We start from the raw sequence: 139830 nt of genomic DNA on the forward strand, positions 1-139830 counted from the left end.
TGGCCCTACAGAGACATGTGACCAAGTCACCTGGTACTGGACTCCATCATAGGATACTAGTGTTTTTTCACTGACCAGGTATGGGAATCAGACTGGGAGACGAAAGGTTCCCACCATATGCTAATGCTATTTAAGGCAGGGGAGTGACATTATTATGGTTTGTTCTTCACTGACTCCCCACCCAAGAAAGAAGACTGCTGGAAACACCTGAGAAACAAAAAACTGAACATGAGAAGAAGGTGTGAACCCAGGCAAGAGGGTTTTCTAGCCTGTGAAAGGAATACCTGGATTTTAAGCTGCGAGTGTAGCTTGCCCTCAAGAATCTCTGCAAACTGCCTAAAACAACATTTAGGATGAGAATTTGCTACTTATGTCTAATTTTCTTAGTATATTAAGCTTCGATTGCATTTTATTTGCGAGGTAATCTGCTTTGATCTGTGGTCTATCCATTATAATCACTTAAAATCTATCTTTTGTAGTTAATAAACTTGTTTTTGTTGTGTCTAAAGCCAGTGTGTGGAAATTTTAACTGGGGAGCAGAAAGCTGTTGCATATCTTCCTCCACATTGAGGAAGGGGGCGAATTTAATGAGCTTACACTGTACAGTTCCCTGTGCAGTGCAAGACGGTATAATGTTGGGTTTACACTCCAAAGGGGGGTGCCATTCCTATTCTCCTAGAAAGAACCTAGAATTCAAGCCTTCTCCATGGGAACAGAGGGATGATCCCCCAGCAAGCATGGCCAGTCCCCACACTCTCTGTGGCAGAAGTGGGCAAACTACGGCCCACAGGCCACATCCGGCCTGCAGGACCATCCTGCCTAGCCCCTGAGATCCTGGCACGGGAGGCTAGCCCCCGGCCCCTCGCCTGCTGTCCCCACTCCCCTGCAGCCTTGCGGCCACGCGCGCAGCACAGCTTGCACCCACCCACCTCCCAGGCTTTCTAATAAGCCAGTCCTGCCGCTCTGAGTGGCATGGTAAGGGGGTGGGGAGGTTAGATAAGGGGCAGGGAGTCCCAGGGGGCAGACAGGGGACGGGGAGCAGTTGGATGGGGCGGAGGTTCAGGGGGGGCAGTCAGGGGATGGGGAGCAGGGGGCGGTTGGATATGGGGTGGGGTCCTGGGTGGCAGTTATGGGCGGAGGGTCCTGGGACGGGACGGTCAGGGGACAAGGAGCAGGGGGGGTTGGATGGGTTGGGAGTTCTGGGGGAGGCGGTCAGGGGATGGGGAACCGGGGGACTTTGATAAGCATGGGAGTACCAGGGGGCCTGTCAGGGGGCGGGGGTGTGGATAGTGATCGGGGCAGTCGGGGGATAGGGAGCAGTGGGGGTTGGTTAGAGGGTAGGGTCCCGGGGGGGCGGTTAGGGGCGGAGGGTCCCAGGAGGGGGCGGTCAGGGGTCAAGGACCGGGGGGGGGAGGGTTGGATGGGTTGAATCATAGAATCATAGAATCATAGAATATCAGGGTTGGAAGGGACCCCAGAAGGTCATCTAGTCCAACCCCCTGCTCAAAGCAGGACCAATTCCCAGTTAAATCATCCCAGCCAGGGCTTTGTCAAGCCTGACCTTAAAAACCTCTAAGGAAGGAGATTCTACCACCTCCCTAGGTAACGCATTCCAGTGTTTCACCACCCTCTTAGTGAAAAAGTTTTTCCTAATATCCAATCTAAACCTCCCCCACTGCAACTTGAGACCATTGCTCCTCGTTCTGTCATCTGCTACAATTGAGAACAGTCTAGATCCATCCTCTTTGGAACCCCCTTTCAGGTAGTTGAAAGCAGCTATCAAATCCCCCCTCATTCTTCTCTTCTGCAGGCTAAACAATCCCAGCTCCCTCAGCCTCTCCTCATAACTCATGAGGTTGGGATTGGGAGTTCTGAGGGGGGCAGTCAGGGGCTGGGAAGTGGGAGGGGACGGATGGGGCGGGGGGCCAGGCTGTTTGGGGAGGCACAGCCTTCCCTACCCGGTCCTCCACACAGTTTCGCACCCTGATGTGGCCCTTGGGCCAAAAAGTTTGCCTACCCCTGCTCTGTGGGGGTGACTGGGAATCTATTCCCTGCACTCGGCCAGCTAGGAGGGTGGTGGCTGGGATCTGCTCTCCATGCCCCAGTCTGAACTCGTTCATATTGCAGAAGTCCAGAGGCAGCACCAGAGATGAACTGGGAACAAGAGGAAGGAGCCCAGGGGTGGTCTGGTGTAGCAGAGAGCCTGGAAAACCGCTACACGCTTTGGAGTGAGAGGAGAATTTGAAAGCATCTGGGGGTGCCAGGTGCAGAGGGCAAGTCAGGATGGCGGGGTGCATGGGAGCTGGGATGGAACATAGGTCGTGAGTGGACCACTGGGCACTGTAGGGAAGCACATACCTCACAGGTGAGCCCCCAGGCCACAGGGAGCATGTGGGACACACATGGCAGTTGGAGTGTTCAGGGCAAGAAGAGCACCCAGGGAGGCAGGATGGGTGTTCGAGACAGGCCGGGCATCAGAGGAGTGGCATGCATGCAGAGGACCTGGCTTTCAATCACACGTGCCCAGCCTTGCCCGTGCACTGAGCTGCTGCCGACTCCTGTACAGAGGGGTATGGACCATAAGCTGCTAAGTCATTGCACCCAGAGTAAGCTGTGCTGCTGGGCCAGGGCACACAGCCCCGCGTGAGACACCATGCTGGCCCATCCATGTGCCATGCAGGCGTGAAGATCGGAGAGGCACTTACCCAGGAGGACAACAGCCGGGGGCAGGCCCAGACGGGGCTGCTCCCGGTCGGGGCTAGGATTGTCACCTGGCCAGGTTTCTTAGGATCATTCCCTTTTTTGAGGTAGCTGTCCCAGAAAATGTGCCAGGGTGCTCAGTACACAAGGCCAGCTGGCCAGTGCTGTGAAATCAGAACCATCCCTGATGTCCTCGCATTTGTACCTCAGAGCTGGCAACGCTAATGGGGCAGCGCAGGGCAAGGCACAAAGCAGTGAGGGTGGTGGAGCCGGTAACACCAAGGCTGGGGAGGGGCACGTGCCTACGTGTGGTGTTGTTTCTGGGCCTGCACAGGAAGGCCCCACAAGCTATCGCTGGCCTGTCGCTCCACACAGCTGGGCCAGGAGCCCCCATGTCACCACAGCTCTATCGAGCCAGGGCAGCGGAAACAGCTGTGCCCAGCTCATGTCCTGCCCCTTATCTCAGCCTCAGACCCTTGCTGTGCTCCCGCCGAGGAGAGGCCCAGGCTCAGCCCTGAGCCGTTGGGCCCCACAGCTGGGATGGGAGTGGCGCTAAGGGCTCTGCCCACCCTGACCCTGGGGAGCTGGGCCCCACGGCTGGGATGGGTCTGGCGCTAAGGGCTCTGCCTGCCCTGCTCCAGGGGTGCTGGGCCCCATGGCTGGGATGGGGCTTGTGCTAAGGGCTCTGCCCACCCTGCTCCTGGGGTGCTGGGCCCCACAGCTGGGATGGGAGTAGCGCTAAGGGCTCTGCCTGCCCTGACCCTGGGGAGCTGGGCCCCACGGCTGGGATGGGTCTGGCGCTAAGGGCTCTGTCTGCCCTGCTCCAGGGGTGCTGGGCCCCATGGCTGGGATGGGGCTTGTGCTAAGGGCTCTGCCCACCCTGCTCCTGGGGTGCTGGGCCCCACGGCTGGGATGGGTCTGGCGCTAAGGGCTCTGCCTGCCCTGACCCTGGGGAGCTGGGCCCCACGGCTGGGATGGGTCTGGCGCTAAGGGCTCTGTCTGCCCTGCTCCAGGGGTGCTGGGCCCCATGGCTGGGATGGGGCTTGTGCTAAGGGCTCTGCCCACCCTGCTCCTGGGGTGCTGGGCCCCACGGCTGGGATGGGTCTGGCGCTAAGGGCTCTGCCTGCCCTGACCCTGGGGAGCTGGGCCCCACGGCTGGGATGGGTCTGGCGCTAAGGGCTCTGCCCACCCTGACCCTGGGGAGCTGGGCCCCACGGCTGGGATGGGTCTGGCGCTAAGGGCTCTGCCTGCCCTGCTCCCAGGATGCTGGGTTATTTGATCCATTTTACTGGAAAAAGAAAGGCCTGAATGTTTTTTAATTTACAGAATATAGAGCCTCGCCTGGCTGATAGGTGGGTCAGCCCCATAAGCAACAGAGCACTAGATCAGGAGCTCATAGCCCACAGGGGGCAGGCACTGAATCTTCAAAGATAATTCGTCTTCTGTTTATCAGGCCTTGTAGTTCAATAGGTTTCACCCGGGTCAGAGAGCAGAGTGTTATGCAGCCTAGTGAAACCTCCCAGCCAGCTCTGCAGCTCTGGTTTCACATTTTGGTGCTTCTGTTGGCATAATCCTGCTGCTTCCCTGCTCATCCAGGGGCCCTGCTGGGCAAGTTGTTGTTAAATGGTAAAGCAGTCACATACATACAAAGACTTCAAAGTCCATATATCAGGTTCCCAGCAGTATTGGTGAGTTTTCCAGCTTGAATGTCCCTCTGGAACACATCCACAGCTTGGATGGGTCATTCAGTCCTTTGTTCAGAGCTTCAGTTTGTAGCAAAGTTCCTCCGGAGGTAAGAAGCAGGACTGAAGAGAAAATGGAGAAGATGCAGCTGCCACATGCAGCCTGTGCTTCCTTTTGTTCCAAACACAAACTGCCCAGCACATGGCCTGGAAGCCTTAGGGCATGGCTACACTTGCAGATGTCGAGCGCTTTGAGTTAAACCAGCCTTCAGAGAGCGCAGTAGGGAAAGTGCTGCAGTCTGTCCACACTGACAGCTGCAAGCGCACTGGCATGGCCACATTTGCGGCACTTGCAGCGGCTTTGGGAGCAGTGCATTATGGGCAGCTATCCCAGTGTTCAAGTGGCTGCAACTTGCTTTTCAAATGTGGGGGGGGGTGTAAGGTGGAGTGTGACAGGGAGTGTGTTGTGTGTATGTGGGGGGAGAGAGAGTGGGTTTTTGGAGTGCTGAGAGTGTGTCAGCATGCTGTCTTGTAAGTTCAGACCCCCCTCTCCCCCACCTCTCTCTCACTCACTCAAAGCAAGCAGCATTCCTCAGTAATGTTTGCTTTGTCTCAGGGCAGATAAGCATGCCGGCTGTCAGAAACGAAGCTTTGAAAGGGCATAGCCGCATTCCTACAGCCAATTCCTAAACAACGACAAGAGTGGCCACTTGACTTAAGGGGATTATGGGACGTTTCCAGAGGTCAATCAGAGTGCAGTAATACAACACCTTGTTCACACTGACGCCAAGACGCATCAAACGTTATTCCTCTCGCCGAGGTGGATTACCAGGAGCGCTCTAGCCATGGAGTCAGAGCGCTCGCTCTACATGCCTTGCCAGTGTGGACGGGGAGTGAGTGGCTTTAGTGCGCTTTAACCTGCAAGTGTAGCCAAGCCCATAGAGTTCTGTCCATAGGCATGCCCCTGCCTGCCTTGCTGAGTCATAAGGTGTATCTGCCTTCTCTCAATGGGTCAGCTGTATAGCTGATGGTCCTTAATGGGCCATCAAGCAGGCTAGGCAGTGCTGATGTCAAACTGTCTGGGGGTGTCACCCAGAAGCATAGCACAAGTTTTGTAATACAGACATACATACATATCTATAACCTTAAATACAAAAGTGATACAAACAGATAAATGAGATTATCATATTTGGCAAATTATAACATTTTGGCAGATATCTTATATAGCATATCTGGCATAACTCATTGTAATTTTACAATATTGATATTCATAATATCCCAAAGTGTTTCCCAGATTCCATACAGCATCACATCTGGTCCCACCCCAGTGCCCACACCCCCAGCTGGAGCCCTCACCCCCTCCTACACCCCAAGCCCCTACCCAAGTCCAGTGAAAATCAGCGAGTGAGGATGGGGAAGAATGAACGATGGAGGGAGGGGGGATGGAGTGAGTGGGAGGTATGGCCTCAGAGAAGGGGAAGGGCATGGGCCGGGGAAGGGGTGTTTGGTTTTGTGCGATTAGAATGTTGGTCACCCTATGTGTGCATGCTATGGATATAACACTGTCTATGCTCCAATTTGAGTTCTGGGTTTAAGCACTGGCCCTTGAACTGAAAACTGGCTAATGAACAACAACTGAATAATAAATAGGGATGTATCTCACCAGGGGAGCTGTTTGGTGGGGTGCCACAATAAGCTATGTTTCAGAGTAGCAGCTGTGTCAGTCTGTATCCGCAAAAAGAAAAGGAGGACTTGTGGCACCTTAGAGACTAACAAATTTATTTGAGCATAAGCTTTCGTGCTTATACAGCTCACTTCATCGGATGCATTTTCCATTTCACGAAAGCTTATGCTCAAATAAATTTGTTAGTCTCTAAGGTGCCACAAGTCCTCCTTTTCTTTTTACAATAAGCTATGTTACATCTAGTCTTATTCAACAACTTCAGTAATGGCTGGAAAGAATCAAGGAGACACTTGGACAGCAGTGGTGCTGAAAGAGAGCTAGAGGAGAGTGAATTATGAACAGATGTGTCAATCTCCATAGTTAGGTTTGAAGCTTGGCTGCCCACCCAACAGCTGATTTTCACACATGCCAGCATCACCAGGGCCCAGCCCAACAAGGTGCCAACAGAGTTACAAATATCAGGAAAGAGGTTTACAAGAGCTGCAGGTACTGTATGTGGTCAGGAGGTCACAGAGACCTTTAGGATCACGGGAGGAGGGCAGAGCCCATTGCCAAGGACCACATTGTGCTGGGGGCGGGGTCTACTGCCGGTGGGATCAGAGTGTCACAAGAGGCCCACCACACCGGCAGGAGCAGGGTGGGGCGCAGAGCCCCTGAGGGTCTGAGGGTCAGGGGTCATGGCCATGGAGGTCATAGGATCATAGAATATCAGGGTTGGAAGGGACCTCAGGAGGTCATCTAGTCCAACCCCCTGCTCAAAGCGGGACCAATCCCCAATTTTTGCCCCAGATCCCTAAATGGCCCCCTCAAGGATTGAACTCACAACCCTAGCTTTCGCAGGCCAATGCTCAAACCACTGAGCTATCTGCGCCCTGGGGAGAGGGGTGGATGTGCCCGAGGAGCCGGGGTCAGAGGCCGCCCAAGGCGCGCGAAGCCGTGCGGGAGCGGGAGCTCTGCCAGAGCGCGTGGGGCGAGACGGGTCACGTGAGGGGGAGGCGGGGCGGGGCCCTGCACGTGATGGGGGCGGGCCGCGCGCGCCGCGTCAACCCCGGCCGGACAGCTGACCGCGCGCGCCATGTCGGCTGCCTGCCGCCCTTCCGCAGGTGAGGCCGCCCAGGGTTCGATTCCCCCGCTCGCCTCTCTGGGCCGCTCCGCTCCGCTCCGCTCCCCGGCGGGCGAGAGCCCGCGGCTGCAGAGCCCGCCCCGTTCCTTGGCTCAGCCGGCCGGGCACCGGCGGCCCGTGCGGCCCCGAAGGGACGGGAGGGGCCGGCCGCAGCCCGGCTTTGCTGCGCGCTCCCCGGGGAGCGGGCGCCGCCGCCGCCCAGCTCGGCTTCTCACCCTGCTGGGAGCCCCTTCGCGCCGCTGGGGGAGGCGAGGCACTTCCCCGCCCTTTGCGGGGCTGCCAGGGGGAGAACGGACCGGGCGCTGGGGGCTCGTCCCGGCCCCTGGCCCCGGCAGGAGTTCGGCAGCGCGGGCCGGCTGAGGGGCCCGCTCCTCCCTGGCGGGGCCAGGCACGGCTGGACCGGCTGAGGCCCGCTCTCCACCTTGGAGAATTTCTCGTCTTCCATCGTGGCCTGGAAGAGTTTTCAGAGGCGCAGCCGTGTCAGTCTGTGTCTGCGAAAGGGACGGGAGGACTCGGGGCACCTTAGAGAGGAACCCGCTCATTTGAGCATCAGCTTTCGTGGGCTGCCGCTTGCTTGGCATAAAGTGGAGATCGTCGTTTGGACAGTGGCGTAGAGGACTTGTCCCCACCGCTCTTCTGTCTTGCTGCAGGGTGGCCCGTCTCGGGGTTTGCAGGGTGCTGTGTCTCCCGGTTTCCATGTCAGGTTTATTGTCCGTGGTTCTGAGGACCTGGTGGGCCTCTGCACGTCCTGCGGCTGTGGTGGTTTTGCCCGGAGATCTGTAACAGTTCTCCTTAACCTTCCCAGACGCCTGGGTGTTTTATGTTTTGGTCCAGTTAGTGACTTGTCGCTCTAACACTCTTCCTCAGAGCCCTGGTGGCCAGGGTGTATGTGCCCAGGGTGTGTGTCTCACCTGTTCCCTCATTCTCCTGATCGCTGGGGGGAGGGCTTCAACTACTCTACCCCTTCCCCACCCTTAAGGCTTTTGTGTTCCTTTTTTTATTTTTTTTCCCTCTGGTGGTGGGGAAGGACCCTTTGGATTGCACTTGCTCCAGCGCTTGGTGTGCCAGGCCTTTTTCTCGAGCAGCAGGTCTCATAACTTCCTCTGCTCCCCGAGGGTTCTGAATCGTGGAACTGGTCCGCTTCAACCTCTTGTTACTCTTGTTGTGATTGCTAGGGAAAGCTCTGAGCTGTGGTGGTGCTGGAGCTGCCTGCCAACATGGCTTCAGTACGGAAAAGTTTCTTCACAACCCTAAGTATTGGACTTTTTTTTTTTTTAAAACCGAAAAGTCTGTAGAAATGGATGACTTGAGTCTGTCTCCATTCCTATACCCCACACTCCTCCTCAGGCCTCTGAGAGAGCTTCCTGCTTGCCACGAGTGAGTCAAGGCCTGGCAGGAGAATTTCACTGGAAACTAAGGTCAGGACTCCGTCTCCATGGCTGGAGGGAGTCTGGGCTCTTATCCTAGTGTACGTGCTGGGGTAACACTGCAGTTATGCCCGTTTCCCCTGCCAGGACTGATACAGAAAGCTCCTCTGACAAGGGACCATATCACAGAACAAAACACACATGCACTTGGACCTTTGGGGTAACAATGGCCTGATCCTACAGGGTCTCTTACTCCTTGGTTCTAGAGCTGTACTGACTTGGAATGAATTGATGGAGCTCCTCTTCTTGATGTCTCATGAAATGCTGTGTGGCCTGATCGAACTATAATGAAGATGTTACCTTGCTTAACCATGAGATCTTCCTGCTATAACCCTAATCCCTCCCATCCTTGTTTGTTACACTCCTGTCTAAAGCTAGGCTATAGGCTCCTTAGGGCAGGGCCCTGTGTTGTTTGGTGCTCTACAGAGCTACAAACAACTGTCTGGGTGGTGTTTAAATGATCTTGTGTTGCTTCTTCTGAGTCCTATGAAGACATGAAATCATCTGGCCAAACCCTAGGGAGTTGGTATCTAGGTCATTGCTGAGGTGAGTGCCAGGCAGTAAATAAACCACCTTCCTGATGAGAAATCCTTATGGCCTGTTGATCATCATGTCTGACTAATCTGAGGAGCTAAAGTGGCTGGATCCATGAGGCTCCTGTCAGAGGACACACCAGATGGATCAAGGGGGAAGAAGTGATTTTGTTGGATGTACAGATGGTGAAGGGTTCAGTCGTAAGGATTATTGAGCCTGGGGGTTTAGGCTGCTTGAGAAACACCTGTTTCCTCGAAGGCCAGGGAAGGGTGGGTGAGTGTCTTGCCCTCCCCCTCCAATCACCCACTATTCAGATCTTTCTTTAGTGGAGTTAAGTTAGGCTGATGTGACAAACCATTTTGCTGGAGCTTGAGAGAGCGGGGAGGGAGGCAGGTGAAGAGAGCAAGCTGGCTAAATCTGGCCAAGATCTGAAATCCCTTCTAGGGTTTGGTGCAGGTGAGTGGCTCTGGAGCATCTCTTACATCAGTGAGGTGAGGACCATGGTGACTATATTTATATTCCTGTCTCTTCCACTCTCCCCCTCCCAGAGACACAGAGGCTGCTGACCCCTGTGAATAGCTATGGGTCTCAGGATGGGGGGGCCGGTCCAGGCGTGGGCTCCGCCTCCCTTCTGCCTGAGGAGGAAGACTTGCGCAGGCGCCTCAAGTACTTCTTCATGAGCCCATGTGACAAGTTCCGCGCCAAGGGCCGCAAACCCTTCAAGCTGGTGCTGCAGATCATCAAGATCATCATTGTCACCATCCAGGTGTGTGGGGGGGGGGCTGGCTGGGGGGCATGGAGATGAAAAGCACTGTACTCTGGGCTGTGGCAACCTGGAGCCCATGTCTTTCTGGTTCCATTGTTCAGGGTAACTCTTGTCTCCTGTGATATATCGGGCAGCCTGGGGCACTGCTTGCTCTTGGGTAGTAATGCTAGGTTGGGGTACTCAGGCAGGCTCTGTATGCAGGCTGAGCCCGCTGAAAGGAAAGTCAGTACTTTGAAACCGCATGGTCTATAGTCAGCCTCATGATGGGAACATGAGGAAGTGGCCTGGCTATCTCACTGCTTTCCTTGCTGAAAACTGGCTTGGAACACTATGTTCAGCAGAGCGGGATCTACCCTGTAAGTGTGTGCTCCGTACAGCCCTTTGATTAGTGCATTGAATGCACAGAGCTCCATCAGTGCAGCATGAAGGCTGCCTCCTTGTGCTCGGTCTGGCTCAGTTCAGGTTTTGTAAAAACACAAAATCAGTAGAAATATCTCCTCCTAAAACTGTCGTTCTCCTGTGGCGCTTGCAGCTTAGCCATGCCATTGCAGCACTGTGCTAGCACGTGAGAGGCTGGAAACACAAATCAAAATGAGCCCTGTCGGGAACTCTTGCTCTTCTGCAAAATGTTTTTGATAAACTGATGAGCTGGTCTCTTCATTTTGCAAGTGGAGAGCAATGCAAAAGGGAGAACTATCACACTTCTGCTGAAAAGTAAATTGGATTTAGTCAATTTGAATAATTAAGCAAAGATGGTTGTAATAATATTGGGAAGGTAACTTTTTTGTAATTATTTTAAACCTGAGTTTCCCCTAAGACAGGTATTCCCAAACTTCTGTTATTGCATGCCCCCTTCCAGATCTATCAGCTGCCCGTCTCATCATTGATACTTCTTCTTAACACTACCTCTTTTTAGCCATCTGTCCATATTTCACTTATAATGTGACTTATACAACCAAAAAAAAACCCCTGACTAAGTTCTGAGCTCAGTTAGATTGGATAGTGGCTGGGCAACTGAACCCACGCTGTACAGTGATTGGAGGTGAGGGCTCTGTATGTCAGCGTCTCTGTGTATCTGTGTTTTCATTGGAACATCGTGATGTAAATTAACGAATTTTATATAACAATTTCCCTCAGTTTTAAAGCTTTCTCTGAGTAGTCTATTATGAAAATGCAATAAATGAAATCCACCATTACACACTTTCTCCTGCATTCCCCCCGAGATGTCTAGTGTACTTCCAAGGGTATGCATACCACAGTTTGGGACCTCCTGCTTTAAGACTGTCAGCGAGGTTAATGTGGACACGCTGCACATCTAATGCTCTGACCAGCATTCCCAAATGAGATGGGCTAGATCCTACCTTCCCATTGACTCTGAGTTCTGGGTGCTCTAGATATGTAACAAAAAGGGCAACAAAAATTATTAGGGTTATGGAACAGCTTCCATATGAGGAGAGATTAATAAGACTTGGACTTTTCAGCTTGGAAAAGAGATGATGAAGAGGGGATATGGTAAACGTCTATAAAATCATGACTGGTGTGGAGAAAGTAAATAAGGAAGTGTTATTTACTCCCTCTCATAACAGAAGAACTAGGGGTCACCAAATTAAATTAAAGCAGGTTTACTTCCTTTTTTTGGTTTTATTTCTTCACACAACAATTCTTTGCCAGAAGATGTTGTGAAGGCCAAGACTATAACAGGGTTCAAAAAAGAACTAGATAAATTCATGGAGGATAGGTCCATCAATGGCTATTAGCCAGGATGAGCAGGGATGGTGTCCCTAGTTCTTTGCCAGAAGCTGGGAATGGGCGACTTGGGATGGATCACTTGATGATTACCTGTTCTGTTCATTCCCTCTGAAGCACCTGGCACTGGCCACTGTTGGAAGACAAAATACTGGGCTAGAGGGACCTTTGGTCTGACCCAGTATGGCCATTCTTATGAAAGATTGGGACATGTGCAGTGTGACATGATTAACGCTGCTATTGGAAGCTCAGTGTGTACATTTCCTTCCTTGTGTTTGAAGCTTCCATGTTGTGTTGATGGGGGATTTAACTCTTCCCCTTTCTGCCTTAAGTGGCTATTAGGAGCTGGCGTTAAAGGGGGCTGCAGCTCCATGTAGTTGCACAATACAGTTTTGCAATTCAATAGGCTTGAAACTACACCAGGCTCTCGATAAACAGGAACTTGGCTGCCCCCTGTGTAACTCCTCAGGATGCAGGGGGTGATGTGATTAAAAACCTCCCTGAACTGTTCTGTTCTGCACTCATCTAAATGTTGGAATTGCTTCTAAAGCAGCTGTTCAAATCCCTTCCCAAGCTTGCCCATCAGTAGCCCTCGCTGAGGGTGAGCTATGTGAATTATTCATTATGATGATCTCGTCTGACACCTAGGCCAGAGAATCTTCACCCAGTGAGTTCTGCATCTAGCTTGTTCAGTGGGAGCATGTCTCTATATCAATCAATGTGTGAATGTCAAGGGGCAAAGCCAAAGCACTTAAGAGCAGGGAGAAGAACAGTTGGTGGAAGGTGAATAATATTCACATAGCCACTAGCCAAGCAACTTGTGAAAACCCTCATGTCTAGGAAGGCCTCCCTCTGCAAGCAGCTCATCTCCTAGATGTGAAATACTGGAGTCTAGATCTCTGAGCTGTGACTAAAACTTCCTTCCTTAAATCCACTGACAGAGGGAGCTTTAAATACCTCAGCTGCTACAGTATCTTCTTCTGGGGCCTCCCAGGATCTCCTCTTCCCCCTTCCCTCCAGCATATACAAATGTAGTAGCAAAGGTCATCTTCCTCTCCTGTCGTCTCCTGTTTCCAGTCCCCTCACTGGTCTTGTTTGGTTCAAGGTTATTTACTTCCATCCTGCCTAGGTGTCTCCTTGCATCTCTGTTTCCCACCTGGGCTCCCTCTGCCATCTCACTTAGTCATCTCTCCTCCTTTCAGCAGCTAACAGGCAGTCTGAATAAACTTTGCGTGGGAAGCTTTCCTTGGACAGTGGCACCAGGGAGGGTGTGAAAGGAGGGTTGGGACTCCAGATTTGGGTAAGGGATGCAGCTCCTCTTTAACTACCTGTGTGGGTGGGAGTGACTGTTCTTGGAGGCGCAAGAGGGAGCACAAACTGTTCTAGGCTTGGTCTGGACTTAAAACTTGTACCAGCATAGCCACATCTGACAGGTGTGGGGAAAAACCACCTCCCCCAGCTCACAAAACCCCCAGTGTAGAGGTAGCAATGCTTACAGAAGAAGGCTCCTCTTACATAGATAATATTCGACGAGTTGGCGTTCCTGTACCAGTAGAAAGACTCCCGTGGATGTTTATGCTAAGGGGCTATGCTGGCATAGCTATGATAGCATGGGCTCTGTAGTGTACACACAGCCCTAGTTTCTCACTCTGGCATTCTGTAAAAAGCAAACTTTGTGTTCTCTGAAGCCATCAGATCTGGTTGACTTCCTCCCCCACATCTGCTGAGTACAGAAACCCATTTGTCACTTGGGCAAAACTGCACTTTTAACTTTAAAAATATCACTAGCCGGTAAGATTTCATCGATAGCGGTAATGAATAAAGACAGTTCGTAAAGACACACTTAAAAGAAAGCAATAGCTGGAGTAAAATCCTTGTCAAGAGGAAGGCCTTACCTCACTGAGTAGCTGTCTGATTTAGGGTAGGGCATTTGGCCCCGTCAAGAAGTAATTGGTCAGTTGACCTGTCAGGCATTGGTCAAATATTCTAAAACTCTAACGTATTGTAACACTTTTTTTTTTTTTTGATTAGTAAGACTTTAAGACTCCAGTAGACTCAGTTCTAGATACTTATGCCTAATTACAAAAAAAAACAAAGTTACTTGAGATATTTTAACTCAGAAAAATGCAAATTATAATGAAGTTTTAAAACATGAAAGAATGGTACCATGATGCAATCAGAAGGGTAGGGTGGGCTGCCACCTGTTCTTGCTGGAATATTAGACAGTATTTGACTGTGGTCAGTCATGTTGCCAAGCCTAGTCTGATTCTAATCTAAGATCCAAAGTATTACTAGATTATAAAGGAAATACATTTCAGTGCAGAGAGACTGTGAGGCACAGTAGTATATCAGGATCTGTTGTGGAAAACTGCAAGGCACAGGATGTCACAAGACCATCCTGTGAGCGGTCTGCAAATTCCCCATTCTGTCCTTTGTTCACATTAGAGAGCTGTGATCCAAGAAGAGTTTGACCAAAAGACCAAACGTCTTCCCCTGTACAGTCAGTCTGAGCTCTGCAGAAGAAAGTTCCAGGGCCATTATACCAATAGATTTAAGCACCAATAACTTTCCTGTGCATCTCTCTGAAGTTCCTTACGGACAATCATCTCTATGCTTGATGAGAACCGGAGAAGACTATGGGGAGATTCAGAGAGACCTGACCAGCCTGGATGAATAGGCAGCATGGTGGCATAACATTTCATATTCATAAATGCAAAGCCTGTTGAATGAAAAAATCTGAACTGCTTCACCTGGTGGGTGTAAATTAGCTCTCCCCAGGAAAGGGACTTGAGTGTCATTGTAGACCGTGTAGTGGAGAGTTCTGTTCAAAGTGCAGCTGCAGTCAGAAAAGCAAATAATGTGCAGATGCATAAAGAGTAGGATAGTGAATAGTCAGCGAATATTCTAATACCTTTATCTAGTCAGTGGTGCAGCCTCATCTGGACTCTGTATGGTGCTGAGAACCTCATAACGGATAGGGTACTGAAGAACTAGAGGGGGTTCAGAGAAAGGTACTGAAAATGATTGATGGCCTGGAAAGTTCTCCTATGAAGAGAGACTGAAAAGACTGGGCTTGTTACCTAAAATAATGACTGAGTGAAAAGATATATCCTCTTTTCAGCTTTGAATTTCCCACCTGTCAATTTGCAATCAGATTGTGAAGCTCTGTGCCACAGTTCTGCCTTGAGTTGTTGAAGCCAAGAACTCAGCAAGATTTGAAAAGGGACTGGACATTTATACAGCTAACGATAATATCCGGAGTTGTAATTGATAACAAGTGTTGTGAAAGGGATATTGAACCTCCTGCTTCAGGTCTTTAGACAATCTGCAGCTACCAGTGATGTGTGTGAGCCCTAGGTAGAGACCGATATCCCTCACCTGCTACTGCGGGATTCTCACCTGCTCCTCTGCAGCATCTGGTGCTTGGCAAGATGCATCTTGGTTCTGATCCAGTCTGGCTGTGCTGTGTTCCAGTCTGCGTAGCTCTAGTTAGGCAAGGGGAAATGTGACATCTTTGATGTTTAATAATGATATATGTCCTTATTTCTCCTTACTCCCCCTTTCCCAGTAATTGATGGAAGGTAGCTATGTTGAAGCAGAAGGCATAGTGTGGAGGGGAGCATGGCTTTCTCCTCAAAGATGACTCCAACTTAGTTCCTAACACTATCAATAACAAGGAAGTTTATTGCAGAGAAAGGGGCCATCACCATGCTCAGAGACCCCAATAGCCTAATGTAACACCACTTACTACTGCTGTCGCAAACCATATGTCCTCTGTGGAATTGTACTGTTCAGTGGAAGCTCGTAGAGTGCTCTGCTGCTGCCAGTGATGATTGTCAGTCATTGCTCCTCTCCTCCAGCTCTTAATGTTCGAGCCAAGGAGGTAGTTCTAGTGATTCAAGAAACCAGCTTCTGGGTTGGGTTGACTGAGATGAGATTGTAACACTCAAAAGGCTGATGCAGCTGTGTAACAGAGGCTGTGCGAGTGAGTGAAACTTGTGGTTCTACAGAATGCCACACTCCATTGGTAAGCTGTTGCCAGGGGCAGCGTTCTCAGGTGGTTTCATTCTCTTCTCTTCTGCAGCTCATCCTCTTTGGGCTCAGCAATCAGATGGTGGTGACGTTCAAGGAGGAGAACACCATTGCTTTCAAACACCTGTTCCTGAAGGACTATGTGGACGGGTCGGAGGACACATATGCTGTCTATACGCAGAGGGACCTCTACGATCACATGTTCTATGCCGTGGAGAAGGTGAGAGGAGGAGCGCGCTGGGGTCCTGGGAGATCTAAGCGGGCTGGGCAGGGATCCATCAGCAGACCCCTGTGTGGATACAAAATTTGTATCCACATCCGATCGGCAAACATGGTATGCAGATATCTGTGGATACAAAGTGGCTATCCGCATATTTGCAGGGCATTAGCCTTTGCGATGAGCGGAGTGAGGGAGGAGTGGTGTGGGGCTGGGACAGAGGGCTCTCCATGGCTCATAGCAGAGCATTGCTGACATGGGGGCTTTGGGGCAGGATGGTAAAGTCTCCTCCTCCTTCCCCAGTACTTGGCCATTCCTAATGAGACCATCGGGCGCTATGCCTACGTGCGTGGGGAGTGCAGCAGGAACCAGTCGGCCCTCACGCTGTGCCAGCAGTACTATCGCAAGGGGCAGATCGACCCTGCCAATGACACTTTCAACATCGACCCCAAGATCATCACAGGTAAGCGAGCCCCAGGCTGCTCTGTGCTTCTGGGTCCCTGGAGTGTTGTCAGGCTCCCTGATGGATCTCTCTGCTGGGCCCCATGGGCTGGTGCTTACTACTGCCCAGTCAGCTGTGTGCTCACCCTGGCCTTGTGAGTATCAGGTGGTGCCCAAGCTGCATGACAGCTGAAGAGGTGGCAACAGGCATTGACTGGCTGGCAGAGTTGAGGGCTTAGTTGGGTAAGGTGGCAATGCCCTGCAAAGTGTGGGCTTGCTGTTTGTGCCCCTGTCTCTACCTAGGCTCTTGTCCCGTGCCTCTCCGTGGGGTCTTCTCGCACCTTGGTGGGGAAAAAAAGGGTCCCTGTGGCTTATATCCCCAGCGGTGCCTGGGAAGGGGAGTGCACCCAAGGCCTTGCTCACACTAAACTCAAGGTGGGGTGGGTGAGCACTCTTTTGGCATGTGAGCTCCCTGGAGCCTTGCTGCGGCCTCGGGGCCGGGGGAGGGGATTGCTGGGAATGTCTGTTGCACCCGGCCTGCGATGGCTGCCCATGGCATAGCAGGACAGATGCCATGCTAAAGCGCTCTGTAAACATGCGAGGGGTGGGTTGGCTTAGACTAGCTCCTGCCTCTTGTTTGAAAAGCAGGCTTAGGTCCTTGTTCTCTGCTCCTCTCTTGCTCCAGCCTGGCGGCAGGGCTGGTCTCTGATGTGGCAAATGGTGCCATTGTGTGTGTGTGGGGGGGGGGGGGGGGAGGTGGGAGCTTTCCTTGCTGCTGGAAGGTGGGGAGGGGACAGTAAGCCCTGTGTGGGTGCTAGCTGGGCTGCTTCTCTGAGGACAGTCTCCCCTTCCTCTGCAGACTGCCTGGGTGTGGACCCCATGGAGAGGATGCCCGGGCCCCTGCAGCCCCACCCCAGCTACCGGAACTTCACGCTCAAGTTTCACAAGTAAGTGTCTTCTCTCTCCAGGCATGTCGTGAGTGACGTGGGGTCTCTTCTGTTACCAAGGGCAGGGCACGGCTAACTGCTGAAAACAGGAGATGCAGTCAAAGCTAGGGTTGCTGGCAGTATTACCTGAGGGAGCCCGGTTCTCTGTCTCTGGCTCAGTCCCCTGTGGGCTATAATCCTTTGGTCTGATTTGGATTGCTGGGTTTATGGTACGGATGCTGGTGGCCTGTGATACATGGGAGGTCAGAGTAGGTGATCTGGTGGTCCCTGCTGTCCTCTAACTCTGTGGAGCTGTCCACACCAGCCAGAGGCAAAAGCTGGGCAGGAGCAACCCCGGGGAGGGGAATGGGGGGCCCTGGGAAGGTGTCTTTAGGAGCAGTTTGGCTGGGACAGTGTGGGGTTGAAGAATATTGGCTCTGGCACTTTCTGTGGGGTCTAGGCTGGGATTCCCAGTGTGGCTGGGAGGGAGTCCCTGTGTATTGCCCCAAACCAAAAGGGCGAACAAGTTGCTGAGCACAGGAAGGGGGCTAGACTTGTTGCTGGGAAACTATTAGGGAGCCGAAGGGGGTGAAACTGAGGCAGTGGCTGGGTCTGATGCTGGTGAAGGGGAGACCCTGTTAGTTCCCTGGCAGCATTACCCGGGGGCAGCACATGCAGCATCATGTGTGGCTTCAGCTCTTCAAAGTTTCCTGCTCTGATGATTCCAAATTTAGGGCCTTTGTAGTGGAAACAGCCTTATTCATGAAAAGTGTTGCTGGACAGAGATGAATCAACTTCCTCAGCCAGAGGGGGAGAGTCTCTTGCCTGAGCTCAATTCCTCAAGTACATACAGGTCTGATTTGCTTCTGTGGGCCCTGCTAAGCGGGCACCATCTCCCACCACAGCGTCACTCGGTTCCCGTTGCAGAACTGTGCAGGGTGCTGCACAGACTCCTAGTAAGGCACAGCCCCTGCCCCCAAAAGCCTTATCTGAGTAGACATGACAGACACAGGATAAGAGGGGAACAGGCATGGGGAGGGAAGTGACTCTCCCAAGGTCACCAAGCAGGCCAATGGCAGAGTCCCAGGCCGGTGCTCTATCCACTAGACCCCACTGCATGCAGAATTATTACTAAGGGTTTGTCTACACTAACGGGGGGGGGGGAGGAGGTTTGATGTGCAGCGATCGATGCATCGGCAGTCGATTTAGCAGGTCTAGTGAAGACCCGCTAAATCAACTGCCGATCGCTGTCCACTCCTGTGCTCCACCTGAAAAAGAAGCGCCAGGGGAGCTGATGGGGAGAGCGTCTCCAGTCGACATTGTGTAGTGCGGACCCCGCGGGGAGTAGATCTAAGCACGGCGACTTCAGCTACAGTATTCACGTAACTTATATCAATCTCCCCCCGTAGTGTAGACGAGGCCTGATGAGTGTAAGAGACAGAAGCCCCCCCAGCTGAGGGGTGAAACCGTAGGGTGCAGCAGGGACCGTTTTCATATTTCTCAGAGGGGCAACCTGGGCCTGTGAGTGATGGAGAGTGAGTGAGGGACTAAAAGTGGCTAAAATCTGTGGCAAGGTAAGGGCATGGGTGGGAAGGGGGATGCAGGTGGGCTGGCTGGCAGGGTCGAGTTGGTGGACAGGAAGGGGGACGCAGGTGGGCTGGCTGGCAGGGTCGAGTTGGTGGACAGGAAGGGGGACACAGGTGGGTGGGCTGGTTGTTGGCACTGGGTCCTGATGGGGAGACAGATGTGCTGGCCCACTGGCTGACGGTAAGTTGGTGGGAGGGGAGACCGGTGTGGGGGCTGGCAGAGCCAAGTTGGTATGTGTGTTGGGGGAGCGACAGATGTGAGGGCTGGCTGGCAGGGCTGAGTTTGGGGGACACTGGTGGGCAGGCTGACAGGCAGAGCAGAAGCCTTAGTTGAGCAGAACAGTTCAGTATCCTGAGAAGCTCCTGATCTTGTTCAGTGGCTCCTAGGGACTCTTGCATGTGAGGCAGGGTGCTCCGCTGGGCTCTGAAATGCTGCACCAGCTATTCTCATTGTTCCTGTGCCCTGGGTCCCTCTTTTCCCTTCTCCTTCTTACGTGGGCTCTGGGGCCTGCTTCAGCCTGTGCTAGCACAGTGGCATTGTTGCTGCATTGTCTACAAGAACTTCTGCTTCCCCTGTGGTTACTCAACATGCTGCTAAATCTGGGACTCAGCAATTGAGAGAGCACAGTTGCTAAGGGCTGGCCGAGCTCTGGAGGACTGTGTGATAGGGCCCTAGGAGCTCTGTGGTGTTGAGGATGTGTGCGGTGACCACTGTATAACGTGAATGAGCGCAGGGTTGGGGAAGATACCACTAGCTTGAGCTGAAAGACATACATCCTAGTTCTAGCAGGACGAATCTGAAGGCGATGGCTCCCTGTTGAATTGAACTATGGGACGGGGGAAAATGCTTCTGTCATAAATATAAAGGGAAGGGTAAACCCCTTTAAAATCCCTCCTGACCAGAGGAAAAATCCTCTCACCTGTAAAGGGTTAAGAAGCTAAAGGTAACCTCGCTGGCACCTGACCAAAATGACCAATGAGGAGACAAGATACTTTCAAAAGCTGGGAGGAGGGAGAGAAACAAAGGGTCTGTGTCCGTCTGTATGCTGCTTTGCCAGGGACAGAACAGGAATGGAGTCTTAGAACTTTTAGTAAGTAATCTAGCTAGGTATGTGTTAGATTATGATTTCTTTAAATGGCTGAGAAAAGAACTGTGCTGAATAGAATGACTATCCCTGTCTGTGTCTTTTTTTGTAACTTAAGGTTTTGCCTAGAGGGATTCTCTGTTTTAAATCTAATTACCCTGTAAGGTATCTACCATCCTGATTTTACAGAGGTGTTTCCTTTACTTCTATTAAGTCTTCTTGTAAGACAACTGAATGCTTTTTCATTGTTCTAAGATCCAAGGGTTTGGGTCTGTGGTCACCTATGCAAATTGGTGAGGATTTTTACCAAACCTTCCCCAGGAAGTGGGGTGCAAGGTTTGGGAGGATTTTGGGGGGGAAAGACATGTCCAAACTATGTTTCCCACTAAACCTGGTTAAAGTTTGGTGGTGGCAGTGGAAATCCAGGGGCAAAGGATAAAATTAATTTGTACCTTGGGGAAGTTTTAACCTAAGCTGGTGAAAATAAGCTTAGGAGGTTTTCATGCAGGTCCCCACATCTGTACCCTAGAGTTCAGAGTGGGGGAGGAACCTTGACAGCTTCCCATGCACTAACAAGCAGGAGGCGGTGTTGGTGGGGGGAGGCAGCTCAAAGTGCCCATCGGTTATGTTCATGGCGTTATTGTTAAGAATACAGCTGCTCTGCAGCGGGGAGGTGTGACACATGCACTACTCAAGCTAACACAATAAAAACAGCAGTGTGGCCACCGTGGCCTGGATGGCGGCTTAGGCTAGTTGTTTGAGCCGTACCTAGGATCTTGGTTGTGGTTGTACTAGGATGACTAGCCTAAGCCACAGTGGCCAGACTGCCTTTTTAGGCACTAGCTCGAGCAGAACTAGTGCATGTACATCTACCTGAGCTGGAAATTATACCTCCCAGCTGCAGTGTAAAGACATTACCTTGGTTTCCCTTTAGGCTGTGTTATCAAGTGGTTGGGATGGAGCAGTGAGTCAGAATTCTGGGTTCTGCTCCTGGCTGTGCCACTGCTCCCGTGATTTCAGCTAAGTTGCTATTTCCCCATCTGTAAATTGGGCCAACACCAGCTTCTTAAGGGGGGATGGCCTGTGTAGCTTTGGGCCGAAAGGGGCAGTATGGTGCTGAGTTTCTAGCTGTGAAGAGTAGCTCCCTCGTGGAGTGATTGAATGGTATGGTCCATTCCATTCCGAAGACGTCCTGTTAGTCTGATCACTGTCTCCTGCAGGCTCATTAACGTCACCATCCAGTTTAAACTGAAGGCCATCAACATCCAGACGATCATTAACAATGAGATCCCGGACTGCTACACCTTCACCATCACTGTGAGTAACCCTGGCCCAGCTCTGAGCTGCACCTGCTTGCGCCAGAGAAATACATAGGCAGCACTCCCCCAGGGCTGCAGCTGCCTGAGGGAAGCATGGGAGTTTGGGATGAGTTAGAGATGGACAAGCCGTTAGCCTGTACTACCTTCTTCCTGGGAGACCACCCCACAGCCTGGTCGCTCTCGCTGTCAGGGAACACTCGCTCTTGAGCAAAGGAGCGGTCAGGCTGAATTCCTCCGAGTGATGTGCCCCTGGGCCAGCGAGCGAGGGCAGGTAGCTCTTTGGGCTGAGTCCCTGGGGTGGTGAGCAGCCGTGACATAGGAGGAGGGAGCCAGGGAGGAGGCCAAGGTTTCTGGCTGTGGTGCAGTTCTAGTGGGGCTCTCAGCTGGAAAGACACTGTGAAATTGCCCTTGCTCCACAGTGCCACCTGCTGACTCAAGCGACGAAGTCTGCTGCTGCTCATTCCTCTTGGCCCTGCAGAACCAGCTCAAGAGCTGGATTCCAACTGGCTCATGCGTCTGAGCCAAGAACTCTTCCCAGAGAGCCAGGAGGAGCCCAGCTGGGCTCCCTGAGCCTGCGGGGCTGCCAGGTGCACCCTCTCTGCGTGGCCGCTCGCTGAGCAGGTTCTCCGTCAGAGGGTCAGTGTGAGACCCAGCTGTGCTGCTGGCACATGCTGCCCGGCAGAGCAGGACTACAATAAGGGAGTGAGAGTCCTGCGGCAGGAGCAGGGCTGGTGAGGACTATCCAGCCAGAGAGGTTCCTGGCCATCCCATTCCCTCCTCGCTGTGCAGTAGCAGTCTTCCTCTTCCTTCACCAGATCACGTTTGACAACAAGGCTCACAGTGGCCGGGTGAAGATCAGCCTGGACAACAAAGCTGACATCAAAGAGTGCAAGGACCCCAGCGTGTATGGCCGAGGTAGGGGGTGGGAAGGGCAGACAGAATGGGGGGCAGTCTTCCTCCTCCCCCCCCCAACCACTGCTAACTGGAAGGGCCATTGGTTTGGCTATGCTAGCGTTGCTGTGAACCATTCAGGCCTGTCCATTCTAGAAGCCCCCTTTCACAGCAAATGTGACCTCGCCTCTGGGCTGAGCCTTCCTCAGCTAGATCTGTGCCGGGGGATGATTTGGGCAGGTGGAGGGATCTGTTCAGCAGCGTTGGAGTGATCTCTGGGTGATGTGGCTCAGGGCAGGTGTCCATGGAAGACCATGCACCGCTCCTGTGATCGGAGCAGACATGCCTACTCCTTACTTCCTCACTCCCACGTAACTAAAATCCTGGCTTCAGGATGGGCACTGGGTGTCACCCCTGCTGTCTAGCAGGCTGATGGTGGTGGCTGCTCTCTGCTGGGCGTTCTAGGCCGGTGTGGCATGTGGGCTCCGGGCGCTGCTGTCTCCATTCTCAGACCCCTGAGCACTCCGTTCTTGTGGAGGAGTCTGTCTCCTTCGCTGCTTCTCCTCCACCGGGGCTCTCCTACACTGTACTCTGGGCTCCGCTTGGCCACCCTGGTGTTCCCTTGCTGAGGAGATCCACTGCCTCTTCCAGGAGACAACACCTTCCGCGTGTTCTTTGACGTGGCTGTGATCCTTGTTTGTGTGCTGTCCTTCATCCTGTGTGCCCGCTCCATCATCCGGGGCTTGATGCTGCAGCATGTGAGTACTGGCCTGGCCTGCTGGGCTGACCAGCATGAACCCTTCGAGTGCCACTGGGCAAACATCAGGCTCTGACAGCACAGCCCCTTGCACTCCTGCAGCCTCTCAGGAATGATGGGCCTCCACTTGGGTGTAAGGCTGTGCCTGCTGCAGCGATCCCCTTTGAGGCTGGGTCTCTCTGGCAGGAGGGAGGGTTCCCAGGGCATCTCCTATGAATCCCTTGAGGCACACATCTACTGAATAAGGCTGAGGGCCGTGGGCATCTCTGGGGGTGGAATGGCTCAGTCAGTCTGAGATGGAGCTGTCAGAGGCTGGAACCTGCTGCTCCCAGCTGAGTTGCCCTGGAGGTGAGCAGAGCATCAGACCAGTGAAGTGAGAGAAAGTGACCTGGTGAAAAGGGCAAATATGAATTTTATTTTGAGCTAGGTGAAAACCAGCTCTGCCCAGTGCTCCGAGAGAGAGAGTTTTGCTTTGTCTATTTCTCCCTCTGCAAGGGTGAGGATTCTGGGACATGGGGCCTGCTACTCCCACTGGGGCCTTCTCCGCCCAGCAGCCATGTTCCAAACCAAACATCCCCAAGGGACTCTTGGGAGTCCACATCAGTCCCCTGCTTGGGAAGCGTTGTCCCTGCTGTGGGTCCATCACCGCTCTCCATCCTGCTTGCAGGAGCTGGGCCATTTCTTTCAGAGACGCTACAACCAGGATGTCTCCCTGTCAGACCGCATGGAGTTTGTGAATGGCTGGTACATTCTGCTGGTGGTGAGTGATGTCCTGACAGTGTCTGGGACCATCATGAAGATCGGAATTGAGTCAAAGGTGAGGGGATGGCCAGGCATCCATTCCTGTGTGTGCTCTTCCCCCTCTCTCCGATGGGGCTGTGCCGGGGAACCCTCCCAGAGAATCTCTCTGGTAAAACATCTCCTCTGCACCCTGGGAATGCTGCCAGGGCAGGGGCACTGGCAGGGTGTGCAGAGCCACTGGAAGGCCACACCTTCGCTCCCAGCAGGTGGCGTCTGCACTCTTGTGGCTGGGGCGCTGGGATTCCTCCTTGCACCTCCCTGATAGGGTTGGGGCAAGGACCCTGCTCAGTCAGGCCAGAGGAGAAGAGGAAGATGCTGGTCCTCTGGGAATGCACCATTTGCCCCCTGCCAGAGCTGTTAATAGCTGTAGCCTGAGGGGATTTTCACGGAGGAACTAGAGGAACCAGCTCCCTAGCGGGCCCCAGGCCAGGGCACTCAATGGGAGTGAGTCACAAAACAGAGAGGCAGCCAATAGCCTCACTGACAAGTGACTTTGGCTGTAGAGCTGGCAGCTTGCTGGGCATGGAGATCCCAGCCTAGGTGCAGATGTGGGCACTGCCAAACCTCCTGCCTTGGGGTCATGTTCCCTCCTAGCTCAGGGCTGTTTGTAAGATCAGTGCAGTAATCCTGTGGCTCTGTAGGCTCCTGTAGAGCTTGAGGCACCATTTGCCTGTTCTGTTCCCAGCAGGGAGAGAGGGACAGGGAAGGACCCACTCTGAGACTGCATGGCCCAATAGCTGCATATGGGTGCCGGATTGCTGCTGTCCCCATGCTCTGGAGTGAGGGAACGATCATGGCTACTGAGCACGTCTGAGTGTTTAGTGAAATCCTGGTCTGCGCAGGTCCATGCGGGGCCCTGAGTGACGATCCCCCTCCAGTGTACAGCCCTTCCCCGCCACAGACCGTAATGTAGGGGACCCAAGGCACTAGGTACTCGTGCCAGGTCTTTGCCTAGTTTAAAAGGGCCCGAGTGGCTTCCTCCCTTCCCTTGGGAAACCATGCCAGGTACCAAGCCAACCCTGTCCTGAGCCCAACCTGTTCTGGCCCTTGGCCCATCCCAAAGGGGACCCCTGGCCAGGTTAGGACGGACAGACTGTGCTGTTGTCCTGGAGCCAGGCTTGGGAGTGATCAGTCTCCTCCTCTCCCCTCTGATTGGTCCTGTTGCTTTTCGCTGACCTGCCCTCCCCTCGCTTGCCTCCCCACTCCAGAGGCTGCAAGGCCTTTCCTGATGCAGATCTTTTCCAATCAGTCATGTTCCAAATGCATAACAGGCTGAGGGCTGCCCTCAGTGTCTTGTATTGCTGCTCCTCGGGCTCTCCTGTCCACCTGCCGGTAGCTGTCAGCTGGGTTCTGCTCCCCTGGCTGTAATGGATTCATAGATTCCAAGGGCAGAAGGGACCACTGGGATCATGTGGTTTGGCACAGGCCAGAGAACTTCCCCAGAGCAGAGCTCTTAGAAAAACATCCAATCTTGAATTAAAAATTGCCAGTGATGGAGAACCCACCACAGCCCTTGGCGGAATGGTAGTGAGTGCTGGGTAGTCCAGGATACTAAGCACCTCAGCTCCTGTTAATGATGGGAGGCACGTTTGCTGTGAAGGGCGGGGCCGCCTGACGTGTCTGTGTGTGTCTGCAGAACTTGGCCAGCTACGACGTGTGCAGCATCCTTCTGGGCACCTCCACACTCCTGGTCTGGGTCGGGGTCATCCGCTACCTCAGCTTCTTCCAGAAATACAATGTGAGTGATGCCTGCGTGCAGACGCACGCAGCATGTAGTGAGAGAGCTCTGTCTCAGTGAGTGGCAACGCTGCTCGAGGTGCTGTATTCTGCTCGAAGCGAAGGCCTGGGCAGACTTTGCCCCCTCAATCCTGACCTGCAGCATGCCACTGCATCTCCCTACCCCTGGCTCTTCTCTCACAGCTCTGCCGATCCCCCTCAATCCTGACTTGCAGCCACGCCCCTGTGATTACAGATGGGGTTCACCCCCCCCAGCTCTGCCAGTGCCCCTCAGAGCTGACTTGCAACCCCCCAGCTATTCCAGCCCTGCTTTCTCAGCAAACAAAAGTGGAACAATTCAATGTAAACCTGTTGTGCTGGCTAATGCTCTTTCTACTCCACATCAGTGCTCTGAAAGGATGGGGCTTCCAACGCTCCCTTTAAGAATCATTTTGCAGCCTGATCGTTCGCCCTGATACTCAGCTCCATTGCCCTGTGATATCATGCCATTGCACTTGCTCCTCTTCCTGGGCCACCTCTTCCTGCTCCTCCCCTAGGTTGACATGTCCCTCCTATTCCTAGGAGCAGCCTCTGCCACAGGAGACATGGGTCTCCCCAGCTATGCACACTCAGCTGCCTTTCCTCTGGAGGATCGCTGCTGGCCTGGGGACAGGACTCGGTCCCAGGTGCTGTTTCTGCAGGGCTCTGGCAAGACTTGATGCCTCTGCATGTTCAGTGTAGAGTAGCTGGGGCCTTGCTGGCTGCCATGCAATGCAGCAGGCCTCTGTTGCATCTGCTGCCTCCTCTCCCAGACCTTTGTGCTGCCCCCGCAATTATTATTGTTCCCATCTGATCTCCGTGTGGTGACTGATCCCATTATCCCTTGGGGATACCCAGCTCTATCATAGTATCCCCTTTGGCGTCTCCTGCTGACTCTGGGCTCCCTGATGGAGAGTTCCTGCACTATTCATGTTTCACAATCACATCTGTCTCCCCCAGATTCTCATAGTGACCATGAGGGTCGCCCTCCCCAACATGATCCGCTTCTGCTGCTGTGTGGCTGTCATCTACCTGGGCTACTGCTTCTGCGGGTGGATCGTATTGGGCCCGTACCATGTCAAGGTATCATGGGGCACTGTACCATGTCGGGGTTGGTTGGGGAGACCAGGTCTGCAGCTGGGAGTGTTGGGGGCACTATACCATCTGGGGGGTCAGTCTGTGTAGCTAGGAGCATGGAGGGACTGTGCCATGTTGTGAGGGTCCGGGGAGGAACTAGGTTTGGCTAGGGGCATTGGGGGTGGGGGGACCAGTTTGTGTGGCTAGTAGCATAAGGGGGCAGGTCAGTGTGTCTAGGGGCATTGAGAAGGGGACTGTACCATGTTGGGGGGGGGGGGCAGGTCTGTGTGGCATGGGGTACTGGAGTCCTGCCTTTGCTTGGGTGGAATTCCAAATCCCCAGCCCAAGCCAGAGATCCCAGAGCCTTGAAGTCTCCCGCTGTGCTGGTGGTAGCTCTGCCCTGTAAAATAGCAATAACCCTCCAAGCACTGCTCAGCATTAGGGGAGAACGCAGCGCTGCTCCAGCTCCCCATGTGGCTTAGCTCCAGGGTCTGCCTGGCCATACTGTACTCAGGGGCTTGGCTCTCTGTCCCATGTGCAGTTCCGCTCCCTCTCCATGGTGTCCGAATGCCTCTTCTCCCTCATCAATGGGGATGACATGTTCGTGACCTTCGCTGAGATGCAACAGAACAGCTACCTGGTGTGGCTCTTCAGCCAGCTGTACCTCTACACCTTCATCAGTCTCTTCATCTACATGGTGCTCAGCCTCTTCATTGCACTCATCACCGGCTCCTACGAGACCATCAAGGTCAGGCTGGGGAGTGCTGCCTTCCCTGGGCTGCAGGCTTGTCCGAGCCGAGAGCCATGTCCAACCTGCATGAAATGGACCTTGTCTCAGGTTCCCTCAGCCACCTCCGTCTTGGGGTGGAGCACAGCATGTTGGGACATGAAGCCCTTCCAGCAGGGAGTATTGTGAACTCCATGGGCTGCCCTCTTAGAGTGGTGCCAACGGTGGGCTTAGTTACCCAGTGACAGGAGTGTGGGCTAGGACACGTCCCCTCCCCCGGGCCTAGCTGCAGCTGGCAGTGATCGCCTGGGGACGTGGTTTGGAGACAGCTTTGCTTGAGACCATAAGCACTTGTGTGCCTGAGCCAGCCCGTTCCCAGTACGACCCAGGGGCTCCACCAATTCAAATCCAAAGTGGCGCCACCTATGGTCCCTCCGGCCCTAGCATGTCTGGCAGTGCTGCCATTGCCCTGTTGCTGCCAGCCCTCCAAGGACTGTGGGGAAGGGGAGTGAGGGCCCTGGAGTCTGCCCTTATGTGTATTGAGTAGGGAAGTCCTCTCTGGGGAGGCTTTAGCTTTCTCTTCAGTTCTGTGGAACTTTTTCTTCTAGGCCTGGACAGAGCTGTCCCTAGGGTATGGCGAATAGGGGTGACTGCCACGGGCCCCATGCTTTGGGCAGGCCCTGTGCTCCATAGGCTCCAAACCCTACTCCCCAGTGCCTCTTACCTGCTGGCAGCCCCACTGATCACTCCTCCCCCTCCCTCCCAGAGCCTCCTGTCTGCTGCCAGCAGCTGTTCCGCTGGGAGGGAGAGGGAGAAGTGGGGACTGGGCATGCTCGCGGGAAGAGGTGGGGTGGGGTTTGGGGGACGGGGTGGAGTGGGGGCAGGGCCTGGAGTGAATGGGGTGGGGCTGATTTGTCCCAGGCCCTGCACCTCCCACCCCCAGGATGGCCCTGGGCCTGGAACTTGAGCAGTGCAGGCAGCATAGGGTAAGCTTTCCCTATGCTGCACCAGGCCCTGGCATGGCTGCCTGTGAGGTGAGGGGATTGTCTCTGGCCCATCAGATCCTTGGCCTCTACTAAGACCATCAAGGCTCAGCTAGGCCATGGTCAAGACTCCAGCATGTCCACACAGGCCCTGACCAGCCCTCAGATTAGTTAGTGCCCTGGATTGGCTCCCCCTCCCGTGTCCCCAAGAGCTCCCCTGCTGCTGAGAGGAGGCTGTAGGAGGCCTCTGGAGAGGGTTATCAGGCCAGGCTTAGTGGGCAGGCAGCCTGATTCCTCTCTCTCCATTTCTGCAGCACCAGTGTGAGGGTGATGTGCCCATCACACAGCTCCACATGTATATTGCCGAGTGCAAAGACAGCCCAAGGTCTGGCAAGTTCCGCTGTGATAGCAGCTCCTCCTGCTCGGTCTTCTGCTGCTGCGAGCGGTACGTATGCAGGGCAGGAGCCAGCAGGCTCTGGGGACAGGATGGGCTGAACCACTCTGCTCTAACCCATTCCAGTAACTCTCTAGGGTCAGACCAGGGCGTGGCTGTTAGGAGTTGGGGGGGGATGGGGGGAGGGATGGTCCCCATGTACTAAGCGGAGAAGCGAACTGCACATTGTACACTGGTCAATAGAAAGGGCTTAAGAACATGCTTATAGATTAAACAGTAGTAAGTTACCGGGACCAGCTGGTGTTCCCCCAAGATTTTTGAAGGAACTCAAAAGTAAAATTCAATTCGATGTTACGAATGGTGATATGTAATCTATCACTGAAAGAAGCCTCTGTACCAGATGATTGGAAGGTAGCTAATGTAACGCCAATTTCTGAAAAAGGTTTACTGGCCAGGATCACTTCTGGAGCTTAACTTCAGCACTGGGCAAGTTGGTAGAAACCGTGGTAAAGAACAGAATTATCTGAGACACAGAAACATGATGTGTTGAGAGAGCGCCAACATGGCATTTGTAAATAGTGAGGCGTGATTATGAGGGGTCAGCAAGCATGTGAGTAAAGGCAAGCCAGTGGATAGTGTACTTGGATTTTCAGAAAGTTTGACAAGGTCCCACCAATGTCTCTTAAGGGACTAAGTTGCTACAGGATAACAGGTAGGCACCCTCATGGATCAGTCACTGGTTAGACAATAGGAAGCCAAGTGTGGGAATAAATGGTCTGTTTTCAAAATGGAGAGAGTTAAACAGGGTCCCCCAAGGATCTGTACTGGGACCTGTGGTGGTCAACATATTCATTAACGATCTGGGAAAGACATTGAACAGTGAAGTGGCAAAGTTTGCAGATGATACAACATTATTCAAGATAGATAAATCTAAAGTAATATGCTGGAAAAAATAATCCCAACCACATCTGTATAATGATGGGTTCTAAATTAGTTGTTACCACTCAAGAAAGAGAGAACCATGGATAGGTCTGAAAACTTCTGCTCAATGCACAGCAGCAGGCAAAAGTGCTAACAATGTTAGGAATTATTAGGAAAGGAATAGAAAATAAGACCAAAAATATCATCATCAACTATATAAATCCAAGGTGTGCCCACACCTTGAATACTGTGTCCAGTTCTGGTTGCCTGATCTGAAAAAGGGTATAGTGGAACTGGAAAAGGTTCAGAGAAGGGCAAGAGAGATGATGAAGGCTATGGAATGGCTTGCGTGCAAGGAGAGTCTAGAAAGATTAGGGTTATTCAGTTTATAAAAGAGATGATTACGGGGAGATATGATAAAGATTTATAAAACCATGAATGGTGTGGAAAAAGTGAATAGGGAAATATTATTTACACTTTCCCACAATACAAAAACCAGGGGTCATCCAATGAAATTAATAGGCAGCAGGTTTAGCATGAACAAGAGTGAGTATACTTTTTTCTCACATAACACAATTAACCTTTGGAACTCATTGCCATGGGATGCTGTGATGACCAAAAGTATAACTGGATTCAAAAAAGAACTAGATGAGTTTGTGGAGGATAGATCCATCAATGACGATTAGCCAAGATGGTCAGGGATAGAACCCATGCTTGGGGCAATCCTAAACCTCTGACTACTAGAAACCAAGAGGGGAAGACTGAGTAGATCACTCCAACTGTCCCATTCTGTACACTTCCCCCTGGGGCTCTGGTACTGGCCACTGTCCAAGACAAGATGCTGAGCTAGATGGATCAGTGGTCTGACCCAGTATGGCTGTTCTTATGTTCTTTTGTCTCCTCACTGACCTCTCCTTTGATAGCAGGGGACTGCAGGTTGGGACTGAAGCCCACTGGCAGAAGTGGGAGCATAAGATTGGGATAGCAAGGGGCTGGTTGGGACTGAGGGGAACTGGCAGGGCTGGGATAGCCGGGGGCTATAAGGACTGTGGGGCACCAGGAAGCCTGTAACCTTAACAAATGTATTAGTCCTTCGCTTTCATGAGCTCCATATCAAACTACTGGCAGGAGCATACTTACAGCCTAGAGATGGGAGGCAGTTCTTGAGTCCTTCCCCAGCTGGTCCCTAGGACTTGGGGTGGAAAGGGACATCTGGACAGATTGTTCTGTCTGGGTATAAAAGGGCCTCAAACATCAGGCTAAACAGCAGCCAGGTCAGTAACTAGCAACCTGCTCAAGAACCTCCTGGCCCGGCCCTTTCTCTGCAGCAGGCATCACTGTGTAGGGAAGTCTTCAGTGCAACGCGCTGTGCAGATCAGCTCCTGCTTGAGCTGTGCAGCTGGCAACAGGCTGGTGGGAGGGACATGATGCTTCCAGGTGTTGCAACTGTTTCTTTATGGTGCAGGCCAGTCCTCGTGCAGCCTGAGCTCCACTGAACTGCATGGCAGCCTCACAGCTGGCTCTGCTCTGGGGCTGGATTCCCCCTGTCCTCAAGAGTGCCCAGTGGTGCGTGTGCCAGAGGCCAGCATCTAGCTGGGGCTATACCACTCTGTTTCCTCTGCTCACCCTGCAGGGCTCCACTGCAGGACAACACGCTGGTGGTGAATTGACAATGCAGCTGCGGGAGAGCCTGATCTGCGTACCTGTCACCCTGCTGTACTGCTGGGGAACTGAGCCTGTACATGGAACTGCATGGAGGGCATTGGTCATAGGGACAATCCCAGCCCTGCGACCGCACCCAATGGCAGCTGCCTCCCTGGCTGGACTCCAAGGACCGGTAGCAGGAGTGGGGCTATGTGGCCCCCAAGCAGAGACGTGGGTGAGCTCTGTCCACCAAGATGAACCCTGGATCTGCTGAGTCAGCCCTTAGCCTATAACACTGGCTTGGCTCGGTACGTGCTGGCCACGTGGGCTGGAACCTTGGGCCACAGCTTTTATGTAGCACCTTTATTTACCTTCTGGCTTTTACCAGGCTGTGTGATCCTGGGGGGGGCGAAGCGGGGAGGAAAAGGGCTGAGGGACTCCCTTTGTCACTGCCACGGCAGTGCTAACCCTCAGCAGCATCCTCCCCTTTTCCTCCCAGCCTGGGGCCCAGCAGAGACTGCTGTGTTTATGTAGCGGAAGGAGTTCCCCTGATGGAGCCCTTCCTCCCTTAGGCAGGGAAAGCCCAGCGTTGCAGGGGGCTAGGAGAGTTTGGGAAAGATGCTACTCTCCAGACCTTGTTTCTGCTCTTAACACCCCCCTCTCCCAGTTGGGAACTGGTACCATCCCCAGAGCCTGTGTCCTGGGTACTCTGTCATTCTGCATCTTGCTTTTTCCAGTCTCGGCTCTCTCTTCTCTGACTGCTGCAGAGATGCCCCGCTGAGGGCATCACTGAGTTAAGCTGTGCTGGGTGCTGTCTGCTGGACTCTTGATAGGTTGGCTTTAGTTTTGAAGGTGTTTTTAAAAATGTTTTCAAGCTGCCTCCCCCTCCCGCAACACGCAGTGCCAGGGAGGGGAGGGAACGACGGGGCCCTTCCTGCTGCCTCAAGATGTTTAAAAAAGCCTTTGGGGCCATTATTTTTTTGTCTACATTTGTTACTTTTAGAAACAGTCTGCTCTCCCCTGTTCCTACTGGAAAACCCTGTGGGAAAGGACAGGTTCTTTCCATGCCAGCAGCAGCATAGCCCCAGGGCCCTTTTCCAGTCACCTTGCCATTTTAATACTTTTAAAACCATGTGTTTTTAGGAATCGCTGCAGTGAAGACGCCAGCCTGTCCTGTGCGTTGTTTGCAGCCGGGCACTAGTGTGTGCGCTGAGAGTGGCTGCTGGCTAGCCTCTGTGGACCAAGACCAGTCAGATCCTTTCCCCTAGGCCTAACTCTAACTCCAGGGAATAACTCTGAATCCTCCAGGTCCAGGGCCTGCTGGTTGTTCTAAATTCCTCTCGCATTGCCAGGGTCTCTAGCATCCCCATGAGCAAGCGATGGCAGCAGAACCTGCCTCCCCTGCACACAGCCTCTGCACTCTGTTTGGTTTGTGCTGTTACTGGTGAGCACCTGAGCCAGGCAGTGTAACTGCGCCTCCCCAGAGGGCTGGCAAACAAAGGAAAGTGGACCAGGAGACCTCCCCTTCCCCACCCATTCTCTGGAGTGGACTCCTAACAGCTGCAGGTACAAAAACAGGCAGATGGAAAGGCGCGATCTGAAGGAGTGTTGTGTGATGCGCACATAGTTACATGCTACAGTGAAAAGTGGGCTGTGTCTACACTGGGTGTATCTACATATCAGTGAAAGGCTTGTGATGGGGGAGGCAGAGCCTTTCTCTGCAGCTGGAAACTTTTCCTGTAGTGGAGGAAGGGCACCAGCTGCAGGGCACTACCCTGCTAAAAATAGCAGTGTAGACAGGGAGGCACAGCTTGGGCAAGTAAAGCTGTGTGGGGTATGAACTCAGTACAAGTATCTTTACCCACCCAAGCCACACCTCATGGTCAACACTATTTATAGCCATGTGAAGGGGGCTACATGCTTCTGAGAGAGGGGGGCAATGTAGACATGCTTTTAATGGTTTTAAGCAGCCTCTGTTCCTTTAAGGCCATGTAGCTAAAAGCACAGTGGGGGAAGATTGTGTCTCTGGTACCCAGCGGGAGCCCCCATAATCTATAACTGGGCACAGGGACCAGATCTCCTTAGGCTCCCCATCTCCCTTGCAGCATTGAGCCACAGGCCCTGGCTGCCTGTTATCGGTGAAGAAAGCCTTGTGCACTGGGCACTCACTGACCCACTGTGTGGAGAATGAGCTATGGGCTGCCCTCCACTCCCAACACCAAATAGAGCTTGTGTCCTATACAGACTGGGAAGGCCCCCAGGGCTGGGCGTTCTGGAGCCCAGCTGGAGTCCCTGTGAAACAGGGGGTGTGGACAAATTGGCAGCAGCTGGGGACAGACTTGGCAGCATCCTGCCTCCACCTCCTGTGAAATCACAAGCCTGTCCACTCTGAATTCACTTACAGCCTGGAACTCTGCAGGAAAGGGTCTCCAGCAGGGTCAGGGCTGCGGGCTGGCAGCAGCATGAGGAGCATTTAAATCTTCCTCTGGCAGAGCCCCCAACTCAGGAAGCTGGCACCTCTTTGGGCTTTGGAGAGTGTTCACTTTGCGGTGTTGGGGTCAGCATAACCAGCTTTGGAGCTTGCCTGCAGCCCCTCTCCCTGGTCAGGGCTGTCAGTACTGGTGATGTCAGTAGTACCTGCTCATCTGTTGAGGGAGATCCAGGTTTGGGCAGGTCCTTGGGCTGCTGAATGCCACTGAGATGAATCCCCATGAAGATGAGTGTGGCTGTGAGCCAGCCCTGGTGATGCTAGTTCAGACTGCGGCTCTCAACGAATTGCACTTCAATCAGATTGTTGCCCAAACCCTGGTCAATGCACACTGCAGCAGGCAGCTGGGTTCCTAGAGGCACCCCTACCTGATGGCTTCTCCCAGCAGTGCCATTGGTGCATCATCTCAAGTGAGTTCCTCCCCCCTTGCTTAATGTGTGGCACTCTTCCTATTGACTGGCAGGAGGCTGAGTGGCTTGTACATGTTTTGTTTGGCTTGGAGCGTTGCCACCTGTGCTCAACTCCTGTGTCCCAGGACCGCAGCGGCTCTGTGAAAACCCCGCGCTCTGGACCATGGGCGCTAGATCCAGGCTGCACGGTAAGAGGTTCTCAAGTCTGGGGCTCCTTTCCCATGTGCATGCTCTGACCATTGCTGCTCTGTTGAGAGCAGAGTTAAGCTGACAGGAGCACTTTTGAACAGCTCTGCTGGCCCTTCCACTGTAGTGTCTTTTCCCCCTGCTGAAGGGCCTGGTGCACAGCTGGCCTAGGCCCTAGTGACTGCTCCCATGATCTGTCTCCTCTGTGGCTGGCAGAGGCCTGTGCTGCTGGAGCTGGCTGAAGGGGCTGTTGATGTTGCTCTGGGTGTGTTGTCTCGTGGGCTGTTGGACAGGATGGGTCAAGGGCATGTTTCATAACACAAGCAGCTGTTCCCCTCTGGAAGCTGGCACGGTGGCAGCTCAGCATTATTAGTGTCCCCTCTCCCTCTTGGAAAACTCCACTGACAACTGGCCTCCTGCAGCTTGTGCTGTCCCTCTGCTGTCTGTCTGCATGGGCCACTGCTGTCAAGGGAGGAAGGGGGCCCTGTCTCTTCTAACAAGCCCCTTGCATTCAGCCCTCTCAGTAGCTCCACATTGCTGTCTGTCCCTCTCAGTGCAATGGGCTCATGTGCCAAACCCCTTCACCCCACTCTGTGTGGCTAGCACGTGGCCATGCTAATAGTGCCAGCAGCTGAGCCTGGGTCTGTGTTCCAGACTGTACAGGATGCATCTGTAATAGCCCTGCTCTGGTGCCAGGACTGCTGTGCTGGGGACCAACTGTTTCCACAAGTATCTGCCCTACACTCCCCAGGCACAGGGGCTGTCACTCTGTCTGCATTGCTGCTGGGGTGAGGAGCTTATTACAAGCGTCTTGGCTCTGATGAGTTGGTGCTGGGGAAAAGGAGGCATCTTTCAGTGATCCAGCTACGGAAAATGATCCTGGCTGCTGCCTGCCTCTGTCTGCTCATGCAGCCCTTTCCTCTAGGGGTTATCAGTGCTGCTGAATTATGACTTTTGCGGAAGCCTTGCAATATTGGGTGTGACATTCTCCCCCCTGCCCCCTCCCTTGAAACTCCCTGCATCATGTGCTGTCAGAGGACTCTCAGCTTTTGTTTTAAAGAAAGTTTCTAGCCTTCCTGGTTGTGGAGAAAAAGCCTAAAGGCTCAGAGACCAGCATGTTTGTGGAAAAACCCTAAGTCAGAGCCCTCTTGATGTGGGGGGACAGACTGATGATTTTTGAAGGCGGGTGGGTGTGTGTGGTGAGGGAGGAGGCCACACTGGGCTGGGAATGGACCTTTTCATTAGTACATCACTACAAACTATATGAAGCTCCATGCACCTGTTGCTTGGAGTGTCACCTACCACTGACCTTTCACCTGCTTTCCTGGTGATGTGGGACCGGAATGCCGCCTGTGTCACGGGCACACACAGTCTGAGCAGGCACCCTGGGGGCTGTAGAGCTGCCAGCAGACTATGCCCTAGAGCCAGAGAGGGCTATTTGGCCGCTATTGTAATGCGACTCCTACACCAACTGCGCCCAGTGGCTGAAGCCTTCAGGTGTGCCGAGGTTGCAGTTGCCCATGGACCTCTCTCACTTTTGTTTGTTTGGATTGGGCTGTGAAAGCTAAAGCAGCCCTTGCACTTCTGTTCGTGGCAGTGGGCAGCACTAAGGCTGTGGGATTGGTGTAAATAGTGTGGTGGGATTGTTACTGGCAGTTGATAAAGGCAATCTTGGAGAAGTGGCTGTGTTCTCTGGTGGGTGTGTGCAGCTGCCTTGCTTCTTAAGGGCAAACTGCACCAACTTCGGTGTGTCTGTTTTTTAACCTATAGCACTTTTCCCTTTTCTTCCTCTTCCCCTCCCCTTACAAAATATAAAAACGTGGGTGTAGCTAGGTAAGTTCTGTGGTGCCCTGAAGCGCTGTGCAGAGGCCAATGGCAGTAACAAAGGATCTGCTGTCTAGGAGATGTTTACAGGCAGCCTTCATCACTGTCTAACTACAGTAAACTGCCCTGTGCAACCCAGCACATGATCACCTATGACTTGCACCCAGTGCAGGCTGTGTCTGAGGCATGAAAAAAGCATCTGTCACCAAAGCGACTTTTGTTTGTGTCCCTCAAACAATAAGAGCCTATTTTAAAAATATCAACTTCTGGATCCCACAAAGCTTGTCTGATAAGGTCCCCTGTCCCTGAGCATGTCAGCTTAGGTGAGTGGAAGCTTGAGGGTTTGTTGAGGGTCCTGGCTCTGGGGGCAGGTCATGACCCCTTTATGGAGGAAGCCATGGGGCCAAAGCAGCTCCAGACAAGACACCTCCTTGGCAACAAAGTAACATCTACAGCCTGAGGGCCTCTTATTTTCATGGTAGTAACTAAAGAAGAGTTGCGGGTCAGCAGATAATCAGCTGAATATGAGCTCCGTGTGTGCTACTCTGGCCAAAAGGACTACTGTAATCCTGAGATGCATAAATAGGGACCTTTTTAAGTAGGAGTAGGCAGGATATGGCACTGGAATTGTGTGTCCAGTTGTGGTGTCTACAGTTTAAGAAGGATGCTGATAAATTGGAGAAGGGAGGAGAAGAACCATGAGAATGATTAAAGGATTCGAGAACATGCTACTGATAGACTCAAGGAGCTCAATCTTAACAGATCAATAAGGGGTGATTTGATTCCAGTCTAAAGTACCTACATAGGGAACAACTATTTAATAAGGAGCTCTTAAGCCTAGCAAACAAAGGTATACCATGCTAAAATGGCTGGAAATTGAAGTTAAATTCAGGCAGCTTATAAAGTAATTTTTTTTACAGTGACAGTAATTAATCATTGGAACAACTTACCAAGGGTTGTGGCGGAGTCTCCATCACTGGCAGTTGTTAAATCAAGGTTGGATGTTTTTCTTAAAGAGTTGCTGTAGGAATTTTTTTGGACATGTTCTTGGCTACTGCTCAGGACCTGCTACTGCCTGGTCCAGGGGTTGCAAATTAGGAGGGGTGGGGTTTTGGGTTGAAAACACTCATGATTTGCTTATTCCTTGCTTGGGGGTACAGAGCACAGACATGAGCCCCAGGTGATACCAGAGTGGCCCTTTTGATTTTTTTCATTGGCTTCTTCCTTGCTTATTTGCAATGACTTGGCTGCCCATGCACCTGTCACCAGTCCAGGGATGGTTGCGAATTAGGAGGGGTGTGGCTTTCGGCTGAAAACACTCACTATTTGCTTCTTCCTTGCTAATGTGCAATTGATTTATTTGATGATTGAGGGGTGCTGTTTCATTTTGTGGGTGAGTATGTGAAAAGGGAGGAGAGACTTGGGGGTACAGAGCACAGACAAGTGCCCAAGGTGATACCCGAATGGCGAATTAGGAGGGATGCGGCTTTCTGAAAAATCAATATAGCGCTATGAAATGTTGATTGTTATGACCACCACTCAAAATGTACATTTTTATTTATTACTTAATGTCAATATTTTAATCCAGTCACTGGTTTGAACATTTTTTGCTTTTGTGAGTCATATTTTCTCAAATTTTTACTGTAGCTGTATATAAAAATACACATTTCATTTAACTGGTCTATCAATAGCAACCATTCACCCCATTCTAATTTTTTGGTGCTTAAAGATATTTTTGATATATAGTCACCATTACAGAACCAAACCTGTGAGATGTCCCACTTTAGGGGTATTAAGAGAAGTCTGCTACGTAACATAATTCCACTCTTCCTGTTATTTTCACATGCACCTTGTGAGTCCATAGTACATGGGAGAAAGTTATTACCTGACTCCTTCATTAGAATAATTGCTGTTTGTCTTCTAAACATCGTATTAGCCTCTTGTGTTGTTTCTACCGTACCGATGTCTTTCTGCTGCAAATACATTTCTGCAAACTAACAACGCTTCTATTTAGGAAAAAAACATCATAATTACCAGAGGTGAAAGTGGGCTGGTCCAGCATACCGGTAAGAACTGGCCACCGGTCCAGCCCGTACACAGCTGATGTTACAGTGCTGCTGTGGCAGCGCTTTATGCTTTAATGTCACTGCCCCCTTTACCTCCCCCTGCATCAGTGGCCCTGCCATAGGGTCTGGCAGCACTTTTGGATGCTATCAGCAGGGCCGCCGACAGTGGGGGAGCAAAGGGGGCTGCCCTGGGTTCCGGCGACTTACAAGGGCCTGGTGCTCCTAGCTGCCGCAGCAGCAGCAGCTGTCAGGAAGGGCTGGTGGGGGGAATCTGGCCCCCACACCTTCTGCCAGAGACCCCACCCCTTCTGGGGGCCACGAGCCCACCCCACACATCTTGGCAAGGACACCGGTGCAGTGCAGTGTAATCTCCGGCGTTTACTTTCAACCCAGATAATTACACATAAATAACAAATGGTTATGGCAATTTGGTATTCAATACCTTTAATCTGAGTGGTCCGCAGTTGTGGCCATCACTTTGTCTGGTATGCTGAACAATTTTACTCTTCCAGTCAGATGAGGATTTGCTAGTTAATAGTTTTGATGAAGTATCTGAAATTTTTAAAGTACATTAGCGGATTGCATAAATGAGCTTTTCTTCCCCCACCCCCTGGTTTCTAGACATAAATACAAATCCACTCTATTTAATTAATTATTGCAGTGACTTACTGCATGTGTGTGTGTATATATGTGTATGTGTGTGTGTGTATATGTGTAAGGTAGAATCGTAGAATATCAAGGTTGGAAGGGACCTCAGGAGGTCATCTAGTCCCACCCCCTGCTCAAAGCAGGACCAGTTCCCAATTTTTTCCCCAGATCCCTAAATGGCCCCCTTACAAATTGAACTCACAACCCTGGGTTTAGCAGGCTAATGCTCAAACCACTGAGCTATCCCCCTAGCTTTTATATTATTGTCTCACTCTTACACCGTGTATCACCTGATTTGCTTTGCTGGCTAGATTGTCGGGCTCAACGGGTAGTGATCAATGGCTCCATGTCTAGTTGGCAGCCGGTATCAAGTGGAGTGCACCAAGGGTCGGTCCTGTGGCCGGTTTTGTTCAATATCTTCATTAATGATCTGGAGGATGGTGTGGATTGCACCCTCAGCAAGTTTGCAGATGACACTAAACTGGGAGGAGAGGTAGATACGCTGGAGGGTAGGGATAGGATACAGAGGGGCCTAGACAAATTAGAGGATTGGGCCAACAGAAATTTGATGAGGTTCAACAAGGACAAGTGCAGAGTCCTGCACTTAGGATGGAAGAATCCCATGCACTGCAAGAGACAAGGGACCGAATGGCTAGGCAGCAGTTCTTCAGAAAAGGACCTAGGGGTTACAGTGGACAAGAAGCTGGATACGAGTCAACAGTGTGCTGCTGTTGCCAAGAAGGCCAATGGCATTTTGGGATGTATAAGTAGGGCTCTTGCCAGCAGATCGAAGGACGTGATCGTTCCCCTCTATTCGACATTGGTGAGGCCTCCATCTGGAGTACTGTGTCCAGATTTGTGCCCCACACTACAAGAAGAATGTGAAAAAATTGGAAAGTGTCCAGCAGAAGGCAACAAAAATGGTTGGGGGACTGGAACACATGACTTATGAGGAGAGGCTGAGGGAACTGGGATTGTTTAGTCTGCAGACGAGAAGAATGAGGGGGGATTTGATAGCTGCTTTCAACTACCTGAAAGGGAGTTCCAAAGAGGATGGATCTAGACTGCTCTCAGTGATAGCAGATGACAGAACAAGGAATAATGGTCTCAAGTTGCAGTGGGGAAGGTTTAAGGCTGGATATTAGGAAAAACTTTTTCATTAGGAGGGTGGTGAAGCACTGGAATGCGTTACCTAGGGAGGTGGTGGAATCTCCTTCCTTAGAAGTTTTTAAGGTCAGGCTTGACAAAGCCCTGGCTGGGATGATTTAGTTGGGTATTGGTCCTGCTTTGAGCATGGTGTTGGATTAGATGACCTCCTGAGGTCCCTTCAAACCCTGATATTCTATTCTATGATTCTATGAACACCGTCCCCAACATCAAAGGATATTTCCCCATATTTAGAAGTCTTTCTTTAGCATAATGTCTTTGTTGTTCTTGTGCTTTGGAAATGTTACTTAGAGCCAGTGCACTGTCAGCATCATGTCTCAATTTCATATTTATGCTGTACTCTTTGCAGAAATCTTCCCCAAATGTATTCATATCTGGGATCTTTGTAAACAAATGGAGAAGGGGTTGTATTTGTAAAATGAAGACACACTGAATGCCATGTGTACATGAAAGGTGCCGGTAATAACATGTTTATTATGTATGTATTATGTGTAATTCTCTGAGACTTCTTCTGGAAACACTGGGTCATCACAAAACATTAGTCGAAAGGGTGACATTTTTGTTGTGGCATGTACTTTTAGTTCGCAAAGAAAACACAGTGGGCTCAGGTAATTCATCCCAATTACTCCCATTGTCATCAACCATCTTCCGCAATGCTCTGTAACAAATGCTTATTGATTTGTTTGTTTAAAAAAAAAAAGTATGGTCTTCACTGAAACAGATTTTCATTAAGTATTATACCTTTTTGAATTATGTATAAAGACCTCCAGCGTAACACATTGCTTTTGAAGATTTTTTTTAGTGAATTGCATCTTCTGGCATAGCACACTCTATGTGCCATTAGTACTCTAATATTCCTAAAAAGGAAAAGCAGGACTTGTGGCACCTTAGAGACTAACCAATTTATTTGAGCATGAGCTTTCGTGAGCTACAGCTCACTTCATCGGATGCATACCGTGGAAACTGCAGCAGACTTTATATACGCACAGAGATCATAAAACAATATCGTCTACAGCCAAGCTTTGCGATACAACCGCATTTGCTCCAACCCCTCAGACAGAGACAAACACCTGCAAGATCTCTGTCAAGCTTTCTTACAACTACAATACCCACCTGCGGAAGTGAAGAAACAGATTGATAGAGCCAGAAGAGTTCCCAGAAGTTAGCTACTACAGGACAGGCCTAACAAAGAAAATAACAGAACGCCACTAGCCATCACCTTCAGCCCCCAACTAAAACCCCTCCAACGCATTATTAAGGATCTACAACCTATCCTGAAGGATGACCCAACACTCTCACAAATCTTGGGAGACAGGCCAGTCCTTGCCTACAGACAGCCCTGCAACCTGAAGCAAAGACTTGCCAACAACCACATACCACACAACAGAACCACTAACCCAGGAACTTATCCTTGCAACAAAGCCCGTTGCCAACTGTGCCCACATATCTATTCAGGGGACACAATCACAGGGCCTAATAACATCAGCCACACTATCAGAGGCTCGTTCACCTGCACATCCACCAATGTGATATATGCCATCATGTGCCAGCAATGCCCCTCTGCCATTTACATTGGTCAAACTGGACAGTCTCTACGTAAAGAGGGGGGGGTGAGAGAGCCTGGATTTGTGCTGGACATGGCCCACCTTGATTACCATGCACATTGTAGGGAGAGTGGTCACTTTGGATGAGCTATTACCAGCAGGAGAGTGAGTTTGTGTGGGGGGGGGATGGAGGGTGAGAAAACCTGGATTTGTGCTGGAAATGGCCCAACTTGATGATCACTTTAGATAAGCTATTACCAGCAGGACAGTGGGGTGGGAGGAGGTATTGTTCTATGATCTCTGTGTGGAAATAAAGTCTGCTGCAGTTTCCATGGTATGCATCCGATGAAGTGAGCTGTAGCTCACGAAAGCTCATGCTCAAATAAATTGGTTAGTCTCTAAGGTGCCACAAGTACTCCTTTTCTTTTTGCGAATACAGACTAACACGGCTGTTACTCTGAAATCTAATATTCCTACTAATTCACTTACCTTTTGATGGATTTATTAGCATTTCCAGCCAAGCCATTGGTTTGTGGGTGGTACGGGGTGGTGAAGCTACATTTTATTCCCAATCTTTCACCAATATATAGGTTAAACTGAAAGAAAATAAGTTACACCATAAACTTACATATAGACTTGTGTTAAGGAATGTTCCTTCGTGTATTTGCTACTACTTTTATGTGTAATTAGCAACAGGAATAGCCCTTCTTTTAGTATTTGTATTCAAAACAAGTAGTTGTGGGTTTCTTTGGTAGATATGAAGACACCGAAAAATAATTTTATAGCAACCCTGACTGTGACCTACACCAGTTTATAAAAAAAAGTATGGCGATTGTTTGAGATCAGTGTGTGACCTGATAGTGACTTTGACTGCATAGTAAAAATACCTGGAAAAAACCCAGTCGTTACCTTATTGAATTCTGGACCAAGATCTGTCAATATCTGCTGTAGGCATCCACATTGAACAGCTGTTTTGTGTGCTGTTTGCCACCTCAGATGCAGACTTACTTCTAAGTGGAAAGGCTTCCACCCATCTTGAAAGATAATCTATGACTGTCAGTATATACTGATATCCATCCTTTGGTACTGGTAATGGTCCTATTAAATCTATTCCCACCAATTCCCAGATCCGAGTGACCTACATGCAAGGGTACCAGTTACAGTCATATTTCACATGTTTCTAACTAAATGTTCTCAATAAACCCCTATATCATACTCAGAGTACACAATGTAATATGGTTACAACAGCCATAGAATCAGACTGTAAAGACCATTTTTAAATAAAGAAAAAACAACCAAAAAGAAGTACAGAAATGGGTTAGGAAAAACAATACACGAGTAAAGCTGACGAAATATCCCCAGCCAGTGCAAAGGGCATTAGAGGTAATTGCTGCACTATGCTGTGGCACTTGTATTCATTGCGCTCGTTTCCAAATCAAGGCCTCGTTGTATAGCCCAAACAACCGTGAATAATGATAAACGATAATGTCTGATTCCAAAATTCACCTTTATGCTTTTCAAGGTGGTATCCAGATTTAATTTCTTTCCCTCTTTCTGATAAGTCAAACATGGTGCAACCTCTTTTGGATGGAACAATATGATGACATGAACATTTCGTTATGGAAATAGCATTGCACAAGAACAACGTTCACATTTGCACACCAAATATATTTTTATATTTTTTATACATTTAGAACTTGTATTTCAATTGTAAATAGCTTTCTTCAGAATTTAGTTTCATTAATTTACATACCCAGTTGGCAAGATCTTTTGTCATCCCTGGCCAATAGTATTTTGATGTCAGAATATTCCTAGATATCCACCCAATGCACTGCCATGATACATTTCGAAGAGTTGCAGGGCTTCTTTCATGGTCTGCACGACGACAACCTTTTCTTCCTTTTGCCGAATGGAACAATGTCCCCTCTGTTGATTATAGAAGATAGAGCATGGAGGATGATCAAGGTTTCTCAGGGTCATGGGCCAGAGCAATTGCTGGGACCCTACCCACCTTGTCCACTTCCTGCACCACCCATGGCCCTATCCCTTTCAGCCTCTTCCCCGGGATCTCAGCCATATTCCACCTAGGCTCCCCGCCATTCCGCCTCCCCCACAACTCCTTTGCTCATTTCCTAACCACCAGCCTCTCCCACATAGCCCCAGGACCGGAGAAGCTCTGTGTCATGACCCCGGGGTTGTACCAGGGAGTGAGAGCTCCTCCAGTCCCAGGGCTCCAGCGGGGATTCAGGTGCTGCGCTTCTTTACGGGACCAGGAGTGGGGTGCTGTGGATTATCCTGCCCCACCTGGCACTTCTGCTGGAGAAGGGGTTGGGCATCAGGGCTTCCCCTGCTACCCCATGGCTTCTGCCAGGGCTGGGGTGGGGGCGATGTGGGAGGCCCTCCCTTGCCCCACTCACCGGGTGGAAGCTGGGGGCCCCCCTTGACCTTGGCCACTCAGCCTGGGCTCTGTAGTCACAGTGACTAATCCGCCACTGAGGGAGACATGATGATGAAATCAAGTGTTGCACTTAAGCTATGATCAGCTATTTGCAAAGCCATTCATTAATTATAAGGCATATGCATATTAAAGACATCTATATACACTATGGTTCGTAATGCTTTGAGTACAAGGGAGGAATTTCACTGTGTGGTTAGAACTAGCTGTTTTGTTTTGTTTTTTTAATTATAAATGATTGCTTAGTAAATATATAGTGATTGTTGTTGGTGCTTGCAGCAGAATGGATAACATACTTAAGAAATGAAGCAAAGTCATAGGGCTTTTTGATAAAATTATACTCATTTCTCATGTAACTGCACAATGTGTTTGTTGCACCACCCGCATAGATAACAGAGGAGATTTTCTGGAATATTTGAATAAAACTCGAGAGGCCGGTCCCATTGAAGGTAAGGTTAACACTCCAAATAATCCCAGTGTTGGGACACCAGGACCATCATTTACAGTCTGGTTTCCAGTGTAATGTGTCAGTATTATCTGAAAAAAAGTATTCCTTGCCTTCCAAAAAAAAGTTGACAGCAAATCGATGCAGGTTCAGTCTGCTTGCTTTATTGATTCCTTCAGGATATGGGCTGCTCCTTAGATATGCCAAAACATTTGCAATTTTTTCCTAAAAAGATTTCCCTGAGAATTGTTTACAAGAGAAAACAGTTACTTAAGTGGAAATAGGGAATCATCAATCCATGTAAGACTCAAAGTTCAATTAGAAGGTATGAGATGTACGTTGCAGACATATAAGCAGGGTAAACCTAAATCAACAATGTATCATTCATAGGCCAGTCACAAGACAGACATAAATAAATTGCAGGCATGTATATTTTGCAGGTATAATTTTGAAGTATTTGTGGCTTGAAAAATATGGCTGTATTCGATCAATGCAGATCGAATGTTATTGGAGATAAGGATATCACCTACAAGACTGTAACCACGTATAGACATAGTAACTCAGAATATTTAACAGCACAAAAATGTCAATATAAAAAGATAACACAAGCAGAGTTGCTTGAAGATAATGGGTTCCAAAAACAAATGAATACACACGGAAACGTTCTACTTACCTGCCATTATGGGTGTAGTACAGGTAATTTTTTGCTTGGTGCAACTTTCTGGGAGAAAATAGTTTTCTGAAATTCTGAAGAATCTGAAATAAAGAAACCCGTATAACCAATGTTCCCTCCAATTTTTGACAGGCCATATGCACAAAAAATTTCTTCTGTGCAAATTTTTGTGCGTGCGGGGTTTTGCCATGTGCGCTGAGTTTAGGATCTGTATGCACGCGCACAGCTTAGGGGGAACAGTGCCTATAACATACACTTATCCGTATCACCTCATTTTCAGCTATGCCTTTCAGCGGTCATGTTACTGTAATTTAGCTAATCAATCGTAACATGATGTAACTTGATTATCTAACAAAACTAGATCCCACCACCTTAATTGGTTTTCACCCAGCAAAATTACTTATACATCAGCCAAAAAAAATCAAAGACCCATACAGAGACCATACAGATAAACAATAGAGAAATGGGGACCATAAAGACCAGACAATAAGTAAATCACCATGATTACAGGCAAACCATTTAAGAAGTGACTATACAGTTATTGTTAAGAATCTTGATGATTCATGCAGTTAGCCAGCAAGACCCTTAGTATTTGGGTACTTTTAAGAGATTTGCCCATTAGTTGGGGTATGCTCATTTATTGGGGTTACTTGTCTGGGTTTTTTCCCCCTGCTAATTCTATTAACCTACTGCTTGTGTATAACAATTCTTAACAAAAGGTTAAGAAATATTCTATGAGTGAGAGAGAGAGACCCCTTGCTAAAGGAGGTTGGTCTGAAAAAGGAAAAGAAAGCTTGCTCGGGTTTGTGCCTCAGTTTCCCTACTCCACAGCAACTACTGAACAATTAACACATGATTAGGGCCACGTGCTGCCTGTGTTTCTTCACCAATTTATTACCAGATTTGCACATTACTTTGGGGTATGCTCATTTATTAGGGTTACTCTTCTGGGGGTGGGAGGGTGGTTCTGTAATTTTATCAATGTACTGCTTGTGTGACTTGTGTGTTCATATAGAGCTCTACTCCCTCCTTCTGCAAGTCCCCTCCCAATGGAGCTATCCTGCAGGACCTAGGTTCCCCAGGGCTGGGTTCCTCCAGCCTCAGAACCAGATGAACGAACACACACACACACACACATACACACACACACACTAGCAGAGCAAGTCTGAGTGGACTGGGTCAATCAGCACCCTCCAGCTGATCCCCTCATATGCCGCTGTAGTCAATGGACTGGGTGAAGCAGCATTCTCAAGCTGAACCCCTTATCTGCCCGGGCCCGGTCTCAAGAGGCTGGGTCGAGCAGCACTTTCAGCCCCCCCCCCCCATATGCCACAGGTTTAACACGTCCCTATCCCACTTTCACGTCACAATTGTACTGCCAGTAACCCACTTGATGAGCAAACCCCACAGTATTTTTGGGTGCTACAGGGATCTGTAGCTTAGGTGAAAGAAGCATTGCTCCAGAGTTAAATGGTGAAGATACAAACACAAGAGTAAAGCTGAGAGAGAGAGTGTGTCAACCAGCTTAACCATAAAAGTTATTTATTGAATCATAGTGATAACTACTCAAGGAGGGCTAAACAAAATAACAGTTACATTATTAAAGGTTAATACCTGAGGTAGAAAAGGAAACAGAGAGAGAGGGAGGGATCTCACCCACTCCAGGAAGCTTGAAGTCATCAGGGGTCCCAGATGACAGTGGTAGCTCAGGGTCTTGGATCTGTCAGGAGCAGATGAAATCACAGTGTATCTGAGGCAGAGTTTGGTCTGTGCATCAGAACACTTACTGGGGTATGAGTAGCGGTTTTTGTAGAGAAAATACAATGACTGAAGGGAGGACACTAGATTTGTTTATGGGTAAACTGATGACTCAAGCATTTTCTTTAGGCTAGACAAGAGGAGCTGATCACTCCTAGCTATGGCTGATGTTCCTTCAGGAAGCTCACAACGAAATTGGGCTGCTTCAGTATTTTGGACATCAGTCAAGGATTCCTTACTAGAATTGGTCTGATAACTGCTGAGCTGCGTGTGTGCAGGCGTAGGTTCATTAACATTTGGGGCACAGATCTCCCATGATGCAGTTGTTCCCTGCTTTTTTGGTCCCAGAGTTCAGTGCCGTTCTCTGTTCCCCATTCTGTATGCTAATGAGATGTCTCCTTTCCCCATCTTTCATGCAGATGAGGCTAGGGGAGTGGCCTCTGTTCTACATTCTGTATACTAATGAAGATGGCTCTGTACCCTTGTCATGAGGGGTCTAGGTGTGTGTCACACCACCATTCACTGATAGGTATCATCTGTGACTGTAGAGATGTTAACAGGGCATTGAGCATGAAATGATCTTTAACAATATGTTGTGACTACTTACATTAAAGAAATCCATTCTACCTTGGTTTTGTAGAGAGCCCTTTGATTGACCAATAAGAATCTGGTGTTGCAGGTCCCCATAGTGCAATTATATTTGATTCTCCATTCTCAGTGCAGCTTTTATTTTGGTGAGTTTTGCACACAGATGCAGAAATGTGGACTTGTGCATCCAAAAGTTCTGCAGCCACTGCTCATGTGCCCAAGCCGTCATTGTTGCAGAAGATTTCTGCCCTTGGGAAGGATGTAAGATGACACAAGATAATACACTTACTGAATATTTGTGAATCAGCTTCTACACAGAAGCAATGACATGTGAACATGGGACACTAAGGGTTGGATTCACAGGCAAGATATATGCATATCAAGATATATGCAATAACAACTACTTACTTAAATTTTTTTTTATTAGCATAAGCTATTAGAATAAAAAATAAACAGCACAATGACATGCACTGATCAGTGATGATACAGATAAATGACGAAGTGTTAAGAGTAATAAGAGTAATAGAAATAACATTTTTAAAGGAGCAAAGCTATAATTAAAATGGATTACAAGGAAGAGAGCGCAGTTCAGGGAATCACAGCAGCTGATAAGACAAATTTGAGAACTCTTATGAGACTTCACATAGACGAATAGTTATAAGAGAGGTTTCAGAGTAGCAGCCGTGTTAGTCTGTATTCGCAAAAAGAAAAGGAGGACTTGTGGCACCTTAGAGACTAACCAATTTATTTGAGCATGAGCTTTCGTGAGCTACAGCTCAATTCATTGGATGTATCGATGAAGTGAGCTGTAGCTCACGAAAGTTTATTCTCAAATAAATTGGTTAGTCTCTAAGGTGCCACAAGTCCTCCTTTTCTAGTTATAAGAGACTCTTTTAAATACTCAAAATGTGTGACGCAGAGTTTGAGGGAAAATGTAGGGAAATTATTTCACTGCATCAAGTCTCCTGTAGCAGTAAAGTAGCACCAGGTTTTTATATTTTTTGGTGGTGTCCAGAAAAGGTGCAAGGGAGTTTTGCTATGGGAGGGGTCTGGGGTCAGTACCGTGTTTACAATGGTGCCGTGGCAACAGGCCCACTCTGGGAAGTTGCCCATTACAGACCCCTCTTACCCATCCACACAGCCGGTTCTGGCCCCTCGCCTGGGGCAGTCCAGCACACAGGCCTTGCTGTGTGAGCCTCTCTCAGCCAGCAGGTTTCACTCGCCTGTTGGCGGCTCATCACCCAGCAGCTGGGGTCCACCATGCAGGCTGGGCAGGGCTGCTGGCCCCGGGGCCAATGGGTGTGGCTGGGCGGGGTGGGATCTCTGGAGTCAGGTCCCTAGGATCTGCCATGTTTCTTAGCACTGCTCCAGCTCTGAGCTGTCTCCGCTGCCTGGGATCTGTGGGGCCCCACCTGCCTCCCTCGGGGCAGAGCCACCTGGGACTGGTGTAGAGACCGGGCCAGTCTCAGCCAGTCACAGGGGACAGTGCAGGGGAGCTCAGGTGGGTCCTGCCAGGCATGTGGGTCCTGAGGGAGCCTGGCCCAGGCCGGCTCTGCTCCTGCTCCAGCTTGGCTGATTGCAGCACTCCCAAGGGGCTGGAGTTATCCTGCCCCAGGACCAGCCCTGGATGCGCTGCCGGCTCAGCCTGGCAGACACAGTCACCTCCCATCAGGGCCAGCTATTGTGGACAGGGGTCAGGGCATGGGAGAGTAGGGTCTCTAAAGGGTCGGGGGGGGGGGTGCTGGGCAGTGAGGGGGTGGGGAGATCTGTGTGTGTTGGGCTGTGAAGTGGGGGAGATCTGTGTGTGTCAAGGCACTGGGAAGTGGGGGGGGAGGTCTGTGCAGGGCATTGTGCAGTTGTGGCGGTGGGGCTGTGGGGGGCACTGAGCAGTGAGGGGATCTGGGGGGGGCTCTGGGCGGGAAGGTGCATGGCACTGTGCAGTTGTGGGAGGGCTGTGGGGGGTGTTTGGGTAGGGGCGCACTGGGCAGTGAGAGGATCTCTGAGGGGGTTCTGGGCAGGTGGAGGTGTGCTAGGCATCATGGTCTGTGGGAGGGCACTGGGCATAGGCATTTGTGGGGGTCTCTGGGCAGCGTGGCACTGTGCGTAGGGGGTCCGAGCCGCGCTAGGCAGGGGGTAGCACGGTGTGGCCTGGGCCCACCCACAAGGGGAAGAAGCATGGTGGCAGCGCAGAGCCCAGCAGGCCAGTGTCCGTCCGGCAGCTGTCGGTTTGTAAACAGTGCCCTTGTACTGGGCTGGGTGGAGGGGGGCCCTCCCTGCCGTGCCATGACCCACCTCCCATTGCTCCCGGCCAGCCCCTCGCTCTGAAGACTCTGCCCCCCCCTCCCCATGTCCCCTTAGCCCCCATGGGGGCCCACAAATAGGTTCAGCACCAGGCCCACAAAAGGGTAACGTGGCTGTGCCCGGGGTGCAGGATCTGGGCCAGCGGTTGGGTACCGGCTATGGGGAGTTTGGGTGAGGGGTGCAGGCTCTGACCTGGGGCAGGGGGCTGGGGCACAGGAGGGGGTGTGGGCTCTGGGGGGGGGGGGGTGTCTGTACAATGTTTCATAGCATTAAGCCTCCTGGCTGTAGCAGGAACGTAGCCCCCCTCCCGCCGGTACCCACAGCAGCTTGATCCGCCAGAGGGCGGCAGCGCGCGGGGGAGTGAGGGCAGAGAGAGGGCACCGGCACCAGGGAAGGGTACTGCGCATGCTCCGTTCGGGCGAGCATGCTCCGTGCCCCCGAAGGCGGGCGCTGGGCGGGGGGAGCGTTTGGTGTCGCACCGGGCTGCAGGCTGCGGCGGGGCCGCGGAGGTAGGGGCGGGGGCGGGGGCTGAGTGCGCGATCCCGAGGGAGCCGCTTCTTGGGCCCGCGGGGGGTGGCTGCACGCGCGGGCAGGGGGCCACCCCTGGGGTGGGAAAAGGGACCATGGGGGGCTAGCGGTGTGGACGGGGGAAGTGTGCGGGGTCGGTGAGTGGCCGTGCGGGAGGGGCTGTGGGGGGGCCGGGGCGGGGTGGCTGTGGTGGGTATGTGGCTGGCAGCGCAGGCAGGCGCAGTGCATAGGGTGGGTGCGTGAGCAAGCGGAGGGGCTGTGGGGGGGCCGGGGTGGGTATGTGGCTGGCAGCGCAGGCGGGGGCAATGTGGAGGGTGGGTGTCCAGGGGGAGGGGCTGTGGTGGGGTCAGGGCGGGGTGTGTGTGTGGGGGGAGGGGCTGTGGGGGGGGGAGGGCGGGGTAGGTATGTGGTTGGCAGCACAGGCGGGGGCAGTGCGTGGGGTGAGTGTCTGGGCATGGGAGAAGGGCAGTTAATGGGGTGTGGTGCTAGGTATTGGGGTAGAGGGATGGTGTGCGGGAGTATGTTGTTGCCTAGGGGTGTTGTCGCAGATAGTGGGGGGTTGGCGGGGATAGGTGTGTGGGGAGGATGTCGTACTGGTTAGCAATAAGGGTTGGATACAATGCGTCACTGGCAGGGTGTAGATGTAACTAGTTTGTTGGGGGCCAGTGTGGGAGGTATTCCTGCCTGACTGGCTAGCAGTGTGTCTGGTTGGAGGGCTTATTGGGCTGAGTAGTGTGTGTGCATGTGGGGGGTGATAAGCAGATGTTTTGTCTGGGTCCATAGGGCTGGGTCACTGGCTCTGGGTGGGAGGCCAGGGTGCCTGCTTGTGCAATGAGGCAGTGGCTTACTGGGAGAGCTGGTGTTTTGTGTTCCTGATGTCACTGGCTGGTTTGGGCGCAGTGAGGCTGGGTGTCTGGTGGTGGGCCCATTGATGGGGTTGGTTGGCAGCTAGTGTTTGCTGGGCAGTGGCCTGGGACATTGGGAGTGGCTGGCTCAGAGCAGGCAGTAGTGATGAATAGTTTTGTTGGGGCAGTACTAGGGGGCAGCCAGGAGGGGATAGGTCACCAGTTGTCGCTGCGTAGCTGCTGAGGCTACTTACAGGGGGTGGTGGGCTCTGCTTGGTTCTGGGGGAGCAAGTGCTAGGTGCTTCAGAGAGGCGCTGGGGGAGCGGGAGGCGCTGGGCGGGGCAGCTCAGGAATTGGGCTATGGTGGAACTTGGTGTGGCTGGCACTGCGCCTGCCTGGCTCTGGCACAGCAGCAGGAGTCCAGGGTCTCTGGCTCCCAGATGCCATTGGCTCAGCACATGGCATGTATAGGGCGTGCGCTGCCACGCAGGATGGACCCATCTCTCTCTCCCCCATGACCCATCTTCTCTGGGCTGCTGCTCTTATTAGCCATGTAGCAGAACGCTCCCCAAGCCCCGCCTTGGGGCCTGCAGGCCCAGCTCAGTATGAGTGTCAAACAGCTCCAGGGCACTGATACATCCCCCTCTGCAAGGATTCTTTCCTAGGCTCCGTGACCCACTCTCAACAGTGAGTAACTCATCGTCTGCCTCCTGTTGAGTTCTGGCAGCAGGATAGGGGCCCTGCTAAGCTGGGCACAGGCCAGAGAGTTGATTTCCAGGGGTGAGCACTTCTGTTCCCTCATCCTTGCACCAGTGCTCACTGTCACAGGGCAGTGTGATTGACAGCTCCTCTCATCCCAGGAGGAGCCAGCTGGTACATGTAGAGGGTGAGGGGATCCATCCTTGAGTGAACATGGGGGTGACTCATCATCAGCCCCACCGTGTCTGGGAGGGATGAGCTGTGTTGATCTGTGAGGCTGTTACTCTCCAAAGCGCCCCCCGGGCCTGTAGCTGGACACTGGCTCTGTGAGCTTGCAGGCAGCTGACATTGGTGCTACTCTTCTAGCCCTTAGTGACACAGTGGGCCTGGCTAGTGGCTCTGAGAGTGAAGGAGTGGTCTGGCCAGTTGGAAACTGGTCCATGAGCTCTCTGTGCTTCTCTGAGCCATGTGGCTCCTGATCATCGTCAGCTCTCAAACATGCCAGCATGACCCCCGGTCTGAGTCCTGTAGGCCTAGGAGAGCGCCAAGCCCCTGCTGTGCCCAGTGATTCTGCTACAGAGAACGATGACCCCCGGCCCTCTCAATGCAGCTCTCCCCTCTCCTTCCCGGGAGCTGACCCTTTAAGCACGCTTCTCTGGATTTGTATTAGGTGTGTTTTGTAGATTGGCCTCTCTGTGCCTCAGTTTCACAAATGACTCTCCCAGAGTCACAGAGGGAGTTGGTGGCAGAGCTGAGCATGAAAACCTGGAGTCCTGACCCCCTGCCCACCAGGCGATCGTGCTCCGCATCCCCCGGTGTCTCATCTGGTTTGACCTACATGGTTCCAATGAAGGCCTGGCTGTTCACCTGCCTTTGTAGGGGCAGTGTGCATGAAAGGCCAGGATTCCCTGAGCCTAGGAGGTGCAGCTGTTACCTTGAGTAATGGTGGGGCAGAAGGGGATTGAAGGCCAGAGCCTGAGAGGTGAGAGTCGAGAGGCTGCTCCCCTGTGTCCACTGCTAACTCTCCCCCTTGAGCGTGTTGCTTTGGGCCAGGTCTGGCAGAGTTGCAGCCAGTTCTGCACTCTGCAAGGGCTGGGTGAGCGACGGGTGTGTGATGCGATGAAAACCCTCCTCTAAGCCAACAGTGCCCAGGAGACAGGCTCTGCAGCACCAACTGACTCCCGGGAGACCTCAGCTGAGTTGCTCCGCTCTGTCACATGGGGCCAGTCATCCCCCCAGGAGGGGCACTGGGGCTGAGTAACTGGTTTGGTTTGCGGTGGGCGCGGTGTCTCTGATGAAAGGCCGAGTATTAATAACAGGTGCCCACCATACCGGTGAGCTGCCTGAATGCCAGCGTCACGAGAGTGCTGCTGCCGAGCTCTGCTGTGGGTCCAGGGCCAGGACACGTGCTCGGGAACGGGCACTCGTGCAGCCCGCGGAGCTAACCTAGGGGCGGCTGTGTGTGAGGAGCCCAGCTTGGCTGTGCCAGGCCCCCTGTGTCCTAGTGCATGGGCAGCAATGCGGACGCACTGACGGCCAGGCGAGAGCAGAGCCTGGGTATTCGGGCTGCTGCTCACAGCTGGTGTGGACACACTGCCTCCTTTGCTGTGGGAGAGACATGCCTGGCACTTCCCATGCCAGACGCCCTGCGGCAGCTCTCAGCAGGAGCCTGGCCTTTACACCCTGCTGCAGCTGCATTGCCTGCTCCTGCTGTAAGGTCAGATGCTGGTTCCTAATGGGGAGCATCTGGCAGTGCCCGTTCTGCTGGTACCAGTCACCAGGGCAAAGTGTACTTGGCAAAGAATTGAAAAGAGAAAATGGCAGAATGGATGCCAAGCTGGATACCAGTGCTTCTGGGAATGCCAGCCTGGGCCCCCAACTCCAGCTAAGGAGGGTGGCAGATCTCCTGCCTTCAGAAGCCTGTCTGTGGCCAACTCCCCCTTCTGTCTGAACAGCGGCATGCAATGCTGTCAGCCCCTCTGGGGGTGCAGTCAGCGTCCATCTCACAGTTGTCTTGTGGCTGATCTGCCCAGCGTGGGGGCTGCTGCATTGGGGTGTTGAGTTCCCTCCTTTGCCTGGCACCAGCTCTCGCTAAGGTTGTTGGCCTTCTGGAGCATCCTCCTTTGTATCTAGCTTGCAGCCGAAGGCACAAACCTTGTGCACAGGAGCAAGTTGACACCTCACTGCCTCCCACCGGGCATTGCCATCCTGTGCAGGGGTGAGGTCACTCCCTTACCAGTTCTCCTCACAGGTCGCTGCTCTCCACTTGGAGTCTCTTTTTCGCATTGCCCTTCTCAGCTAATGTGTTGTGTGTGGACACAGCCCCTAATGTGAACAAAGACCTGGACCCTGCAGCGCCAGGCCAGACCATGATTGAAGAGATGCCATCAGTGTGGGGCTCGCACCTGCTGCTGGGCAAGAGGAACCCTGGCTTTGATTCCACCTGGCAGTTCCTGTGGTCCTAGACAGCAGCAGGTTCAGGAGACTGGGTGTTCTGCACTTGTTAGACTCTGCACTGAGCTCTGGGAGCGGGTGGGGAGAGTGGGTGGGTGGGTGTGGGGGGGTATGTCTACACTGCCATGAAAGCCACAGCTGGCCTGGGTCAGCTGATTTGGGCTGAGGGGCTATAAAACTGCTGGCTGGGGGACCTGTGTTCTGCTTCCCTGCAGAGAGGTGGGGGAAATCTCCTCCTCGGTTGCTAGTTGTGACTGCCCTGGCTTTTGGGGCTCCCCTTGTGTTTTCAGATCCTCCACTGACATGGGTCAGTTTCAACCAGTCCTTAATGACCCATTCATTCAACTTCAGACAGCGTGACCCAACACCTCTTAAGAACGGCCATACAGGGTTGGACCAAAGGTCCATCCAGCCCGTATCCTGTCTTCCAGCAGTGCCGAGGTGCTGGAACTAGGAGTGCTGGGGGTGTGGCAGAACCCTCTGGCTTGAAGTGGTTTCCCTCATATAGTGCATTTAGTTTTGTTCAGTGGCTTTGAGCACCTCCACTATAAAAATGGTGCCAGTGTCCCACAACAGTGGCCAGTGCCAGACGCTTCAGAAAGAATGACCAGAAGAAGGCAATTTTGAGTGATCCGTCCCCATCATCCAGTCCCAGGTTCTGGCGTTCGGTGGTTTAGGGACACCCAGAGCATGGGGTTGCATCCCTGACCATCTTGGCTAATAGTCATTGATGGACCTGTCCTCCAGGAACTTCTCTCATTCTTTTTGAACCCAGCTGTATTTCTGGCCTTCACAACATCCCCTGCCAATGAGTTCAACAGCTTGTCTGTGCACTGTGTGAAGAAGTACTTCCTTAAGGTCGTTTTAACCCGCTGCCGATAAATTTCATTGGGTGACCCCCTGGTTCTTCTGACGTGGAGAACGAACATTTCCTTCTTCATTCTTTTCACACCACTCGTGATTTTATAGACCTCCCGTCATTGTCTATTTTTCCAAGCTGAAAAGTCCCAGTCTTTTTAATCTCCCCTCCTACGGGAAGCTGTTCTACCCCCTTCATCATTTTTCTTGCCCTTCTCGGTACCCTTTCCAACTCTAATATACCTTTTTTGAGATGGGTCAATCATCTGTGCATAGTATACAACTTGTGGGCATACCATGGATTTATATAGAGACATTATGGCATCTTCTGTCTCATTATCTATCCCTTTCCTAATGGTTGCTCACATTCTGTTCGCTTTTTTGACTGCTGCTGCACACTGAGCAGATGCTTTCAGAGAACTATCCACAGTGACCCCAGGATCTTTCTTGAGTAGTAACAGCTCATCATTGATATGATAAACCCCCCTCATTTTCTATGTATCGTTGGGATTATGTTTTCCAATGAGCATTACTTTGCACTTACCAACATAGAATTTCATCTGCCATTTTGTTGCCCAGTCACCCAGTTGTCTGAGATTCCTTTGTAATTCTTCACGGTCTGCTTTGGACTTATCTGTCTTGACTAAGTTTCTATCATTTGCACTTTTTGCCACATCACCATTTACCCCCTTTTCCAGATCATTTATGAATATGTTGAACATCACTAGCCCCAGTACAGATCCCTGGGGGACACCACTGTTTACCTCTCTCCATTCTGAATATTGACCATTTATTCCTGTCTTTTGTTTCTTGTCTTTTAAGTTACTGATCCATGAGAAGACTTTCCCTCTTATCCCGTGACTGCTTACTTTGCTTAGGACCCCCACCAAAGTCTCTTTGTCAAAGGCTTTCTGAAAGTCCGGGCACCTCATGTCTCCTGCTTTGTCCCCTGGGCATTTTAACCCTTCTGGACCCATTGGGTAACAGTGTGAAGTACAGAGGGAAACTGAGGCAAGCATAGGATTAATTAAAAATATTACAGAAAATTCCCACTTTATTACGCTCTGGTAGGTTTTAAACCTGCCCATGGAAATGTGTCCAGCTGTCTCTCAGGCATGGGCCATGCCCCTTGTGTGCTCCTTTCTCCCCAATATCACACTTGTGACAGAGTGCTCCCAAGCAGGGCACAGCTGGGCACCTGGGAACAGAGCTGAGCCTCCCCTGAGCACAGCCAAGGTCACTGACTCTCAGGAGAACTGGTGGATTTGTTAAAGTCTCAGCTCCTGGAGTCATGTGAATTTGTGAGAATTCCAGCTTTAGCTTAGCCAATGAAATCAGTGTCTAGCACTCATGGCTGGGGAGCATGGTCCAGCGGCTCCATGGAGGGATGAATAAAGAACCCAAATTGATCAGTTTTGTAATCCCATGATTTTGGGGGCCTCACTTGTGAGCACTGAAGCTGGTAATGCTGCATAGATGGTGGGCTCTATGTGCGTATGAGCTCCAAAGTACGCTAGTAACAACCAGCACAGAGATGTCCTCTGAAGTAGCTGACACTGTTAATGAGGGGAGCTGCAAGGCTTAGCTGAGCCACTGGGTGGGAAAGGGTGGGTTGGGGGGTGGGATGCTGGGTGGGGCAGGGCAGGGTGGAGAGAGTGAGGTGGCAAGTGGGGAAGACTGACTGATCGGGGGGGAGGGAAGGCTGGCTGAGGGTGGCAGGGAAGGCTTGTGGGGAAGGGGGTGGGACAGTGGCAGCAGCAGGTGCTGGAAGGAGGGTGGCAGGCACTGGGTGGGAAGTTGAGGGGGTGTTGGTTGTGGGAAGGCTGGGTTGGGGGAAGCAGGTGCTGAGTGGGAAAAGTTGGGGGGTTGGGGAAAGGGGGGGCATGGGCGGTGGGCTAGGAGGGGCAAAGGCTAGGCTGGGATTGGCAGATGCTAGGCAGGGAAGGCTGGGCTGGTGGGGTGGGGAAGGCCACGGGCACTTTGCTTGGCCTTTCCACAGAGCATCTGTCTGTCCAGCCCTGTTATCAGGGCGTGGCCTCGCTTGCTGATCAGTCTTCAGAGGCTGTTGCTGCAGTGCAAAGGCAATCCAGAGCTGGATTAACCTGACTGCTTCTGCCCCATGCCTCAGTGGGCACCCTGGACGAGAGCCGGCAGAGGGACCCTTGCGTCCTGAGCAAAGCTCCCTGCCAAGGGGTTCTCCCAGGCAGCTTTTCCTTCTGTGCCTTCTCCTCTTTGGGGTGAGAGGAGATGGCTGCCCTGGCAGGAATCTGGGTCCCATTGATCCAACACCCTTTGTCCCTTGGGTGGCTGTTAACAGCATCCCGGGCTCGTCTGTGAGCCTGTGTGGGATAGAGGACGGCTGCTGTTCATTGATCCTTCACCCTCGTTATCTGTAGCCTCTCCCTGGCTGATAAGGGGGCTACAGGGTGAGGGCGGGGCCTGGAGCCTGAGCTTTGGTAACCTGCCACCAACTGCCATGCCGGTGTCACCAGGTCTCTGATTTGAACTCTGCTTCATGCTGTCACCTTGGGCTTGGAGCTTCGCCACCTGGTGTTCGCCTGAAGGTAGTGAGTGGTTTTCTTTTAATGTTTGAGCCAAATCCGTGCAGCTGTTTGAGTCCCACAGGGTGGGTCTTTACACTGTGATGTGGAGAATGAACTCTGCGGGTGGGGCAAGGGCTCTGCCGCTGGGGCAGCGGGGGCCTGCTCTCCAGGCCAGTTCTCTAAAGTCAGCCTTTGTATCTTAAGAACATAAGAACGGCCACGCTGGGTCAGCCCAATGGTCCATCCAGCCCAGTATCCTGCCTTCAGAGAGAATGAACAGAACAGGCCTGCATGATCCATCCCGTCCTCCATGCCCAGCTTCTGGCAGTTAGAGGCTTAGGACACCCAGGGGTTGCCTCCCTGACCATCTTGGCTAATAGCCATTGGTGGACCTATTCTCCAGGACCCCTTGGTGCTGCTTGTGCTCAGCAAGGCCTTGATTCTGCCTCCCTGAGCTCAGTGGGAGCTGTGTGGCTGATTCAAAGGGCACAGGGGCCAGCCCCAGTCCCCTTCTCATGCTCGCTGTGCTGCTCCTACCTGCAGGAGGCAGGTGGCTGATTGGAGGAAGCCAGCTGGAAACCTTGCTGATTGTAACACAGCAACTGCTGCAGTTTCCGGGGCTCGGCAAGTCCAGCTTCTCCCTGTGGTGAACTGCAGGAAGCAAACTGTGTGCGGTGGGAAGCGCTTGCTCTGTCGCTGGCTGGGGTGGAGCCCACCAGCATTGTACTGCAGTTAGATGGTGGTGACGTGCTGGCTGTGAGCGCTCATCCTAAACCAAGTCCAGGCAGAGCTAAATGAACGTAGCACCCGGGTTGCCATGTCCGTGCTCTGGAGATATTCCCATTACCCAGTGCTCTGTAGGATCTGACGTGGCGACGTTCACTGATGAGAGTCCAACCGAACCTGTAACCTTGGTGGTGAAGCTTGGGGGGAATTGCTGAAAGGGGGTGGCATGTCCACAGGTCTCACAGGACTGGGGCAGGGTATTGAGCAGACTCTGTGGTTGGTACCATGCACCACCTCCCTGCGTTAGCCCTGCCCATGTGCTGCCCAGAAAGGGGGCTGGGTTGATAGAACCTGCAGGGCTCACTGCATGTCCATCGTTGAGGCATTTCCTGGGCCACCGTTGGGACCAAACCACAAATGAGGGTGGGGATGAACCGGACAGTGAGTGGCCCGTGGAGGAGAGGCCTGAGGGAGAAATGGGGCCAGGATGCAAAGATGCAGGGTCCAGGAGCTGCCAGAGGTGGTAGGCTGAGATGGGACCCCCAGAGCAGGGCCCGCAGCACAGGGGCATTGCCCAGCTTGCGCAGGGGATGGGGAGCCTTGACATGGCAAGAGGGATGCAGAGATGCTGGTATGTCTGCAGCTCTGGGAGTGCGTTGCTCTCTGCCTTGCCCACAGCTGACCCCACCCAAGGAGCACAACTCCTGGGTGAGACCCTGGGGCCGTGGGGTGAAGGGTATGCCTGCAGCAGGAGCTACCAGCACATGACTGGTAAGGGTGGGCTGGCCATGGGCAGTGCCTTGTGGGGTGAGGGGGTGGAAAGCTGGAGGAAGCCCCAGAGGCAAAGGGATAACTGAGTGCAATTCCTGGAGAAATGCTCCCCAATTCTGAAGCCCAGCCCCAGGGAGGGTGTGCAGTTGGGGGCGCGGGGGGGGGAGGAATCCGAACTTGCTGAGACCTGGGACTGCTGGGTTGGACAAAGGAAGTGACTCTTTGGGTGGGGTGGTTTGACGGCAAGGGGGATGCATGGACTGTAGCCCCTCTGGGCAGGGAGTGGGGGTTGGGTCTCTGCGGGCACCCATTGTTCTGTCCTGGCTCTGCAGCTCTCGGTTGAACCTGGGGGCTGCTTTTATCGGGTTCCTGCTGACCCTTCCCCCTCCCATACAGCCGCTGCACTTTGCGGGTCCGCTAGCGCTGGAGGCCAGGGCAGGGAGGAGGCCAGCTGGTAGCTCACTGTGTGGGGCCTCCTTCCTGCGCTCTGTGTTAAATGCTGGGGCTGGCAGAGAACGGAGCAGGAGCGGGGAATGAGTGTGGTGACGTCACCGCCGCTCTGCTGCATGGGCTGGGTGCAGCTTGGTCTAACCCGGGAGCAGCTCACAGGAGAAGCTTTCCAAGGCATTGGCACTGCATCCCATCACAGAGCCTGGGGCACAGGGAGACAGGTATTGTCCCCATGGCTGAGGGGTCTGCACTCTGCACAGTGCCCTGGCCTTGCAGCCCAGATCCCCAACCTGGGGCTGGCTGGCTGGCCCTGTGGTTGTGGTTCTGCTCATATTTCCCCTCCTCGAGCCCTGGAGGAAGTGCCTTGGGGCTGAGCTTACTTGCACAATCTCCTGCGAGTGGAAGGGAGTGAGAGGTTCACAGGAGTCAGTTCCCACAACTTCAGTTACCCAGATTGAAAACATGACCCACGCCTGGGCTCCTCCTCCCAAAGCTTGCACACCAAGCAGCCCCTGCTCCTCAGCCCTGGCTGCCAGACACATTGCTGGGCACTATCCTGATGCTTTCTTGCCTCTGCTGTGTCAATCCCTGGGACGGGGAAAGGGCTAAAATGGATTTCCCCAGTGGGCCCAGAGTCCAAGCTCCTTTCTCACCCTGAATAGTAGCTGGCCTGAGCACATGCATCCAGCACTGGAGCCAGGTTACTCCTGGGTGAGCGGCCCTCCCTAGGGGACTGGTGCTGGCCCTGGCCCTCCAACAGCCTTTCCCATGTGTTCCCTGGCCAGCCAGGGCTCTGTTGGCATCCCCTTCCCCTGAGACCACAGAGCTCGGCCTTGGCCGGCAAAGGTTAAGCTGCCCCTGTGTATCGCCGCTTTGCCTGCCCTGCCCGTGTGTCCAAGCTGCAGCAAGCGAGTTCCTGGTGAGGTCCTGGTGTGCAGCGAGAATGTCCTGCTGGAGCCATTTCAGCCCAGGGTCTGTGCCCGCACGGGGTGCTGGGGCAGGGCAGCATTGGCAGGAGAGGTTGCAGGGGCAGCACTGGCTAGTGCTGCTCTGATGGAAGCCAACACAGCATGGGGGAGAACGTTACTAACGAGGGATTGCGGGGTGCGGGGGGGTTGTCCCTCTTGGAGGGAATGAGTGAGTCTGTCTTATCACCCCCTCCTCTCTAGGGGCTGGCACCCCCTTGGACATCCTTCCTCATCTGCCCCAGGCAACACACGGCCTGGGTGACCTTAACTGGCCACTCCCTGCCTACGGTCTGTCTCGGGGCGGCCACCCTGCGGCTCCAGAGCCACGTGCGGCTCTTCAGAGGTTAATATGCGGCTCGTTGTATCGACGCCAACTCCAGGGCTGGAGCTACTGGCGCCAACTTCCCAGTGTGCTACAGGGTGCTCACTGCTCAACTCCGGGCTCTGCCCCAGCCCCACTCCACTCCTTCCCCCAAATCCCCCGCCCCTTCCCCGGAGTCTGCCGCGCCCTTGCTCCTCCTCCCCCCACCCCCGCGAGCCTTCGGCACGCCACAGAACAGCGGATGGCGGCGGGGGGAGGCAGAGGGATGGAGAGTTCGGCGCTGGTCGGCGGTGCTGCTGGCGGCTGGCAGACACGGGGGGCGGGGGGGGCTGACGGGGGGCTGCTGACGTGTTACTGTGGCTCTTTGGCAAGGCACCTTGGTAAATTCTGGCTCCGTCTCAGGCTGGTCACCCCGGTCTATCTGCACAGCAGCTAGGAGGTTGCTCCCTAGCCAGGTGGAGAGAGGCAGAGTTTTACACAAGCTGGCGCGTGAACAATAGCCGTGTGGCCCCAGTGTGCGGGTGGCCCCCAGAGTACAATCCCGCTCACCCCCAGGGAACATACTCAGCTGGGAGTCAACCGGCTGCCGTGGCCGTGCTGCTGTTGGAAGCAGCCGAACTCCTGTGTACCCGTCTGCCCATGCTGGGAGGCAGCCCCTGCGTCTCAGTACAGGCCTGACCCCCAGTGCCCAGCCCTGTCCTGAGCTGGAAATTGCCCACTTCCACAGTGCGAACTGGGACTCTCTCCTCCACACCCCGCACTCTGCACGGCTGGCAGGGGCTTGGGGTCTGAGTCATGGTACCTGTGTTCTTGGGCAAAGCATCTCCGGTCTGTGTCTGGTGATAGACGAGGTGACTCAGAGGGTAGGTGCAGAGGGCCCATCTGCCCTGGAATGGGGCAGGGACACCCCTGGCTCAGGAGGTGAGTGGGCAGGGTCTGGACTCTGCCTGGGACCTTTCTCCTTGGCAGACGTCAAGCAGCAACACTCCTGCCCCAAACAGTGGGACTAGCACTGGTGGGGAGCCCCACAGGACCAGCTGCTCCCCAGGTGTGTCTGCAGTTCAGGTCAAGGGCAGTAGGGTGAGGATCAGTGAGGGAAGGGCCAGCCCCATGTTGCCCTGTGACCTGTGCTCCCAGCCAGGAACCAGCAGGAGGTAACAGGCTGTCTGGGAGGGTGCTGTCTTGGGGAGGTGGGGTGGGGGGAATGGGGCCCTCTGTGAGGGAAGGAAAACTATTGGGAGGGTGAGTAAGGAGGTATGTGGTTCTGGGGGGTCATGGGAGCTGTGCATGGTGGACCCTGGCTTCCCCCAAAGGGCACAGCATAAACGTCTCTGCTTGTTCTCAGGCACCTTGCTGGGACGGGCCTGGGACCAGGGCCAGCAGCAGACATGGGGCAGAGTGAGTCCGAGCCCCAGGATGAGCAGGAGGTAGGTGCTGTTCCTTGCTGGGGCCCCTGGCAGTTTGTCCTCTGTAGCCTGGCAGTCACTGGAGCGAGCGAGTTCCCAGCCTCTCAACCCATCGTGCTACCCGGGCCACCCACGTTCAGAGAGCTCCCCCTTCTGGTGCTGTCCACTGGCTGGACAAGGACCTGAAGAGACCCTCCCCACCAGCACCATTGCCTGGGGGCTGGCAACACTTTCCTAGTGCAGGGCACCTTGGCTGGCATCCCAGTCAGAGTCCTCCTCAGGACGCCCACTTGCCCCAGCAGGATGCCCCTCCCCTCTGACTTGGGAATGTTCAATCCAGCATCCAGGTCACGTTCCAGCTCCAAGGATCCCCCATCTCCCATGGGAACCTTCTTCCCAGATGTGGTCCTGGGTTTGGCAGAAACCTCTCCAGAGCCCAGCAGCCCTCTGGGATGTGTCTGGGTAGGTGTGGCCTGCTGGGGCCTGCCCAGGACACAGTGTCCCAGGATTGCTGGAGTCTTGCCCTCCACTTCAATGTCCTTTCTACTTCTGCACTGTTATGTGCCCCTTGAACAGCTGTCAGCCTCACTCCAGTGGTGGCTGCATTTCAGTGGTGGGCCAGTGGTCCCTGCACACACTGCACACTCAGCAAAGTGTGTTGGGATGGAAGGTGCTATAGACAGACCCTTATGCCCAGATGTTGGGTGGAGCAGCCATAGGGGTGGGCCCATGGGCTTTGATGGCAGCATCAGCCTGCCTGCTGGCGCTGAGGCGCTGTCTGCATCTCTCTCCACACAGGATGCAGCGCTCACAGCCGTGCTGCCCAACCTTAAGCTCTTTGTGGAAGATCAGCTCCAGACCAGCATGGTGAGGAGGGGCGGCTGGGGGGTTATGCCTGGGAGGTGGGGCCAGGTGTGGTCTCTCCTGGAGGGATTGTGTTCCTGGGGGATATGGAGCAGTGTCGCGGTCCCTCCCGTGGGCAGTGGAAGTGCTGGCCTGCTGGCATAGCCCATGGTCCCGGGCCCAAAACTCAGCCATCCCTGGGCAAGTCTTGGCTGGTGGGTGGAGGGGTTGATGGGGTCACACACTGTCCTTGGACTGGGGGAGGCGCTGGGAAAGAATTTCCCCCTGGTTTGAGCTGTGGGGAGCCTGCTGGCTTCCAGTTCCTCTCGTGCTGTGTGTGGCTGCCCTGCCCAGCCCACATTGGTCCCTCTGACAGCAGGGGTGGGGTATGTGGCAGGCGGGAGTAGATGCTGGCCGAAGGGCAGGCTGGGAGGGGTTCTCCCTACTCTTCCCAAGACCTGGCCAGGGGCAGCCTTGCTGATGGAGCAGCCAACCCAGCTACTGTACAGCCCGGGCACCCTACAGTGCAGCCTCCTTCCCTGTGGTGTGGCCCATGCAGTCGTAGCTGTGCAGGTCAGGTGCTTGGCTTGTGATGCTGCACTATGTGCTGGGACCAGTTGTTCCTAATTCACAGGGTCTGGGGTCTGTGCCGCGCCCTTTGCAGAGCATCCTGGGGTGAGCCCCGTAATGCATCAGATCCCAGGGGTCATTGTCTCCGCAGGGCAAGCCACACAGCCTCAGCACCTCTGAGCCTGGGCCTCTGGGCTCCAGCGGCCCCTGCTGCTCACAGTGAGCTCATGTTTGGGGACATTTTCCCTGTCAGGGATTGCTGCATAAGCTAGTACCTGCAGTGACACTGTGTGGCCTTTCCAGAGCGGGGGTAGTAACTAATCACCTGCAATATGGTGTTGAGGACCCTTAGGTTAGCATGAGACAGGTGAGCATGGGACAGTTTGTCTTGTTGGGAGCCAGGGCTGTGCCATGTCCTGTCCTTTGAGCTCCATCCTTGTGTTCTCCCCATTTGGAGTCTCTGCTCCCAGAAGCACCCTGCAGCCATCTGTTCCCCTGCCCTCCCTTGGTCTCCAGCCAGGCTGCATGCCCACACCCAGCCTGCCTCGGCTTAACAGTGAATGGCCCAGTCCTTGGGGCTCTGTTGTCTCTTTGGGATCCTCCACCACAGGGGCAGGTGTGACAAAATGGGTATTTTTTGTAATATTTTTGAGTCCCGCTTGCCTCAGTTTCCCCTATATTTTGCATGGCTACCCAGTGGGGGAAAAGGCTTGTTTGCTCTCAGGGCAGACTGAGAGACATGAGCGGGAGGGGTGTGTTTGTGTCCTCGCTGTCTGAGCGGACTGAAGTGGTCATTAGACAGGACTGGCTAAGGCCGACCCATATCAGTGGAAAAACCCCGGTCACCAGGACATGGACAACTGGCAACCAGTGCCCCACCGCCTCTGCGCAGGGAAGCTGAGCAGAGACCCTTGCTTGAGACCAAAGGACTGGGTGGCAGGAGGTGGGGGGAAAAGAGTGCTCTTCTGGAAGAGTCTGGGAGCTCTCACTGCTTGGTCCAAGGAAGGGAGTCAGAGACAGCTGGCATGGCATTGCTCTGGGCTGGCAGGAACTGCCTGTGCTTTAAGGCTTATGGTGACCCGAGCACTTCTCATGCTGGGTTCCAGCTGCCGAATCAACCTGCCTGGGTGAGTGGCTCTGGTGCATTGGTCCCTGCGGAGTGGACTCTGCGGCACCGCAGCAGTTCGGCCTCAGGAGGCGGTGAGGCTCCGTGGCCTGCCCTGGAGGAACCTTGGCAGCAGAGGTGACACGTGGGGGTATCATGCCATACGCCCTGTGGGCTGCAGCACGGCCTCCCAGTCACTCACTGTGCCTTCTTCAGTGCCATGCAGGGCCACTTCCCAGCTCAGAACCAGCTCCTGCCCGCCCCCCGCCCACCCTCCTCTGCCAGCCCCACCTTTGGCCGCAGGCTCCCGGTCCTGCCTGGCCTTTGGCCGCGGGATCCGGCTCCCCATGCTCTATTCCTGGCTCCAGGATGGACTCTGTGAGGTTGGACACTGGTGTTGGTGCAGCTCCGGCGCACACACGTGCCCACACAGCTGCAGGAGGTTAAATGCCAAGGCTTCCCCCTCTCTCTGATGGGGGATCCCCACTTCGCTGCCAGCGGGATGCTGTGGCTTGCGATGCGCTTGGAGCCCCTCAGGGCCACACTGCTGGAGCAGGGCAAGCTGCTTGAGGGAGACACGCCCCAAGAGCCAGCCTCGGAGACCATCCCCGCTGCCCTGAGCCCTCCCGGATTTCTGCCGGGCAGAGGCGATGCCTTTCTGTAGCTCGTGCCAGGGCACAAATTAAAGGTTCTGGTGTGAACCCTGGTAGAAATCGGGGAGCACATGACTGCACGTCCCCCATCTCCCCTGGGGGTCTCCATCTCGAAGGGGTTCCTCCAAGAGAGTGGTCCAAAGCTGGGGGCCTAGCACTGATCCTGTGGCTCCCTGACAGTGGGATCGGTTCAGTTCATGTGAATGCTGGTCTCCAGGCAGATGGCTTCTTGAGTCAGACACTTTGTGCCTTCTCTTTCCCACTCGCTACATAGCAGGACAAAGCCCACAGGGAAACTGAGGCACACACTGCTCATAAAAATATTGCCTGAATTTCCATGTCCACAAAAGTGCTCCAGAGGATGAGGGCGACTCTCGCCTGCCCTGTTCAGGCCCCCAGAGCATGGCTGGTGCTGCCTTGGACCCACCTGCGGCCTGTCTGGAAGCCTGGTCTGGAACATGCCTCTTCCCATAGGTGCTGGGTGTCATGATTGGCGTTGGTATTTCCATGTTGCTCATCGCCACCTTGATCCTGGTGCTGGTCCGTAGGCTGCGCCACAAGAGTAAGTGCCCATCCCTGCAGGGAGCAAATCTGATCCCTTTCGCAGCCATGGCTCAGGCACGCTGCTGCCCATCAGGCCGTCTTGGGCTTAGTGTCTGCATGCCTGTATAGGCAGTGAGACCGTAATAGCTAGAGCAGGGGGCTGGCAACCAGGACTCCTGGGTTCTCTCCTACTGACTCACTGCCTGGGCAAGTCCCTTCACGGTCTTGTGCTTCAGTTTCCCAACATACAAAGGGATTGTGAGCGGTATCCAGGGACTGGTTGGGAAGGGCATAAAGCTCTTGGGGTTCTTTGCGGGCAGCCCAGCTTCCTGGGGCTGGAGTGGGGAGGGGTAGGTCAGGCAGGACTCTGCCGTCTGTACCCCCAAGGCCTCCGCACCCTTCCCTGGGCTGGGAGGTGGGTTGGGATGGGGAGTGCAAGCAGGGAGTCAGATTGGTGGGGAAGGGGGCAGGCTCCAACCCTTGCTGGGGTGGGGCCCTGGGTGTCCTGCCCTGGTAACCTTTCGTGTCTCCCTCTCTCTCAGAGGCTCAGGCTCAGGAGACGCCCAAGTATCGATTCCGCAAGCGGGACAAAGTGCTGTTCTATGGGCGCAAGATCATGCGCAAGGTACGGGGCTGGGGCAGAGCACCGTGCGCCGGCCAGGCGGGGCAGCCAGTGGGAGCTGGCAGTGAAAGTTGTGCTAGGGGCCATTCCTTTCCCTGCCCGTTCGTCTGCCTCAGCTCAGCGCTGTGTGTCTGGGGACACGTCTGCACTGCAATGAAAAACCCACCGCTGCGAGGCTGGGCCCGGGCCAATTGACTTGGGCTCACGGGGCTAAAAATCACAGTGCTGGCCTTTGGGCCAACGCTGGAGCCTGGGCTCTGAAACCCCACGAGTGGGGAGGGCCCCAGAGCACAGACTCCAGCCCGAAACATCTACACTGCAATTTTTAGCCCCGCAGCTTCAGTCAGCTGACCTGGGTCAGCTGGGGTTGGGCCATAGGTCTTTTCTTGCAGTGTAGACATAGGCTCTCCCCCCAGCTTAGCTCTCCTCCCAGCCACCTGGTTTTGTTCTCCGGACCCAGCCATGCTGTGCTCACCTGCCTCTGAACCAGGTGTCTGTCTCCAGGCACTGCGGGTCTGCTGCTCAGATATGTTGATTCCAGCCCAGAAAGTCCGAGCAACTCTGTCTCAGATCCCTGGCCAGCTCTCCCATGGCCTAGGGAGAGAATGAATTCTTTCCCCCAGCGGGTAGTGGTGCCAGGGCGCTAGGTGCAGACAGCTCATGAACACCTTCCAGAGCTTTGTCACACTAAGTAACAGCAGTGGGGTTAGCAGACAGGGCAGGGCATTGGCTGTCTGCCCAGGCAGCCAGGAGCTGGGCCCTGCCTGGAGGGAGGGACAGGCTCACCATGCGAGGCCCCCAGGCACCTGCCCCGAGGGGACAGTCTGGCTGGTGACAGGGACCTATCCAGGCCCATGCTCCAAAGGTGGGGAGAGTGTTTTCAAAGCACTAACATCCCCAGCCTCTGCCAGCCCCTCTTCTCCCTGCTCCCCACACCCACTTGGCCCTGCCTGAGGGCAAAGGTGGGGCAGCACTGGCCGAGATGTGGAGCGGGGGGTGTTCATGGATCAGTTTGGGATGCAGGGGCAAGTCTCCTGGTGCTGGTTGTCTCTGCAGGAAGCAGTGAGGGTGAGCTGGGACAGAACTGCGGGCGGGGAGTGAACTCCAGCTGGGAGCAGTGGCAGGAGATGGGCTCCTGCTGGGGGCATGCTGCAGCCCAGCTGGGTCATGTTGCCAGGAACTGGGGCACAGCAGCAGATAGCTCTGCCAGAGCCTGGGCCTGGGCAGGGTCCTGTGGGATCACTAATCCCAGATATGTGAGCAGGACCCCGTCCCTATCACTGAGAGTCCTGTCCAGCAGCCCCCCACTGAGCTGCTTGCTGAGAGGGTTGGGGCGAGGCAGCAGGGTGCTGGGCTTTCCCAAGGCCTCTGTCCCAGGCCCATCATCTGACTGCCTCTCAGGATTCAGGGTGGCAGGGAACCAGGCACGAGGAGCTGGGAGGGCTGGCACTGGAGCGGGGTGACCTGCAGGAGAAGGCCAGTTCCCCTACTGTGTCTCCTGCCTGGCTCGCTGGCAGCATGTGGCTGGCTGAGTGCCGAATCTCCTCGCCTAGACCGCTGGCTCCAGCGGGTGCTGTTTGTGGGAGTGGCTGGTGCCTTACCTGGGCTGTCTCTACAGGTGTCCCAGTCCACCTCCTCCCTTGTGGACACAACGATCTCCAGCACCTCCCGGCCCCGCATGAAGAAGAAGCTCAAGATGTTGAACATTGCCAAAAAGTAAGTGGGTTCGCTCACCCTCCATGGTGTGAGACAACTGGGGCTGGCCCAGCCCTGCTGCAGGAGTGGGTCGTATGTCTCCTCCCCGCCCCCACCCAGCCATTAGCACTAACTCTGACCTCTCCTTGCTCTGCAAAGCAGCTGCACCCCAGCCTGGTCACCAGCCTCGAGAACCCACCCCCAGAGCAGTTGACTGGCACCGGACCAGCCTGTGGCACGGTGCTGCTCAGCTCCCTGGGTGGGGCCCTTGGGCCTCAGGCCCCTCACATGAGGGAGTGCCATGGCTCAGGAACAAGTCCTGCCTCCTTGATGCATGATGCAGATTCTTTCCTGCCCTGGGTGTGTGTGGGGGAATCTGCCCCTGCAGGCAACTCTCTGGTTGGCCCCATCTATCCCCTCTCCTGTCTGTCCCTGTGCCCAGGATCCTGCGCATCAAGAAGGAGCTGCCCATCCTGCAGCTGAAGGAGCCGCCGCCTTCAGTGCTGGAAGCGGATCTGACTGAGTTTGACGTGGCCAACTCCCACTTGCCGTCCGAGGTGCTGTACATGCTGAAGAACGTCCGGTGAGTGCTCCCATGCACCGTGGCCCCGAGCCCAGACTCAGCTGCAGCCACGTTTCCCCCTCCCTGCAAGCAAGCTTGAGCTAGGATGGGCACCTCTGAGGTTCGAAATCCAGGAGAGCTGGGATGATCCTGAGCCCATGACCTGGCCAGCTGGCTGTGTGTAATGGAGCACTCTGTCCAACTGATTTCCCGGCATGGTCCTGGGAAAACCAGGACAGGTGGCCTGGACGCAGTGTGAGCCTGTCAGATCATCTAGTCCAGTGGGTCCCAACCTTTCTTCATTTCCGGATTCCTCTGGAAATTTTGAATGGAGGTGCAGACTCCTTGGGAAATCTGTCTGTACCAACAGCTGAATTCTATTCAATCTGTTTTTAACCTGTCCTTTGTGGACCCTTTAGGCATAGTGTGTGGACCCCAGGGGTCTGCGGACCACAGATTGAGAACCACTGGCCTAAGCTGTGGAGGCTCCAGCCCAGGCAGATCATACGTGGGAGAGTTGCCAAGAATGCTCTGGAGCAGCAGGAATGGTGGCCCTGGTTCTCCAGTAGGGAGCACTCTTCCCTCTTGGCTGATACAGATCTAGTGCTCCCCAGGGTAGGGCAGCTGGAGGCATCCTCTGTCGGGTGAGAGCAAATGCCCTTGTGGGCTCGTGGTGGGACCCAGCACAGCGTTAGTCCTGGCTGAGTCCCAGAAGTGTTGCTGTGGGGCTATTGCATCAGACAGACTCTTCCCCAGAAGTGGCTGTGTTTGGGGTCAGGGAGAGATCTCTGTCCCTAGGGGTGGCAGCTTGTGGGCACTGGGATCCTGGAGCAGGGTAGTGTCACTGGAGGCTTGACCCTCTGGGGCAGCTCCCTCCCCCATGCATTGAGATGGGTAGTGGGGGGATGATTGACAGACCCCGCCTAGCCAGCTGGGCTCTGGGCGGGTGCTCTGGCCCATGTGATGCAGAAGCTTGGGCTGGGCCCAAGGGCCCCTCATGACATGAGCCCCAAGTCCCTGCCATGAGTTGCTGAAGACTTTGCTCCCCCTTTTGCCCACCATGACCCGCCCTTCCTTGCAGGGTGCTGGGCCATTTTGAGAAGCCGCTCTTCCTGGAGCTCTGTAAGCACATGATCTTCCAGCAGTTCCAACAGGGCGAGTACGTCTTCCGGCCCGGCCAGCCCGACACCAGCATCTACGTGGTGCAGGATGGCAAGCTGGAGCTCTTCCTGACCCAGCAGGTGAGGGGGGCATGTCCCAGCCCACCCTGCCATGTCCATCTGCTGGAGGCACCTGTCTGCTCAGCAGCCACCAGCAACCCCTCCTGCCCCAAGCCAGCTGGGGAGGCTGGTTGTGGCCCCAGTGCTCTGCACCCCTTGGCTGGGTTGTCCCCTGCACCTGGGACACAATGGCTGAGGCCAGCTGCCTTTGGGATCACCGTGGCTTTAGGCATGGAGGCTCCCCGGGGCTGCTTCCCTTCCAGGGAGGGGCTCATGGAGCAGACCTCCACAGAATCTGGTGCCAAACGAGTTTTGGTGGCAGGGATGACGAGGGTGGTGATGGGGTCCCCTAAGGAGGGTGTTGCTGTGTTGCAGGACGGGAAGGAGACCCTGGTGAAGGAGGTGTTCCCTGGCGACAGCGTGCACAGCCTGCTCAGCATTCTTGATGTCATCACGGTACCAGCCCTGTCCCTCCACCTCCTGTTGGCCAGTTGGCCCCATCCCATTCCCCTGCCCCTCTGGTGCTGGAGTGAACAGTTCAGCTCACTGGGTGATTGGCAGCCATGGGCTCCCCCGAGTTCTGCTCATGCCCCTCAATTCCAACCCGCAACCCCCTGCTCTCTTAACCCTGGGTCCCTAACGAAAGGCTAAATCCGGGTAGGCCCTGTGGGATGTGTGTGCCGACCCCGCCCCGTGATGGGTTTGCAGCCTGGGTCCCAGGACCCTGCCCCGTGCTTGCCACCTTGCTCCACACGAAGTCTAGAGGAGATTAACCGTTTCTCCACTGGGTCTCGGCCTTGGCTGGCTGCTGGGCTCGGGTGAATGTGGCTGTAGGCTGCTCTCTGGACTTTTTGGCCTGAAGCCATGGGGTAGCCCCCCAGATCCCAGGCTGTCCTTGCCAGTGCCCCCCACTGGAAGGCTGCTCTCCCCGAAGGAGGAGGCCGGGGCACGCCCGCCTTGGTGCAGGGACCCATGGGCACGCGGTTCTCACACAGGGGCACCAGCGGCCGTACCGGACAGTGTCTGCGCGGGCGGGCGAGGACTCCACAGTGCTGCGGCTGCCAGTCGAGGCCTTCTCTGCAGTCTTTGAGAAGTACCCCGAGAGCCTGGTGCGGGTGGTACAGGTGAGTGCGGCCTCAGCCCCCGTCCCACGTGCTGACACCCTCTGCTCCTCTGCATTGTGCCCCACGTTCAGACTCTCCCCTTCCCTTCCAGATCATCATGGTGCGTCTGCAGCGGGTCACCTTCCTGGCCCTGCACAACTACCTGGGGCTGACCAATGAACTCTTCAGCCATGTGAGTGATGGGCCCTGCCCTGGAGCTCCTCCCATGAGAGTGGTGGATCCTGCTCCCTGCACCAGAACCTTCGTCCTTCCCATCCCCGGTTCCTCCTGCCCATGGCAGTTTGGGACAGACTTGGGCCAGTGTCCAAACCCTGGTCCCACTAGTGGGGCTGGAGGCCGGCACCCGGCTGGGTAGAGGACAGAAAGAGCTAGAACCTCCCGAGCAAAGTCCCTGTGTCTGCAAGGGAGGGATCCCGGTGCAGCAGGGATGGAACAGGGCTTGGCAGGGTGCCCCCTGCTTGCAGCAAGTCACAGCGAGAGGTGAGGTGGAGAATCCTGCGCCCAAGCAGCCCGCCCCCGGTACAGGCCTGCTCTTGGCTGCTGGAGCAGCGTTCCCTGCCTTGCTGGGTGCAGCGTCTGGGTCAGGGTGGAGCCAAGGCCTGGGAACAGCCAGGTCCGTCCTCTGATGCCTGAGGAACCAGCCCAGCGTTCAGATGGGTCACTGGGCTGGCGCTGTGACCCCCCCCGTGCCCCAGCTGCCAGGGAATCAGCAGCCCGAGAGCAAGCTTTGCGGGGCTGTCATGTGGAGGCAGCACTTGGTGCTCTGGGCTCTGCGCGCTCCTTGTCTACACTGACACATCCGGCCCCTCCCAAGTTATGCAGCTCCGTGGACACGGGTCTCCCCCAGACAAGCCACGTGGCTGCTGGCATGGAGCATGTTCCCTCCTGGGCCATCAGCCAAGTGAGGGGCAGCCAAGCCGTCCCTGTGCCCCTCCCCGTCCCTGTCCTGCCCACTCTGCCTCAGCTCTGCTCTGGGGTGGGGGCAGGACTTGCTGTGGGAGGTGTTGCCCCCGTGTGACAGGGGAGGTCAGACAAGATGCTCTGAATGGCTCCTATTGGCCTTGAGTGGTGGGTGTGGCTGGTCCCCAGGCTGGCACTGCCCAGCCTGGCCTGGTGCTGATGTCAGCTGTGTCTGTGGCAGGAGATGCAGCCGCTGCGCCTCTTCCCCCAGCCCAGCCACGCCTCGCGCACCAGCCCTGTCAGACACAGCAAGCGCGTCATCAGCGTCTCCTCCATCGACGATCATAAGGAGAACTCTGGGAGGCCGCCAGATGCCAGCGCCAAGGACCTGGGTAAGGGTTGCCCTGGCTCAGGGAGGGGAACGCAGCAGCTGTGCTCTCCCTCAGAGCAACTGAGCTGGGCATGGACCGGACAGGGGTAAAAGAAGTCAAGAGTGCAGAAGAGCTCAGTACGGGGTGCTGTGCTGCAGGGATCAGGGTGGAGGCCCTGGCACTCCCCTTGCATGCCATGACAGCTGTGGAGTGGCTCTCGTCACCAATCCTGCCTCTGGAGGTGGGCTGGCTATAGCGTCCGACCCAGGGCAGGGGAGGCTCTGGACTCCGTGTGCTCTCTGTGCCAGCGTAACGGGATGTGTGTGTCAACCTCACAGCTGATCAGCTCAAGCTGGGGCCCCTGGAGCCCTCTGCAGTGCCACTGCTGAGCCGCTGCATCTCCATGCCAGTCGATATCTCGGGTAAGTGGAACTGTCCCAGGATGGGACCAGGCTGGGGATGGGACCCATGGGATCCTGAGGCAGCAGGCGATGGTGGGGGAACTTCTGGCACCCGCCCTGCCTGCTGCAGGGTGGGGTTGCTGCCTGGCCAATGGGGATGGTGGTTGCTGCCCCAATTGAGCTGGGGAGGGTTAGACTGCAGGAAGCAGGCGCAGGGCACAGTTGGTTTTGGAACCAACTGGGGAGAGCCCTGAGGCCACAGGTGCCAAGGGACCAGGGGGCAGGCGGAAGGTCTGAGACGTGCCGCCAGGACGTGGGCATCCTAGGGAATGGCAGTGAAGGAAAGTCAAGGGGCTAAGCTGACTAAGGTGCGGAGCCCCCTGGCCTTTGCAGAGATCTCTGTGGTGCTGGCTGTGTTGGGCACCCGGTGGGGAGGGGCGGGTATCGTGGCTCTGCAGTGAGCGCTGCCCCTGCCTTCTCTCCTGCACAGGCCTCCAGAAGGGTCCCCGCTCAGACTTCGACATGGCCTATGAGCGTGGCAGGATCTCGGTGTCGCTGCAGGAAGAGAGCTCTGGCACCATGGCCTCCTTCTCCAGGGTAGGTCCCCCGCACACACCTCTCCGACTGGGCCAGCGCTTGGTCAGCCTTCAGGACGTCAGCCTTCACTTTGTGCTGTGGGGCTGCTCCCTCCCAAGGCGCAAGGTGCCCAGCGGGGCCTGGTGTGGGGCAGACGCTCCTCACAACGGGGTGTGAAGGCGCACTGCCTGCTGGGGGGTGGGGCCAGCCTGTGCTCCGTCACACTCCCTTGTCCAGGACAGCAGAGCTGGCCGTCAGGCAGCAGGTGGGCAATTCTGTGGGTAGCAGAAACAGCCTGGGGGCTGCCTCCAAGGGCAGCTTCACTTGGGGTTGCCCCCATAGAAGTGTGGGGGTTTGGCAGCCGGGCACAGAGTTGGAGTGGCGGGCCGGGGGGGAGAAGGGGAGTTGGCAGCTGGCAAAGGCCCAGGCAGAACTGAGTCACTGCAAGGGATGGGGAGGTGCCCTCTGGGGTCTGGGCAGTGGCAGGGGGCAGGGGCAGAGTCAGAGGCTGTGACAGGGCAACCCTGCCACGCTCTGAGTGTCCACCCCCGTCTCTGCAGTCTGTCTCCCAGGAGCCCAAGGAGCGCAAGGCAGTGATGGAGGAGGAGCAGCCACCTGGTACTTACCACTACAACTACTGCGAGGACGACTCGGCAGGCGGCGCCTGCCCCTTTGGGCCTTACCAGGGCCGCCAGACCAGTGCCATCTTCGAGGCTGCCAAGCAGGAGCTGGTGAAGCTCATGAAGATTGAGGTGAAGGGGTGGCGAGGGGCACAGCCACAGGGGGGCAGGGCAGGGTGGACTCCCAGGGTCTGGTGAGCGCAGGGCAGAGCGGTTCCCTGGGGTCTGCCTGAAAGATGAGGGGGCAGGGCTGGGTGGTTCCCCCAGCCCGGGTGAGCTGTGCCTGGGGGAGGGGGAAGGGCCGGGTGAGTCCCCGGGCTGTGCCTGGGGGAGGGGGAAGGGTCGGGTGAGTCCCCGGGCTGTGCCTGGGGGAGGGGGAAGGGTCGGGTGAGTCCCCGGGCTGTGCCTGGGGGAGGGGGAAGGGCCGGGTGCCCTTAGGGAGCCTGGGGTTATTCTGGCTCTGGTGGCCGTGCCTGCCTCATGCCATTGGTTCTCCCGCTTCCCGAGCCATAGGTCAGCCAGGTTGTGGCCAGTCCTGCTCTGGGCTGCACAGCCACTGCCTCCCAGCTTGGCCCTAGGCAGCTCCTGTGCATAGGCTCTGTGGAAGAGCTGGGCTGGGATGTTTGGCTGCCGGATTCTCGGCCCTTGGGGGAGGAGGGGTGGCCCAGGGTGGGATGGACAGCTGGGCTCCCAGGTGGGGAGGGCTGAGCTGCCCTGTCTGTGATTGGAGGGGCTGGCCAATCCATCAGGCCAGCACAGGGGCAGGAAAGGACTGGAGGGGAGGCCCCAGCATGGAGGGCAGCTCTGAGCAGCTCCCGGTTGGTGCAGCAGAGCTCAGCACTGCTAGGGCCCTGCCTGCAAGCCCCTCCGCCCCCATTGCTGGGTGCTCTGCCTGGTCCCTCACTGCTGCTCTCCCCACAGGACCCCTCCCTTCTCAACAACCGGGTGCTGCTGCACCACGCCAAGGCCGGGACAGTCATCGCCCGCCAGGGGGACCAGGTAGGTGCCCGGGGGGTGTCAGTGTCCAGCAGCCACGGGGTGAAACTGGTAGCAGGTTCTCTTAGCTGGTGCTGCCGTTGTCTCTTGGCAGCTGGGGCCTGGTTCCCACTGTGCTGCAGCAGCCGCAGTGTGGAGTGGGCAGGACATGCTGCCTGCTGGGGTGGGGGCACCTCACCCACTCTGCGTTGATGCTGATGGCTGCGTGAGGAGCAGGGCAATGGGGCTGCCAAGCTGCCTGGAGTGGCTGACGAACGTGTGTGCCAACCTCAGGGCAGACTTACAAACCCCAAACTGGCTATGTGCTCTGTAAAGAGTTCACCAAGTAACAAGTGTGAACTCCTAAAGCACTATAACAGCCTTACCATGGAGTCACAGACAGTCCCGTGTAGCACCTGGATTTAGCTTGCCACCCAGGCAAGCCGGCCTTTGTGATAGACGAGCCCTTACACCAAGAATCAGAGCAGTATTCCGGTTTCAGAGTAGCAGCCGTGTTAGTCTGTATTTGCAAAAAGAAAAGGACTTGTGGCACCTTAGAGACTAACAAATTTATTTGAGCATAAGCTTTCATGAGCTACCTGCTCACTTCATCGGATGCATTCAATGGAAAATACAGTGGGGAGATTTATATACATAGAGAACATGAAACAATGGGTGTTACCATACACACTGTAACAAGAGTGATCACTTAAGTGAGCTATTACCAGCAAGGGGGTGGGGGGGAGGGAGCCTTTTGTAGTGATAATCAAGGTGGCCATTCAATCTCTTTGGTCACTCAATTACAGACCTAAAAGTTGCAATTCTTCAACAAAAAACTTCAAAAACAGACTCCAACGAGAGACTGCTGAATTGGAATTAATTTGCAAACTGGATACAATTAACTTAGGCTTGAATAAAGACTGGGAGTGGATGGGTCATTATACAGAGTAAAACTGTTTCCCCATGTTTATTCCCCCCCTCCACCCCCCACTGTTCCTCAGCCGTTCTTGTCAACTGCTGGAAGTGGCCAACCTTGATTTATCACTACAAAAGGTGTGTCCCACCCCCCCACCCCCACCCGGGCTCTCCTGCTGGTATTAGCTCATCTTAAGTGATCACTCTCCTTGATGTAACTTTACACCATAGGCTCCAGTGATAAGTGAGATCAACATCCTACAAGCATTTCAGCATTTCTAAACACCAAACACATTCTCATCAACTTCACATCTATTCTAACAGTGCGAACAGACTGGTGAGCCAGCCTGGTTCCCGGCTCTGCATTTGTCAGTGTTCAGTGAGGCCTGGGGGCCTTGGCATGAGCTGGCACCTGGTCTGCCAGCATCACAGGTTTTGCTGCTTCCTCAGCCTCTCACGCTGAGTCCCTCCTTGTGGAGGTCAATGGCACTGCGGCCATAGGTGCTGACTTCTGCTGGTGCCAATGGGTGCTGCCCTCCTCTGCATTTGGCCCCGCCCTGACTCCACCCACTCCCTGCCCCATTCCAACCCCTTCTCCAAATCCCCTGCCAACCTCCACCTCTTCCCCTAAGTGCACCACATTCCCGCTCCTCCTCCTCCCTCCTGGAGCTTTGTTACGCTGCAAAACAGCTGTTTTGCGGCAGCAAACACTGGGAAGTAGGCAGAGGAGCGGGAACGCAACGCGCTCGGGGAGGAGGCAGAGGTGGAGGTGAGGTGGGGCAGGGAGGGAAGCTTAGCTGCCGGTGGGTGCACCCACTAATTTTTCCTCGTGGGTGCTCCAGCCCCAGAGCACCCACAGAGTCGGCACCTATGACTGTGGCGCACTGGAGTCCCGTTCCCCCAGTTCCCCTCTGTCCTCTCCCCATGGGGAGTGAGAGCCTTCCCTGCAGCTCTTACCAAATGGATCCAGGGGCTGCTGCCCCCAAGTGTCCTGCCCCGAGCACCCCATCCCTTTCCTTTGCACCTTGTTACCCCATTACAGCACCCTCGGCAGGGGTTCCCTGTGCGCAACCACTCCCCCCCCAAGGGTTGCATGCCTATTGGGCAGGTGGGATGGCAGCCCCCCCTCCTTCCCTTCCCCTTGGGTGCTGGGACTTAGGCCTAGGAAGCATTAAACCCCTGCACAACTGGAATGGGGAGGGTTGGTTTCCATGGAGCAGGGGGAATTTATGCTGGACTGTGGCTCTGCCGAGGTTAGTGGGGTGCTCCAGAGACTTCAGGCTCAGCCGGAGCTGTAGGCTGTCCCCCAGGTCTCCTGGCAGCCTATCTGTGGGTGTGCACCTTGGGGGCAGGCCTGCCCCTCACCCTGGGGCTGACATTCCTCTCTATCCTCCACCCAACCACCAACAGGACGTCAGCCTTCACTTTGTGCTGTGGGGCTGCCTTCACGTCTACCAGCGCATGATCGACAAAGCGGAGGATGTGTGCCTCTTCCTGACGCAGCCCGGCGAGATGGTGGGCCAGCTGGCTGTGCTGACCGGGGAGCCCCTCATCTTCACCATCAAGGCCAACCGTGACTGCACCTTCCTCAAGATCTCCAAGTCGGACTTCTACGAGTTGGTGTCCCCCTTCCCCTCCTCATCCTGTGGGCAGGTTCTGCCCACCTCCCACCCCACTTCCATCTAGACTGGTGGCCCTGCCCTGGGCCAGATTGGGGCAGTGCCACCTAGAGGGGAAAGGCACCGTGTCCCATTCCCCACCCCATAAACCAGCCAGTCCCCTGCCCTGGGCTGGATTGGAGCTGCCGCCCCCTAGAGGGGAAAGGCCCCATGTCCCAATCCTCCAATTGTGCACCTGTTGCATGGGCCTGGATTCTCCTGCCCTGGGCTGTGATCTGTCCTAGTGCCATGTTTTCTTGGATGGCTCTGTTCCAGAGGAGGTGGGGTGACTCAGGGATGGGGCGGCTGCTGTCAGCAGCACACTGGCAGCAATGGGGCTACCTGTGCACTGACGAGCTACCTGGTCTCTCCCCAGGATCATGCGGGAACAGCCCAGTGTGGTGCTCAGTGTTGCCCATACTGTGGCCGCCCGCATGTCCCCATTTGTACGCCAGATGGACTTTGCCATCGACTGGATGGCAGTGGAGGCCGGACGGGCCTTGTACAGGTGAGTGAGGCCTGTGCTAGGGGGATGCTGGGAGACCCTAGCTGGGGAACCTCAGCTTCTCCTCCTAGCCCAGGGCACAGCTGGGACCAACTCTTCCTGCTGTGTTTAACCCCTTCCGTGCCAGGGTAATGGGCACCCGTTACTCTCAGCCTCATCCATGCCCTTCCTGCAGCAAAAATGACTCAGGCATCCCAGCGCCCTGGGCAGGCGCTGTCCAGGCCAGCAGCCGTGCTGTTTCCAGAGGGGCCAGGCGAGAACTGCCTAGGTGCCTGTGACCCCTCCATGGGACTCAGGTTTTCACCTGGGCTGACCTGACTTCAACCCTTTCCTGGCTGCAGGTGTTGGATTGAGAGCACCCCTGGTGCTCTGGGAATGGGGGCATCTCAGCCCAGGGCGGCTGCCAGCTGGGGCTCTCAGACTTGCCGCTCATTGCATGCGCTCTCCCTGGGGCAGACACTGGCTCAGCATCCAGACCCGCCACTCATTGCATGTGCTCTCCCAGCCCAGCCTGTAGGGGGTGCTCTCCCTAGGGCAGGCACTGGCTCAGCTGGCTGATTCACCGCTTGCTGCATGTGCTTTCCAGGCAGGGCGACAAGTCGGACTGCACCTACATCGTGCTGAATGGGCGCCTGCGCTCTGTCATCCAGAAAGGCAGCGGCAAGAAGGAGCTGGTCGGGGAGTACGGTCGTGGGGACCTCATTGGAGTGGTGAGTTTCCTCCCAGGGCACTGTTGGGGTGGGGATGTCCCCACCTGACCTCACCCTATCACTGCCCTGCACTCTCCCGCCAAGGGGATGGGGCCAGTCTCTGCAGACAGCGCTGGGGTGGTGGGTGGGCCCCTCTAGCAGGGTGGGGTGGATAGGTGGGGCCCCCTTAAGCTTGTTGTGATGATGAGTAGCTGCAAGTCGCAGGCCAGGCTGCTCCAAGGGTGCAGCCATGGGGCACAGTGTCCATTCCCTGCTTCTCCAGACCCTCCTGTCTTGGGTGCTAGGCAGATCATCACCTTCTGCTGCTAGCAAGTGGCACTCCATCTCCAGCCAGCGACTGTCCCTTATGCTCTCACACTGCTGACTGCTCCTGGGACGTGGCTTGGCCTAGTATTGGAGACTGGCAGAGGAGTCTTCAGGCTAGAGTGAGGAGCGTGAGGCTGAGCATCTGGACTCCTGGCTTCTCTTCCCAGCTCAGGGAGGGCTAGTGGGTTAGAACAGAGAGCCAAGACGCCTGGGTTCTGTACCTCTCCAGGTGCCTCTCCCTGTGATGCCAGGCAGCTCTTGGCTGGGAGGGCAAAGGACTCCCCTCCCCGGTCTGTAATGTGGCCTGTGTGCTCTTCTCTAGGTGGAAGCCCTGACCCGGCAGCCCCGAGCCACCACCGTCCATGCTGTGAGAGACACAGAGCTGGCCAAGCTGCCTGAGGGCACCCTGAACAACATTAAGCGCAGATACCCCCAGGTACCGGGGCAGGATGGGTGCCATCCCTCCCTGCATGAAACAGCCCATCCCAGTGCCTCAGCTGGCCATGCTGTGGGTGCTGCTGTCCAGGCAAGGGCAGGCCAGGGTGGGGGCAAGTTGTGGTGATGCAGGAGCTCTGTCCTCTCGGGGAGAAAGCTGCTCAAGAGTTAGGCCTGAGAATCACACCACCACCACGAGGAGGCAGGTCTACATGACTGGAGACTCCCCTACTAAGAAGAACAGACAGGCCTGTTACCAGAGCTGATCTGGAGCACAGAGGGGTGAGCTGTCTGCCAAGAGCTAAGATTCAGGATGTGATTCTGAGGCTGAAGAGGATCATAATAGGAGCAGGAAAGAATCCACTGATTGTCCTTCATGTGGGAACAAATGACACTAGATTCTCATATAAAGGGAGACTGTGCCAGGCTGGGGAAGATGCTTAAGGAAATGGAGGCTCCGGTGATCTTCAGTGGGATTCTCCCCTCCCTAGAGGAGGAGAGTGAAGGCAAGACAAGATTAGATGATCAATTAGAGGGCTCAGGCAGTGGTGCTAGGAGGAGGGCTTTGGGATGTTTGACTGCTGGGAGGCATTCACGAGCAGAGGACTGTTCTCATGGGATGGACCGAAACCTGAGTGGGGAGGGAAATAGCCTTTTGGGATGGAGTTGGTACAACTGGTTAAAAGAGCTTTAAACTAGGAACTCACAGGAGAGGTTGGGAGATGCTCATGTAATCTCCATGTCTGATTCTAATATTGACCTGGAGGAAAATCAAGAAAGAGAGGACACAGCAATGGAGAAGGGACCAGCAGTGGGTAGGAGAATGGACATTTAGAGGAAGGACAGTGCCCATACCATTCAGGAAGGCGATACTGGAAGCAGAATTGGGCAAGGAATGTGGGTGAAGCCAAGCAGCAGCAATGAAGATGCCTGTACACCAATGCAAGGAGGCTGGGTAACAAAATGGAGGAACTAGAGCTACTGGTGCAGAAAGTGAAACCAGACACTGTAGGGATAACAGAAACCTGGTGGAATAGGCATGACTGGAGTACAGGGATTGAAGGGTGTGTGCTGTTCAGGAGAGACAGAAACAAAGGCAAAGGTGGAGGAGTTAATGTTGAGGTAGACTGTAAAGAAATTAGAAGTGATGGAATGGATAAGACCGAGTCTGTTTGGGCCAAAATCATTCTGGGGAAGAAGCTACCAGAAGTTCCCATGGGCAGCGCTTGGGATGTGCTACAGACCCTCAGGATCCGATCTGGATAAAGACCTCTTTAATGTTTTTGATTAAATACTACTGGGAATTGTGTGATTATGGGAGACTTTTTAACTTTCCAGAGATAAATTGGAGGACAAGTGCTACTAATAACAGCAGGGCCCAGGTTTTCCTGGATGTGATAGCTGACAGATTTCTTCACCAAACAGTCCCTGAACCTACACGAGGTGATGTCATTTTAGATTTGGTATTGGTGAGCAGTGAGGCCCTCGTAGAAGAGCTGGTTGCAGGAGATAACTTTGGTTCAAGTGATCATGAGCTAATTCAGTTTAAACTACATGGAAGGATAAACAAAAATCGATCTGCACCGAGGGGCCTTGATTTCAAAAAGGCAAACTTTAAATAATGAAGGGAATTAGGGACGTGGGCTGGACTGAAGAACCCCAAGGATCTGAATGTGGAGGAGGCCTGGAATTACTTTGTCAAAGTTCAGAAGCTCTCTGAAGCCTGCATCCCAGGCAACAGGGCTGTCCCTAGGCATTCGCAGCTGCGTAGCATCATACGCGGCAACACCAGCCCCGGCGACTAGCCTATCCCTCGGCCGCCCCCTCCCCCCAACTGCAAGGGGCAGGGCCATCCCTAGGGGAGTGTGGGGCCCTGGACAACTCCCTCCGCCCCACCTATTACCTTTCCCGCCTGCTCCACCCCCGGCCCACCCCCATTCCCCCTCTTCCCCCAGCAACCCCACCCTCACTGGCAGCAGTGGGAAGCGGAGCAACCTGGCCCAGCCCGCTCCACTCCGCCAGCTCCCAGCCTGTCGCTCCACTTCTCGCTACCGGTAAAGTTGGGGAAAGGATGCCCCCGCACTCACCGGCGGTGGGAAGTGGAGCAATGCGTAGTTAAGTCCTATGGTTGCGTCCCTTGAATAGCTATGCGGATAGAGCTGGCACCGGGGTTTGTTGCAGGATTTGGTTCCTGGGTTAGTGTTTTTGTCGCGTGGTGTGCAGTCGCTGGTGAGTGTTTGCTTCAGGTTGGGGGGCTGTCTGTAAGCGAGGACTGGCCTGTCTCCCAAGGTCTGTGAGAGTGAGGGATCGTCCTTCAGGATAGGTTGTAGATCCTTGATGATGCGCTGGAGAGGTTTTTAGCTGGGGGCTGTAAGTGATGGCTAGTGGCGTTCTGTTACTTTCTTTGTTGGGCCTGTCCTGTAATAGGTGACTTCTGGGTACCCTTCTGGCTCTGTCAATCCGTTTCTTCGCTTCCCCAGGTGGGTATTATAGTTTTAAGAAAGCTTGATAGAGATCCTGTAGGTGTTTGTCTCTGTCTGAGGGATTGGAGCAAATGCGGTTGTATTTTAGAGCTTGGCTGTAGACAATGGATCGTGTGATGTGGTCTGGATGAAAGCTGGAGGCATGCAGGTAAGTATAGCGGTCAGTAGGTTTCCGGTATAGGGTGGTGTTTATGTGACCATCGCGTATTAGCACTGTAGTGTCTGGGAAGTGGATCTCTTGTGTGGACTGGTACAGGGTGAGGTTGATGGTGGGGTGGAAATTGTTGAAATCCAGGTGGAATTCCTCAAAGGCCTCCTTCCCATGGGTCCAGATGATGAAGATGTCATCAGTGTAGTGCAAGTAGAGTAGGGGTGTTAGGAGACAAGAGGTGAGGAAGTGGTGTTCTAAGTCAGCCATAAAAATCTTGGCATACTGTGGGGCCATGCAGGTACCCATAGCAGTCCCACTGACTTGAAGGTATAAATTGTCCCCAAATCTGAAATAGTTGTGGGTGAGGACAAAGTCACAAAGTTCAGCCACCAGGTTTGCCGTGACATTATCGGGGATACCATTCCTGACTGCTTGGTGTCCGTCTTTGTGTGGAATGTTGGTGTAGAGATCTTCTACGTCCATAGTGGCTAGGATGGTGTTTTTGGATTGTAGTTTCCTCAGGAAGTCAGTGATCTCGAAGACAGCTGGGAGTACTGGTAGCGTAGGGCCTGAGGTGGGATGAAATTTAATAGTGCAGATTGCAAGCTCATGGACTTAGCGACTAACAAGAATTTTTGCTGTAAGCTGGGGACGTATCAGTTGGAAGTGACAGAGGAGGAGAAAGACATGGATGTATTGGTTGATCACCGGATGACTATGAGCCACCAATGTGATGTGGCTGTGAAAAAGGCTAATGCAGTCCTAGGATGCATCAGATGTGGTATTTCCAGTAGCGACAGGGACATGTTAGTACCATTGTACAAGATACTGGTGAGACCTCACCTGGAATACTGCGAGCAATTCTGGTCTCCCATGTTTAAGAAAGATTAATTCAAACTGGTACAGGTGCAAAGGAGAGCAACAAGGATGATCGGAAGAATGGAAAACCGACCTTGTGAGAGGAGACTCAAAGAGCTTGGTTTGTGCAGCCTAGCCACACGAAGGCTGAAGGGAGATCTGATTGCTCTCTATGAATATATCAGAGGGATAAATACGAGGGAGGGGGAGGAGTCATTTAAGTAAGGGCCAATGTGGACATAAGAACAAATGAATATAAACTGCACATCAATAAGTTTAGGCTTGAAATTACATGAAGGTTTCTAACCATCAGAGGAGAGAAGGTCTGGAACAGCTTCCCAAGGGAAGCAGTGGGGGCAAAAAAACCTAACTGGCTCAAGACTGAGTTTGAGAAGTTTCTGGAGGGGATCGGATGAGGGGACTGCCTACGATGGCATGTAGTCGAACTGCGACTGCTAGCAGCAAATATCCCGAATGGCTGGAAATGGGACACTAGATGGTTACTACAGAGAATTCTTTCCCAGGTGTCTGGCTGCTGGGTCTTGCCCACATGCTCAGAGTCTAACTGATCACCAGATTTGGGATCAGGAAGGAAGTTTCTCCTCGGTCAGATTGGCAGAGACCCTGGGGAGTTTTTGCCTTCCTCTGCAGCATGGCGCACGAGTCACTTGCAGGTTTAAACTAGTGTAAATGGTGGATTCTCTGTAACTTGAAGTCTTTAAATCAGAATTTGAGGACTTCAGTAACTCAGCCAGTGGTTCGGGGTCTATTACAGGAATAGGTGGGTGAGGTTCTGTGGCCTGCAATATGCAAGAGGTCAGACTAGATGATCATGATGGTTCCTTCTGGTTTTAAAGGCTAAGTCTATGAGCTTCCAGATCTGGCTAGGTCCGTTCCCATCCAGCATCCCAGCAAGCTGAGGCCAGGGCCACATTGAAGCCCTGCTCAGGGATGGTGACTGGCCAGGGAAGACCTGAGTGTGGCTATCTCTGTAGCAGGATGGGGCTGTTCTCTCTGTCCAGGGCATGGGAGAGCAACACCCACACCCCTCATGAGGGCGTGGGGTTGGAGTTTCTGAATCGCACAGTGTTCTCCGGTTCTGGCTGTCCCCTGGGTGGAACCTGTGGCCTGACCTACTCAGCTGTGTCCCACCCCCGCATGGTGATTTGGCTCCGGTTGTGCCTGGGAAGCATGAGGGGGCAGAGGACACATCTTGGTTTAGCCTGGGCTGGGTTTGCCAGCCTCTTGCTGTGTCTAGCCTCTGCACTGATTAAGGGAGAGCTCTGTTGCCCATGTCCCACTGCCATGATAACGCCAGCATTCTGTTCCCTGGGTCATCCCCTTCCTGAGTCCCACAGTGCAAAAGAGTAGCATGTGGTTCTGGGCCCAGCCACCAGGGGGTGCAGGAAGTGTTTCACACCTGTCTCTCCAGAGCAGACTGCACCCCGTGCCATGTCATAGAATCATAGAATATGAGGGTTGGAAGGGACCTCAGGAGGTCACCTAGTCCAACCCCCTGCTCAAAGCAGGACCATTCCCCAACTAAATCATCCCAGCCAGGGCTTTGTCAAGCCTGACCTTAAAAATATCTAAGGAAGGAAATTCCACCACCTCCCTAGGTAACACATTCCAGTGTTTCACCACCCTCCTAGTGAAAAAGTTTTTTCTAATATCCAACCTAAACCTCCCCCACTGCAACTTGAGACCACTACTCCTTGATCTGTCATCAGCTACCACTGAGAACAGTCTAGATCCATCCTCTTTGGAACCCCCTTTCAGGTAGTTGAAAGCAGCTATCAAATCCCCCCTCATTCTTCTCTTCTGCAGACTAAACAATCCCAGTTCCCTCAGCCTCTCCTCATAAGTCATGTGTTCCAGTCCCCTAATAATTTTTGTTGCTCTCCGCTGGACTCTTTCCAATTTCTCCACATCCTTCTTGTAGTGAGGGGCCAAAAACTGGACACAGTACTCCAGATGAGGCCTCACCAATGTCGAATAGAGGGGAACGATCACGTCCCTCGATCTGCCGGCAGTGCCCCTACTTATACATCCCAAAATGCCATTGGCCTTCTTGGCAACAACGGCACACTGTTGACTTATATCCAGCTTCTTGTCCACTGTAACCCCTAGGTCCTTTTCTGCAGAACTGCTGCCGAGCCATTCGGTCCCTAGTCTGTAGCGGTGCATGGGATTCTTCCGTCCTAAGTGCAGGACTCTGCACTTGTCCTTGTTGAACCTCATCAGATTTCTTTTGGCCCAATCCTCTAATTTGTCTAGGGCCCTCTGTATCCTATCCCTGCCCTCCAGTGTATCTACCTCTCCTCCCAGTTTAGTGTCATCTGCAAACTTGCTGAGGGTGCAATCCACAACATCCTCCAGATCATTTATGAAGATATTGAACAAAACCGGCCCAAGGACCGACCCTTGGGGCACTCCACTTCATACCAGCTGCCAACTAGACATGGAGCCATTGATCGCTACCCGTTGAGCCGGACAATCTAGCTAACTTTCTATCCACCTTACAGTCTATTCATCCAGCCCATACTTCTTTAACTTGCTGGCAAGAATACTGTGGGAGACCGTGTCAAAAGCTTTGCTAAAGTCAAGGAACAACATGTCCACTGCTTTCCCCTCATCCACAGAGCCAGTTATCTCGTCATAGAAGGCAATTAGATTAGTCAGGCATGACTTGCCCTTGGTGAATCCATGCTGACTGTTCCTGATCACTTTCCTCTCCTCTAAGTGCTTCAGAATTGATTCCTTGAGGACCTGCTGCATGATTTTTCCAGGGCCTGAGGTGAGGCTGACTGGCCTGTAGTTCCCAGGATCCTCCTTCTTCCCTTTTTAAAAGATGGACACTACATTAGCCTTTTTCCAGTTGTCCGGGACTTCCCCCGATCGCCATGAGTTTTCAAAGATAATGGCCAACGGCTCTGCAGTCACATCCGCCAACTCCTTTAGCACTCTCGGATGCAGCGCATCCGGCCCCATGGACTTGTGCTCATCCAGCTTTTCTAAATAGTCCCGAACCACTTCTTTCTCCACAGAGGGCTGGTCATCTCCTCCCCATGCTGTGCTGCCCAGTGCAGTAGTCTGGGAGCTGACCTTGTTCGTGAAGACAGAGGCAAAAAAAGCATTGAGTATATTATCTTTTTCCACATCCTCTGTCACTAGGTTGCCTCCCTCATTCAGTAAGGGGCCCACGCTTTCCTTGACTTTCTTCTTGTTGCTAACATACCTGAAGAAACCCTTCTTGTTACTCTTAACATCTCTTGCTAGCTGCAACTCCAGGTGTGATTTGGCCTTCCTGATTTCACTCCTTCATGCCCGAGCAATATTTTTATACTCCTCCCTGGTCATTTGTCCAATCTTCCACTTCTTGTAAGCTTCTTTTTTGTGTTTAAGATCAGCAAGGATTTCACTGTTAAGCCAAGCTGGTCGGCTGCCATATTTACTCTTCTTTCTACACATTGGGATGGTTTGTCCCTGTAACCTCAATAAGGATTCTTTAAAATACTGCCAGCTCTCCTGGACTCCTTTCCCCCTCATGTTATTCTCTCAGGGGATCCTGCCTATCAGTTCCCTGAGGGAGTCAAAGTCTGCTTTTCTGAAGTCCAGGGTCCGTATTCTGCTGCTCTCCTTTCTTCCCTGTGTCAGGATCCTGAACTCAACCATCTCATGGTCACTGCCTCCCAGGTTCCCATCCCACTTTAGCTTCCCCTACTAATTCTTCCTAGTTTGTGAGCAGCAGGTCAAGAAGAGCTCTGCCCCAGTTGGTTCCTCCAGCACTTGCACCAGGAAATGTCCAAGCCGGGCAGGCCCCTGAGCCCTGCTCCCTGGTGTCCTGGCACTTGTTCTCCTCCCCACTACACACACGCCTGGGCCCTAAGAGGTGGGCTGGCAGACAAGAGCATCTCTGGGATTCCTGGGAGGCTGGCTGGGCTGAGTTCTGCCCCTCTCCACATGCTCCACACACATCCCAGGTCCCCTCTTCTCTGACTTGGGTTGGCTGCTGTTCCTGACAGGTCGTGACCCGCCTGATCCACTTGCTGAGCCAGAAGATCCTTGGGAACCTACAGCAGCTGTGTGGGCCCTTCACAGGTAGGGGCTTTGGGGGGAGGGTTAAATTGCAGCTTGCCCTAATGGGGGTGCAGCCTGTCAGGGTTACAGAGGCCCCAGCATGCCATGCGGGGACCTCTGTCCTTAGCCGGGGCTCGAGGCTGTGACTCCATCACCATGCAGGGGAGTGGCTTGGTGCTGGCATTTCCCCGCTCCTCCCCCAGCTACAGTCAAGACCTGAGGAGCCACTGGCAGACCTGCTGAGGACTGACCCACCCTGGGGATTAAACCAGGGCTCCAGGACTAGAAGCAGGAGCTGCTGTGGCTGGAGCTGAGAGCCAGGCTCCCTGGCTGGGGTGGGAACTGGCTCCTCTCCTTGTGGGCCAGGCCAGCGCTGATGCTAGGTGTCACAGGGCAGAGCTCCAGGCCGGGTCCTGCAGTTGGTCAGTTGATAGGGTTGCCAATCCTCCCGGTTTTGCCAGGAATCTCCCGGAATTGGGTTCCATCTCCCAGAGGCTACTGAAGCCAAACCGGGAGATTTTAGGCCGCTAAAAGTCTGGCGGGGCTAAGGCAGGCTCCTACCTGCCCTGGCTCCGCAGTGCTCCTGGAAGCAACAACATGTCCCTGCGGCCCCTCGGGGGGGTCTCTGCCCATGCCCCAAGCACTGACTTTGCAGCTGCCATTGGCCGGGAACTCTTGGTTGGTGGGTGTCTTGCCCTCTGGGCCCCTCAGACGGTCGGTCACTCTGTCTTGCCCACAGGTTCCAGTCTTGGTGTGGCCTCCAGCTCGGAGCTAACCAACCCAGCCAGTAACCTGTCCACGGTGGCGGTGCTGCCAGTGTGTGACGATGTGCCCATGGCAGCCTTCACGCTGGAGCTGGAACATGCCCTCAACACCATAGGTGAGTGAGGGCCAGGGCCTCGCACTCCATCTGGTCATGCTTGGGGTACAGGCCCAACATGATAGTCCTGTTCACTCTTCCAGGTCCCACCCTGCTTCTGACCAGTGACATCATCCGAGCACGGCTTGGTGCCTCAGCGCTGGACAGGTAGGGGATTGGCACAGGCGGTAGGTGGGCTGAAGGGGCTGGCTCCTAGTCCCTCATCTCTTCGTTCTCCATAAATCGACCCCCCACCACTTGGCACCTGCAGGGCTGTGGTATGGGGCTTATGCCATCGGGACACAGAAGGTGGGGTCTAGCTGGCTGATAGCAGGGCCCTCTCCAGGAGACGGTGCAGCAGGGGATCCTTGTTGGAGATGGGCTGGAGCAATGGGCGGGGGGGGGGAACGTAGCTGGGGGGCTGCTCATTAGGAGCTTGGAATGGGGTGTCCTGCTGGTTGCTGGGGAGTAGAAGGGGATCCCTGTTGGAAGGGGTGTTGCACGGGTCCTGGGAGAACCCCTTCAGTGAGCCAGACCCCATAGGGGTCTCACTCTTCCTCCAGGGCAAAGTCACAGAGCTTCACTGCCTGCTTAGGCTGGACCTCTGAGCCTTCAGCACCCCTGCTTCACACTCGGAGCTCCACTCAGCAAGTCCAACTGAGGCAGATCTCTGAGGGAGACTTGTACAATCTCAGGGAGCAATGCTCCTCCTGCGCCAGCATCCGCAGGGACACCCAGCCAGCGCTGTCACACAGAAGAGCTTATTAGTTGGCTGGAACACAGCAAAGGAAGTCCTTGGCTAGCACGGAGAAAAGGATGTTACAGCAGAATCCATCCTGGTCAGCACAGAGCCCAGAGCTCTGTCGCTCTGATCGCTCTGTCCCAGTTCAGGTGTGCCCCCAACTGCTTCCCACAGCCCACACTTAACACCCCCATCTCCCCTCCCCCAGTTTTCTGTTCCCGATCTGGAGAGATGCAGCTCAGCCGAGAGGGGAAGTCCGTATCTCTCTGGGTCGTTGATTGCTAGGGATCCGTGTCTGGGCAACTGGATTTGCCATTGTCTTCTCAAGAGCTCAACTGATGTGGGACCTAGAGCCCCAGAGAGCTAGGAGCTGTTTACACCTGTGTTCTTTAGCCTGGCCAGAGAGCAAACAGACCTTCCTCACACACCACTAGGTAACAATGCAGCACATAGGGGAAACTGAGGCATACATGGGCTTCATAAAAATATTACAAAAAACCTCCCATTTTGTCAGAGTGTGCAGCTGGGGAACTGCATGCTGGGAACTTGTTGGACGGGTCCCCATTGGGATCCAGCAGTGGGGTAGAGGGAAGGGGGGGCTGCATGGTGGGAGCTCGGAGGAGGGCCAGAAGCAGGGGTTGGAGCAATGGAGTGGGGCTGGACAGAGCTGGGGGCTGCCCGCTGACATCCTCTCCCTGGCAGCATCCAGGAGTACCGGCTGTCAGGCTGGCTGGCGCAGCAGGAGGACATCCACCGCATTGTGCTGTACCAGACCGACTGCACACTGACGCCCTGGACTGTGCGCTGCATCCGCCAAGCTGACTGCATCCTCATTGCTGGGCTCGGGGACCAGGAGCCAGCCCTAGGCAAGGTGAGGCTGGGGCCCGCTGTACCGTGCCCGGGGGAACGCTGCATCCTGAGCCCAAGGGGGTGGCCAGCATGGTCTGGGATGCTGCATCAGCCTGTGGAGTGCAGGCTGGAAGCACCATTGGGGCTCCCCTGTCCCCGCTCTCAGATGATAGAGAAATTAGGGTCCCTTTGTGAGCTGGACACAAGCAAAAACAATCTGTGTTTTAATGTGACTTAGTGTATATGTCTACATCTACAAGCAAAGACTGTAGGCCGTGCTGACAGGGTGGGGGGCCCTGTCCTGGGAAGCAGGGACTCTGAAAAAGACTTGGGGATCGTGGTGGACAATCAGCTGAACATGAGCGCCCAGCATAATGCTGTGGCCAGAAGGGCTAATGCGATCCTGGGATGCATAAGTAGGAGAATCTCAAGTAGGAGGAGGGAGGTTTAACCTCGTATCTGGCACTGGTTCAGCTGCTACTGGAATCCCGTGTCCAGCTCTGCAGCCTGCAATTCAGGAAGAATGTGGATAAATTGGAGAGGGATCAGAGACGAGCCATGAGATGAAAAGATTAGAAACCTACCTTAGAGTCAGACTCACGGGGCTCTATCTAGTTAGCATAACAAAGAGAGGGTTAAGGGGTGACTAGATCTCAGTTCCTACTTGGGGAACAGATATTTGATACTGGGATCATCAGTCTAGCTGAGGAAAGTCTAATGTGATCCAGTCGCTGATAGTTAAAGCTACAGCCCTGCACAGATACAAAAATATATATCCGCATCCGATCCGTGATCCGCAAAAATTGTCTGTGGATCTCTGCATCCCTGAATGGGGATATCTGCAGATACCCACGGATATCCAGGGCTCTACGAACAGCTTCACAGGTCACCGTGCAGCAGTGACACAGGACTGTGCCAAGTCCCCGACCCCAACTGCCCCGCCGATGGCTCTGTCCCTGCTGCCCCTCCTGCCTAGGGTTGCCAATTTTGGTTGGATTTATTCCTGGAGATTCATCACATGACATAATCTTTAATTGGAGATTAATCTTCAATTCCTGGAGACTCCAGGCCAATCCGGGAGGGTTGGCAACCCTACATCCTGCCCCACTCCAGGGAGGGAGGCTACAATCCTGAGCCCTCATGTGCAGCGCCACCCTCCCAGTGGCTCGGACAGCCCTATGCAGCCGCGGCGGGTCCAGCGCACGCAGACCCGGCCGGGACAGACAGGCTGCTCTCCTCACAGCACCGCAGTTGCCACTTGCTAATTTAAAGTACAACCGCACCTCTTTCAAATGGCGCTTGGCTCACTCCCTTCTGGGAGCTGTAGTTTATATCCTCTGTCCAAGCAAGCTGGGGACTACAACTCCCAGGATGCTCAGCGGGCTAGGCCTATATGATTGAGAGAGCTGAGCTGGAGCCTGAGGGCTGATGACAGCCCCTCCCTTTGGCTTAGCATGTTCTGCAGAGCCCTGGGCGGAAACAACATCTGTATGTGCATCTGAGCCGCAAGCCGGAAAATGGTCCCCAGATAGCCACATCCCCAGATATAAAGCGGATATCCGCGGTTTTGCAGGGCTCTTCTTAAAGCTAGACAAAGTCAGAGAGGAGACAGACAGAGTGATTAACAATTGGAACAACTGACCAGCGGTGGCAGTGGATTCTCCCTCGCTCACCATTTTAAATTCAAGATGGGATGTTGTCTAAAACAGTGGTTCTCAACCAGGGGTACGTGCATAGGCACCAACTTCCCCTCTTTTCCTTGGATGCTCCACCCCTTCCATGAGGCCCCACCCCTGCCCTGCCCTGCCCCCATTCCAACTCCTTCTCCAAATCCCGCCTCTTCCCCGCCTCCTCCCCTGAGTGCGTCGTGTGCACTCAGCGTTCTAACGCTCTTTGTTGACGGCCAGGTGGGAAGCGCTGGGAGGTAGGCGAAGGAGCAGGGATGTGGCAGGGACGATCAGGGAAGGGGGCGGAGGAGGAAGAGGTGGGGCGGGGGGTGAGGGGAGCTTGGCTGCCAGTGATTGCAGAGCACCCACTAATATTTCCCCGTGGGTGCTCCAACCTGGAGTCACGGGGTCAGACTTTTAGCGGCTTAAAATCTCCCGGTTTGGCTTCAGTAGCCTCCAGGAGATGGAGCCCGATTCCAGGAGGCTCCTGGCGGAACTGGGAGGATTGGCAACCCTATCAACTGACCAACTGCAGGACCCGGCCTGGAGCTCTGCCCTGTGACACCTAGCATCAGCGCTGGCCTGGCCCACAAGGAGAGGAGCCAGTTCCCACCCCAGCCAGGGAGCCTGGCTCTCAGCTCCAGCCATAGCAGCTCCTGCTTCTAGTTCTGGAGCCCTGGTTTAATTCAGGATATGGATACGTGTACCCCTGGGGGTACACAAGTCTTCCCAGGGTACATCAACTCATCAAGATATTTGCCTAGTTTTATAACAGGCTACATAAAAAGCGCTAGCAAAGTGAGTACAAACTAAAATTTCATACAGACAATGACTTGCTTATCCTGCTCTGTACACTCCACACTGACATGTAAGCACAGTATTTATATTCCAATTGATTTATTTTATAATTATGTGGTAAAAATGAGAAAGGAAGCCGTTTTTCAGTAATAGTGTGGCTGTGACATTTTTGTATTTTTATGTCTGATTTTGTAAGCAAGTAGATTTGAAGTGAGGTGAAACCTGGGGTGTGCAAGACAAATTAGTCGCCTGAATGGGGTACAGTAGTTTGGAAAGATTGAGAGCCACTGGTCTAAAAGATCTGCTCTAGGAATCCACCGGGGAGGTGGCTCATTCTAGGGGCCCCTGTTCTGCCCTTGCAGCTGGAGCAGATGCTGGAGAACACAGCCGTGCGTGCCCTGAAGCAGCTGATTCTGCTGCACCGGGAGGACGGCCCCAGCCCCTCCCGCACCGTTGAGTGGCTCAACATGCGCAGCTGGTGCTCAGGACACCTTCACATCAAGTGCCCACGCCGTGTCTTCTCCCGCCGGAGCCCCAACAAGCTGGTACTGTCCCTCTCGTCCCCATGACCCTTTGGGCTGGTGCAGCATGGTGCCACATGACGAAGCTGTCTGTGCTAAGGAAGACAAGGCCCCATGGGGGTGGGCACAGAGCTGCTGTCTCAGAAAAGACCCCCCAGGCCAGTCTGGTCCCTGTGGTGCCTCTGCTGCCTTCCATGGCATTAACCTGGGCAGAGCCTGATGCCAGCCTGGCATAGGTCTGTGATGGCATCAGCCCTCTCTGGAATGCGGGGTACAGAGCCAGGGGGTTCCCTGTTATAAGGGGGTGGGAGGGTGCTGTGTGTGTGGGAAGGAGTTGCTGTGGGGTGGGCTCTGGGGGTGAATGCGTGCTGTATGGGGGGTTGCTAGCCTTTGGGGGGTGGCAGCCGGTCTGACTCTTGCTCCTGGCCCTGCAGAGGGAGATGTATGCGAAGGTCTTCGAGAAGGAAGCTGACCGGCACAGCGACTTCTCCCGCCTGGCACGGGTCCTGACCGGCAACAGCATTGCCCTGGTGCTGGGAGGAGGAGGGGCCAGGTAGGGGCTCAGACAGGGCCTGGCTGGGGCACTGAATTCCCATGGTACTCCTCTGTACCCAGGCACAAACCAGCCCCCAAAGGGGGGCCGTAGGCATCCACAACCCCAGCTTTACAGTGGGCTGGGGGGACAAACCCGGGGATAGAACCCAGGAATCCTCGCTCCCAGCCCCATGTCCCTAGTGGTACATGAACACTGCCTCTCAATAAGAGCCGTGGGATTGGGGCTGGGACAGTGACCCTGCTGCCCACCACCCTGCCCGGAGCAGTGCATGCTGGGAGCACCATTGCAGACCGCCTGGCCTGTTGGAGGCATGGCAGCTGCGTGGCAGGTTGCAGAGTTTGGGGCTGTGTGATGGGCCCTGGGACAGTCTCCCTGCTTGCCATTGGTCTCTGACCCCGCCCTTCCCACCAGGGGCTGCTCCCACATCGGGGTGATCAAGGCCATGGAGGAAGCCGGGATCCCTATTGACCTGATCGGGGGCACATCCATTGGCTCCTTCATCGGGGCTCTCTATGCTGAAGAGCGCAGTGCTGTGCGCACCAAGCAGCGTGCCCGTGAATGGGCCAAGGTGAGGGGCAAGGCCTGCTGTGGGGTGGGGTAGACACAGGGTGGGTGTGCTGTGGGCAGGGCCAGACTTGGGAGGGTGGGAGCAGGAGAACTCCCCAAACCAGCCCCTCCCAGAGCTGCCATCCCGTGACCCAGCCTTCCCCACAGCCGCTGGCAGCCAGGCCCAGGGCTGCACTGGGAGCTGGGCGTCACGGCCAGCAAGTGCAATACAGAGGTCCCAGCATGCACTGGGGCCTGATCGCTCTGCCTGAGGGGGCCTAGAGACCCTCCAGGCTCTCTCTGCTGCAGGCGTCTCTGCCCCCTGCCCATGCTGTGCAGCTCTGCCCTGTGAGTTCAGAGGCAAGCCTGCAGGCTGTGGGGGTTTGTCCTCCCTTTGGCCCTGGGACGTCTGCTTGGCTTGGAGCAGAGAGCCCCATGGCGCGCCGCAGCATTGTGCTGCTAGGCACGGCAGCCTCTTCTGCGCATGCAGCAGGCTCGAGCAGCAGGGGGGTTCCGGTGGGAACCGCAACATCCCCAGTAACAAGCCGTCATGCTAGTTGGCACACAGTGCTTTGGCTGGAGGACATGCCACCCCCCACCAGCAGTTCCGGGGCTGGCATGCCAAGTGGAGGGGCTGCACCAGGGCACCGCCTGCTTCACAGCCACATGCAGTGAGTGAGTGTCCTGTGAGCTTCAGGCTCGCTGCCGGCTCCCCGACAATCCTCCCTGCCTGTCCCCATGAGCCTGGACTCCAAACACTGCTTGTGCTGGGCCGTGCCCCCTGCGGAGTGACCCCTCACCCTCCTCCTGCAGAGCATGAACTCCGTGTTTGAGACGGTTCTGGACCTCACCTACCCCATCACCTCCATGTTCTCCGGCTCAGCCTTCAACACCAGCATCAGCAAGGTCTTCCAGGAGAAGCAGATTGAGGTAGGGAGATCCAGGAAGCTGGGCGGGGGTCCTGGTGGAGAACACTCAAAGTAGCCTCTTGCTGGGCAGCCCTGAGCAACGCCCCCTGCCGGCAGCGGTGTTCCCTGGAGCCCGGCCTTGTCGAAGGGGCGTGGTGCCTTGCACAGCCCCCACAGCAGCACCCTGGGCTGTAACACGTCTCTGATTAGCCCTTTGTGCCCCTGCAGGATCTGTGGCTCCCCTACTTCAACGTGACGACGGACATCACAGCCTCGGCCATGCGGGTCCACAAGGACGGTAAGCGCCTGCGCCCCACACCCGTGGCGTGTCCCAGGCTGCACAAGGTGCATGGCGCCCTGGCTGTTGGGGCCCAAGTCCTCAGCATCCTGCTCATGTGAGGACCCAGAGCCGGAGGCCTCTCCCTGCCCCCCACCCTGAGCCAGGAGCGCAGCCTGTGGGGTGGAGCCTGGTTGGTTGCTGAGAGTAATGGGCCTCACTGGCCTGTCTCGGCCCCTGCTGGCTCTCTCCAAAGAGCCCTGCTGTGTGTGTGCTCGATGGGTCCACGTGGCCAGGCCAGGCCTGGGCTCAGCTTAGGGAGGCCTACTCTGACTGAAGCTATTTCAGGAGATTTTTTTTTTCCAACATGACATAATGTCGTTTCCTTAAAATAGCCTATCAAAATCTCCTGAATGGCTTTCAGTAGATGCCGGGGGATCGATGCTGGTTCCGGGAGACTCCAGGCCAAACCTGGAGGGTTGGCAACCCTAGCTGAGCATTGCCGCCCCTCAGGTGCTGAGCCGATGTCTCTAAGGATGGGAGCAGGGTAAGGATATCGCCTGCTCTAGAGAGTGCCCCCTGCCCCCCAGGAAGCAGTGCTTGTAACCCCTAGCCCACATCAGCTGGCATGGGCCACCCGACTGCCAAGCCATCTACTAACACAGTGAGGGACTGGGCTGGGCATGGCCATCTCAATGTCTTTGCCCCCACACCTGTCAGGGCCCCTCGGCACCCTGCCCTGCAGAGAAGGATAATGTTACAGGAAAGGGCTGAAAGGAGGGCAGGGGCTGTCAGGGCAGGGCTCCAGAGGTCTAATTAGGAGTGATGGGCTGAAATAAAGGAGAGACGCCCCCACCCCTGCGAGAGAGCCAGGGCAGAAGCTGCTTTTGGTGGCACAGGGAGCGCTAGCTCTGCTGCCAGGGCTGGGCTACAGGCGAAGCCAGGCTCTGGGCCACCCCCTCCTTCCGCAGCAGTGCTGTCCTGGGGCAGCAACCCTGGCTGCTCTCCCAGGGGCTGGGGCACCCCTTATAGGGAGCACTCAGCCCGAATTGACTGGGGCCAAACACCAGAGCCTGGGGGCTTCCCCCACCCAGGGCTCTGCCCGTGGCAGCAGGAGCTGCTGGCTCCCTCTAATCACCTGGCCTCAGGGCCCAGAATCCCCAAGCGGCCAAACACCATTCCTGTCTTTCTGGGGGCAGCAAGGGCCAGCCTGGGCCAGCAGAACCCAGGCCCAAGAGCTGCTGACGCTGCTCCTGGTCAGAGCTGGTCCCTCCCTTCCCCCTTGCCCATTCCCACACTCTGCTGCCCACTTGGTCACTGTCTGGCTCTTCCCCTGTTCCCTGATTGTAACAATTCTGCTACTCACTAACCCCTGGTAACACCCTCCACCCCTGACTGTGTGGAGAGAACACAAGATGGGGCTATGGGACACACTAACCTTGCTGCCCCCTGCCCCTCACGTCTGGCCTGAGCGGCCCTCCTGTCATCTGACACCCCCATTGGGCCAGCTGGATGGCGTGTTAGCAGCAGCAGCAGGGGCAGCTCTGGGTGAGTGGGGGGAGCTGTGGAAGCATTCTGTCCTTGCACTTGGGTGGTGGTGGTTGGGAGCTCTGGGTGGAGCGAGGGCCTGCTATGGGGGTGGGTGGGTGGGTGTGTGGTGAGGCTGGGGCTGAGGCAGACAAGGGGCAGCGTTCTGTTCTTGCACTCAGGCGGTGGTGGTTGGAGGCTCTTGGGGGAGGCAGGTGGAGGGGGGTGCGTGTGGTGGGGCTGGGGCGGACAAGGGGCAGCGTTCCGTCCTTGCACTTAGGTGGTGGTGCTGGTTGAGGGCTCCCTGGAGAGGTAGGAGGGGGGAGCTGCTGGTTCAAACTCAGTCTCTGCCCTCGGTCCTCATCTTGTGCCTTGTCTGTCACAGGCGCCTGATCTCACCTGGGACATTGATCCATCCATGCCTGTCCACGGGGCGCCCCGGCAGCTGTAACTGCCTGGCTCTCACTCTGCCTGCTTGTCTGTCCTAACGCCAACTAACCCCACTCACCCCTAACTCACTGAGTCCATGGGCCAGGGGCCAGGGAGATGGGTCAGGGAGGGGCAGGGCTGGCTCTGCTGTGTGTCTGTGTGTGTGTGAGAGCTCTCTTCCTGGGCAAATGCCAGGGGAAGGCTTTCTCCCTACCAGGACCCTGCTGTCCTACCCAGGGGTCCTCAGCTGGCATCCAGAGGCATCAGCTGAAGCCCTTCCCCCAAAGCCCATGGAATGGGGCCTCTGCCTCCTGCAGTGATTGGGGACCCCCTGCACCCCCATCTCAGCGTGTGCCTCCATCTCCTCCTGGGCCAGCAGTGCCCAGCCTGTGCTGCTGCCTCCGGCCCTGGACAGTCCTGTCCTGGCGTCTGAGCCCTGGGCGCTGAAGAGCTCTGTCTAAGGTGGAGGCTGCAGGCTGAGGCAAAGTCCTGCAAAGAGCTCCTGACAGCCAGCTGAAGTCATAGCCTGCGCAGCCTCATTCCCGAGCTGGCCTGGCCCCCGGGGTCCCGCAGCCCCTTGAGTGCTGGTCCCAACATGCCCGTGTGCGTGTTGCCGGGCAGCCTTCTGCCAGCAAGCACACAGCAGCGTCTCGTTGGGCCAGGGCCTGGCACTGCCCCATGGCAGGGAGAGCGAGCAGGACGTTGGGGTAGGTAGAATAGCCCAGCCCAGTTGTCAGTGTAGCCACCACTAGCTGGAGTGGGCTGAGGGGGACGGGTGTTCAGGGAATTGGTCCCTCCTCTGGTGGGGGGCGGATTTCTGGGTATGTCACAAGGGTCTGTCCCTCTATTAGGCTGGGGGTGGCAGGGGATACCTGTTCCCACACCCAGCCTGACTCCTAGCACAGACCACCCCTTGTCTGAGCCGGTGTGCCCTCTCCCTGCCAGGCTGGGGAGACCTCCCAGTACCCCTGCTACAAAGAAGGCATCTGGATTTCTGAAGCTTCTGTCCTGTCGTTTCCTGTCTTCTCTCCGTCTGTGCTGTCCCCGTGCCCTGTGACTGTCTCCTCTCCCTCCAGCAGGCAGTGTATGGCGCTACGTCAGAGCCAGTGCATCTTACCCCCCCTACCTGCCTCCTCTCTGCGACCCCAAGGACAGCCACCTGCTTGTGGACGGCTGCTATGTTAACAATGTCCCAGGTCAGCATCATGCGCTCCTCGGGCCCTGGGCCACGGGGATGACCTGTGTGGCTTGGAAGGGAGGGCCAGGCTGGGCCGGGGTGGCAACTGGCTGCAACCCCTGCCCACCATACTCTGCCACGGCCGCCCCAAGTTGGGCTGCAGCCACTGCCTCCTTCCATGCCATAGCTTGTCCTTCCCTGGCGAGGGCTGGTTCTGACAGGCCTGAGGGTACAGGCTGGATCCCAGCACCCCAGCCAGACATGTGCTGCTCAAGCTGAGAAATCTGCACCTCATGGGGGCCGGTGCTGGGAGCCTCGGCCACGAGGCCAGGTGCTCGGTCTCTCTTGGGGCCTTTGGGAGTCAATCCAAGGCACCGGCTGTTCCAGAGCAAGGGGCAAGGACGGGACCCAACCCCTGGCTGAGTTCTAGGCAGTTGGCTAGACTCTCGCTGGCTCCAAGGACTCTGCAGATTCCCCAGCCTGGGTGCCGAGGCGCCCTCCCTTCCCCGGGGCTCCGGGCCTGCAAGAGGCCGTCTCCTGACTGCGTCTGTTCCTGCCGGTTAGGCTCGCTGTGGCGGTATGTGCGAGCGAGCATGACCCTTTCCGGGTACCTGCCGCCACTCTGTGACCCAAAGGATGGCAACTTACTGATGGACGGTGGCTACACCAACAACCTGCCAGGCAAGTACCTGCCGCTGATGGAGACGCTGCTCACAGACCGCGAAGCAGGCCACCGGGGGAGGCACCACTGCTGACAGAGTGCTCTGCCCTGGCACGTGTCTCCATCGCCCCCCTCTGGTGTCTCCGCAGCACTAGAGCCTCCTCACGGCTGAGCTGGGGCCCGGGCCTCTTGCCCTTCTGTAGGGCTGGAGGAATGTTATCGTTAAAACCAGCAACTCACCCGAAGTGGGGATCCTGCTCAGGGAGTGGGGCTTCCCTCCCACCACCCTGCGGGGCCGGTGCAGCACCTGGGCCCATGGCCAGCTGGGCAGGCTCATGTTATATGTGTGTGTAGGGGAGCAGCTCTTCCCCAATGGCTCCTTTGCGTTCTTGCTGTCTGCTGTCCCTGGCATCCCAAGTGGGGAATGGGTTTGGGGGGTCGGGGGGTCCCTGCTTTGCCTCCCCCTTGGAGTCAGGCTGAGGGCTGGACATTATGGAACCGCAGTGCTGGGCCCCGGCCTGGGTGAGGGCTTCTTAAACTGGAGCAAAGGCCACGGAAGAACCCCAGGCTGCTCCCCAACTGGAACCGTGCTCAGCTCTTTACCCATGGAGGTTTTGAGCTTTTCCCTCAGCCCCTGGCCCCACAAGCCCCCGAGCAGGGACGGGGGAGGCTTGTACCTGAGGCTCCAGAGCAAACAGCCTCAGGTCCCAAGGAACCAGGTTCCCTTTGCAGCTGCGTGGAGTCGCACTGAGCTCAGCCTCGTGCATCAGCACCTGCCGATCCGTGCTGCAGCCAAATGGTACCAGCGCAGGCAGGCAGCCCCGGGGAGGGGCGGGGTCTGGCTGCTTGGAACGGAGCACCAGCCTTGTTGCTGATGCCCTGGGCCGAGCGGGCTCCACGAGTGGCGGTTCCCATCGCTACATGCAGGAGCTGGGCTGAGCGTGGGCCTGTCAGGCCCTGGAATGTCCCTGTTCCCCTTCAGCCCCAGTGAAGTGAGGCCTTGCCGGGGCCTCCTCCTACAGGGAGAACCAGGTGGTTCTGTCTGTGGACTGAGAACGCCCCCAGCCGCCTTCACATGGGAGCAGCAGGAGCAAACAGCAGCAGGCACGTTCCTTGGTCCCGATTTCCCAGCTGCCTGTCCTGTCCCCCCAGAGCTCTGTCTCTGTCCCCGTCATGGCCGCCCCCACCATTACTACTGCTGCTGGCTGCTCGGTTCAGGTCCTCACAGATTCAACCAGTCCCCCCTCTATCCTGGTGTCCCAGGGTGCCCATCATGCTCAGGATGCCCCTATGGTTGTGCTAGGCCTCAGGCCTCCTCTTTGCAAGGGCGAGCCCCACGACTCTGAGACTTCAGGCTCCAGCCCCCCCGCTTCTCGCCGGGGCTCCCCAGTGAGTCCAGCTGAGTGTAGACCCCATGAGAGACTCGACCCTTTTGGCAACAATGCAGCCAGCAGGGAGTGGCAGTGACGCTCCCTGCACAGGCTGCACAGCCTGTTCAGACCACGGCCCCGTCATTAGTCACCTGGACTCCAGGACCGAGGGGCTCAAGTCTGTCTGAACTCAGAGCCTTTGTTAGCAGTAGCCTCTGCTCCAATCCGCCTGCATTCTCAATCTTCCGGCTGGGCAGCAGCCATCTTAACCCCCTCCACACACATACACCTGCTCTCTTTGTCTCCGCGGCTGTCCTGCCGGGCTCCCCTCAGCTCCCAGTCTGTGACAGTCACTGTCGGCTCAGGGTGTCTCCGAGGCAACTTTGTGCATGTGGGGACAGTTCTTGATAGTTCATTCAAACCACCGCAGACCTGCCTCTGTAACACCCACAGCTCATCTCCCTATCCCTGAGGAGTGATTAGCCCCTTCATACCAAGGGGGTGGCATTACACAATAGGGAAACTGAGTCACACACTTTCAAAAAAATATTACAAAAACTTACAGGGAAGCCTTCAGCTCACGCAGTTCAGCTGATGGTTGGCCTTGCCATGTGACTCACCCAGGGCCTTGGGCAATGGCTTCTGTTTAGTTACCTCACTCCATAAAGGGGCTTAATTGCTCCTTCCATGGAGCCTAACAGGAGAGACTGCACCCATTGGCAGTCACGGGCTTGGGTGAAGCCTTCAGCAGGTCTTTGGCAGACAGCCATTTACACACTGCCCCTGGAGCTGCACTGGGCCCTCCCCAGCACTGCGATGGGCTGTCCCTGTCGCAGCTTGGAGTCCAGAGTTCAGCGTGGGACAGTCCTGCTGCAGCTTGTCTGGCCAGGGGTCCTTGCCTGGGACGAGTTGCGGGTTCCTACTGCCGTCTGAATGTGCCATGGAGGGGGAGCTCCCAGGCAGAACAGAGCCAGCCGGGGGAGGCTGGGTGAGCTGGACCTGCACTTCACACAGAGAAAGTCAGAGTGGGGATGGGGAAGATCTGGCCATGCTGGACCCTGCACTGGGAAGCTCCACGCCTGGCCAGTTGGGCAGTGCTAGTGGGAAGGGGTCCCTGGACTCCCTGGTGCTGCGGAGCCACCCCCACCTACCCCGCCCGCTCTCATGCTGGTCATGCCTCCCACGCAAATGGGGGTGAGGGGAGAAAAGTGGTTGCTGCAAACCTGGCTTTGCTCCCCACCTCCTGCTTGTGGCTGGGGTTCCGCCCTGCTCCCCAGCTGTGGTTGGGGGTTGGGGCATGGGGCGGGGAGCTGCCCTAATGGCAACAGGCAGGAGCATGGGGAGCCGGCAGTGCCACTCCCTGCCGGGCCGCCGCCCCTGACACGCTCTCTCTGACGCCAGCGGACATTGCCCGGACCATGGGCGCCAAAACAGTGGTCGCCATCGACGTGGGCAGCCAGGACGAGACTGACCTCTGCAACTACGGCGACAGCCTCTCAGGCTGGTGGCTGCTGTGGAAACGCCTCAATCCCTGGACCCAGAAGGTCAAGGTGAGCCCTGCCCTGCCCTGCCCTGCCCTGGGGGCTTCCGTGCCCGAGAGCCCCCTCCAAGGGGAATCTGCCCCATCTCTCCTGCTGCCTGCAGGCACGTCCCTCCAGCCACCTGGGCCGCACCTGACACATGCTGCAGGCCGGGGGGGCATGTGAGGGGAGGCAGGCGGGCCCCACCCACCCAGGGCTGGGGCTTTTCACCATCCCTCTCCCCTTCTGTGACTCTGCCCTCTACCCCAAGGGCAGCGACAGCCCTTGGTGCTGACAGGGTCCCTTCCACCACAGCCCCTGCCTCCCAGGGCTGCTCCTGCCTGAGCATGCGGGCCTGCCTTGGCAGCCAGGTGGCTTCCCTCAGGCTGGCTGGGCACAGTCACTCCTGATGCCCCAGTAGCAGTTGTTGGGATCCGGCTCCAGCCACTCAGCTGGACTGAGCCAGCTGGAGGGGAGTCAGACCTGCAGAAAGTAGGAGAGACTGTCCCTTGCAGCCTCCTGTCCCAGGTGGGGCTGATCCAGCCCCTTGCAGGACACTCCTGTTTTTCCCCACACACATACAGGTGCCCGACATGGCAGAGATCCAGTCACGCCTGGCCTATGTGTCGTGTGTGCGCCAGCTGGAGGTAGTAAAGTCGAGCTCCTACTGCGAATACATTCGCCCACCCATCGACCGCTTCAAAACCATGGACTTTGGCAAGTTCGACGAGATCTACGTGAGTCCAGATGGCCTGGGCTGTAGGGGTGGGGAATGTGGGAGGGCCTGATTAGCCGGGGGTGTCTGTGCTCGGCTGGGGGCAGGGTGGTGGGAGGCCCTACTCTGGGCCCTGGGCTGCACTGGCCTGGGGGTGAGAGGCCCTGATCTGGGGTGCCAGGGGAGGGTCTCTGCTCAGCCGGGGGTGGGGTGGGTGGGAGGTCCTGATCTGGGGGGAGGGCGGGGTCTGTGCTCAGCAGGGTGTGGGAGGCTGAGGGCTGCACTTGGCTGGGGAGGGTGGGAGGCCCTGATCTGGGCCATGAGCTGTGCCCAGGTAGGGGAGGGAGAGGCCCTGCTTGCGGGGATGGGTTGGAAATCTGATGGCCACCCTTGTGAGGAGCAGCCCCCCAGCTGCATCAGAGCACCCAGGGCAAATCCATGTCTTGCTCTGCAGCGGGCGCAGCCTGGCCTGGCCAGTCCCCCCCGCAGCTGGCTGGGAGGAGTGGGCCCCTCATCCTGCCCATCCATCTCATGCAGGACGTGGGCTACCAGCACGGCAAGGTGGTATTCAGCGGCTGGAGCCGCGGCGACATCATTGAGAAGATGGTGAAGGACCGGCGCTCGGCCGACTTCTACGAGAGCAAGCGCATGGATGTGAGTGAGGGGGCAGCAGTGGGGCATGGGCCAGCGGGGGATGGGTAGCTACAGTGTGTGCCTTGTCATACTCCAGCCACTTAGCTCCCTTTTGTGCCAAGCTGATGTTCCTGGCTGTGGCAGCCCTGTGGCGCAGCACCAGTGCCTGAGGCAGGGGGAACAACCAGGTCTGCCCTGGCGCCCCAAGGGGTTGGGCTGGGGGCTCCAAGAGGAGTTGTGGGGGCTTGGCAAGGAAGTGCCCTCCCCCATCAGTGCAGACCCCAGTTCCAGCAGGAGCCGCCCTGAGACTCTGGTCCCTTTGTCCTTAGGCTGAGCAGGAACCCCCAGCCCCTTGGCGAAGTGGGGGATCCGCTCAGGGCTGGACTCAGAACCACCTGCATGGGGTGAGAGCCTGACCCAAGAATTGACTTGTCCTTTGCCACAATGACCCCCACTCCTTGTCCTCACCCACTGGAGCCCTCCTGAACCACCCACTCTCTAGCTCAGCCCACATAGCACTTCTTCCCTGTGTCCCAGCCCCCCAGGGCTACCTGACGGGGACATCTCTAGACTGGCTCTCATCCCCCCAGGTGCTGACTTGCCCCAGCGCAGGGTTCACTGATCTGGCCGAGATCGTGTCTCGCATCGAGCCGACCAAGAGCTACCTGTCCGATGGCTATGCTGATGGTGAGTGGGGGCAGGGGGTGTGGCGCAGGGCTCTCTGCCCATGTCACTCCAGTAGGATTCTGGGGCCCCAGCAAGGCTGTGGGATGGGAGTTAGGGCTGGGATAGAAGAGGGGACTGCGGGTAGGGATTGAGGGGCAGCAGGGCCAGGCCAGGAGCAACTGCCAGCCCCATGTGTGCTCCCATCCAGGTGAGGAATCTGACTACCTGACAGAGTACGAGGAGGAAGGGCTGGACCCCGCACGGGGAGAGGAAGAGTTGTTAGCATCGGCTGAGTGGACCCACACTGAGGTATTTGAGACTGTAAGCTCTGGACTCTGCTCCCTGGGGTGGGGGTGTGCTGGGCCCAGCTGCTTCTCCTGGGGCCCTCTCCAGGTGGGGGAGCTGGCCGAGGTGGGGCTCCGTCTGTGTCACTGTTCTGGCAGCTGTAGGGAGAGCTGGTCCCAGATGCTGCTACCCATGCTCCAGGGAGCAAGGGTGGGCCTGGATTCCCCAGCCCCTGGGACCATGCCCCCCTTCCCTGCACAAACACTGCGGGCTCCCCACAGGGTACTCTCCACAGTCCCCCACTCCTCTGTGGGAGAGGTTCCCATTGACACTCTCCATGTCAGCTCCTGGGCTCCTTGCTCTCAGGCTGGCATTGCCCTGCTCCGGAGCCCACAGAGGCCAGATCCTGGGGGTGGGGCTAAGAGTTGTGTGGGAGGGGGTGGGAAATGGACCTTCCCCTCTTGAATATGGGCACCAGCCCCACCCACCGCAATATGGGGCTTGTCTGGACTAGACGTTGCCCTAGATGACCCTGGTGTGCTCGGGGGGGGGGGGGGGGGGGGAGGCTCCTGGCCACGTGGCTCGTCCTTACCCAGCTCTCACTAAACAGGCCTGAATTGTCCCTGCCTCGGCCTGGGAAGAAGCAGGGCGATTGCCCTGGGGGCAGCTCTCCTGGGACACGGGGGTCTCACTCCGGACTGGATGGAGGGATGGGGTATGTGTTCTCCACTCAGGCACTGACTGGACTTTAGTCTGAGTTCACACTCGTCCTGCTGGTCCTTCCTGGCCCTGAGCTCTCTGGCCTGAGGGCAAGGGCCCATCATGACAGCAGCACTGCTGCCCCCTCTGCCCCTTGGTGGCTGGCTGGGCCCCATTCTCCCCGGGGGCTGGGTCTGTGCCGTCACACGGTGTCTTCTCCTTCCAGGATGAGGAGAAGAGTCTGCGGCACCGCAACTCCCCGCCCCAGGAGTGAGCCCAGCCGCCTGCTCCCGCACTGGGACAGATGGAGCCTGCAGGCCCAGGGCTGGCACTTGGAGACTGCGGCCTGCATGTAGCTGGGGCACTGGAGCCTATCCTGCGCTAGATCCCCCCGGCCTGCATCTGCTGCTGGAGTCCTGAGGCCAGCCTGGTTCCACTCCGTTAATGGCCAGGGTTCTGCTGGGGTCAGCAGCCCTTCTGCATCTTCCAGTATGCAGTGGGACCTGGCCTGGACGCACCGCAGGGTGGAGGGGCGGCCACTAGGCCCAGCACTCTCCATCAGCCAGTACTTGACCCAGGCCAGCGCTGCTGCAGTTCCAGGGGGGCCCTCAGCTAACCGCTGTATCAGTTGTAGGCCTATGCTGCTCGCTCCAGGGACAGCAGGGCCCAGTCCAGCAGCCTCTGCTGGTAGGGCATGAGGATAAGGGCTGGATGCTGGGCAGGACTACCCCAGCCCCCTCCCCGCCACACACACGAGGGCCCATGGCCCTTCCTTGCTGCTCCCTTTGCCTGCCTTTTGCCTGCCTTATGGAGGGCCACAGGGTGCAGCTGGCAGCCAGGGCCATGCACACTTCCCCCATGGCCCTATGCCTGCACGCTCCTTGCTGGGTGCCAGGGCTCAGCTCCTGGCCACGTGCTGCTGCATGACCCACTCAGGTGAGGGGGGGTTTGCCAGAGGAGGTGCCTGAGGGGTGAGGCAGATGCCCCCAAGCCCTTCTAGGTCCAACCCCAGCTTCTGCCAGCTTCTCTTCCCCTGGGTTGCCACCTGGGGTCCTGAACACCACACTAAGTCCAGAACCTGGGAGTCCTATGTCCTGTCCGGCCCCACCCCCAGGCTGAGTGCTTTGGTGAAAACACTGCCTCTCCCTCCTCCCCTACATGCACTGTGTATGGGGCAGTGTCATTTCCCTCTTGCCCTCCTCCGCGTTGCTGCTGTGGGACGTGCCCCTCAGCATCTCTCCTACAGCTGCTTCTCCTTCCCAGCCCCACCTGCAACCCCTAGAGAGGGCCTGGGCTTCCGGGGGGTAGGGCTGGGCCCTGCACTCAGTATCAGGGATCAGCAGGGCCTGCTATAGCCCCAGCTAACCTGGCTTGTAGGGGAAGCCAGGGGACCCATAGCCAGGGGGTGGTGGGTGATTTAGGCCAGAGCCTTGCTCCCTGTGTGTAACTCTGCCAGGTCAGGCTGCTATTCCTGGGCTCAGCAGGCATCCACCCACTCCTGGGCACCCCCACATTCCTGGCTGAGCTGCTGGGATGCTGTTTGCACCTCCCTCCAGGCACCCCATCACTGTCATGGAGCCCCCACATCCCAGCTGCGGCCAGGGTGGGAGCAATATAACCCTAGATGCTACTTATTTTTGTTAAGTTATTGCTGAGGGTGGGAGCTGCAGGGGGCTCAGGGGCTGGCACGGAGAGGCCTGAGCACTGGGATTCTGTTATTTTTTATTTAAAAGAAACCTGCTCGTGGCTGTCCGGCTGAGGTGGGGTCTGCCCATCCTGCCAGAATAAAAGCTTCCACTGGCCGGGGCTGACAGTCAGTCTCTGCCAACTCTGATCAGCCACTGGGGCTCCTGGGGCGGCCGGCAGCTCAGCCTCCTCCAGGGGAGGGCTTGGGAATAACAGGAGTGGGCCTCTGGCTCCACGGGCCCCCACTCAGCCCAGGCTGGCTCCTTCAGAAGAAAGCCAGGTGCTCAGGAGCTGCTGCCCCTGCTCTGCTGCTGGGGCAGGGGTTGGCTTGTTTTCCCTCACACCGTGAGTCCTGTCCCACCACAGGTGGGTGCAGCCCCTGCCAAGCTGTGGGCCCACTGAGCCATGCACGGTTCCCTTCCCCTCATGGGCTCCAGCATGTAGGAAACTGGGGCCTGGCCCCCCAACTCACTGCAGGGGCAGGTGCCTGGTAGGTCAGAGGAGGCTCCAACTCCATCCTCTGTGCTGCACTGGGGCCGAGCTCCTGTGCTCAGCAGGCTCTGTGCCTGCTTATGCCCTTCACCCTCCCCCCCGTGTGGTGCAGGATCAGCTCCCAGCAGATTCATGCTGTATGGGACTCTTTCCCTTCCGCTGTGCCCACCTGGCTGCAGCTCCCATGGGCCCTGCAGCCTGCATCCAGCAGCTGGGAAGGTGAATCTGCCCCCCTCCCCAGCACTGCAAACTGCTCCCAACTGGGGAGCCCCAGGCCTGAATTCCCAGCAAAGCCCTGGGGGCTGCTCCTGTAGGTGGCTTTGGCCCTGGTGCCAGCTTGAGCTGCAGGACACCCTGGCCTGGGACCAGCTGCAGCTTAGGGGGTGCGTATCGGCACAGGATCTTCGATGAGATCTGCTGGCCAAGTGGTCACTCACTTCTCAACCCAAGGACCAGGACCTGTGTAGCCCCAGCTTCTGCAATTAACCTTGGTCTAGCAGCAGCAAGGAGAAATTGCAGCCACCTGATGGGCAGTTGGCCATGGCTGAGCAGGCCCCACACCCCCGTCGGCTGCTTGGCCCGGCTCTCCTGTCAGCTACTCCCCAGTTACTGCCCTTGGATCACTGCACGGGTGGCCTCCCACCTGCCCTAAGGGCCTCCCTCTGGCCCAGGAGATGCGGCCCAGTCTGGCTCCCAGCAGGGCCCAGTGGGAGTCCAGGAGCTGTCCCCCAGCTTTGCTCTAAGAAGTCTCCACTATATGGAAAAGCTTAGACCTGCCCAGAGACCCAAACTGCAGGGTCCCCCCCTTACTGCAACCCTCAAGAGCCCCCTCCCCCAGGCACCAGGCCCCTAGCAGAGAGACACCCCTCAGCTGGGCACCTGTGATGCTCATGCTAAATCCAGGGCCAAGGCACCCATGCAGCATGCGGGCCCCATCACCGGGAATCGATGCTCCAGGGGTTAACAGCCAGGGTGCCTGCTGCCAGTGACCAGGCCCACAGTAGCATGCAGCAGAGCTGGTGCCCCTCAGCCTGCTGCCTAGCAGGGAGTGTTCAGGTCTAGGGAGCTGGAACTATGAGGAGCTGCGGCTCCTAGGAAAGCCAAGACCCAATCGCTGCCCCTCTCCACCAGACCTGGGCACAGACCCCCGGGCCTGAAGCCATCTCCCCTCTGCTCATTGTCAGCCCGCCTTGCTGACACCAGGAAGTGGCTGCCTGGCCGTGCTGCTGCAGCCATGTCCCACCCCACAGGTGGCAGATGAGGCGTAAAGCTGATCTGGGGCTCTGGGCCCATAAGCAAGGCCCCGAGTACCCAGGCCTGCTGCAGGCCGTTCTGCAGCAGCTTTAGACACTTCCAGGCAGAGGAAATGCAGAGCCTGCGCAGGGCCACAGCGGGCTGGTGATTTCCACAGGCAGCTGACGGCGGTGTCCTCATGCAGGCTGGTCTCACAGCGCAGCAGGATTGTGGCCAGAGCCAACCGAGCCCCGTCCCACCTGGCGGCCGGAGAAACTGGGATGGAAGAGAGGGCACGCCTCGGGGCTGCAAGCTGACCAGAACCCTCCCGCTGCGGTGCTAAGAGCTGGGAAGCAAAACAGTCACTGACAGTGCAAAGGATCATGCCCTGCTGAGACGAGGGAGACAGCTAGCTCCTCTCAGAGTGACTGGCGCGGAGCAGGGAGGTGGCACTGCCCATGTTCACACACAATGTGGTGGCAACAAAAGCCCCCAGAGAGACATTTCTCCAAAACGGAGCCAGGATGTGGCAGCACCAATGAAGCCATAGCAACACCGGGTGCCTGTGCCCAGCTGGCATTCCCCTCGGGAGTGCTTGGTGCAGTCAGGCCATGGGGCCCAGTGCCTGCCTGCTGCAGACATGACACAGGGCCCCTGGGAATTTCACAGGTTTATTTTCACTTTGTAACAAAACATTTTAGAAAATTCATTAGAAGCTGCTCCCGCAGCCAGCCAGCCCCCCATCCCTGCACCCAGCCCCTCCCGTTTCCCACAAGCCTGCATTGAGTGCTGGCGTCCCCCTGCTTCTGTTCCCCAGCCCCACACACGTCTGGGCAGCTGCAGGGCGGGCTTTGGCTTGGCTGGGCCACACGGCAGGGCCCAGGGTGCTGGAGCAGCAGCCCAGGCAGCACCAGCCAGCAAGAGGGGAGAAAAATGGGGTCAGGCACTGCCTGGGCACAGCCCCCATTCCCTGAGCAGGGCCCCACCTGCAGGAAGCTCTGCCCCCATGTTTGCTACCTGGGGCTGGAGAAACCATGACTGGTGGCAGCAGCTTCACTCGCTCTCAGTACCTGGACAGGCAACGCAGGCCTGGCCCAGCCAGCCCCATTCCTGGCAGTGGGCGGGGGAGTGGCCATGCACAAGTATGGACTCTGGTCAGGGCCAGACCAGGCCAGGACCATCCCAGCATGAGGGGGGTGGGAGTCACCGGCTGCCAGTGATGTCCCGGGGGCTGGGATGTCACTCAGCAGCGTGCACCCGCTGGTGCAGCAGGAGGTTGGAGCTGCGGGTGTAGCCGCGCCCGCACTGCCCGCAGCGGAAGGGGCAGGCTCCGGCATGGGAGCGCGCCCGCAGCGGGGGCAGGCGTGAGGTTTCTCGCCCGTGTGCCGCCGGCGGTGCTCCACCAGGCTGGCCAGCTGGGCAAAGTGGCACCCGCACTGGGCACAGGGGTAGGGGCGCTCCCCGCTGTGTGCCCGCTGGTGCGCAGCCAGGGCTGAACGGTGCCCAAAGGCTCGGCCGCACTGGCTGCAGCGGAACGGCTGCTCCCCGCTGTGTGTGCGCCCGTGCTCCCGGAGGTGTGCCAGCTGGGCAAAGCACCGCCCGCACTCGGCACAGGCATGGGGTCGGGCGCCTGCGTGGCCCCGCTGGTGCCGCAGGAGGTTGGCACGGTCGGCAAAGGCACGGCCGCAGTCCGGGCAGGCGTGGGGGCGCTGGCCAGCGTGGGCACTGCGCTGGTGCTGGCGCAGGTAGGAGCTCTGGGTGTAGCCGCGCCCGCACTCCCCGCAGCGGTAGGGGCGCTCGCCCGTGTGTACCAGCTGGTGCCGCAGCAACGTGGCGCTCAGGGCAAAGGCCTTGCCGCAGACCGGGCAGGGGAAGGGGCGCTCGCCCGTGTGCGCTAGCCGGTGCCGGAGCAGGTGGGCTCGCTGGCGGAAGCGGCGAGGGCAGTCAGGGCAGGCGTGGGGGCGCTCGACGCTGTGTGTCTGCAGGTGCCGTGCCAGCGTGGAGCGCAGCCCGAAGCTCTTGCCGCAGCGACCGCAGGTGTGAGGGCGCTGGCTGGTGTGGGCGCCCTGCTGGTGCTGCGTCAGGTGGGCGCTCTGCCGGAAGCTCTGCCCGCACTCCCCGCAGCGGTAGGGGCGCTCGCCGGTGTGCACGCGCTGATGCACCAGCAGCGCCGAGCTGCCCGCGAAGGCCTTGCCGCACACCGGGCAGGGGAAGGGGCGCTCGCCCGTGTGCGCCCGTTGGTGCGTGGCCAGCGCCGCGCAGTCGCAAAAGCCTTTGCTGCAGGTGGTGCAGACGTAGGGCCTCTCGCTCGCATGGAGGAGCTGGTGCCTTGTCAGCGTGGCGCTCTGCCGGAAGCTCTTCCCACACTCGCTGCATTTAAAGGGCCACCTGGCTGCGGGGTCTCTGTGCCGCGCCGGCTCTGCAGCAGCGCTACCTCCCGGCACAGCCTCCTCCGCCCTGGCACTGCCTCCTCGCACAGCTGCCTCTGCCCCCGCAGCCGGGTCTTCGTGCCACGCTCCCCACACCAGCTCCACACCAGTGCTGCTGCCGCCCCTTCCCGGAGCAGCATCCTCTGCCCCAGCCACGCTCGCCAGCCTCTCACCTGCAGGAACAAATGGGCAATCGGGCATGAGCCGTCCCCACAGGAGGCCAGCTAGGACAGGGCCCCTGAGGCACCACCCACGTGGCCCCGCCCCCCTGGAGCCGGTTTCCACACACCTCTTGCAGCTTTTTCAGGCGGCTGCAGACTCAGGCAGGCGTCAGCACCACCCAGCTCAGGTTCACAAGCCTTTCTTTGCCTCTGTGTAGGCTGGAAATATTATTTGCATTTTCAGTGAGAGCCAAGACACGGCTCTCATCTGGTTCTGGGGGCCCTGGAGCAGGTGGTGGGATGGGTGCAGTGGTGCACACAGATCAGGGAGAGGGTGGTGACAACCTCTGAGAGGAGCTGGGTCAGGAGGGCTTGCAGGGGTGGCTTTGGGGGGGGTCCCATCTGCCCCCATCCCTCTCAGCTGGGCTTATTTATCCCCCACCTGTTTGGGAGCCGGGCCAGCTCTCATCATCCTCGCCTTTGCTGAGATCTGGGACTTGCAGCTCTTCCCCTAGCTCCATCCAGTACTGGGATTGGGGCCCTGCTGGGAGAGAACAGAGCAGGTGGGATCCAGCTAAATACCCACCCAGCTCAGCGTTCATCTGCCACTCTGGGCTGGCATGGACAGAACATCCAGGAAACACCTGTGGAAACACAGGAGGGTCAATTCAGACACAAACAATCAGAGTGGAGGGGAGACGACCCCACAGACTCCCCGAGCCATGGTGCCAGCGAGGCCCCACAGCCGTTCACTAACACAGGGGTATAAAAGCCCCCTGCCAGCTTCAGACTTGAACCAAACTGGCTCCGTGAAGCGCCAGGACTGAGCCTCTGAACGGAACTGGTAGGAAACAGTTGGCCTGGCTAATGCCACCCTGTGTGGTGAACACCAACTCCGTGCAAAGGAGCAAGCCAGGGAAGCGCCCATGTCCCGTGAGCCAACAGCCCCACCGGGGACCCCACTGCATGGAGCAGAGAGCCAGCAATCCCCTCGGTCACAAGAGGGTGGCAGAGACTCCTGCACTTTCCAGAGCAGACCGCGTACTCAGGCCCTGCAGGGGAAACAGACCATGGCCCTCCCGAAAGAGCCCCAAACCAGCCTCAGAGCGCACAGCCTGGCCATCAGAGCTCTACAGGGAACAGCTCTGTGGTCTTCTGAGCCACAGAGCCCTGAGCGCGCTCGTGCTGGAGACATCTGACAGCATCACACCACTGGATTCGACCCAGGGAGGAAGTGCCTCACACTAATGAGGAAACCCCCCTCGCTCCACAGCACACCCAGGGACCCCTGCCGCTAGGACAGCACCCCAGCTCCTTGGCACAAGGAGCGTCTTCGTTCTGGGCTTGTGCAGGGCCCGGCGCCATAAGGCCTGATCTCCAAATGGCTCCGAGTACTACCATGGGCCAAAGAGCAATCACCAGCTGGTGCTGCCATTGCAAAGCAGCACCTCTCCCGATTCCCCCAATCATAGAACTGGAAGGGACCTCGAGAGGTCATCTAGTCCAGTCCCCTGCACTCATAGCAGGAGTGAGCATTATCCCTGACAGGGGTTTGTCTAACCTGCTCCTAAAAATCTCCAGTGATGGAGATTCCACAGCCTCCCTAGGCAATTGATTCCAGTGCTTAACTACTCTGACAGGTAGGAAGTTTTTCCTAATGTCCAACCTAAACTGCCCTTGCTGCAATTTAAGCCCATTGCTGCTTTATCCTCAGGGTTAAGGAGAACAATTTACCTCCCTCCTCCTGGTAACAGCCTTTTATGTACTCGAAAAATGGGGAGCATGTCCCCCCTCAGTCTTTTCTTCTCCAGACTAAACGAACCCAGTTTTTTCAATCTTCCCTCATAAGTCATGTTTTTTAGACGTTTAATCATTTTTGTTGCTCGTCATAAATATAAAGGGAAGGGTAAACACCTTTAAATCCCTCCTGGCCAGAGGAAAAACCCTTTCACCTGTAAAGGGTTAAGAAGCTAAGATAACCTCACTGGCACCTGACCAAAATGACCAATGAGGAGACAAGATACTTTCAAAGCTAGAAGGGGGGGAACAAAGGGTTCTCTCTGTCTGTGTGTTATCTTTTGCCGGGACCAGAGCAGGAATGCAGGTCAGAATTCCTGTAAAGGGCTAATAAGCAATCTAGTTAGATGTGTGTGAGATTCTGTTTTGTTTAAATGGCTGATAAAATAAGCTGTGCTGAATGGAATGTATATTTCTGTTTTTGTGTCTTTTTGTAACTTAAGGTTTTGCCGAGAGGGATTCTCTATGTTTTGAATCTGATCACCCTGTAAGGTATTTACCATCCTGATTTTACAGAGGTGATTCTTTTACTTTTTCTTCAATTAAAATTCTTCTTTTAAGAACCTGATTGCTTTTTCATTGTTCTTAAGAACCAAGGGTTTGGGTCTGTGTTCACCTATGCAAATTGGTGAGGATTTTTATCAAACCTTCCCCAGGAAAGGGGGTGTAGGGCTTGGGGGGATATTGGGGGGAAAGAAGTTTCCAAGTGGGCTCTTTCCTGGTTATATTTGTTAGACACTTGGTGGTGGCAGCAATAAAGTCCAAGGGCAAAAGGTAAAATAGTTTGTACCTTGGGGAAGTTTTAACCTAAGCTAGTAAAAATAAGCTTAAGGGGTTTTTCATGCAGGTCCCCACATCTGTACCCTAGAGTTCAGAGTGGGGAAGGAACCTTGACATTGTTTTTCTCCAATTTGTCCACATCTTTCCTGAAAGGTGATGCTCAGAACTGGACACAATACTCAGTTGAGAGCATATCAATGTGGAGTAGAGCGTAAGAATTACTTCTTGAGTCTTGCTTACAACACTCCTGCGAATACATCCCGGAACGATGTTTGCTTTTTTTGCAACAGTGTTACATTGTTGATTCATATTTAGCTTGTGATCCACTCTGACCCCCAAATCCCTTTCCGCAGTACTCCTTCCTAGGCAGTCATTTCCCAGTTTGTATGTGCGCAACTGATTATTCCTTCCTAAGGGGAGTACTTTGCATTTGTTCGTATTGAATTTCATCCTATTTACTTAGACCATTTCTCCAGATCATTTTGAATTTTAATCCTATCTTCCAAAGCACTTGCAACCCCTCTCTGCTTGGTATCGTCCACAAACATTAATAGTGCACTCTCTGCGCCATCATCTAAGTCACTGAAGATATTGAACAGAACCAGACAGAACTCTAACCCTAACCCAGAACTGATCCTCCCCACCCCCCAAACACACACACACACACCCCTGCAGAGACACTGGTCACACCACCCCCATACCCCTGCACAGACACCAGTCACACACACCCCTTACGCGTATACACAGACCCTTTTCTGGGGCAGGGAGTGGCAAGGCCTCCAGCACTCAGAGGGTCTGGTACACCCCTTCTGGAGACATTATACACTAGTTACAAAGGAAGGAATTTGTTGTTTGGTGAATTAAGAATGGGAAAATGGCAATATTTATCTAAATTTGTTTCATTGTGTTAATAAAAATAATTAAATATATTATTAAAGTTGTGTGTTTTGCATGTTACACAAGAAAATTCATATGAAGACAATGCTTGGGCATAGATGGCTCTCAGATAACCATGTTTATTAACTATGTGCAAACATCCAAGATCTAGTTTAACCTATCCTGCGGTTCTGAGTGATTTCTGATGGCTTCTAAAATATAGACAACAGTGAATAGCACTACAGCGCTCCCAAACTCTGTCTGTCCCATCTCTATGGAGTCGGATCTCTGAGTCCTTCTTCAACTTCGAGTTTGTCTCAAAGCAGTAGAGTGATCACAAACTACTTAAAGAAATACTATCCTAGTCCTAGATACTACACTAAGTTAAACCCGCTAGCATCCTTAGTGTTTTCGGGAGACTCGTACAGCAGCAATGTGGCTTGGTATGCGTTAACAGAGTTTGGAAACTCTATCATATTGCTAGAATACCTACACCTCCTTTCCTTTTACATTCCCCAAACTCCATCATAGAAATGCCAGCTCTCAGTTTGACCATGTTTGTGGAAATATACAAAGTGGTTCTCACTGTCGTATGTTACTCCGACAGCTTTGAAGCTATCATGACATCTTTGCTTTAATACATGCTACTGTTTATGCAAATAATTTTGATGATTTCTATTGAACTGATCAATAGTTGAAACATTATTTTAAATATTAATGCTACATTCAAGTTACATGGAAAAGTGCTACAGAGAGGGCAGACGAAGAATTTTGTGGGACAGTGGTGTAGTCATGCAGGATTTACATACTGCTTGCTATTTTAACTGAGATTTACAGCTCAAGCACTGGGGTAACAGTTTTAGTCAGTGGCTCTCAACCTTTCCAGACTAATGGACCCCTTTCAGGAGTCTGATTTGTCTTGTGCACCCCAAGTTTCACCTCACTTAAAAACTACTTGCTTACAAAATCAGACATAAAAATACAAAAGTGTCACAGCCACACTATTACTGAAAAATTGCTGACTGTCTCCTTTTTGCCATATAATTATAAAATAAATCAATTGGAATAGAAATATTGTACTTACATGTCAGTGTACGATATATAGAGCAGTCTAAACAAGCCATTGTATGAAATTTTAGTTTGTACTGACTTCACTAGTGCTTTTTATGTAGCTTGTTGTAAAACTAGGCAAAGATCTAGATGAGTTGATGTACCCCTTGGAAGACCTCTGCGTACCTCCAGTGTACACGTACCCCTGGTTGAGAACCACTTACATGATTCTCAACTGTAGGGACTGAGCACAGCCAAAGGAAAGGTTACAATTTTCTTATTTTCTGTTTGTTTATTTTGGGTAAAGGAAACAGAACAAAAGTAAAGCAAAAACAGGAGCATCAGCAGAGCAACTGCAAAGCTAGAGCTGGCCAAATTGGAGAGTGACAAATCAAGACAGAAGCACAAACGCCAGAACTGTTTAGCTGAGCAGGAAGCCAAAGAGCGTGAACACCAAAATTGGGAAGCAGGAGCCCAGGAGCGGGAGGCAGAAAAGCAGCAGCAAGAAGACGCACACTGACAGGCTGTGGAAGCAGAAGCAGCTGCACACCAATGATCCATGGTCCTTCCTTCGCCACCAGGCTCAGCATCACCTTTCTCACAGCTTGACTAAATGTTGAGGTGTAACCTTCAGAAGGAACCATTGCAAAGGCTCTCTGCACTATAAAAGAGAGGGACAAAGACCCCCAAATGATCTTTCACCTAAGAAGACAAAGGAGCCAGCACTTTGGCTTCTAGAGGAGATTCTGACCGAGGGTGGGAGGGACAGCCGCCATCCTGCTGGAAGACTTTGGGTGAGAAAAGCCATCTTGAACAAAGACTGTATCTTGCTAGGTTCAGTTTTAGTCACTGGAAAGCGTTTCACTTTTATCTGTTTGAAACCACTTCTGCCTTTATCTCTTATACCTGAACTCACATCAAATCCTATCTTCTTTTGTTACTAAACTTGTTTTACTTTTGAGCTAAACCAACAGTGCTGTGTTTGAATAAAAGTGTTGGCTAACTCCACTGAATGTGGCAAGCTGTGCATTTTGTCTCTTTAGAGGAGGAAACAGACCTTATTATACCTCTGAATGCTGCAGGAGAGGGCTGGACATCGCAGAACACATAGGTTTGAGACGGGAGGTGTGCTGGGGTCACCTGCTAACACCAGCCAAGTCAGGAAGCCAAGAGTATGTCTGTGAGAAGTGGTGGCAGGCTGCTGGATGCAAAATGGCTGAATCAGAGCTATACATGAATGAGAGAGGTAAATAGTGGTGCCCCCCAGGGATCTGTACTGGGCCCAGTCCTATTCAACATATTCATAAATGATCTGGAAAAAGGGGTATACAGTGAAGTGGCAAAATTTGCAGATGATACAAAACTACTCAAGACAGTTAAGTCCCAGGCAGACTGCAAAGAGCTATAAAAGGATCTCTCAAAACTGGGTGACTGGGCAACAAAATGGCAGATGAAATTTAATGTTTATAAATGCAAAGTGATACACACTGGAAAACATAATCCCAACTATAAATATAAAATGATGGGGTCTAAATTAGCTGTTACCACTCAGATCTTGGAGTCACGGTGGATAGTTCTCCGAAAACATCCACTCAATGTGCACTGGCAATCAAAAAAGTGAACAGAATGTTGGGAATCATTAAGAAAGGGACAGATAATAAGACAGAAAATATCATATTGCTGCTACATAAATCCATGGTATACCCACATCTTGAATACGGCATGCAGACGTGGTTGCCCCATCTCTAAAAAGATATATTGGAATTGGAAAAGGTTCAGAAAAGGGCAACAAAAATTATTAGGGGTATAGAATGGCTGCCATATGGGAGCGATTAATAAGACTGGGAATTTTCAACTTGGAAAAGAAAGGACTAAGGGGGGGGGATATGACAGAGGTCTATAAAATCATAAAAGAAAAGGAGTACTTGTGGCACCTTAGAGACTAACCAATTTATTTGAGCATGAGCTTTCATGAGCTACAGCTCACTTCATCGGATGCATACCGTGGAAACTGCAGCAGACTTTATATACACACAGAGAATATGAAACAATACCTCCTCCCACCCCACTGTAGTAAATAAGTGTTATTTACTCCTTCTCATAACACAAGAACTAAGGGTCACCAAGTGAAATTAATAGGCAGCAGATTTAAAACAAACAAAAAGAAGTATTTTTTCACACAATGCACAGTCGACCTGTGGAACTCCTTGCCGGAGGATGTTGTGAAGGCCAAGACTATAACAGGATTAAAAAAAGAACTAGATAAGTTCATGGAGGATAAGTCCATCAATTGCCATTAGCCAGGATGGGCAGGGATGGTGTCCCTAGCCTCTGTTTGCCAGAAGCTGTCTGGGGCACCTGGCATTGGCCATTGTAGGAAGACGGGATACTGGGCCAGATGGACTTTTGGTCTGACCCAATATGGCTGTTCATATGGTTTTATGTTCTCATGTACAGTACACAGAACACAGTGCATGCTGGTTGAAGGCTGTGTACCCCCAGGCAGGCAGCCACAGGAGCAGAGGCATTTTGGGGCACGTAGGGTTATAATACCAGCAGTGACACAACATCTCAGTGAGCTGAAATGCACTCCAGAACGTGGCACTAATCCTTATTTGAAACTGCATTGTAAATATGAATGCCATATTCAGGTTACATGAAAAATGCTCCAGAGAGGTCAAATGAAGCATTTTTGTGGGGTAGGGGCATTGCATTTTTGTCTGTATGGCCAGTGAATGGTATTTGAAAAGAGGCAGGTCACTACTTTGAGATGTATTAATCAAGACACATCTTGTTTTCTTTCAATTTACTTGCCATCATGCACAGGATTCTCCAGTGGAAATAGTTAAGGGCCAAAGACTAATCTTTCTGTGATCAGACTTAACTGCAAGTGGAACAAGTGATATGCATGGCTCACCAGTAATGTAATGATGTGCACATTCTTGACATAATCTATTAAACTTGTTCACTTTGACTCAAGAAATTGCTACTTTCAAAATATTTGAAATAAATGAGCAATTGTTGCTGTTAGTGCTGACCACCGGTAACCCCTATATTTAAGCGTTAGTGAGGATTTGTACGATAAGCCCCTGTTTTGCACAAAAGGAAAGTTTCTTCATGAATTTCTGCATGGACTTGCTGCATCATTTGGTGTTCTCTGCCTCTGCATAAAGAGCTTTTCTGGTCTGTAATCCTCACACAACCAAACACTGCATTAAATTTCCACACGGAGGGGGAAACGTTGCCCCCCTCTTTTATAGCCCAGTGAACTTTTGAAATGCATTTTCAAAGTTCAGTGCACTGTGGTGAGGAGAGGTTCCAGGGAGTCTGATGATGAAGATTCATGCCGTTTCTTTCCCTCTGGTGTGTTCCTCTATGCAAATTACTCTGTTTAGCCACATCCCAACCTTGTCTAGTTCAAACACATTTTAGTAACATCACAGTGTGACAAAGTTCCTCCGCTGCCTTGGTGGGTCCTGTGCTTATTGGCGGATTTGCTCGCCTCAGAGATTCACAGCAGCCCTCAGTTTGGTCACTTTTGCTCGTGGCTCAAACCTGCTATTCACTCAGCTAACCTCACCACTGGCCAGCATGGGGGAAAGGGAAAACAATCCCCACAGTCTCTGTGTCCCATCTCGTGGGTCAGGGTCAGGCCAGAGCCCTTTCCAATTTAGAACTTCCCTTCTGGTGTTTCTCACAAACCAAGTCAACTCCTCTTGTGTCCGATCAGGAGTTGGGGGGGGATAGGGGGAAGCCGGGCCCACCCTCTGCTCTGGGTTCTAGCTCAGGGCCCTGTGGATAGCAGCTGTCTACAATGTTCCCTGTATCAACTGTGTGACAGCTACAACTCCCTGGGCTACTTCCCCATGGCCTTCCCCCAGCACTTCCTTTATCCTCACGGCAGGATCTTCCTCCTGAAGCCTGATCGTACTTGAACTCTTCACTCATCCAGCAGCACACCTTCTCACTCCCTGCTCCTGGCACACCCCCTTACTCACTGATGGGAGGTCCTTTTTAAACCAGGTCTCCTGATTAGCCTGCTTGCCAAATGGATTTTAGAAAGTTCTTAATTGGCTCCAGGTGTCTTGATTAGCTTGCCTGTCTTAATTCGTTCTAGCAGGTTCCTGATTGCTCTAGGGCAGCCCCTGCCCTGGTCACCCAGGGAACAGAAACCTGTTCAGCCAGTGGCCAGTAGATCTGCTTTTGACTGCTCTGCTGAACCCAACTGGCCTGGAGGGAGACTGCTGCTGGGCCTTGGCCTCTTGCTACCACTGCCGCCACCCAAGCTGCTCCCCTGGCTGGGCTGGACACCCCCCACCCCCCTTTTCCGCTACCTGGTTGCTGACTAGCTGCTGGACTCCCCCACCCTTGGGTGCTACTGCTCCAACTACAGCCCCTTGGGGGGGGGCTGCTGGCCCGCTCCCCAGAGGGGGGGAATGAGGGACCCCTGCCCCAGCCCTTGCCGCTGTGGATACCATCATCACTGTCACCTAGGAGGGGTCCTATAACACGTGGGTGTAATCCCCCCACCCCAAACCGCCCACCCCGCAGCCGTGCCCATCTTGTCGGGCACTCTCAGGAGAGGAATAATCGGTGACACTGGGCGTGGCACTAGGTAACTCGAGGGGGTGGAAGACCACGAGTGTCGAGGAAGCCCCCCCGCTCTAGGCCACCAGGTAACTCAGCAGGGTGGAAGACCACGAGTGTCGAGGAAGCCCCCCCCTCTGGGCCCAGGCTAGCCTGAACACTTCTCCCTCCTGAAGGCTGCTGTGTCATACCTTCTGTTTGCTTTTGTTTTGTTGCATAGTTTTGCTTTATCCCCTCTGGTGAGTCTTTGTAAGTGTTACACAAATAAAATTCTTTTCTGCTTCAAAAAAAAACAAAAAAAAACTGCTCTGCTGAACCCAACTGGCCTGGAGGGAGACTGCTGCTGGGCCTTGGCCTCTTGCTACCACTGCTGCCACCCAAGCTGCTCCCCTGGCTGGGCCGGACACCCCCCACCCCCCTTCTCTGCTACCTGGTTGCTGACTAGCTGCTGGACTCCCCCACCCTTGGGTGCTGCTGCTCCAACTACAGCCCCTTGGGGGGGTGCTGGCCCGCTCCCCAGAGGGGGGGAATGAGGGACCCCTGCCCCAGCCGTTGCTACTGCTGCTGTGGACACCACCACTGAGGGGCCCTCTCTGCCTGCCTGGCTGCCGAGCTGCTGCTGCCCCTGCTGCCTGGGAGCTGCTGGACCCTGAAGAGGGAGGGGACGGGGCCATCTGCTGCTGGGGGGCGCACAGGGTCTCTGCAGCCCACTGTGGAGGGGGCCTGAAGGCAGAGTAACTTTTGAACTGTGCTCTTGTGGTGGGGGTTTTGACTGTGTGTGGGGACACAGGGGGCGTGGCGTGGAGCCTGCCCCCCAATCCATCTGTGTGTCCCAACCCCCCCCCCCCACCACCGTCGTTGCTGCCCCCTCCGCCACCCCCAGTGGACATTCACCGTCTGCCTCAAGCTCCTGCCTCTGGCACTCCGCTGCTTGCTTGGCCTGCCGCCCTCTTTCTCCACCTTTTGGGCCTGAAGCAGCAGCCAGCCTGCACTGACTCTTTGCAAGCGCGCGTGGGCGCATGTGCCCCCCCCCCCCCCATCCTGGACTGGCCCCCTTCAGCAAGCCCCCAGCTTTGTCCCTTGCTATCTGCCCCATTTTGCCCCTCGCAGCCTTTTTGCCCTCCCCTTTACCCCAGCACCTCGCTGGCTTGACTTTGTTTGCCTGCCCCGTCCTTTTCCCTCTGCAGCCTTTGTTTGTTTGCCTTGCCCCAGCCTCTGAAGCTGCCCCCTTGGTTCCCTGTCCTGCCTCCAGCCTGGTTCCCCCCCCCACGTGGTACCCCTGCCCTGATTGGCCCCTTCCTCAGTGCGCCCATGCCCCCTCCCATGCGCTTGTGCCCTTCCCCTGTTTGAGTTTGCCCTGATCTCACTGCACCCTCCTAATGTTGTTATGACCCCCCCTCCCCAGTGCAGCTAGAGGAGCCGGATTCCTACCCTGAGTCGGTGACTGTCCCCCACGCGCCCTTGATAGCCCCCCTGTCCAGCCCACCCCCTTTGGCGCCCTCCTCCCCTACCTGCAGCCTAGCGGGGAGGATGGTTGGCCTGCCTCCCCTTTCCCCTCCTCTCTCTGGTGTTTTCCTCTCCCTCCCCGCTCATTATGGCGGTGGGACACTGCAGGTGGGGCCCCTCCAGCAGCCCCGGCTGCCCCTCCCCCGGCTGCCCCTCCATCACCCCCCCCCCCCCCCACCAAGCCTCTACCTCAACCGCCGTTGCCAAACACCTGCCACCGCCCCCGCCGGGGTGCCGGGGTGACCTCTGCTGCTTCCACGTCCCTCGCCCCCTCTGATTCTGGAGGAGCCCCCCACAGCCGGCAGGAAGGGCCAGGGTAAGAAGAAGGGGAAGGGCCCCGCTAAAAAGACCAGGCCCTCCTTGGCAGGGGCTGCCCCCACTGCCGCAGCCCCACCACCGGCCACGGCGTCCCTCCCCGCTGCTCCCTCCACCAGCTCTGCGGGTGCCTCTCCCGCGGCCCCCAGGGCGTACGCCCAGGTGGCGGCAGCCCCCCCGCCTGCTGCTACGTCATCTCTCCCGCCCACCGCCTCCGCTACCAGCTATAGCGGCCAGAGCCCCTTTCCCACCATGACCAGGAAGCACAGCGTCCGTTGCCTCCTGGTGCTCGCCTTGCCCCACGTGGAGACGTACGTGCAGGCGTTGGCGAGGGTGGTGGGGCCCACGGCCATTGTGGCGGCCTCCAAAATGTACAGGAAGGCCATCTTCTTCCTGGCATCGGAGGCCGCCGCCCAGGAGGCGGTGGAGAAAGGCCTGGCGGTGGGGGGTGGTGGGGGGGCGTGTTCGTCCCCCTGGAGCCGCTGGACGACCTGGGCGTCTGCCTGGTCCTGACCTCCGTCCCTCCCTCCCTTCCCATGCCGCCCTGTTACCCGCCCTCTCTACCCTGGGAAAGCCCATCTCTGTCCTGAGCCCTCTCTCCCTGGGCTGCAAGGACCCCGCCCTCCGTCACGTCCTCTCGTTCCGCCGGCAAGTGCAGCTTCAACTGCCGGCGCGGGATGGAGAGGTGCTCAAGGGGTCCTTCCTGGTCCCCTACCAGGGGGCCCATTACCGGCTGCACTATTCCACGGGGAGGCCCGGTGCTACCTCTGCCGGGAGATGGGGCACGTCCAGAGGGACCGCCCCTTGGCCCGGCAAGGAGGGGCATCCAGGACCCCCGAGCCCTGGCAGGGTGCCAGCCCCATCATTGCCAGTGCCCCCTGGCTGCCCGGGGCCACCCCTCCACCTCCTCAGTCCACCAGTGCTCCCGCTCGGGCCCAAGGGTACTTCCCCGCAGCACGCCCAGACGAGCGGGAGAGCCCCACTTCTGCTGCCTGCAACCTGGCGGGGCCCCTAGAGGAGGGTGCGGCAGGGATACCGCCAGGCATGGGAGAGGGCCTGCCCCAGGGGGAATCTTCCCTCTCTCATGCCGCCCCACTGCTGCCTCCCACTGTTCCTGAGCCATCGTCCCCGACCCGACCCCCGTTAGCCGGCCCTCCGATGATGCCATGGAGGGCTGGGCCCTAGTCCAGGGGAAGCGGGGCAAGCGGAAGGCTCGAGTTCCACTCGTTTCCACCAATGCGGAAGCCCCCGGAAGACCAGAAAGGGGGGCACCGAGGCCGAGCCTTCTGCCTTGCCCGCTGGAGTGTGCCATCCACTGGTACCGGCTGGGGAAAACGTGGCAGCATGGGAGGTCCCTCCATTGGAGTCCCTTCCCTCCAAGGCCCCCGATGGAGCCCCTCCTGCCCCATTACCATCCGGAGCCCCTGTGAGCCCCGGGGTGAGTGTCGCTTCGGGCACTGGCGGGGAGACCTCTGGGGTGGTGGAAGGAGAGCTCCCCTCCATCTACGAGGAGATCAAGGCCCTGGGTCTGACCCCGGACACCCAGGGGGAGGACGACCCTCTGCCAGCAGGCCTCAATCTGAGTGACTTCACCCCAGCCCCCCCTTCTCCATACTCCCTCCCCATAACCGCTGCTTCTGCTCCTGCCTCCGAGGGTTCCCTGGGCTCCTCCATTTGCCCGGCCGCGGGTGGCACCCTGCTGTTGGCTGCCGAGCCCACTGTGGCAACCGCCAGTGCCATGCGGCTGGGACCCGAGCCCCCCAAGGGCTGTCCCTCGTGGGCGTGGGGTGACGGACCTCCTTCCCGGGCAGGGATCCCACTGAAGATGCCGTGGCTACTACGCCGGCCGTGGTGTCGGAGCCCAGTGTCACAGAGGGCCCCCTTCCCCGCCCCCAGCTCCCTGAGCTCGATCGAGAGGGGCCATTTCCTAGCGGCCTGGCTATTGGGGCCCAGGATCCTGCCTTTGCCCCTCTCCCTGACTCCGCACCCAACCCCTGCCCTGCTCCTACTCTGGATCCCTGCCCTGCCCCTAATGTCAACCCCGTTCCTGACCCCTCCACCTCCCGTGATATCATTGCCACCCCTGGGGCCGTCATCTCCTTGCTCCTAGAGGATAGCCCCCAGGGAGTGGCCTCTGGATTTCCCAGTCCCGACTCACCAGGGGCTGCTATCTTCCCTCCGCCGCCCCCAATCGAGCTGGGGTTTGAGGCGGGCTGCGTGGCGCCAGCCCATCGGGCGCCACGTCGGGAGTCCGCCCCTTGTCTGCCTGTCTCGGTGGGCCACGGGGCTGTGTCGGGGGTCCCTCCGGAGGAAAGCCGGGGGCTAGTGACCCCGGGCCCCCATACGCTGCGAGAGGAGCTGCGGGAGTTCCTTGAGGACGTTCGGGGCTCCTGTAACAAGGTGCAGCTTGCTCTCCAGCGATGCGGGGACTTCCATCAAATCCTCCAGGCTGCGAGGGCCCTCATGGGGGAGGGTAAAATCATAGAATATCAGGGTGGGAAGGGACCTCAGGAGGTCATCTCCTGCTCCAACCCCCTGCTCAAAGCAGGACCAATCACCTGAAGCATGTCAGAGACTCCCTTGTGATCCACCAGTGCTTGCAGCACCATCAAGAAGTACCCCTTGCGGTTTATATACTGGTTGGCAAGGTGGTCCAGTGCCAAGATAGGGATATGTGTTCCATCTATCGCCCCACCACAGTTAGGGAACCCCATCACAGCAAAGCCATCCACTATGACCTGCACATTTCCCAGAGTCACTACCCTTGATAGCAGCAGCTCAGTGATTGTGTTGGCTACTTGGATCACAGCAGCCCGCACAGTAGATTTGCCCACTCCAAATTGATTCCCCACTGACCGGTAGCTGTCAGGCATTGCAAGCTTCCACAGGGCTATCGCCACTTACTTCTCAACTGTGAGGGCTGCTCTCATCTTGGTATTCTTGCGCTTCAGGGCAGGGGACAGCAAGTCACAAAGTTCGAGGAAAGTGGCCTTATGCATGTGAAAGTTTCGCAGCCACTGGGAATCATCCCATACCTGCAACACTATGCGGTCCCACCAGTCTGTGCTTGTTTCCCGGGCCCAGAATCAGCGTTCCACAGCATGAACCTAGCCCAATGCCACCATGATGTCCCAATTGCCACATCCCATGCTTCCAGGAACGTCTGTGTCCATGTCCTCGTCATTGTGCTGTCATTGCTTCCTCGCCCGGTTTTGCAGGTTCTGCACATACTGCAGAATAATGTATGAGGTGTTTACAATGGTCACAACTGCAGCGGTGAGCTGAACAGGCTCCATGCTTGCCGTGCTATGGCATCTGCACGGGTAATCCAGGAAAAAAGGTGCAAAATGATTGTTTGCCGTTGCTTTCACAGAGGGAGGGGAGAATGACGACATATACCCAAAACCACCTTGCTCAGCCTATAGTTGAAATGCTCCTTACTACTGTCCAGGCTTCATGAGCCATGGGAGCAAGGGGTAGGCTGGGGTAGGTGTGACTGCACGGTGCTGCTGGCTGGGAGAGCAGCCTGAGGCAGAAGCCTCCACGTCACAGGAGAGCAGAGTTGCAACGGAAGCGGTGGAGCTGTACACCATGTACGAGGACACCTAGCAGTCCTATTACACCGTCTGCTGCAGAAAAAAGGTGAGAAATGATTGTCTGCCGTTGCTTTCACGGAGAGAGGGGTGACTGATGCCATGCACCCAAAACACCCCTACTGTATCCTCAAGCAGCCCTCAGAAACGGCAGCATGTCCCCATTCCAGCTCCTATGTGGAGGTGCGGCCAGGCGGTTCTGCGTGCTGCCCTGTGCACAGGCACAGTCCCTGCAGCTCCCATTGGCTGCGGTTCCTGGCCAATGGGAGCTGCGGGGGTGGTGCTTGGGGTGGGGGCAGCATGCGGAGTCCCCTGGCTGCCCCTATGCATAGGAGCCGGAGTGGGGGACGTGACGCTGCTTCCAGGAGCCGTGTGGAGTGGGGCAAGACTTTAACCCTGCTCACCAGATGGAGTGCAGGAGCGGGGCAAGCCCCAGACCCTGCTTCCCGGCAGGAGCTCGAGGGCCAGATTAAAATATCTCGAGGGCCGCATGTGGCCCCAGGGGTGTAGTTTGCCCACCTCTGATCTAGACCATCCCTGGTAGATGTTTATCTAACCTGCTCTTAAAAATCTCCAATTACAGAGCTTGCACAACCTCCCTAGGCATTACTTTTCCTAATGTCCAATCTAAACTGCCCTTGCTGCAATTTAAGCCCATTGCTTCTTGCCCTATCCTCGCAGGTTAAAGAGAACAATTTACCTCCCTCCTCCTGGTAATAACCGTTTATGTACGTGAAAACTGTTATTGTGTCCCCCCTCAGTCTTTTCTTCTCCAGACTAAACAAACCCATTTTTTTCAATCTTCCCTCATAGGTCATGTTTTCTAGACCTTCAGTCATTTGTGTTGCTCTCCTCTGGCAGAGGGTCTGCAGGCACAGCTGCAGACCAGCCGTAGAAATGTCAACATCTATGAGAAGATTGCTCAGGCTGCAGGAGAAGGTCTAGAGCAGGGACCAGCAGCAGTGCCAGGTGAAAGCTGAGGGAGGCATACCAGAAGGCCAACAATCAGTTTGGTGCCAAGTGGCAGGCCTGCTGCTTTTACCAAAGATCTGCATAGAATCATAGAATCTCAGGGCTGGAAGGGACCTCAGGAGGTCATCTAGTCCAACCCCCTGCTCAAAGCAGGATCAATCCCCAATTTTTGCTCCAGATCCCTAAATGGTCCCCTCAAGGATTGAACTCACAACCCTGGGTTTAGCAGGCCAATGCTCAAACCACTGAGCTATCCTTCCCCCCCCATGCCATCATTGATGGAGACGCCACTCCCAACAGCACCGTGGATACCTCCAGGGAGCCTGAGTTTCAGACCCCTTCAGTGAACAGCGAGGGGTGCGGGGCAGGCAGCTGGAGGATCCATCTGTGCAGTGAGCCGGGCCTGGTTTTGACTCCGCTGCTGTCCAGCCAGTGCCGCCCGGGATCCCAGTGCAGGGGAAGGAGCACTGAGTAAGTGTGTAGTTTCATTTTCAATTACAAAGTAGCAGGACTCATTCCACTGACTTAATGCACTCATGCTAGAAGAGGTAGTGGTACAACCAACAGAGGCCAAGTTGTCATCTGCTTTTCATTGCTCTCTAGAGTTTGGTGGGAGGAGCCATGTTTGTTTACTTACTTGGGGTCCCTGGAATCCTCCCTAGAGAGCTGAGTGAAACGTCCGTGGAGGTGCTCTGCACTCCTCTGCCAAAGATTTCTGGGATGGGCTGTCTTATTTCTTCCTCCGCAGGAGGACACTTTCCCACGCCACTCAGCGGTAACTCCAGCGGCACCATTCCAGCACGCAGGCTAGCAGCATACGGGCCTGGGCAGCTGCGTAGTTGTGCTCTCTCTGCCTTTGTTACCCTCAGGAGTGAGAGATCAGCTACAAGCACCACCCCACCACCTGTGGGAAACGGCGCCAGTATTCAGTGCCATTACCCTAAACTACTAGAATCATGCAACTGAGCAATTCCCTCCTCATGTCCCATCCCCCCCGCGGGCCATACTTCCCTTGGCTGGGGCAAGGACTGGCGCCATGCCCAAGCAATCCCAAGCAGAAATGAGAATGTAGTGCTGAAAATGTCAGGGGAGTGAGTGCTGCATCTTAAGTTTCGCTTTCGCTGATAAAGGTACCTCTGGGTGTTTAAACTCTAGCTGCTGCCATTGTGGCCTTCAGGGACTCCCTCTCACACCCACAGAATGCCTGTGCCAGGTGAGGAGGGGATGGAAGAGAAGAGGACACAGAATGACGTGTTCCAGGAGATCCTGCAAGCCAGTGCTGCATCACACTGAGCACAGGGCCTGGAGGGCAAGCATTGTAGACAGTCTGGGGAAGGAGCGAGCAGATAGGAGAAAGGCTCAGGAGTCTCAGCAGACAAGGAGAGGGAGATGGACTAGGACATAGTGGGACTTCTCTGGCAGAAAACACAGATGCTGCGGACTCTGGTGGACCTGCAGGTTCAAAATCCTGGGCTCACCCCCCTCTGTAGCCCATTGAGAACTTGATATTGGGACCTTCCTATAACCCCCTCAACATTCCAGATGGCATCAGGGGTCGCTGCTGTACCCCTGCCACACACCCCCAGGGGACATTACAGACAATCACAGGTTCCCATACACTGACACCAACTGTGGCTTTCCCAGGTGTGTGTAGCTGAAATGGACCTGAATGTTCCTTCCTCTTTGTAAATTCTTCTCTCTTAATGTATTAAATTTTATTGTTTTTAATGTATTTGTTTTTAACTTGCACAGGATTTTTTGCACTGATTATGTTACAGAATAGAATTCTATTATTTGGAACATGATTTGTCTTTATTACTTCATAACATATGCTTCTGAGTGCTCAGCAGTTCTGAAAGCCGCCAGTTACCCATTACCGCACAGTGTCACACAACTCAAACAGGTGAATTGATAATGTTATATTCCGACACGTATAGCTGTCACCACAAGGTTCCTACCATAAGAATATACATAGGAACAGCCATACTGGGTCAGACCAAAGGTCCATCTAACCCAGTATCCTGTCTTCTGACAGGGGCCAGTGCCAGGTGCTCCAGATGGAATGAACAGGATCAAATGATCCTTCCCCTGTCGCCCATCCCCAGCTTCTGGCAAATCCAAGCTCAATCAGACCACAAAAGAGCAGGGCCAGGTAGAACACACTACAACAGCACACACCACTCTGCCTCACTGTTAAAACGTTAGTCAGAACCTCACTGAGCCAGGTAGCTCCACATCGAGCTCTTTTAATAGCCCTTGTGTCTGGCTGTTCAAACTCAGCAGACAGCTGTTCCGCCTATGCCCTCCATCCTGGTGGAAACTTTCCCCCTTTGCTTCATGTGGATTTCCTGTCTCCAAATGGATTCCCAACTGACGGGTAGCAATCTGGCATTGCACGGTTCCACTGAGCAATTGCCAGTTGCTTCTCAGCTGTCCGTGCAGCTGTCATCTTGGTGTTGCTGCGTAGGAGGGCTGGGGCGAGCTCAGTGCACGGATCCAGGAATGTGGCTTTGCGCCTGCGAAAGTTTTGCAGCCACTGCTCATCATCCCACACCTGCATTACGACGCGCTCCCACCAGTCAGTGCTTGTTTCTTGGGCCCAGAAGTGGCGCTCCACCATCTGCACCTGCTCCATGAACACCACCGACAACCTTGAACTGGTTCTCACTATGTCCCACAGCAATCTGTCGCCAAGGAACGATCACTTGGTTCTTCTTGTGGCTCTGCAAATATTCCAGGATCGTACACCCTCGTCTTGCAATGCTCAGGACAATAGTACTGAGCTGTGCAGGCTCCGCGCTTCTGTCAGAGAAGGCAGACAGAGAGTAGGGTCGTGCAGTGTTAGGGGGTTTATTCCTTCACCCACTTACTTCCCTGGTCCTTCTCGCATGAACAGAGAGCAACAAGACCCAAAGTCCAAAGGTGCAAACAATTCGATGTTTATTGGGGTGAACTTCCAGCAAGCATGATTTCAGTTTCCTTCCTTAGTGTCCCGCTTCCCAGCTCTGACATCTCAGAGCCTTACCTGTGGCCCTGTTCCCATTCCTGCCCCAGCTAAACATGATTCCAATTTCCCCACCCCCATTCCCTGTTCCCATCCCCCCCACACACACACCCACGCACTCACCCACTTCCTGATTGACTGCAGACTATATAGTAAAACTTGAGTTCTTGCTTAGCTATACCTTAACCAGTCATTTTCCTGAAATTTAACTAACCGATCCTAACATATTGTAACATGATTATGTAACCAATTATATCCCACTACTTTAATTAGTTTACACCCAGCAAAATTAATTATACAGCAGACAGGAACAATCACAGAACCAGACAGAGATTATACAGACAAACAATAGCAAAGTGGGAACTATAATGACAAAACAATACAAAAGAAGTGAGGATTTCACATCCCAGCTATTGATAAGTGAGTTCTTGCCAGACAGGATGCTATCAAACGAAGTTTCTTTTACATTTTACAGGCACTTCCCTTTCTCTGGATGTGATAGGCATTATCAGGACAGGATTGTGTTCCTAACAGCCCATTAGCACCTTATTTCAATGTAAGTAGGTTGGAATGTGTCATAAATATAAAGGGAAGGGTAAACCCCTTTGAAATCCCTCCTGGCCAGGGGAAAGCTCCTCTCACCTGTAAAGGGTTAAGAAGCTAAAGGTAACCTCGCTGGCACCTGACCAAAATGACCAATGAGGAGACAAGATACTTTCAAAAGCTGGGAGGAGGGAGAGAAACAAAGGGTCTGGGTGGCTGTCTATATTCTGTCTTTGCCGGGGATAGACCAGGAATGGAGTCTTAGAACTTTTAGTAAGTAATCTAGCTAGGTACGTGTTAGATTATGATTTCTTTAAATGGCTGAGAAAAGAATTGTGCTGAATAGAATAACTATTTCTGTGTATCTTTTTTGTAACTTAAGGTTTTGCCTAGAGGGGTTCTCTATGTTTTGAATCTAATTACCCTGAAAGGTATCTACCATACTGATTTTACAGGGGGGATTTCTTTACTTCTATTTTTATTAAAAGAAAAGTGAATGCTTTTTCATTGTTCTCAAATCCAAGGGTTTGGGTCTGTGGTCACCTATGCAAATTGGTGAGGCTTTTTATCCAACATTTCCCAGGAAAGGGGGGGGGGGTGCAAGTGTTGGGAGGATTGTTCTTAAGATCCAAGGGTCTGGGTCTGTAGTCACCTAGGCAAATTGGTGAGGCTTTTTACCAAACCTTGTCCAGGAAGTGGGGTGCAAGGTTTTGGGAAGTATTTTGGGGGGAAAGATGTGTCCAAACAGCTCTTCCCCAGTAACCAGTATCTGTTTGGTGGTGGTAGCGGCCAATCCAAGGACAAAGGGTGGAATATTTTGTACCTTGGGGAAGTTTTGACCTAAGCTGGTAAAGATAAGCTTAGGAGGTTTTTCATGCAGGTCCCCACATCTGTACCCTAGAGTTCAGAGTGGGGGAGGAACCTTGACAGAATGTGAGGATGTGACCAGTCACTTCCCAGCTTATGGCTGCCTATGTTGCTTAGCCAAAGGCCTTAGCCTAAGAACAGGGCCTCAGACTGTCACAATAAGAGAAGGGTCTTACACCGGCAGACAGTGATTTTGATTCTTTATATCTCTCTAACTAGCCAAGTGATAAGAATACACCTAAATTCGTAGAGTACAGGCCTTTACAGACAGGCCTTTACAGACAATTTGCATTATCTATATCCTAACATGCAGATTTGTGGGATTTTGAGGAAAAAAAAGCACAAAAATTATGGGATGTAGATAACTTTATGGGATGGAGGCAGTTGCAAACTGGGAACTTGACCCCATGCTCCCAATCACCCCTATGTTCTTTGTTTTGGCCACATCAGGCATTGCCAAAACTTCCAAAAGACAGTGCACTGGATGGTGAGGTTGCTCACTGGGATACCTATCGATACAAGCGCTCCTGGTGGGTATGTGGGTTGACACAAGAAGTCAAATATGCACGTGCTCAAGCGATGTGCTAACTGCAGTGGCTGTATGTTGACATAACTTCAGTCGACGTAAATCTGTAGTTATGGCCTCAGTATATAAGACCATTGTCAGGTGAACAGGATTGGTAGCCCAGATGAGTTTCAGTGGGAATTTACAAAGAGTGTGATTCCTGGTTTAAGTCTGGCTCGACATCAGGTAACAGCTGTGGAGGATGAGAGAACAACTGCTGAGGTCTGTTTTGGATGGGCTAAGTTTTCCTTTCTTCCTGAAGACAGGGTATATTTCTGGTGCATCAAATACAAGGTGGTAGCCAGACTGGAGGAGAAGGTATGTGGTCTCAAAGCATAAGGTGCAACATAATACAGCATCTCAGAAAATAAAGACTTCTTAGCTAGCCATCCTAGTGTACAATGACCTGGCCTCAGTTATTTCCACCTTTGTCACCTCTCAGCCAGAAAACAGCAATGCAACATGCCTGGGCAGGACGCCTTCAGGATTAGGGAAACTCCAATTAGTAGAGGACACTGTTGCCTATTTCGTAACTCAGGCTACTGCAAACACATCACACTTATCCTCTGCTCTCTACATCAGCTGCCCATAAGAACCCCTGGAGGATAGACTAGATCAACTACACTTAGACTTTGATGCAGTACCGCTCAAAATGCTGATTTAAAAGAACTATGCAGTATCACTTGAGCACCTGTTAAATGGATTACAAAATGGCTGACTGTCAGGTACCAAAAAATAGTTGTCAGTGTGGGAGAGTTATTCAATGTGGATGTTTCTAGGGGGGGGTTCTGCAGGATCAGTACTAGGCCCAAAGTGATTCAGCGATCTCGCCAATGTTCAGGAGGCAACTATAGAATGACTGCTGATAAAATTTGTGGCGGACGCACAGATTGATGGAGTGGTAAATGATTATGAGGACACATCAGTCCTACAGAGTGATCTGGATTCGAACAAAATCTGTTTGAATACATCTAGGAACAAGGAACAAAAACCATACCTACTGAATCGGGCACTGTGTCCTGGAAACCAGTGACTTTGAAAAGGATTTTGGGGTCATAGAATCATAAAAGTGTAGGGCTGGAAGGGACCTCAAGAGGTCATCTTGTTCATTCCCCTGTGCTGGGGCAGGACCAAGTAAACCTAGACCGTCCCTGGCAGGTGTTTGTCCAACCTGTTCTTAAAAATCCTCATAAATGAGGAGTCCACAACCTCCCTGGGTAGCCCATTCCATCTTATTAATTATCCTTATAGTTCGAAAGATATTGCTAATATGAGATCTAAATCTCCCTTGCTGCCAATTAAGGCCATTACTTCTTGTCCTATCTTCAGTGGCCAAGAAGAACAACTGATCACCATCTTCTTTATAACAGACCTTAACATATTTGGTGGCTTATCAGGTCCCCTCTCAGACTTTTCTCTCCAGACTAGATATGCCCAGTTTTTTTTTAAATCTTTCCTCATAGGGCAGATTTTCTAAATCATTTGTCATTTTTGATGCTTTCCTCTGGATTCTCCCTAGTTTGTCCACATCTTCCCTAAAGCGTGATGCCTAGTGTGACGGGTGGGGTCACAGAAACCCCCGTGGGACTGCCACTTGTTGCGCTGGGACTACCTCTGAGCCCGTTTTCCCTGGCAGCTTGGGACTTCAGTGCCCTGCCTGGGTGTGCCAGACACGCCAGCCTGCTGCAAACACAGACCCAGGTCTGAACCAGGTCCCCCACAAGCTGCAGGCTTAACTGAAAACAGCTTAAGAAGTGCTCCTGTCTCCAACACCCAGATACCCAGTTCCCAATGGGATCCAAACCCCAAATAAATCCATTTTACTCTGTATAAAGATTAAATAGGGTAAACTCAAAGTGTTCGCCCTCTATAACACTGATAGAGAGAGATGCACCGCTGTTTGCACTCCCAGGAATTAATACTTGCTCTGGGTTGGCTAATTAATAAATAAAAAGTGATTTTATTAAATATAAAAAGTAGGATTTAAGTGGTTCCAAGTAACAACAGACAGAACAAAGTGAATTACCAAGCAAAATAAAATAAAACACTCAAGTCTAAGCCTAATACAGTAAGAAACTAAATGGAGGTAAATCTCACCCTCAGAGATGTTCCAATAAGCTTCTTTTACAGATTAGACAGCCTCCTAGTCTGGGTCCAGCAACCACTGGGTTGCGGGACCTTTCCACACCAAACCAGCCAAACACAGAGGACTTTACCCAAGAAGTCAGTGAATAGATTCAGAGAGTGTAAGACCAGAAGGGACCATAAGATCATCCAGTCTGACCTCCTCTATAGCACAGTCCTTTTCCCGTCACCCAGAAACCCCTGCATTGAGCCCAGTAACTTGTGTTGGACTAAAGCATCTCCCAGAAAGGCCTCCAGTCTGACTTGGAAACATCAAGAAATGGAGAATCCACCACTTCCCCTGGGAATTTGTTCGAATGTAAAAACATGCCTGTTTTTAGCAGTGAAGATGTAGCCGATACACATCACCGTTCATGTCATCGTTCACTTAGTCTTAGTCTCACGGGGTTGTAAGATTTCTGAAAGCAACCTTAACTGTCAGCAAACTACATTTGGTCTGAATTTGTTTGCAGAGCTTTTATAGAGAAAAAATTGAAATCAGCACACAGTAGTTGAAGGCAATTTCTTTTTAAATGATATCAAGAGAGGAGCTGCTATTCTGAGAGGAGAAGCGCTCCAGAAAAGTTCTTTTTAATTTTTTTAACTTATTTCCTATTTTCAATGGTTTTGAGCGATATAACAATAACACCTTGCTGTGTTCACCAGCAGGTCTCAGAGTGCTTTACAAAGGAGGTCAGGATCAATATTGCCATTTTACAGATGGGAAAACTGAGGCATAGGGTCTTACCTAAGGTCACCCAGCAGCTCAGTGGCAGAGCTGGGACCAGAACCCATTGTGACGCTCTGTACTTGGGGGAACACTAAGCTCCCCCATGTTCATCCTTGTAAAATGATTGTGTGATATCCAATGCAAAGTTTGTCATGTTGGGTGTCTTCGGAAGGCTCATGATGCACTGAGCATTGTTGCTATAGTATGTTATAGTAATTGTTACAGTAAGGTTATAGATTATAATTTCATGTATATAGTTCACAAAAAGAAAAGGAGTACTTGTGGCACCTTAGAGACTAACCAATTTATTTGAGCATAAGCTGTTACTCTGAAACATGTATATAGTTATGAGGCTGAAAATGTATCCTCATGGCTTAAAATAAGCCCAGACAAAAACTCTCCAAAGCAGAGAGGCAGTTCACACCTCATCAGGGCAGGTATGAGACAAACCCAGCCCAGCCTCACAGGAACAAAGGATGCTGGCCTAGGCAGCAACAAAAGGATCTGTTTGAGTGAGTCACCCCACTTCCTGTGGTCAGTATGGGACTGAGATGAGGTAATGGTCACCTGACTCTGAAGGGGGGCGGCAAAGCCAAGAGGGAAGAAAGGACATCATAAAAGGGAGAGACATTTGCCATGCTCGCTCTCTCTCCCTCTTCCACCTATATCTACAGACACCACACCAAGCGACTGAAGCACTGATCAAAGGAGAAAGTCTGGCTGAAGAGCAACCAGCCAGCGTGTGGTGAGAAGCATTTATGTTTGTAAAGCACTGAAAGTGTTAAGATCAGCTTAGAATGCATTTTGTTTTTATTTCATTTGACCAATCTGACTTGTTATGCTTTGACTTATAATCACTTAAAATCTATCTTTATAGTTAATAAATGTGTGTGTTTGTTCTACCTGAAGCAGTGCATTTGGTTTGAAGCATGTCAGAGACTCCCCTTGGGATAACAAGACTGGCATATATCAATTTCTTTGTTAAATTGAAGAACTCATTTAAGCTTGCAGTGTCCAGCAGACATAACTGGACACTGCAAGACGGAGGATCCTAGGGTTGTGTCTGGGATCGGAGATATTGGCTAGTGTCATTTGGTTGCACAGTCCAAGGAGCAGCTTACATGCCAGAGGCTCTGCGTGAACAGCCCCAAAGTGGGGGTTCTCACAGCAGAGCAGGATAAGGCTGGCTCCCAAAGTCAAGGATTGAAGTGACCTAGCTGATCACCGGTCCAGATAATACCAGAGGGGAACGTCACATCCATATCTCCTGAATGCCTGCCCTATGTTCATTTCCTCAAACTGAGACCCACATCCTGTAGCATCTGCAGCCCCTGGGGATGCACAATCTCATGCAGGATCGGGGCCTACCATTTTTGTCTGGATAATATTATTCCATAGCGTCTTGTGGAAAAGAAAACCCTGTCACCACCAGAGCTGTGGGTCACTCCAGCCCCACTAAACCAACATGCAATGGGTTTCCTTTGCTCCTCCAGGGCACTAGTGACTGAATCCTGGGCTTCTTCAAGAGTGAGTTGGTTTCCTTTCAGTCACATGACTGTGTTTACATGGTTTGTTTGTTCTATTTAGGTAAAGTGTTAGTAATATATATTTCAGAGTAGCAGCCGTGTTAGTCTGTATTCGCAAAAAGAAAAGGAGTACTTGTGGCACCTTAGAGACTCTCTAAGAGTCTAAGAGAGTCTCTAAGTTGCCACAAGTACTCCTTTTCTTTTTTAGTAATATATATATATATATATATATATACATACATGCATGCAGGTGCTGCATTATCCCTACTGCAACCCAATAATCATTACCCTGATTTCTTTCAGAGTAACAGCCGTGTTAGTCTGTATTCGCAAAAAGAAAAGGATGAAAAGATCATAAAAATTGTTACATTAACCTCACAAGATTCACATTTCTATAGAGAGATGGGGCAATATACACTCACCTTGGTCTGATGAAGTGAGCTGTAGCTCACGAAAGCTCATGCTCAAATAAATTGGTTAGTCTCTAAGGTGCCACAAGTACTCCTTTTCTTTTCACCTTGGAGCACGTGCCTTTTACCCCATTTCATTCTCCACCCCACAGAACTAAACACCTATGAGTCATCACTGCAATTTTAATCCCTGAGAAATTAAATCACTTCACAAAGTAATTACATCAGATATAAATGAATGCGAAGGCCAGAAGGGACCATTATGATGTTCCAGTCTGACATCCTCTATAACCCAAGTCAGAGAACCCATCCATGATTCTTGCATCCAGGCCATAATTTCCGGCTCAGCTAGAAGTCCAGTCTTGATTTAAAGAGTCTAAGTGATGGATTCTGAAGTTGTTAGGAGAGAGGCTATCACGGATCCACAGGACTGCTGCTTTGACCCCAGCTTTGGAACAGTCTCTTGGAGGGACCCCATCAGTGTGCCAGACTGCCTCGGGATCTCACTCTTCCTCCAGGGTAATTCATGCAGCCTCACTACCTCCCTAGACTGGACCTCTGGGCCTTCAGCCCTCCTGCTTCACACCGTGTGCTCCATTCAGCGAGTTCAACTGAGACAAACTCGTGGTGGAGATTTGTCCACGCTTCAGAGATGAATGCACCTCACACAGCATTTGCAGTGACACTCATAAAGTGTTGTGAAAACTATTGGGTTTGTTAAGCTATGTCTACACTACAGCCTATGTCGTCATAATTTATGTCGCTCGGGGTGTGAATAAACCAGCCCCCTGAGCAATATAAGTTACACCGACATAAGAACTTTGCCCGCCAACTTGCGAGGTGGATTTTTTATGCCAATGGGAGAGGTCTCTCCCATCGGCATAGAGCGTCTTCACCAGATGTGACGCAGCTGTATCGGTGCAGTGGCATACATATAGACATGGCTTTAGTCAACTGGAACCAAACATGAGAAGTCTTCAGATTAGCACAGAGAATTGAAGGTTAGAGTTTAGTCCATTCTGGTTCGCTCAGAGCCCAGCCAAGCTGTAATAAAACCCTTGGTTCAACCTTGGTCTGTCTCACTCTGACCTCCTTGGTCAAACTCTGGGTGAGATCCCTGAATCCTTCCAACACCCAGACCTGGTCTCCCACCTCAGGCTTCTGCAGTCCTTTGATCTCCAGCTGGGGATTGTTGTTCAGCTTCCCTAAACACAAGTTAGTGTTTGAACTTCAAATGCCTCCCATGACTTCCCGAAGAGATGGATTTGACTCCAATGGTGCTTGCTTGTGGGGGTGCACATTAGGCCAGACCCACGGGATCTGAAGGACCTTTGGTTCTCCTGTTCTGGTTGTGTGGGACCACATGAATCAATGACAGGAGACAACTGGATCCAGTGCTCAGGAATGTACAGGAACAGCTGATCAGGAACACGCCATCCAACTTGGACTAACTTGACCAGCCAGCTTTAAACGGAAGGGACCCTCTCCTCTCCTGCATATCTGTGTGTCCTGCCCATCCTCAGCCTCTCCACTCAGTCCCAGTTTCCCTCCATCCCTTTGGCTGCCCCCTCCCCTTCACTGTTTCTCTCCATTTACTCCCAGACTCTCTGTTTCTCTCCGCCTCCTCTCTCAGGCTCCCCCCTACCTCTGTCCCTCAACTGTCTCCCTCTTCTCCTCCAAATGTCACTGCCCCTCGTCCTGAGGAGAGGGGCCACCTCCTCCCACTTTCTCAGAGAGAGGAACTACCGCCTCTCCATCGGATAATGACAGCGTATTCACCCTGACGTTCCTGAACACACCCTGAATCATACAGGGTTGAGTCCCTTCAGCATATTTACATGAGCATTCTCATTTCAACAGTGCGTAGTTCTTCCCTCTTCCTCATTGGACAGCATTCCGACCCATATGTCATGGCTGACCTGAGCATTATTTTATACACCTTCCTCTTTAATCTATTGGATACAGTCCCATCAACTCCCTCCATTTGCACCAAGCACTTTTCATGAGACTCCTAACATCCTCATTCACATTCCCATCATGGCTCAACACTGAACCAAGGTATCTGAATTGTTGCAGACTTTAACTCTATAGCATCTAGTTTTACTAGCGTCTCATTGTCCCCCTCAATGAAACATATATTCTGTCTTTGGTCACCTGAATTGTGACCCATTTGCTCCTAACGCAGCCCTCCATCCCTGGAGATCCCTTTCCAGTGCATGTTTGTCTTCATAACACAGCATAATGTCACTGGTGAAAAGCATGTTCCATAGAGCCTCTCTCGTAATCCCCTCATGTCATTACAATCTCAAGACAGAAAGGGCCTGACTCATCACTGACAGTGATTCGCGATAGTCACAGATACTTCTCACTACCATTGTGCTGCCCTTGTACATGCCCATGATAGTACGAACGTATGTCTCCGGCAGATTGAATGACTGCTGCAGACACCCCATATTGGTTCTTTAAGAACTCTGTCATAAGCCTTCTCACTACCTGTAATTCCTTGTATTTCTCCCTGTACTTCTGCAATATTCAGACTCAGCCATTGCTGACCTTCCTCGAATAAACCCAAACTGGTTGTTGGTGGCTTGGTGCTCCAGTTCCTCACAAAGTCTTTTCTCGGTTATTCTTTCCAACCATTTCACTGCGAGACTCTTTAACGTGATGGGTTGGTAATTACATTCTGGCACAGCACCTTTAAGCTTGAAGATAGAAACCAGTGTGTTCTTCCTCCACTTGGGCATTTTTCCAGTTTGGAGTATTATATGGAAAAAGTTAATCATCACCACTCCCTCATGGCCTAATGCTTGAAATGCCTTGATTGCTGCATCATCTGGTCCCACTGCCTTTCCACATTTCATCATCTTTTGTGCTCTTTGAGTCTGCATCCTGGTGATAAGTCTTTTGAGTTCTTGCTTGTGCATACTTCCCTCAACAGTTTCCTCTGAGTCACTTTTGAGCAGCTTCTCACCGCTGACATCTCTAAACGATTTCACCAATACTATTCCATTTTCTTCTGTGATGCCCTTCATAGCTTTCAATCGCTCAGTAAGTCTTTGCTTAAAAGAAGTACAATATTTTAAGTAGGGCAGACAGAGAAGAGATGGCAGGTTATATAATAAATAGGTACAGTGTTATCAGACTTTCCAGTATGGCATCACATGGCATCAGTAAACTTATCAAATAACTTAAGATATAAAATGGAAATGCTATGATTATTACTCAGAGATGACACCCACTTCCCTCATAGAGCTGTTTACAAAAGGCTGGGATTTTGCTTAACTGGGGTGGTGTAGTTTACATGAAGCACTGTCTGGCACATTTCAATATAGTCATTTGAACTCCTCACTCCTCCAAGGTCTCACGTCTGTCACACAGATCTTGGAGGAATGAGGAGTTCAAATGACTATATTGAAATGTGCCAGACAGTGCTTCATGTAAACTACACCACCCCAGTTAAGCGAAATCCCAGCCTTTTGAAGCTATGCCCTGAGCAGTAACTGACTAGTGATTACCTGGTTCTGGAAAGTGGAGCTCAAAGGCCCAAGGTATATAAAGAAACAGCTGAACTGTCCAGCTGTGATCTGGTTCCTGATCTAAAAACCGACATGAACTTATAACTAAGGGGGCACAATGAGTTGTGGGGTTTGAAAGACTGACTGCCAACAGAGTGTTGTGTTGAATTTGGGGGTAACTTCTGGTAAGCTTTTAGCATGTGTGTAGATTCTTTTACTGTTTTTTATGTACTTTGTCTGTAATGCTTTTGCCTTCAGAATAATTGCAGTTTCCTTTGAGAAGGCTGAATGGTAAGTGGTGCTGGACCTGAGAGAGCCCTCCTGGAAAATCACAGCGAGGTGCAAAGGGATTGTAAGCCTAAACTCCCAGTCTCCCCAACAAGATACTCCCTCCTTATGATTTCCCAGTACATCCTGTCAACTCTGTGTCTCTCTTTTAGAT

General features: G+C 54.3%; 3 protein-coding genes across 9 annotated transcripts; 2 read left to right on the top strand and 1 right to left on the bottom strand.

Annotated features, from left to right (window-relative positions):
- Positions 1 to 7078: 7078 nt before the first annotated feature.
- Positions 7079 to 40782, top strand: LOC125628964 (mucolipin-1). 2 transcript variants are annotated; one of them, XM_048834189.2, is made up of 14 exons: positions 7079 to 7169; positions 9699 to 9916; positions 15747 to 15914; positions 16215 to 16374; positions 17212 to 17299; positions 21170 to 21266; positions 22084 to 22183; positions 22811 to 22917; positions 23584 to 23733; positions 25354 to 25455; positions 26433 to 26555; positions 27091 to 27297; positions 28574 to 28704; positions 31208 to 40782. In XM_048834189.2, exons 1-14 carry the CDS (start codon positions 7142 to 7144, stop codon positions 31242 to 31244), a joined length of 1716 nt encoding a protein of 571 aa, XP_048690146.2. In that variant the 5' UTR covers positions 7079 to 7141; the 3' UTR covers positions 31245 to 40782. The 2 variants fall into 2 exon arrangements, with proteins under 2 accessions (XP_048690146.2, XP_048690147.2); XM_048834190.2 differs by lacking the exon at positions 7079 to 7169 and adding an exon at positions 7501 to 7864.
- A 9431-nt stretch (positions 40783 to 50213) lies between these two features.
- LOC125628965 (patatin-like phospholipase domain-containing protein 6) lies at positions 50214 to 106440 on the top strand. 6 transcript variants are annotated; one of them, XM_048834191.2, is made up of 37 exons: positions 50214 to 50280; positions 62281 to 62362; positions 63140 to 63208; positions 65987 to 66074; positions 66598 to 66680; positions 68296 to 68393; positions 68815 to 68955; positions 70016 to 70175; positions 70530 to 70610; positions 71150 to 71278; positions 71370 to 71450; positions 72420 to 72570; positions 72888 to 72971; positions 73441 to 73547; positions 74087 to 74278; positions 75068 to 75145; positions 77447 to 77652; positions 78071 to 78202; positions 78786 to 78909; positions 79538 to 79651; positions 87168 to 87243; positions 87962 to 88102; positions 88186 to 88249; positions 89526 to 89694; positions 92500 to 92682; positions 93093 to 93211; positions 93626 to 93782; positions 94574 to 94690; positions 94897 to 94966; positions 97978 to 98097; positions 98643 to 98759; positions 101511 to 101659; positions 102214 to 102366; positions 102882 to 102998; positions 103568 to 103664; positions 103852 to 103952; positions 104854 to 106440. In XM_048834191.2, the coding sequence occupies exons 2-37, from the start codon at positions 62324 to 62326 to the stop codon at positions 104899 to 104901; spliced, it is 4155 nt and encodes a 1384-aa protein (XP_048690148.2). In that variant the 5' UTR covers positions 50214 to 50280; positions 62281 to 62323; the 3' UTR covers positions 104902 to 106440. The 6 variants fall into 6 exon arrangements, with proteins under 6 accessions (XP_048690148.2, XP_048690151.2, XP_048690152.2 ...); XM_048834194.2 differs by having other exon boundaries at positions 97981 to 98097; XM_048834192.2 differs by lacking the exon at positions 50214 to 50280 and adding an exon at positions 51520 to 51831.
- Positions 106441 to 108693: 2253 nt separating this feature from the next.
- On the bottom strand, positions 108694 to 111489 carry LOC125628955 (uncharacterized). The gene is given in 3 exon segments (XM_075121723.1): positions 108694 to 109384; positions 109387 to 110640; positions 111071 to 111489. Coding segments are annotated over 3 exon segments (1521 nt in total). The 5' UTR covers positions 111231 to 111489; the 3' UTR covers positions 108694 to 109277.
- Between the last annotated feature and the right edge of the window lie 28341 nt (positions 111490 to 139830).

Source organism: Caretta caretta, chromosome 20 (genome assembly GCF_965140235.1).
Source record: "Caretta caretta isolate rCarCar2 chromosome 20, rCarCar1.hap1, whole genome shotgun sequence".
Lineage (NCBI taxonomy): Eukaryota > Metazoa > Chordata > Testudines > Cheloniidae > Caretta > Caretta caretta.

Coding starts and splice junctions, on each gene's coding strand:
- LOC125628964 (XM_048834189.2), top strand. CDS start 7,142: ATGTCGGCTGCCTGCCGCCCTTCCGCAG. Junction 15,915..16,214: donor TGTTCTATGCCGTGGAGAAG/GTGAGAGGAGGA, acceptor CTCCTTCCCCAG/TACTTGGCCATTCCTAATGA. Junction 22,184..22,810: donor CCCCAGCGTGTATGGCCGAG/GTAGGGGGTGGG, acceptor TGCCTCTTCCAG/GAGACAACACCTTCCGCGTG.
- LOC125628965 (XM_048834191.2), top strand. CDS start 62,324: ATGGGGCAGAGTGAGTCCGAGCCCCAGGATGAGCAGGAG. Junction 93,783..94,573: donor GTGCCCGTGAATGGGCCAAG/GTGAGGGGCAAG, acceptor CTCCTCCTGCAG/AGCATGAACTCCGTGTTTGA. Junction 101,660..102,213: donor CCTGGACCCAGAAGGTCAAG/GTGAGCCCTGCC, acceptor ACACACATACAG/GTGCCCGACATGGCAGAGAT.